Source organism: Balaenoptera musculus, chromosome 5 (genome assembly GCF_009873245.2).
Source record: "Balaenoptera musculus isolate JJ_BM4_2016_0621 chromosome 5, mBalMus1.pri.v3, whole genome shotgun sequence".
In the NCBI taxonomy this organism is placed as follows: Eukaryota; Metazoa; Chordata; class Mammalia; order Artiodactyla; family Balaenopteridae; genus Balaenoptera; species Balaenoptera musculus.
In genome coordinates, this window is record NC_045789.1 from 130,913,977 (window position 1) to 131,058,155 (window position 144,179).

Consider the following 144,179-nt stretch of genomic DNA (forward strand, 5'->3'; position numbering starts at 1 on the left):
TTTGGGTCTTTTGCCAAATTTTCAGTCATTATTTCTTTGAGCTCTTTTTCAGTCTCACCCTTTTCCTCTTGTCCGTCTGGGACCATGATGACACAAATGTTAGGTCTTTTGTTATAGTCCTACAGATTCTCTGAGGCCATGTTCTTTCTTTTTGTTTTTTTAGTCTATTTCCTCTTTATTGTTCACATTGGGTAATTTCTATTATTTTATCTACCAGTTCCTTGATTTTTTTCCCTGTCTTTCCTATTCTGCTGCTGGGCGTGTGGATTGAGATTTGGGATTTTTGTTTGTTTGTTTGGGTTTTTTTCTTATTGTATTTTCCAGTTCTAAAATTTATATTTGGTACTTTTATTTCATTGCTGAAACTTTCTTTTTCTTCACTGTGACTTTCTATTTTTCATTTGTTACAAACATATTTGTAATTGCTCATCGTAGCATTCTTATAATAGCTACTTCAAAATCTTTGTAAGATAATTCTGTGATGCCTATCCTCTTGATGTTTACATCTATTGATTGGCTTTTTTTCATTCAGTTTCAGATTACCCTGTTTCTTGTATGATTAGTGAATTTTTTATTGAGATATAAATTGACATATAATATTATATTAGTTTCAGGTGTACTATATTATGATTTGTATGTACATATTGCAAAATGTTCACCACAATATGCTAGTTAATATCAGTCACCATACAGTTACAGAATTTTTTTCTTCTCATGAGAATTTTTAAGATCTACTTTCTTAGCAACTTTCAAATATGGAATACAGTACTATTAACTATAGTCACCATGCTGTACATTAGATCCTCAGGACTTATTTATTTCATAACTGGAAGTTGTACCTTTTCACCCCCTTCACCCATTCTGCCCAACTGCCTCTGGTAACAACCAATCTGTTCTCTGATGCTAAGTGATTTTTTATTGAAATTTGGATATTAAGGATATTGTGTTATGAGAATCTGGATATTATTTAATCCTTCTGTTGTAGCTGATATCTTCCAAACTATTCTTGCACTAGAAGTCCAAATTCCTCACTTTGCCTCCTTGACCCCCAGTGGTGGGGAATCTTCATTATTGCTGGGTAGGAGCAGCTGTTCTGGCTCCCAAGGAGAACTTCAGTGTACTTCCTAGACTGGAAGGGACAGGAATACCTCCTATTGCTCCCCATGTGGCCTCTAGTGATACTACAGGGGAGGAGTTTGGTCATCTCTTAACCCCTGGGCTATGGTGTAAATCCTTATTCACTCAACCAGGACAGATCTGACACTGCTCTAGCAGAGGGCATAGGATGTCACCCAACTGCACATGGGGATAGATGAAGTAGATCTCTGTTTATTTTATTTTTTGAATGGATCTGTTTTCTAGCCTTCACATTATTAACTTACTTTGTGTTCAATTAGCCCCTCCAGCTGTTCATTTGCAGTTCAGGGATGACCTAAATACTTAAAGTCCAATGGTTCTAGACTATATCTTATCAATTTTAATATGTCATTGATTGTAAGGTAATTGTAGCTAAAACTAAATGGAGGTGAGGTATATATCAAGTAAATGCTACACCACAATTCCAGTAGAACTATAATGGGGGGGATTGTCTTACCTAGGATAAAGAAAAAGAAATATGTGATTTGCTTTTTCAAGTTTTCAATTTCTGACACTCAATGTAGGGTACTTTTATAATCAGCAAGCAAACAAAAAAGCAGCAATGTAGAGCATCAGGTACACTTTTGAGGTACAAGTATATCATCATTAAAACTATGATTCCAAAGAATATTTAATAATACATTGCAAAGCTAAAATTTTAATGCTGAATAAGTTTATGAAACAAAACCAATTGAAAAGCTAAATATGTTACTATATGTTCCGCTTTCTTACAAATGCCCTGATATTTTTATACACAATTTTCTGTGTGTTACTTTCACATGGGCAATATCTTTGTAATAATATGTTAGGAAATGCTGAATTTTAAATATAGCTGAATATACACAGAATATCTAGTTTATATTACCCATAGTTAAAATGAACTCACATAAAATTTGAAAATCATATACAGCTAAATAGCTAGTCTTGTGAAACAGCATAAAGGTATCCAACCCAGGCTTTGGACATGTTTGGGGTTCTTGAAGCTCTGGCTCACCAGAGGAATCACAGTGAAGCCACGTGGACTAGATTTAGGCAAGTAAACTCTCTTTACAAAGATTTTGAATTCTGAACACAATGAAGCAGGGTAGAATGAAACATTTGAATTTTTATATACTAACACTGGTACCTTAATAATTGATTATTTTGTTCATGTTTTATCCGCTTTTCTTTTTCTATCTCTAATTATAACAACTGATTCTGTAACCATCCAGGTATCTTTAAAGAGTTCTGCATTTTCTTTCATTCTTAATCAGATTTGGTTACTGTTATTTACTACCAAAAAACAGTAAAACAAACAAATGAAAATCCAAGTGATATCTGCAGAAACTTAAGTAAAATTGTAAGTTGCTAGAAAAATATTTAAATATACCATAATTTAGCAAATAGTGACTTTAGTGATATTAGGAGCAATTTTAAGTTTTTTTCTTGTTTATTTTTCTCTGGCATTAACAAAATAAGCTAATTTTTGATATTATTTTTACAATCAATAAAGTCATTGTAAGAGTAAAGAAGGCAGAATATAGAGCAATAGGAATTAGAGAACTGAGGCCAGTCAGAGAGAGAACTTGCTCTCTAGATATCACAGCTCCCTATACGTCTGTTAGTTTACCCAACTGTGAGTAACACATTAGATGTGGAAACATTATATCAAGGTTCTATACCATGTTCCTTATGTCAAACTTTGCTGAGATAAAGATTTTAGTTAATTTCTCAATTTAAAAAGTCATTATTTTTCTAGAAAGAAAATTAAAATAAGGAAAACTACATACACCAATGCTATTCAATTCCTGTGTTTTCTCCCATTTCTCTTTTTTTTCCCCTCTAATGATAAAATAATTGAATTGGTTTTGATAGTAATTGTATTAACATCCCCAATCTTGGTTCCACCAGGGTCTTCCTTTGAAAATTGTGACATTTCTGCCTTTGAAATTGTATGACTTTTCCTGATGTTGATGTGATCAAGGACATCACACCATGTCTATAGTCCAGATTTATCTGTACCATTTTTATGTAAAAAATATCTATGAAAGTAAGAATAAAAGATGTGTGGAATCTCAAGTACCACATTGGTATTTTAATAAAGGAGAATGCATTTTGGAAGTAATTTCCCATCTGATGTTGAACTATTTGAAGAATGGATTTGAGGATGCTTCAATATGTTTTGTACATAATCAATTACTTTCATAAAAAATGGTCATAAAGAACCTAGGGGCAGGACGGGAATAAAGACACAGACCTACTAGAGAATGGACTTGAGAACACGGGGAGGGGGAAGGGTAAGCTGGGACAAAGTGAGAGAGTGACATGGACATATATACACTACCAAATGTAAAACTGATAGCTAGTGGGAAGCAACCGCATAACACAGGGAGATCAGCTCGGTGCTTTGTGACCACCTAGAGGGGAGGGATAGGGAGGGTGGGAGGGAGGGAGACGCAAGAAGGAAGAGATATGGGGATATATGTATATGTATAGCTGATTCACTTTGTTATAAAGCAGAAACTAACACACCATTGTAAAGCAATTATACTCCAATAAAGATGTTTAAAAAAAAATTAAAAAAAAAAAGTAGAAACTAAATGAGCTATTCACAAGTAGGCCACATCTTTGGTATTATACATTAGGATAGAATTGAATCTCAAGTATGGATTCAAATATGCAGAATATATAATTTTCTATTACACATTATCTCAATGAACTCTACCAAAAATTTAAAAGTCAGTTACCATCTACAGCTCAACAATTATTCTTTTTAATTCCCATTTCTCCTGATGTAAATAGGTCATCAAACTAAAATATCTGAAGAGCAGACAAATTAAAAATTTGTGAATTTGTGTTCTTTGTTTTTTAGTCATATATGTATTTTGCACCAGAATGGCCACTTTTCCATGCTTTATTTGAAAATAAAGAATTTAAATTATTTTGTAAATTTAAATGAATTTTGAACTCAGGATTTTAATGTAAAAAATAGAACAATAGAGAATTTTTTTTAGAAAATTGACTCTTTATGTAATACATTTTTATATGATACTATTTCAATGCTACCTATATGTTCATATCATAAAAACTACAAGATGAATGGGCAAAGAATATTATTTTCTTGACGGGAAAGGTACTGTGCATATAAATACTGCACTAGTTTTTTTTTTTTAATTTATTTTTATTTATTTATTTTTGGCTGTGTTGGGTCTTCATTTCTGTGCGAGGGCTTTCTCCAGTAGTGGCGAGCGGGGGCTACTCTTCATCGTGGTGCGCGGGCCTCTCACTGTTGCGGCCTCTCCCGTTGCGGAGCACAGGCTCCAGACGCGCAGGCTCAGTAGTTGTGGCTCACGGGCCCAGTTGCTCCGCGGCATGTGGGATCTTCCCAGACCAGGGCTCGAACCCGTGTCCCCTGCATTGGCAGGCAGATTCTTAACCACTGCGCCACCAGGGAAGCCCTGCACTAGTTTTATAGTAATTGTGTATTCTCCTAAAAGTTCATTGATCATTTAGATAGCAATGTTTTTTAATAAAATAATAGATTAGTTACAATTGAATTATTTGTTGTTGTTGCTATATGTTGTTAAAATGAAATAGCCTCAATTTAAAGGGAACATTAACAATATCCCATATTTCACATGTTTAATCTCAAGGATGGTAAACTCAGGTATCAATAAGCAAGTACATAATAGCCTCATCCACCAGAGGGCAAACAGCAGAAGCAATAAGAACTACAATCCTGTAACCTGTGGAACAAAAACCACATTCACAGAAAGATAGACAAGATGAAAAGGCAGAGGGCTATGTACCAGATGAAGGAACAAGATAAACCCCAGAAGAACAACTAAATGAAGTGGAGATAGGCAACCTTCTAGAAAAAGAATTCAGCATAATGAGAGTGAACATGATCCAGGACCTCGGAAAGACAATGGAGGCAAAGATCGAGAAGATGCAAGAAATGTTTAACAAAGACCTAGAAGAATTAAAGAACAAACAAACAGAGATGAACAATACAATAACTGAAATGAAAACTACACTAGAAGGAATCAATAGCAGAATAACTGAGGCAGAAGAACGGATAAGTGATCTGGAAGACAGAATGGTGGAATTCACTGCTGCGGAACAGAATAAAGAAAAAAGAATGAAAAGAAATGAACACAGCCTAAGAGACCTCTGGGACAACATTAAACGCAACAACATTCGCATTATAGGGGTCCCAGAAGGAGAAGAGAGAGAGAAAGGACCAGAGAAAATATTTGAAGAGATTATAGTCGAAAACTTCCCTAACATGGGAAAGGAAATAGCCACCCAAGTCCAGGAAGCACAGAGAGTCCCATACAGGATAAACCCAAGGAGAAACACACTGAGACACATAGTAATCAAATTGGCAAAAATTAAAGACAAAGACAAATTATTGAAAGCAGCAAGGGAAAAATGACAAATAACATACAAGGGAACTCCCATAAGGTTAACAGCTGATTTCTCAGCAGAAACGTTACAAGCCAGAAGGGAGTGGCATGATATACTTAAAGTGATGAAAGGGAAGAACCTACAACCAAGATTACTCTACCCGGCAAGGATCTCATTCAGATTTGATGGAAAAATCAAAAGCTGTACAGACAAGCAAAAGCTAAGGGAATTCAGCACCACCAAACCAGCTCTACAACAAAGGCTAAAGGAACTTCTCTAAGTGGGAAACACAAGAGAAGAAAAGGACCTACAAAAACAAACCCAAAACAATTAAGAAAATGGTCATAGGAGCATACATATCGATAATTACCCAAACAATTAAGAAAACGGTCATAGGAGCATACATATCGATACATATCGATAATTACCTTAAACGTGAATGGATTAAATGCTCCAACCAAAAGACACAGGCTTGCTGAAAGGATACAAAAAACAAGACCCATCTATATGCTGTCTACAAGAGACCCACTTTAGACCTAGGGACACATACAGACTGAAAGTGAGGGGATGGAAAAAGATATTCCATGCAAATGGAAATCAAAAGAAAGCTGGAGTAGCTATACTCATATCAGATAAAATAGACTTTAAAATAAAGAATGTTACAAGAGACAAGGAAGGATACTACATAATGATCAAGGGATCAATCCAAGAAGAAGATATAACAATTATAAATATATATGCACCCAACATAGGAGCACCTCAATATATAAGGCAACTGCTAACAGACAGCTATAACACAGGAAATCGACAGTAACACAATAAAATTGGGGGACTTTAAAACCTCACTTACACCAATGGACAGATCATCCAAAATGAAAATAAATAAGGAAACAGAAGCTTTAAATGACACAATAGACCAGACAGATTTAATTGATATTTATAGGACATTCCATCCAAAAACAGCAGATTACACTTTCTTCTCAAGTGTGCACGGAACATTCTTCAGGACAGATCACATCTTGGGTCACAAATCAAGCCTTAGTGAATTTAAGAAAATTGAAATCATATCAAGCATCTTTTCTGACCACAACGCTATGAGATTAGAAATGGATTACAGGGGAAAAAATGTAAAAAACACGAACACATGGAGGCTAAACAATACGTTACTAAATATCCAAGAGATCACTGAAGAAATCAAGAGGAAATCAAAAAATACCTAGAGACAAATGACAATGAAAACACGACGATCCAAAATCTTTGGGATGCAGCAAAAGCAGTTCTAAGAGGGAAGTTTATAGCTATACAAGCCTACCTAAAGAAACAAGAAAAATCTCAAATAAAAAATCTAACCATACACCTAAAGGAACTAGAGAAAGAAGAATAAACAAAACCCAAAGTTAGCAGAAGGAAAGAAATCATAAAGATCAGAGCAGAAATAAAAGAAACAAAGAAAACAATAGCAAAGATCAGTAAAATTAAAGCTGGTTCTTTGAGAAGATAAACAAAATTGATAAACAATTAGTCAGACTCATCAAGAAAAAGAGGGAGAGGACTCAAATCAATAAAATTAGAAATGAAAAAGGAGAAGTTACAACAGACACTGCAGAAATACAAAGCATCCTAAGAGACTACTACAAGCAACTGTATGCCAATAAAATGGACAACCTGGAAGAAATGGACAAATTCTTAGAAAGGTATAACCTTCCAAGACTGAACCAGGAAGAAATAGAAAATATGAACAGACCAATCACAAGTAATGAAATTCAAACTGTGATTAAAAATCTTCCAACAAACAAAAGTCCAGGACCAGATGACTTCACAGGTGAATTCTATCAAACATTTAGAAAAGAGCTAACACCTATCCTTCTCAAACTCTTCCAAAAAACTGTGGAGGAAGGAACACTCCTAAACTCATTCTATGAGGCCAACATCACCCTGATACCAAAACCAGACAAAGATATTACACACACAAAAAAATTACAGACCAATATCACTGATGAATATAAATGCAAAAATCCTCAACAAAATACTAGCAAACAGAATCCAACAGCACATTAAAAGGATCATACACCATGATCAAGTGGGGTTTATTCCTGGAATGCAAGGATTCTTCAATATACGCAAATCAATCAATGGGATACACCATATTAACAAATTGAAGAATAAAAACCATATGATCATCTCACTAGACGCAGAAAAAGCTTTTGACAAAATTCAACATCCATTTATGATAAAAACTCTCCAGAAAGTGGGCATACAGGGAACCTACCTCAACATAATAAAAGCCGTATATGACAAACCCACAGCCAACATCATTCTCAATGGTGAAAAACTGAAAGCATTTCCTCTAAGATCAGGAACAAGACAAGGATTTCCACTCTCACCACTATTATTCAACATAGTTTTGGAAGTCCTAGCCATGGCAATCGGAGAAGAAAAAGAAATAAAAGGAATACAAATTGGAAAAGAAGAAGTATAACTGTCACTGTTTGCAGATGACATGATACTATATATAGAGAATCCTAAACATGCAACCAGAAAACTACTAGAGCTCATCAATGAATTTGGTAAAGTAGCAGGATACAAAAGTAATGCACAGAAATCTCTTGCATTCCTATACACTAATGATGAAAAATCTGAAAGAGAAATTCAGGAAAGACTCCCATTTACCATTGCAACAAAAAGAATAAAATACCTAGGAATAAACCTACCTAGGGAGACAAAAGACCTGTATGCAGAAAACTATAAAACACTGATGAAAGAAATTCAAGATGATACCAACAGATGGAGAGATATACCATCTTGGATATATCTTGGATTGGAAGAATCAATATTGTGAAAATGACTATACTACCCAAAGCAATCTACAGATTCAATGCAATCCCTATCAAATTACCAATGGCATTTTTTACGGAACTAGAACAAAAAATCTTAAAATTTGTATGGAGACACAAAAGACCCCAAATAGCCAAAGCAGTCTTGAGGGAAAAAAACGGAGCTGGAGGAATCAGACTCCCTGACTTCAGACTATACTACAAAGCTACACTAATCAAGACAATATGGTACTGGCAGAAAAACAGAAACATAGATCAATGGAACAAGATAGAAAGCCCAGAGATAAACCCACACAAATATGGTCAACTAATCTATGACAAAGGAGGCAAGGATATACAATGGAGAAAAGACAGTCTCTTCAATAAGTGGTGCTGGGAAAACTGGACAGCTACATGTAAAAGAATGAAATTAGAACACTCCCTAACAGCATACATAAAAATAAACCCAAAATGGATTCGAGACCTAAATGTAAGACCGGACACTATAAAACTCTTAGAGGAAAACATAGGAAGAACACTCTTTGACATAAATCACAGCAAGATCTTTTTTGATCCACCTCCTAGAGTAATGGAAATAAAAGCAAAAATAAACAAATGGGACCTAATGAAACTTCAAAGCTTTTGCACAGCAAAGGAAACCATAAACAAGACGAAAAGACCACCCTCAGAATGGGAGAAAATATTTGCAAACGAATCAACGGACAAAGGATTAATCTCCAAAATATATAAACAGCTCATGCAGCTCAATATTAAAGAAACAAATAACCCAATCTAAAAATGGGCCGAAGACCTAAATAGACATTTCTCCAAAGAAGACATACAGATGGCCAAGAAGCATATGAAAAGCTGCTCAACATGACTAATTATTAGAGAAATGCAAATCAAAACTACAATGAAGTATCACCTCACACCAGTTAGAATGGGCATCATGAGAAAATCTACAAACAACAAATGCTGGACAGGGTGTGGAGAAAAGGGAACCCTCTTGCACTGTTGGTGTATGCAGAACAGTATGGAGGTTCCTTAAAAAACTAAAAATAGAATTACCATATGATCCATCAATCCCACTACTGGGCATATACCCAGAGAAAACCATAATTCAAAAAGATTCATGCACCCCAATGTTCATTGCAGCACTCTTTACAATAGCCAGGTCATGGAAGCAACCTAAATGCCCATCGACAGATGAATGGATAAAGAAGATGTGGTACATGTATACAATGGAATATTACTCAGCCATAAAAAGGAATGAAATTGAGTCATTTGTTGAGATGTGGATGGATCTAGAGACTGTCATACAGAGTGAAGTAAGTCAGAAAGAGAAAAACAAATATCGTATATTAACGCATGTATGTGGAACCTAGAAAAATGGTACAGGTGAACCGGTTTGCAGGGCAGAAGTTGAGACACAGATGTAGAGAACAAATATATGGACACCAAGGGGGGGAAAGCCGTGTGGGTGTGGGGATGGTGGTGTGATGAATTGGGAGATTGGGATTGACATGTGTACACTGATGGGTATAAAATTGATGACTAATAAGAACCTGCTGTATAAAAAAAATAAATAAAATAAAATTCAAAAAAAAAATAAGCAAGTACAGTTAATTATATTAAGAAGGATATCTAATAAAAACATTCTTAAGGATGGCTAATCACCTAAAAAGCTATATTTATTTGAACTCTAATTAATGAACTGACAAAAGTACTAAAATATGCAACATCACACTTCTCTTAAAATAGTTCTAAATCAGTTGGGAAATTACTTCAGAACGCATTCTCTTCTTTTAAAATAATTTCAGCATCTAATTAGAGCAGGTATCTTTTGTTCAACAAGCTCTCTTTCACTATTATATAAATAATTGTTTTAACTCTTAACTTGCCTAGAGAATTAAAAATAGCCTACAGTGTGTTAAGTTTTGCACACTATCCTTCTGTGGCTATGGAAGAAATTGTTGCAGGTAAATAATGTCTTTAAGAAAGATCATGATATTTTAAAGAGGTGTACCGGAAGAAGAATGGGCTTAGGGTTAGGACACTTCTTGAAAGTTACTTAAATTAGTTATAGCTCTGATTGCTCATGTAGAACGTGAGTATTAGGATATGGCATACCTACTTCAAAGATTATTCAGAGGATAAGATACTAAATGTATAGAGGTACTTTATAAAATATAAATGGTTTATAAGAGAGAAACAGTGACTAAATACACACCTAAAGAGAGTATATGTATGCAGGGTCATGTGTGTGTATATTCACAGATGTTACACAAATATTAGAGGTATAGAGACATAAGCCTCTGTTTTGCACACAGAGTACCTGTGGCTATGTGACAAAACTATGTCTATGTGACAGAACTATATCATATTTATATTAAACTTGTACTGTTTTCTGTATTACACATGTAAATTAATTAGACACAACACCTTAATAATCAGCTATTTCTATCATAGTCTATGTCAGTTTTTTATTTTTTCCCAACCATAGTTCTGATGTTCGCATATCAACTTTGATCCAACAGAAACATAAAGGAAAGACAAGAAACTGCTTTTGGTACATTATAGTCTGCAAAAAGGAAGTCAAAAGTGAATGTGGTCATCATATTGTTAAACTGACCAGGAGAAAAACACAAACATACATTTTAGCCCAAGTTTAACATCAGATTGGCTTAAAATCCATGAAGCATAATTGGTTGAAAGTACTCTGAATTTTGTTTGTTGGTTTTCTAATTAGGACAAAATTCTAAAGCTGCTCTTTGAGAGGGGATCTTAGCTCTGTCAGGAGAAAGCACTGGAAAATCCTGAGAACACCCAGCACTCACGCTACAAGTGGAAAGTTAATTGGATGTCATTTGTGTTAAATAAAGAATTGCCAGTCTTGATGTAAGCTGTTCTGAATGTTTGTACCCAATTGCACACTTCTGTCACAGATTTCCCAAAAAGAATAAAGGAGTATTGTCACATCTGTTTGTCAGGTAAAGAAGAAAGATAATCATGATAAACCCTAGGATGAACATAAAACAGGTGAGCTTCCCAAAGGTGTGAGTTAGAAGGAAAATGCAGCCACAAGAGAGCCCACTGCACAGAGAATCCTCGGCCGACAAAACACCAAACCAATAAAAGAAATGATATCACAGTGTTTCTGAGGTCAAATCACTCTTGAAATCTGTGCTTACACCCTCACTGTTAGCATCATTGACAGAATGTAAACCTTGGACACTGAGAAGTCACGTCGCAATTAAAAACTCCTTATCAAAGTAACGTGTCTGATTTGATTCTATTTTACTTTTATCGGTATTCAAGTTCCAGAGCTAGCAATATTTTCCTTCTCATTATAGCAGGTCTTGTCACTATGAACAAAGTTAAAAATTTCTCCTAGGTAACTTAATCACCTGCTTCAAAATAAATGTTTCTTAGTTCCTAAAACATGACTTTCATCTCAAAGATTTGTGACTAGTTGACCAAAATATTGGAGTCTGAGCATGTGATAAATCTCCAAAGGCTCTGTACATTTTGTTTCCAGTAAACTTTAAAAAATTATGTTAGAAGTAATAACTATTTTTTCTGCACAGCAAAACCCTTGTCTCAGGCACATGTAAATCATATTTTCATGCTTTGTACTTTGACTTAAAAGAGTATTGTATGGATAGAGGACACACATTTGGAGATTTTATTTGTGCTGGTGCCTATATCTCTCCAGTACTGAGGATGACTTTATGTAATTAACATCTATTCTTCACTGATCTGAATAGACATAAAGTGTTTTACCTTTGTAAGATTAGGACAAAATCTAATTATGTAGAGTAAATTAGATGGAGAGATAGTAATATCATGGTTTGGGCTATATTATCTCTGTATTTAAGAAACAGTTTCACTGCTAACCCATTTCTGAATTTTTACATAGTGGTCATATGCACACTAAAGCATACATGTTTTCTATAAAAATATTGGATAGAGGGGCATATGTTTAGCTAAAGCAGCCAAGAAGAAGACAATTGCCTCAATTTTCACTGAGATCCTGGCTCCGGAGATACTTCCTATGAATTTAAAATGGGTAGTGCTTTAAAACTCTTATTAGGCAGCTTATTCCCTGCCTTCCAAAGGTCCCTTTGAACTTTTACATTTGAGGAAAATGGGTGGAGTTGCTTTCTTTCATTCTTACTCGATTCATGTTACGAGTCTTCTTTTCTACAACTGCTTTACTTTTATCCTACCATCTCTTTTTACAGTAGCCTTGAAGCTACATTTGCTGCATTGTGTGAAAGTCTAGGAAGATCACTCACCCTTTATGATGCTTCTACTGGAGTGCTGAACTTGGGGGTGGGGTGATTTGAGCAAATATGTGATTCCCCTGAATGTACCATTACTTAATTTTGAGTCCCACCATGAATATATAAAATGGTTTTATACATATATAAAGATGTTCAAACTCATTCGTAATCTCAAGAATGTATCTTAAAGTGACAATGAGATCTAATTTTACCACTATTGGAAGGAAAAACATGTCAGACTAACAGTATTGACGGCAATGGGGAGTTCTGGGAACTCGCATTTACTACTGTAGGAAGTGTAAATGAACACAACCATGTTGCAGAGAGAGTGGGAGTTGTCTTGTGGTTAAACATGTGAATAGCCTATGTTAAGCATAAATGCTAGAGAAACTTAAATATGTGCATTCACGGTAATGCATAAAAATGTTCATAACAATCTTTAAAAAAAAATCGTGAGGAATCCAGTTGTCTTAACAGAGAGAATTAAATATAAAAAAATGTTAACTACATATAATGTTTAAAGTAGGTATCAGAAAAGGCAGAAAGAAAACAGTAAGCTTTTACAAAGGTACAAACTGCAGTGAGCAGCTAACAACCCTAGGATTAAGGTGAACAAGTAAAAAAATTGGAAGTATTAAAACTCAAAAGCTTAGGGAGAAAACCCTACAGAGCTGAAAGATAGCTGAGGTCTCTGAGGGAGGAAAGAGTGGTGGGCTTGGCTCTAGACCTCTGAGTAAGAGGCACCTGTTACCTGGTGCTCATGTCTCTCTGAGGGAAGACAAGGCAGTTCTGTGAGTTTTGGTAAAACTGCAAAGTGGATCTAGCTATTGCTGTAGGAAGGAACTGCTATAGCTGAGATTTTTTGCTAGGATGATTCTCAAGGAAGCAGAGCGAAGCCAACAGGAAGCAAATAGGAAAATGTAAGACCATGCTTCGTCCTCTAGCTTGGTAGTCTCCCCAGAACACCCCACATTAATGGTACCTAACCAGAGTCAGCTGGTAATGTGGAAAAGTGACTTTCAGAAGTTCCAGCCCCTGAATCACAGAGTGGGTGTAGAGTTACAAGTTTGGAGTTGAAGATCAACAAGCTAATAACGGCTAAAACTGGAAAGAACCTAAATGTCCACCATTGCATTAAGGATATGCAATTATGGTGTGTTAATAAGTAATATACTATACTTCTGAATCAGTTAACTGTTGTACAAAACCACTTTCTACAAAACAACATTGGAACACAAGAAAAAGCGTTTGTTTCTCACAGGTCAGCAGCCTTTATCTGTGGGTGGGCTAGGAGTTGGCTGACCTAGGCTGGGCTTGACTGGAGTGGGTGGCCCTCTTTCGAGGTCCAAGTCTAGCAATTTCTGGTCTGTGTTGGAGCTCAGGCTGCAGGAGCAGTAACAATATTAGTGATGGCAGAAGTACATGAGGACACGCTGGAAAAGGGCAAGATTTTTTAAGACCTGGATTCGAAACTGGTACTTTCACTTCTGCCACATCTAATCTGCCCTAGCAAATCACATAATCAAGTCCAAAGTCAAGGGGACAGGAAACACACCCCACCAACTCCCCCATCCTGCGGCAGCGCCAAGTTTATAGGTGTGAGAGGTAAAGAATTGTAGCCAGTAGTTCAAAGTACCATAGTCTTCCCTCTTGGGCACAATTACTCATAACCGTCCCACATGCAAAATGCAATCACCCTCATTTCAGGACCTTGTAGACCTCATCTAATCCCGACCAAGATCTCATCAAATACATTAGGCCCTCAGGTCTGAGTGAAGTTGCTCTTGATCCAAAGACCTGTGAACTAAAAAGTTGTATCTACTCTGCACAAAAGCAACCTTCAATCAACAGTGATGACCCTTTGTCAGGAAAACCACAACAAACACTTCAATTAAAAAAAGATAGAATGGGAAGCATGTGACAGTCTTTAGTCCACAGAAATTCTGAATTTCCACTGGGAAAAGGCTGCTAAATACCCTTACTTAGAGTAGGAAAAGTACCTTGTTCAGTCTTCTGTTCTACAACCTGGGAGTGCCCTCTTCAACCATTTTTCTCCCATGCTCTCGACTCTGCTCTTTGGAAGTTTCTTCCTTTTTTTCTATTATCCCCCTTTGACATTTCTAAAGAGGACTTTGCAATATATGCTTTTTGCATACCCTGCTCCTTGCCTGTAGAAAGTTGGGGGCTAAAATGTCTTCTCATATCACTTAGTGTCTCATTCTCTTTTAGTTCAGGCTGCCAATACTTTTTGCCAATATGGCTTTCTCTAAAAAAAACGTTTTTGGATATTTGGTTCTAATCAAGTTAGTGTGCCTAAAGTCACCCACAGAATTCTTGTTCAGGTGTGCTTCTCTCTCTAGAGTGAAGTAGAAATACTTGGAACATATCAGGCTTCTGTAAGTCTAGTCTCCCAATCTTTCTTGGAGTCTATTTTCAGTTGAAATGATAAGTTGTCACCATAATTCTTTTCAAGTTCTTTACAAAAAGTTGTGATGATTTGGCCTTGACTCGTTCTGCAAGTCCAATGCCACATATTTTAAGATTTTGTTCGGTTCAAGGCCAAAACATGTCAACATTTCATGGTCAAGCCCACATTCAATGTATAGGGAAGTTTACTTGCTCATAATGAGGCCTTAGCAAGGGTGTGGATGCAGGAAGCGGTAAAGAATTGGGGCCAATCATTAAACAAAACATCAATGAAAAGACATCTACCAGGGTTACATACATTGACATAGTTGCATTACAACATTTTAGTGGTAAGTAAAAGAAGTGAATCACAGAAAAATATGCACCATATATTTACTTTTAAATAAAATTTAAAACATGGAAAAGTAAACAATGTATACTCTAAGAAAACACACATAGATGATTAGAACTATTTGAAAAGAATACCAAGGAATTGTTCACCAAGTTTATGACAGCTTTTAACTCAAGGTGGGGGACAGATGGAATTAGACAAGGGAAGAAAGCATAGGGGATTCTATGATAGTAGGCTTTTGTAGTGTTTTGTTTTTTGGGGGGTGGGAGAATTGACTAGTATACAAGATTTTATTTATTATTATTGTTATTTTATCTGTTTCTCTAAATTGTATGAATAGATTTTTGTGGGTAGTGATTATACTACATATATATTTTATGGCACATATCTATATATTATAAAAAGTACACTTTAATCTACTTAGCTTTGAGAACAGGAAAATCAAGGAAGTACATAGTGAGAGAGGTGGTTAATTTTGTTGCCCCCCAGAGGAGAGAGTGTTGGGGAACGTGAACAGAGGAGGACAGAATGGAGGAAAAAGCCAAAAATGGGGCCAAATGGTGTCAAACTCAAATTTTCCCTGCCCATTCTTTTTTCTATGTCCAACAATGCAAACTGGGGTAATTATTGTTCTCGTGACAAGCATAATAATTAAAAAGATTAGTACCAGGGTAATTAAGTGATATCAACATGGAAACAAAAGAAAAATTGATTGGCGGGGTCTGTGAAGGAAATAGAAAGATAATCGGGCTTATGGAACATTATGAAAAATTAAATCTACGAGTTCACAAATTTCTTTCAGTCTACTCATGATATATTACCCAAAGCTAAGTAGTAATTTAATACTACTTTGGAACAATTGAAAGAACGATTTAAGAGATGGGCTTTCAAAAGACATTTTTATTTTAAGTTGTCTCATAGCGAAAAGAAAGAATCACATTAACTGAAGGTAATATGCCAACCTGATGCTCATCATAATTCATAATAATTCAAAAATGCACTGTTGTTAAATTTTCAAGTATTAATCAAATAGGTAATTCATCAATTTGGATGGTAGGTATTCGAGATTAAATACCTCAGACTCTAAAACTTTATTGCAATTACTAACAGAGATCTGTTATATATTTTAGATATGTTATGAATATATTCATACATTTTACATGTATTTATTTTTATACAGATATAATACATAGTTTTATAAGAATTTAAATTATGAAATTAAATCCTAATTTCATGCAAAATGACAGGGAAAAAAAAACCTTTTGTAAAAGGCAACTGAATTCAACAATATCAAGAAGGTGACTTTTGCCTTGCAAAAGCACCAGCAACAGATCATCAAAAGAATTGCTGCCAGTTTCTGGAGGCATCTCTGATTAACAGTGCCTTAGCATTGGTGTTATGCCTGTATTTTTAGGACGCAAAGGTTCAATTATTAACACACTATTCAGAATGACTATGTTAAGATAAATGTGACCATTTACACTCCCTTTTTATTTTCAAGAGTCTTGCAAAGAAGAAAAAAAAAAGTTGTCTCTATGTTTCCTTTTCACTCCTAGTTATTGAACCTATCTTGCAATCAACTAAAGAAGTGTCAATAACTAGCTCCTAGTCAGCCCTTTAGTGGCTTATCCATTAAATTAATTTGCATCTTTACCCACTCATCTTTGAAGTTCTGTTGAATCAAATGGCTTTATTAAAAAAAATCATGCGGGATTTTACTGTTCAAATCACAAGGGTTTTTCTCATTAACAGAAAATTTGAAAAACAGTTAAATTAATATTGTCAAGAAACTCTTTCTTTGATTCTATTATTAGAAATAAAGACAGATTTACAAATACTTTTTGGAATCAAATTTTCATAACTGAAGGAAACTATTTTAAGAATGGAATCATAATAAGTATCATTCATGTAATCAATTTATTTTCTCTTACAAGGGTTATGTTTTGGAGGGACAAGTATTGAAGTAATCATAGGGAAGGAAACACAGGGGCCACTGTGACTAGAAAGAAAAGGGAGAGAGCAGCCCGGGAGATCAAAGTTCATCTGTGTTTCTCCTCCTCATTTGATGCTGCTATTATTATCTTCTCTCCCATCTCTCTGCCTCCCTTCTCCTGCATCCTAGGAAAAACCAAGTTGTTAATTGGAATAATTTCAATATTGTTGCTTCCTAGGGAATAGGGAGGCCCAAAGAGACCGAGAGAGATAGGGGAATGGCCAGTGGGTGGAGCAGTCAGAACGAATTCTTATATAGCCCCAAACAGTTACAACAGTGACATCGAAGATCACTGATCACAGATCACCATAACACATAGAATAATAATAAAAATGTTTGAAATTTTGCAAGAATTACCAAAATGTGACAGAGACATGCAGTGAGAAAATGCTATTGGAAAAATGGCTCTGATAGACTTGCTCGACCCAGGGTTGCCACAAACATTCATTTTGTAAAAAAAAAAAAAAAAAAAAAAAAAATGCAATATCTGCAAAGCACAGTAAAGTGCAAAAAAATAAGGCATGCCTGTACTGTGCGTTATGAAATATCCAACTAGTGACAATTAAGAGGTGTGTATGCACTAAAAGTCATCTAACTAGTCAAGGAACTTAAATTGCCAAGCCATTTGACTACTAGATATAATCATTTGAAGAGCTGTCAGAATAATTCTTTTTCACACTCATGTACACACATAAACACTTTAAATATTTTCATGAAAATCATTACTGAATACATTTGTTAATTCATTTAACAAATATTTTTTGAGAGTCTATGCCAAACACTGTGCTGTACCAGGGTATATAGTAATCAGCAGGGCAAACTCAATCCCCAGTTTTTAGAGTTTATAAGCTAACAGGTGTAGAAATAAACTAATACAAGATAAATATCATTAGATACTGTGGTAATAACAATGAAACAAAAGGTTCTCTTGCAGAATACTATGGAGTGTCTTTTTTAGATGGCTACCATGGGAATGCCTCTCTGAGGAGCTGGCATTTAGATGAGTTCTGAGGATAAGAAGAAGGCAGAAATGCAAATATTTGAGGGAAGTATCTCCAGGGAGAGTGAACTATGTGTATTAAAGACCTGACCCAGGAAAGAGCTTACTTATTTTGGCAATTAAAAGAAGAACGGTGAGCTTTGCAATGAATATGGCCATTCAAATTATAGGATAAAGAAGAAGAATGATGTGTTTAGAGTGTACTGTATAATGAGATTGTTTCCAAATGAAATGGGATGGATATGAGGATATGATAGATTATGTAGTACCTTCTAAACCATGTTTAAAATTTTAGATATTAATATAAGTGCAATGAGAAGCTATTGAAACAGTTTCACAAACATGGTAGGAATGCAGACCAGCTATCTTAATGTTCTGGTGAGAGAAAGATATCTTCACCTCTAAGGTAGTGGCAGTGACACTGAAAATAAGTGAATAAATATGAGAAATTAGGTGAGGCAATTATGGAATTTGAAGATGGATGTAATTAAGATACAAAAAGGCAGGGTTAAGAATGACTCCCAAACTTCCTCTTAAGGTGAATACTGATAAGATTGGAGTAGATGAGAAAAACAGAGAAAGAAATTAATTTGAATGGAAAGGAAATCAAGAGTTCAGTTTTGGATGTAAGCTTAATACTCTTGAAAGATAGTCTAGATGGGAAAGGTGAACATATGCATATGGAACTCAAAGAACGGGTCGGCTGGTCGACTGGAACACACATTTAGTTCACTATTATAAAGACTTCATTTAAATAATCAAGAAAGAGAATGCAGAGAGAAGGGAAGAAATCTCAGAACAGAGAATTAAGGAACTCTACTATTTAGAGGTTGATGGAAGAGGACCTAGACAAGGGGACAGAGCAAGAGGTGCTAGAAAGTCAGGAAATGTTGAGTCACATATCTCAGGAGAATAGAGTGCAGAGAAGCAGCAATATCCCAAGAAAAAGTTAACAGTTAACTGACAAATATCCTTACAATTGGACAGCAGATGGTATCAGAGGATGTAGGCAGAAGTACAAGGAGCTAAGCTCTGTGAAAGCATCACAGAGTCCCTGGATATGACATCAAGACTCAGGAAAGATGTAGGAATATGGTGCTAAACAACTTGATGCAGGAATATAGGCTTCAGAGTCAAGGGATGTGACCTAGAGAATATAATGAGAACCTGTTTAGAATTTGAGAGGTCACAATATAGCACCCTTTTCTCTGTTTCTATTCAGTATGAAGTGAGACAATAGACAGAAAAGAGTCAAGAAGGCTATTACTGATAGAACTTAGATTGGCTGTTAGGCCTTCAGTAAGCCTCTTAGTTGTGAAACCCAGAATTAGAGTCTTATCCATTCAATCACAGGAGTAATCACAGGCTTTCTGCATAGGGGAACCAAACCATATATGACTTATAGCATGGTAGGGTACAGCAGAAAAAGTGCTTTCACTCGGCTTTGGGCTTCCAATCTCACTATATCAAAAGTTACTCCAACTTCCCTCGTGAAGTAGAGCCCGTGGCAATGGAGCTAGAGACTAGGAGTGTTCAGCAAAATCGCACATCATGGAAACCCGAAGAGACAGCCTGGGAAAAACCATCCCTCCCACACCTCAGCACACATACTTATTGGTACTGTGATAGATATCAAGTCTCTGGTCAAGAAATAAAGAAGGAAAAGAGCCAATAGAATTGGAGGTCAGAGAGAATCCATTCTCGAGGCTGAGTAATGTAGCTACTGAGCAAAAGTTCACCATCAGTAATGAGGGACAGGATGGAACCTGGAGACTGAGGGAGATTTGATTTACAGGGAGCTTGAAGTGACTCCAGCTGTGAACAGAAGGAATTTTGGTCATGAACACCAGTAGACTGTGGCCATGGATAAGAAGGCACTATGCCAACCAGATAACTAACAGGAAGTTTTCCTTCTAACAGAAGAATAAAAGAGGAAACCTATACTCTCTATGGCATAAAAGAAAAGTTATGATACCAGGGAACTGAGGAATCCTATCTCTAGGTGTAAGATAAAGACATAGGTGATTTTGACTTTGATTCCATGTGGTTTTATCACAAACTATTTATTTAGGAAATGATTTTTATAGAAAGATCAAGGAGAATATGGCAATATTTTTAAAAAATTTATAAAATAAGCAGTATATTAATCAGAATGCTTTAGTTGAAAATGGCAAAATCCTAACTCAAACTAGCTGGTGTCTCTAATATGAGAAACATTTTAAAGGAAACTAGTTGTTGTATCTGGGAAATCCAGGTGTGGTGTGGGTTTTATAGCTGAGAGGGACGTACAATATAAGTTCAGATCTCTCTCTAATCTTTTCTTGTGCTGTGTTCTCACTCATATTTCCTTTTCCCTCTATGTAGACCTGATACAAAACTTTATGTAGGCGCGTCTCTATGAACTAAGTCCCCAGGAAATGGCCAGAGAGAGCTGGAGCTGAGGCCACCACTGACCGGCCTATATGGAACTTCTGTGTGAAATTGAAAAGGTATCTGTGTAGGTAAATAAATTAACAAAACATACTTCTTCAAAATAAGCTCAGCCATATGAGCTCGATAATGACAGGTCATAGAAAAGCCTGCCTCTTTCTCTGGGGAAAGCAGCCCTGTGCCAGGGCACATGGCTTGGCCAGCGGCATTTAGGCTGAATTTGATCTTCCAATCACCCATCTGCTTGTGCCTAAATGCAGTTAGCAGGAGTCTCTGGGGCCAGGCTTACATTATCCCACCAAACAACCCGAAGAAATGGAAAACTCCCTCTCATTACACACGCATATAAAATTTTTAAAAAGACTAATTGCCAGAATCTATGTGGGCAGGAATTAGGATGGTTTGATTAGTCAGGCACCGTTGGGAACACAAGACAAAGAGGGTGGACATTCTGCCAGAAGCCCAGGGTGTTCTTATCACAGAAAGGAAAGAAGGGCTGCTGAGTAAACCAAGACAGTCCATGTTCCCGGCCTCCCAAATCTAGCCTATCACACAGACTCACAGACACACACGCACACACAAAGGCCATTTCTAGAATGCATATGCCCTCCCTTAGACTCTAAACATGTTCACAATTCTCTAACTCACACACACACACACACACACACACACTCCTATCTTGACTGAATATCATCCTCCAGCTCTGCAGCCACTGCTTTTTCTCTTCCCTCCTTCACATGCAGATTTCTGAAGAAAGTCTCCTAAAGTTGCTGCCTCTACTACTTTTGCTTTCATGACTTCCCTAGCTCAGATCATTCTACTGAAACCGTTCTTGTTAAGGCTACACCTAACTTTCTTGTTGCTAAATCAAAGAAACTGTTTTTCTGTTTTCACCTAACTTGACATCCTAGCAGAATTTGACTTCTTGAAGAAGTTTCTTCCCTTGCAAAAAATGACTCCATACTACCTTGATTTTCCTAGCATCCCTGACTAATTCCTTTTCAGTGCTTCTTGCAGGTTCATCTTCCTTATTCCAGATATTAAATACAGGAGCACCATGAATTTTGGTGCTTGGCCCTCTTCTCTTTCCTCACTTTATATTCCCTCCATAAGTAATCTCCTCCATGGTTATGTCTTAAAATATACGTATACAGAGATGACTAAAACTCTGTATAGGTATACAGAGATATACCTGAAATATAGGTATACAGAGATGACTAAAACTCTACTCAACTGAGGAATTCCCTCTGAGTTACAGATCCTATACCAAACTGCTGTGTTAATATTTTTATTTCTTTTGGGGTTCTTAGGAGCACCTTTAATTAAACACTCCCTAGTTAAAAACAAGTTATTTTCCCCTTCTTCCTCCATCAAGCTTCCACACATGCACTGATACAGTCTTCTAGTGGCACTGGCTCAGTGTGTGACGTCTACCGCCACACATGCCTGCTGTCTCCTCTCTCTTACCACTCGTATTAGGTGTATTTCTACCTTCTGTAAACTTAACCCCTTAAGTGGTTCATTGCATCTTAATTATCACTATAAAAGCCAACTCTACTGTCACCTCACCCCTGGAACTCCACATTTGCCAGTAGGTTCCCTACGACCTTCTCCTCTGTCTTCTAATCTCTTCTTTCCCAGTACAGCCAGAGAAATTTCCTGAAATTCAAATAATAGTACTCAGCAAGCAAAATCTAACACACTGCCTGAAACATCCCACACTGTCTACTCCTATCTACTTCTCTGATTTAATTTTGTGCCACTTCCTGTCACTGTCTTTCCATTCAAGAGCCATAGGCCTTCTTTCAGTTTTTAGCATGTACTCTTCCTTCATACCACAGGACCTTTGCACATACTCCACACCTTTCATTATGAAGGGAATGGTTTTCCTTGCCATTCTCACCAAGTAACCACAGGTGCTACAGATTTCAACTCAGTTGTCACTTCTTCAGAGGTATGTATGTTGTCTGACTTTCTAAATGGGGTGAAATCTTCCTAGTACGCCCTCTCAAAGATTCATGTACATCTCATTCACGATACTCTTTACATTTGTAATTTTGAATTTAATGTCTGTTGAAAAAATGAATGAACAACATTCAAACAATACTTTACTACCCTAACCCCACATTCAAAATAAACGATGGTCAACTCTCTGCGAAGTAGACATCTCCAGATCTCTACCAATCACTGTATCTAATTGCTGCCTGAGGACTGTGGATTATGTTTAACCTTGTTGCTTAGATGCAGGTGTGGCTCCTTACAATCCAGCAACAAAGGCCTGAATGTTGGAATACTGTATATGTTACTGAGTCTAATGGACTCAGTATCATTGATGGCATAATTCCAATAGTTTAGGAGAGTTTAAGACGAATAAACAAACAAACTCTAGTCGCTGGTTCAGAACATAAACTGTATACTGCTTATTAGTATTAATGAATACTTTCCCTTCAGACAATGGAATTAATTCCTTAGTCAGATGTAACAGATGTGTGACACAGATCTCCCTGTTCCAAACCCCAAGACTAAAGCACTCGTTTTTCTAAATGCAGGCAGTATTGTCACTCAAGAGCTCTCAGATGAATCCACGTCTGGGATTTGTTTTGGATGAATAAAGCCACTTTACTCAAGGTCTCACATTCCCCCTCCCTTAATTAGAGCATCTCATATCAAGAGACTGGTTGATGCAAAGATACAAATTGCTAGCCACAGTATCTCAATTTGGGACAATCCTTTAAAAGAAAAATCCATATTCATTTTCCAAAGCTGCTGTAACAAAGTACCACAAATTGGGTGCTTAAACAGTAGAAGTTCATTGTCTCAGAGTTCTGGAGGCTAAAAGTCTGATATCAAGATGCCAGCAGGAAAGGGGGGGGGGTTATTTCTGAGGGGTGTGAAGGAAAACTTTGTTCCAGGCCTCTCTCCTACCTTCTGGTAATTGACTGGAAATCTTTTCTCCTTAGCTTTTGTGGCATCATGCTGTTCTCTGCCTTCATCTTCCCATTGCATTCTATCTTCTCCTGTGTGTGTCTGTGTCCAAATTTCCACTTTTTATAAGGACATGAGTCATATTGGATTAGGGGCTCACCCTATCCCACTCTGGCCTCATCTTAACTAATTACATCTGAAACAACCCTATTTCCAAATAGGGTCACGTTCTGAGGTACTGTACTTTAGGACTGCAATATGAATTTGGGGAGGAACACAGTTCCACCCATGCCACCTTCCCAGGTCCGGAGCTGCCATAGGAACCGCTGAAATATCTGTTGCCACTGATTTACAGGTCAAATTATATTTTTTTCTACAGTCCTTTTCCTTCAGTCTCCCACAGATGTTGGTCCCCCAAACTCTATTCAATATCTTCCATGAACGCAAATACCTAGCTAAATTTCTGCTTTTGGAGAATTTGACTTGCAATATTTTGCACTAGAAGTGGCCTGAGACAGTAGACTGTAAAGTAGGATTTTGGAACTGGAACAGTTGTTGATCTGCTGGCTTGGAGTACCATGTAACAGGTGATGGGTAGTAGGTGAAGAGGGATAGCTTTGAGATATACTAGTATTACAACTGTGAAAATTTTCAGCCATGGTGGACTGGGTTGGCACACAGATGGGTGGACTTGTGAGTCACAGAAATTTATAAAATATGGGGCAAAATAATTATAAATTATTAATTATTATTATTATTATTATTATTAATAATTATTAATTATTATAAATTATAATTACGAAGTGTAATGGTTGTTTTAGAGCAACTGATGATTTGGCAAATGGCAAAAAATGCTGAGGGAGATTAATCACTAATAAAAAATTAAGTGTGAAAGCTAGAGAGTCTCTTTGGAATCATATAGATAGACTTGGATCACCTGAATCTGGAAGGCACAGATATGATAACCAGGCCCAGGACTTAACTATAAGAGTAGCAGAATTCAAGAAGAGGGTGAACTCTAGATCTCATCAGTAATGTGCCAAGGTTGGCACCCTCATTGGAAAGAAGTAACCTTGTGAAATTTGGGAGAGAAACATTTGAATTATATATTCGAAAATCTTGAATCCCCAGATTCACCTAAAACTTCTAGACATTCAGAGTTATCCCATCCTTCCCTATGAAAGCCACGTTTTACCTGAATATGATGCAGAGGTCTTTGCCTTGCAAGACAGCACACATTCCCCTGATTAAGATACCTCCATCTCCCTCTTGGTTACCATACTAATAACTAGCTATGTGAAAAGATAATCCCTCTGGAGAAAGGCTGGGTCTCATAATGGAAAAAAAAAGAACTATATCTCAGAGTAACAAATACTGACAGTTGCCAGAGGATACATATATGGCAATATCCTACAGAGAGTAGATCAAGACAGGTAAGATACAAAGGTGAACAAGAGAAAAGTTAGCAATCTGGGAACACGATCCCATGTTCTTTTTAATATAATAAAAAACATCAAATTTCCCTAAATAAATGAAGAGATTTACCATGTTCATGGTTAGGAAAAATTAATATCATAAAGATGCATCCATTGAACCAAGAGCTATTTATTAAATGCCGATAAAGTGTCAAGTGCTCTTCTGAAGAACTGGGATATCTCAGTGAACAAAACAGAACGAGACTTTGTAATTCCAATTTTCCACATACCACTTGTTAAAGTTAATACAATTCTAATACAAATGATAGCAGGATTGGTTTCTTGAGAATCTTAGCAAGCTAATATAAAGTTCAAATGGAAGAGTCAAAGACCAAATACAGTCAATAAATTGAAAGAAAAAAGAAAAAGTAGAAGGAAACACTGAGGAAAATGAGTGAAAAAAAGAACAAGGACACATCACATAAACAGAATCACTGTAATGTTCTCAGTTAAAACACTCCAGTCCTGCAGCAGGGACATTTCAGCAGATACAAAAACCAGAGCTGCTTTGCTCTAAGATTGTAAACCACGGCCTGGGCTTCCCATATTAGTTCCATGCAGTTGTAGTTCTAGCGCCCTGATGTTTTATGGAAATGAGTAATTGAGTTCACAAGGGAATCCTCTCAAATATACCAGATAAAAATAATGCTATTGAAAATACTGCTTTTGCAATGAGATCTGATATTGTTTCTAGAAAATATGAAGTTAAAGATGATATCTAAAATGTATAGCTTATTTTGATAAAAGTGAAGTTTTAAAATAATTTCAGTTTATTATATATTGAAGCTCGTGTGAATTTGTACAGTTCACTTAAACTTGCAAAGCCATAGTCTTTTTCTTTTCTGAAAAATAAGATGTTTAGACTCGCTATTCGCTAAGCTCTCTTTCTGTTCTAGATTACCATGATCCCCATTTTTCTTCCAGTGTTATTTGTATCTCAATTTTCTAGCTTTAATTTGGCTCAGAAACAGAATCTTTTTTTCCCTACGTTAATAATGATCTGTTTTATAGGACCTATCATGTCTCCTAGGTACATATATTACTGTTGTTATTTTCCTCACCCCATCCCCCTAAGTACTGGGAGATACATGCAAATATCTATCTTTTATAATTTGTCTTTTCATTCTTAGACCCCACCCATCAGAGTATCTTATACTTAGTAGGAAAACAGTGTTTAATTTAATAACTGATCAATTATTGTATAGGATTTGGAATCTAGGATTTTAAAACATCAAACCCAGATCCTAACCCTTAAGACAGATTGACAAATTCTCATTTATAATTAGTTTTAAAAATAGAAGCCTTTATATATAGAGCTAATTGGCTTCTACCTGTATAACAAAATTACCCTTAAAAAAGGGGTTTTTTTGGTACCAAATTACTGTTTGAAATTAAAAACTATTGCTGGAAAAATAATGGAGTGGGTTTATTAATTTTTACTTATTTATTAATTTTTAGTATAGACTACAGTCCTTTAAGTTATCTTCTTTGACCTGAAATGGCAATGTATAACCAAATTTTCAATGACCTCCAAAACATAAGGCAGGATGATTACTTGATTTAGGAGTTATGGTTTACCATCTATTTGTTACTTTCATTAACCAGAATGTTCCTTCTTTCTCTAGTGAGAATGAAAATAAACACATACTAGATATCTGTTAAACCCGGAAAATACAATAAGATGCCAGTACACCAAGAGTTGAATCAGGCATAGGAGATATATCTGCAGAAAGCCTCTAGCCAGTTAATTGTAGCTTCTGGCTTGCCTAGTAGCTATATTGACAATACTTTGGTCACCCCAGTTTTTCTGACATGTTGAAATGCTCTGAGAGAATCATGGAAATAGGATATTCCTTCCTTTTTTATTAATCAAATCCCAAGTACTTCATAGCAAAGTTGGGGGACTTGTCATGAAATTGTCTACTCTTATGAAGTGTCCTATTAATTTAAAAAGACATAGAAATGTAGCTAACCTCCAAATATACTTTGATATACTTACTTAATCTGTACATAGCCCTTCTGCTGCTCTGACCTCATTAAAAATCACCAAGAATAGTAACGAATGTTATCAGGGTCCACCATGTTGTGCTGTAAAGGTAACGTGTTGGAGGGTTTATTAATGAAATACTTTTAAGCAGACCTCAATTAAGCTTTATATGACTTAGTTCTGAGCTTTGTAAAATGTACCTTTGGATAAATAAGGAAGAAAACATGTTCAAAAACAAAGTACAAATACACCTGATTTTGATTGACAATATGTCTGGTTTTAGTCTTCTCGAAGCCACATAATAATAATACTTTGAAAATAACTCTTGAGAAAATGGATGCACTAAATGCAAATTACATTGCTAATGCAATTCAGCATCAGATTTTAATTCTAAGTAGTTATTTAGCAGAATCAGCAATTTAGTCTAACAGGAAAAAAAACAGTCTTTTAATTATGATAACTTGCTCTGTTGAACATATGACTCATTGTTTCTTTTAGATTACAATGGCTTTCAATTATTTTTAGCATAATTTGAGGCTGGAAAATAATTATAGAGGCAAAAGAAATAATATGCATTTCTTGATATTTAAAACTCATAAAAGAACACTAATCCAATGCGATTGAGAAGATTAAATTCAAGTACATATCTTTCAAATTGATGCTTTTCATCAATGTCCTGACTACTTCTTTCATTTTACTGAAATACTAATAACATTAGCTCTTTGGGTATTACAAAGAAAGTAAATAAGAAACATGTTATTTTTATTATGCAATTGTTATGTTTAACATGGAAAAAAATTAAATAATTATAATTCAGATCAGTATACATTATATTATGTGCACATTTAGATATATTAAATATACAACTGAATAGAGACATAAAATTCATAAACATGATTTAGTGCCCTATTCAACATCAAAGGTACTAATATTATTGAGGAAATTAATTTTGCCATGCTAGCAAAAATTTCATGATAAAATAGACTTTCATTTCTGAACTATTTCCAACAAAAATATAATAGAAAGGCAAAAACAAATTTTCTATTTCAATATAAGATATTTTTAAACTAAATTGAGGAGATAAACAGAAGTAAAGTCGTTAATTGTCTTAATTTCTTTGCACAAATATAAGTTTGACCATCTTACTTATGTCATATGTGCTATAGTTTAAGGCAAAAATATCTACTCCTGATGACCTCAGCCTTTAGTTAGCAGGTGACCAATACTGTCAGAATTCAAATTTAAATTTTCCAATAATTCTGCCATAGTCCAGGACAAATTTTATGCACCAAGGGAAATGAGAAGTAATCATTTACTTGAAATCTAATTAAACCCCTAATGCATGTAATTGCTGTTCACCAGTGGCTAAATATGCATAATCATCAAACTCGTTGTAGTGTCCTGGAGAAAGTGTTTGTCTCAGTCAGTTTGGGCAGCTATAACAAAGTCCCAAAGACAGGGTGGCTTAAACAACAGAAACTTATTTCTCATGGTTCTGAGGGCTGGGAAGTCCAAGATCAAGGCAGTGACAGATCCAGTGTCTGGTGAGGGCCCTCTTCGTGTTGTATCCTCACATGTCAGGAAGAAAGAGAGGAACCTCTCCTGTCTCTTATAAGGTCACTAATCCCATTCATAGACCTCCACCCTCATGACCTAATTATCTCCCAAAGGCCTCTCCTCCTACCACCATCATATTTAGAGTTAGGATTTCAACATATACATTTTGGGGAGATGATAACATTAGTCCATAGCAGTGTTTAATATAGAACAATAAGACATATCAAATATTTATCTTGCTAGTTATGAATATTATGGAGGACAAAACATAACCCATAAACTCCCATCCTCTTCAGATTATTTTCCCCCCCATTAATCCACAGGCTTGAAAAATAATCACTATTATATTTAATACTATTTTGTAATTCTTGCTTCATGCAGTATCATCATTTCTTATATAATTCAAGGTACATACACAAATAATCCCAATAAAGTAATCCTTAGCTTTCAGAACTTCACAGGAGCACTATACTTTGTTCAGACACTTAATTCACATGCAACCAACACTTTTTGCAAAACATAAAACACTCATACATACTGACACAGGTTCATTCCTAGAGTTATGGATGTGGACATATTATTTTTTTTATAAATAATTTTTATAATTATTTTTAACTATAAAAGTATAGTTGCTTTACAATGTTGTATTAGTTTCTTGCTGTACAGCAAACTGAATCAGTCATATGTATACATATATCCACTCTTTCTTAGATTTCCTTCCCATTTAGGCCACCACAGAGTATTGAGTAGAGTTCCCTGTGCTATGCTGTAGGTTCTCATTAGTTATCTATTTTATACATAGTAGTGTATCAATATATATGTCAGTCCCAATCTCCCAATTCATCCCACCCCTCCCTTCCCCCCCTTGGTAACAGTAAGTTTGTTCTCTACATCTGTGACTCTATTTCTGCTCTGCAAATAAGTTCATCTCTACCATTTTTCTAGAGTCCACATACAAGCGATATTATATTTGTTTTTCTCTTTCTGGCTTATGTCACTCTGTATGACAAGCTCTAGGTCCATCCATGTCTCTGCAAATGGCACTATTTTGTTCCTTTTTATGGCTGAGTAATATTCCATTGTATATATGTACCACATCTTCTTTATCCATTCATCTGTCGATGGACATTTAGGTTGCTTCCATGTCCTGGCTATTGTAAATAGTGCTGCAATGAACATCGGGGTGCACGCATCCTTTTGAATTATGATTTTCTCCAGATATGTGCCTGGGAGTGGGATTGCTGGGTCATATGGTAGGTCTATTTTTAGTTTTTTAAGGAACCTCCATACTGTTCTCCATAGTGGCTGTATCAATTTACACTCCCACCAACAGCGTAGGAGGGTTCCCTTTTCTCCACACCCTCTCCAGCATTTATTGTTTGCAGATATTCTGATGATGGTCATTCTGACCGGTGTGAGGTGACATCTCATTGTAGTTTTGATTTGCATTTCTCTAATAATTAGTGACGTTGATGTTGAGATGTGGACTTTTTAAGCTATAACCCACTCAATCTGATCTCTAACAGCTTTTTTTTTTGTGATACTTCTTAAGCCAACAGATTCACCATCTTGTCCCAAGTTCCATATATTCTAGAAGTGCTTTCCTACATCATCACAAATGTATTTGCCCAGACACTTGAAAACAAAGAAAACCCTCTCTAGTCAGATTAGCTGCATTGCTTGAATAAATGAGAATATTTGGTTTGTATATGTCAAATTTCAAACTTAATTTTTAAAAAATCCACTTTGTTTGAAAATTGGGAAAGATCCATTAATTAGAGTCACATGGGTGTATGTTTGAACCATAGCTACATTTCTTGCTTGAGTTACCTTGAGTAAGTGACTTAGTGTCCTTAAGGTTCAACTTTTTCATCAATATCCTCAACATAAAGGTAATAACATGTACTTGCAGCATTGTATGCTAAGTGTCCTGCTCCTAGTTTATGCTCAATAGAATTTGGTTTATTGAAACTAATTAGGACTAGATTTTTTAAAATATCATTCCTTCTTTCAGATCGCTAAGTGAATATAAATTTATACACTTGGAACGTTTTGTGCTATATTTAAAACAGAACCAATCACACCCTATTGAGTCTTAAAAGTTTATTGGAATGTTATCTCTCTCAAAAAGTACAATTCCTGAAATACTGACAAATGATTATATTAATAATGATGTATTTAATGAATTCCCCTAAAAATTAACATATTTATACCTGTTTGGATAACTTAAGGATGATTTTGAATTGTAAATATCCCTGAAATATTAATGAATCATATGAACAGTTTTCATGAAAGTATTTTCTATAATCTTCACAAATAAAAAGTACAAAGAAATAGATATAGGTAAACTTAATCTATTTAATTTAATGCTGAAAACTCTGAACTGCTGAAAGTGAAATATTAGGTAGAGATTTCACATCTTATTGCTTTAAAAATGTGGCTCAACATGCCACATTATTAATTATACCAATACGCACTTATAATCTCCTTATATATATCAAATAATTTTTATATTTGTAAGCAACCTAGGAAAGATAATTACTGATTTAAAAAATAGTGCATAAAGATTTGCTTAATGAAACAAATTCAGGGTAAGTATTTAAGAGGCAGTAAAAGCATTATCTTTTATAGTAGTGTAAGACAGACAGTACAGGAATTGGGATGAAATGGTTATTTTTTTTAAATGCAGCCTTAAATTTAATTGTCTACTCTTCATGAAATAAAATCTTGTTAGAGGTGATGATTTAGAGAGGTGATGCAAATTACAAAATAAAAAAAAAATTTTGCACTTTAAATACAAATAAATGCTTATTAACAATTAGACATTATTTATGATCTAATAATTTGTATTATTACTTATATAGGTAGAATAGATTACAACTAAAGCACAGGTAGATTTATATTCTCTCTGCCGTCTATGAAAGTCAGGATATTAATGATTCATTGAAATATTGTTTTCAGGGCAGCTTCTCAGATTACATGGGCCTAGCAGGCATGACTTGAGATTTCCTTTCATTTCATTGAGAAGAGTAGTATCATGTAAATGATCTATTCTTGTGCATGGCTTTAGAATTTTAACATTTGGCATAGATCTTCTTTTTAATACCCCTGTGGATATTAAAAAGTTTGTTAAGAAAAAAACAAAACAAAACAGAAAGGTTAGAGACACACACTTGAGTTCCTCCTTGCAAGCATTCATAATTGAAAAATGGAGTTCCAGGGGTCAAATTGTTTAAAGGGATTAGTGGAACTAACCGAGGAACAGAGGACTTAACGGGACAGAATATGCTGCTCTGACTAGTAAAGAAGGACTAAGGAGAAATAACAAAATAATGGTCACTTCTAGTAGAATGGATTAAGTTATCTACCACTACCTTCCTAAAAGGAAATGTTTATTGCTACAGTTATGGATTTAAAAACGCAAACAAATGAACAAACCAACAAAACTTTAAATACACTGACTCGTGTCCTTATGGACCATGGCCTCTCAGAAGATGCAGTTTTGCATTCCTATCTGAGAGGAGCCTGGAAATGGCTGAGAGAAATACTCTGCAGAGACCACCAATGGTTATCACTCCCCAAGGCCCCAAAGGGGTGGGGAAGCATCACGTCTGAAACAGAGCACTCAAATCACAGGGTAAGAGATCAGGAGGCTTCAGTGGGAAATGCCTACTTCGTTAGCAAGCTTGCTTCATACTCAGTCAGAGATTTAGTTTGGGGATAATATGGAGATTGGACTACAAACAGGGAAAAATATGATTTCAGTAAAAAGAAATTCCTCCAGTTACAACTCCAAACATCTGTGCTTAGAAAATTTTGATGATTAAGATATAGATATTTCTCATATTTATGAGAATTGTTTTTTAAAGAAAGAACAAGTTATTCAAGGCTAAAGGAAAAACAAGAGGAAGATGCAGCAGGAATTCCAGTTTTTACAGTTTAAGAAAGAGTTTTCTTGATAATAGAACAGGTATAGTTGCTATAATGATTTTAATAGAAGATACGAAGATTGAAATGTCAAATTAGTAAAACAGCTTAAGGCAGAGGTCTTTAGAGTTGTTTTGTTTTGTTTTGTTTGGTCACATTTACCTCTCTCTGTTCTAATAAATTATTTTTAAATCACAAAACATTGAACGTATAATATTCATATTTCAACATAATGCATCTAAATAATTTCTCATCATGAGTGAACCATATTATATTACTTGTGCTTCTAATTCCCTAACTCCTAATGAAGCTTTCCAAAGCAATAGCAATGCAAGTGGCCTGATTCTAGATGAATAACGTCAAGCTTAGTAAGAATTATTAAACTCTGGTATCTGTAGAATAATCTGGCACCTGTTTTACATTGTACACATCAAGAGAACACTCAAAGGAAAATAAAGTCTAATACAGTCATTATTAAATGTTTATTAGTCATAGCTCAAAATCTCATTTATTGTATTGCAGCAAAGAAACACATTTCCCAAGCACAAACATCTATAAGTTTTGATAATTAAAACTTTGGATTTCAATATTTTTCCAGCTCAAGGTAGCAGGTATTACGGTGCTTATCTAGTAATGAAAGCTTATTTCTAGCCATTCAATTTTCCTACTTACAACCTAAGCCACATTATTTTATGTCTTTCCTTTCAAATTAACTAACTGAACGCTTTTAAACTGTTGCTTTTTCATTGACATAGCAAAATATAGAGAAAGAATATTTAAAAATATACATAAAGTAGAATAAAACCCATTGATGGCTTAACATTACAATTTATGAAAGAAAGTTATTTTGACATTTAAAATATAGAAATTATATGTTTGGGGTTTTTTTCTCCCTATGCATGATAAATGCTCAGTGAGAATGAGAGAAAAAATAACTGAGGGAAACCAAAAAAGTAATAAAATTCTCAAGACTGTTTATTTGATATTCCCTCATTATTTTTTTCAGCTTTACTGAAATATAATTGAAAAATAAAATTGTAAGATATTTAAGTGTACATCATGATGATTTGATACACATATACATTATGAAAGAATTTTTCTATCTAGTTTATTAACACATCCATCACTTCACATATTTACCTTTTTTTTTTTTTGATTTGAACATTTAAATTCTATTCTCTGCAACTTTCACTTATATAATACAGTGTTATGAACTATAGTCACCATATTATACATTACCTCCTCAGACCTTATTCATCCTATATCTAAAAGTCTGTATGCTTTTACCAACCACTCCCTATCCCCTACAACCCCCAGGCCATGACAGCCACTTTTCTATCCTGTTTCTATGAGCTTGTTTATTTAGATTTCACATAGAAGTCATACCATGCAGTATTTGTCTTTCTCTGACTGCCTTATTTCGCTTAGCATAATATCCTCGCGGTCCGTCCATGTTGTCACAAACAGCAGGATTTCCTTCTTTCTTATGGCTGGATAGTACTCTATTGCATATATATACCACTCCTTTACCCATTCATCCATTGACAGACACTCAGGTTGTTTGCATGTCTTGGCTATTGTGAATAATGCTGCCATTAAGATGGAAGTGCAGATATCTCGTTGTTATCCTATTTTCATTCCCTTTGGATATATACCCAGAAGTGGGATTCCTGGATCATATGATAGTTCTATTTTTAAGTTTTTACTCTTTTCCATAGTGTTTTTCATAGTGGCTGCACCAATTTACATCCCTACCAGTAGTGCACAAGGGTTCCCTTTTTTCTACATCTTTGCCAGCTCTTGTTAACTCTTTTTTTTTTGAGGATAACTATTCTAACACGTATGTGGTGATATCTCATTGTGGTTTTGGTTTGCATTTCCCTGATGATTCGTGATGTTGAGTATCTTTTCAGGTACCTTTGGCCATCCGTATGTCTTCTTTGGAAAAATGTCATTTTAGATCCTCTGCCCATTTTTAATTGGATTGTTTTCTTTCTTTCTTTTTTTTTTTGCTATTAAGTTCTATGAATTCATTATATGTTTTGTATATTAATCCCTTATCAGTATGTGATTTGCAAATCTGTTCTCTCATTCCATACATTGCCTTTTTATTTTGTTGGTGGTTTCCTTTACCATGCAGAAGCTTTTTAGTTCGATGTAGTCTCATTTTCTTTTGGTTTTGTTCCTTTGCTTTTAGTGTCAAATTTAAAAAACCTTGCTAAGACTGAGGACAAGGAGCTTGAATATGCACAGTACAGGCATACATACTTTTATTGTGCTTTGCTTTGCTGAGCTTTGCTCAGTAAACAAACTAAAGGTCTGTGGCAAGCCTGCATTGAGCAAGTCTATTGACACCATTTTTCCAACAGCATTTGCTCACTTTGTGTCTCTCTCTGTCACATTTTGGTAATTTTTGAAATATTTCCAAAAGTTTCCTCTTTATTTTATCTGTTATCGTGATCTGTGATCTTTGATGTTAATATCATATTTGTTTGGGGGCTCCACAAACCATACATATAAGATGGCAAATGTAATCAATAAATGTTGTTTGCATTCTGACTGCTTCACTAACTGTCTGTTCCCCTATCTCTCTTCCTCTCCTCAGGTCTCTCTGTTCACTGAGACACAAGAATATTGAAATTAGGCTGTTTAATATCCTTGCAATAGCCTCTAAGTGTTCAAGTAAAAGGAAGAGTCCCAAGTCAAAAGCTAGAAATGATTAAGCTTAGTAAGGAAGACACTTCAAAAGCCTATAGGCCAAAAGCTAGGCCTCTTGCACCAATTAGACAAGTTGAAAATGCAAAGGAAAAGTTCTTGAAGGAAATTAAAAATGCTGCTCCAGTAAACATGTGAATGATAAGAAAGTAAAATACCCTTATTGCTGATATGGAGAAAGTTTTAATGGTCTGAACAGAACATCAAACCAGCCACAGCATTCCCTTAAGGCAAAGCCTAATCCAGAGCAAGGTCCTAACTCTGTTCAATTCTATGAAGACTAAGAGGATGAGGAAGCTGCAGAAGAGAAGTCTGAAGCTAGCAGAGGTTGTTTCATGAAGTTTAAGGAAATAAACCATCTTCACAATATAAAAGTGCAAGGTAAGCAGCAAGTGCTTATATAGAAGCAACAGCAAGCTATCCAGAAGACCTAGCTAAGATAATTAATGAAGGTGGCTATACTAAATAACAGATCTCAATGTAGATGAAACAGCCTTCTATTGGAAGAAGATGCCATCTAGGACTTTCATAGCTAGAGAGGAGAAGTCAATGCCTGGCTTCAAAGCTTCAAAGGTCACTCTGACTCTCTTGATAGGGGCTAATGCAGCTGGTGACTTTAAGTTGAAGCCAATGCTTATTTACCATGCCATTTGCAGCAACATGGATGGACCTAGAGATTGTCATACTGAGTGAAGTAAGTCAGACCAGAAAGACAAATATTGTGCGATATCACTTCTATGTGGAATCTAAAAAAAAAAAAGGGTACAAATGAACTTATTTACAAAACAGTAATAGACTCATGGATGTAGAAAACAAACTTATGGTTACCAGGGGATAAGAGGGGGGAATAAATTGGGAGATTGGGACTGACATAGACACAGTACTAGATATAAAATAGATAACTAGTAAGAACCTGCTGTATAGCACAGGGAGCTCTACTCAATACTCTGTAATGGCCTATATGAGAAGAGAATCTAAAAAAAGAGTGGAAAGAGTAGATATATGTATATGTATAATTGATTCACTTTGCTGTACACCTGAAACTAACACAACATTGTACATCAACTATACTCCAATAAAAATTAAAAAAAAAAAAGAAAATTCTAGGACCCTTTAGAATTATACTAAGTCTACTCTAACTATGCTCTATCAATGACACAACAAAGCCTGGGTGACAGAATATCTCTCTACAACCTGAATTACTGAATATTTTAAGCCTACTGTTGTGACATATTTCTCATAAAAAATATTTCTTTCAAAATAGTATTGCTCATTGACAATTGTCATTGGAAAATTTTAACCACACAGGTACTATAATTTTGAACACCAGACCCAAATCATCCTTGGCCTATGGTTCCAATATTCAGGGAAGACAATTATGGCTATATTTTTTTCTATGTAATGTTGGTATATAGTTGTACATTTTAGTTTTTGGATCACTGTTTCCATAAGTAGATTTTCTTTTTCAGCTCACTCTATAACTGGATGTGAAATTCATGTGAACATCCTAGCTTTCGTTAGGTGCTTCAAGTCCTGTTATCCCCAAAGTTGTTTGAGTAAACATTCCCCTCTGATGTCAATGATTTCTTTCTATTCTGATAGTTACTATGTCTCTGTTGAGGTTGTCTAAGTATTCATTAATTACAAACAAAGTCTGTTTTTATATTGAGCATAATTATAACAGTCTGGCGTTCTTAATTCCAATCACTAGGTTATCTCAGGATTAGTATCCATAAATTTATTTTTGGGGGTTTGAATGTGGTTCACATTTTCCTGTTTCTTCACATGTGTAATCATTTGGATTACAATCAGGACAGTTGGATGTTATATGTAGACAATCTGGATTGTGTTGTATTCCTCCAAAGAGTATATTACATTATTTGTTTTATTCTATGAGACAGTTAATTTGGTTGCCTCAGACTGTAATCTCTATATTTTGAGTGACAAGTCAACCCTGGGTTTAATTATGTAATTCTTAGCTGTATTACTTGGAATCTGCCCTGTGCAGATTAAATTCCAATGTGTAATTTAATGGCCAGTGAGAGATTTGCTTAGAGCTTATTCTCAGTATATGGAGTTCCCCTTCTATGACTCTTTTACTTCTGGGCCCTCCACACTATCAAATAGCTCTGGTTTATTAAATACACAATTGGAGGGTGGTTCTTTAGGTCACAAAGACAGTGTGTTATCTCAGAGATCTACCCAGTCTTACATTGATGATCATAGCTAGCAGCCATGAAAATTTACTCCAAGCCATTTCCTTTTTATAAGTACCTGCTTTGGGTTGCTTTCCAGTATCTTCAGGTATTTGGGTTTTGTTGTTTTTGTTTGTTTGCCCAGAATTTATAGTTGTTACCAGTAGGAAGATCTGTCCAATAGGAACTTACATAGCCATATCAGAAGCAAACTCTACTGACATCAAGCTTAATGCTAGCATTCGTATTTGAATCCAATACAGCCCTGACTTTAGTTTCAAGCATTTTCGTTGTTGCCATTGTTTTTTTTTGTTTGCATTTTGGCCTTGTTGGTTTTCTAGATTTTGCAAACTCATCAATAACATAATATAGATACTTTATAATATTTCCTGTATTGAGATAAATTCATTAATAGATTTCACAAATGCCTCATCTATTATTATACTAACCAAGAAAAGGCATTATTTATTATCCATGTTAACAGGGATATGCTTTTTTTCCAATATATCTAATCTACTTATACCCCCTATTTCCCATCAGCATATTTTTAATGCAAGCATTCCATAACAGAAAAAAACTCAATAGGAGTAGGGGAAATAAAGGGTTAGTTCTTACTGTGTTTTATCAAAATTATAAGTATACTTGGTTGTTTGAGAAAAGAGAATTTAATTTTCAATTCCTTTGTTGAGAAAAATTACATTTTCCAGTTACAAATCTGCTCAAGGATGAAGCAAATATATAGATATAAAAGCAAAAAGTCTGGATGAATTTCAAAAAATATTGATCTTAATATTTCCCTTAATACAAGGTTATATCTATATACATACATACATATATATATATATATATATATATATATATATATATATATATACACACACACACACACCTTCAAGTTGAAGTGCAATGAAAAAAAATTTTCCCTAGGTTGGTTTAAAAGTTATCTGAAAGAAGCAAAGATCAATGACGCAGCTAATATTTTTGCTTATCTCCATGAAGACTCATGTGTCTTTACATGGAAATATTTGCAGGCAATATAAAAGTCTTAAAATAGGAACCTCAAGGAGAGCCAAAGTTATGTGATGAAAGCACAGATCAATGATGAAGCTGAAAATTGTTCTGACTTCCCTGAGGAATTAATGAAATTTACATGAAAATATTTGAGGACACCTTAAAAATAATAAAATAAGTCATAAGAAGAGCCACTGTCAAACTCACAACTTTGAACTCTGAGTTGAGTACCCCAGTTCTTTGGTTTTTTCAACTTTATTTAGAGGAGTCAACATTTAAGGCAGTGCATATTGTGAAATATATGAAATCATTTAGGCTGAAATTATAAAAAGGGATATCTAAGTTGTTTGAATTCAGTTCATAATAGAGCACAAATGGAAGAGTGGGTGGATTGGTAGAAAACCCTTTGATGAAGAAACAAAATGCACAGGCTCTGGACTTACAATTATCTTCTCCAAGTTTTCACTTGAACATGCCATTTAACCTCTCTAAACCATCATTTTATTTTAAAAATAAAAAAAACAATATCTGTTTAAAAAACAACATCTGTTCTGTCAAACACATAGAGTGTTTATGAGATTCTAATGAGGAAATGCATGTAAATTACCAAAAGTTACAAAGAATTAAATGAATAAAGATACAAATTTGAAATATGTTTTGAGAACAGATAGAAGTTAAAATTGTTTCTTTGTAGGTTCAGATACTTAATGCAGTGTTCTGTATATATTACAGCTAATTGTTCATTAATTGAGCAAATAAAACAAAGTTTATATTGAACTTAATTAAATTCTTCACTTAACATGAATTCTTTAAACAATTATATATATATTTATTTATTTTACATGTATTTATCTAAAAATATTGTAATTGTTACTGTAAGTAAACTCTGTACTAAATTCAGTGAAAATGGAAATGAATAACTTAACTTCCTCGATGAGTTCACAGATTAGTGGAAATAAAGAAACACATAAGACTTACTCTGACCCATCATATTAAGTGTCATAAGTGCACACCATAAGTGCTGTGGAAAAATAGATGAGAAAAGGAATAATTTTTTTGGAAAATGTTGTGAAGTAATTAACACAAAAGACACTATTTGAACTGGTACTTAAATGAAAAGCTAAGGGGAGGAAAGGTGAAAACAGCCAAAATTTCAAAATTCAAGTGAACTGTTACATGGCACTTTATACCAGACAACAGCATGTCAACAATTTTCACAAGCTGAAAAATGCGAGTACGTATTCCATCCAATGGGAACTTCATGAGCAAAGGCACCTGCCAATTAGAGCCCCAGGAGGGACACCTATTCTAGTGACTCTAGTGAACTGAGCACAGGGTGAAAGGGCAGTCATGTAATTAATACACTCCTACCATGTTCACACAAATGATGAGCTAATTAAACCAATATAACTGCTTTATTTTGCTGTAGTCAGTCAGATAGTATTCACCTCAACCTCAGTTGCTTTGAGAAACATTTTCTTATTATCAGTATTGAGCAGGACTTCAATAAATAGGTACTTTCTACATGAACTGAAATAACCTTATCTGGAAAAGTATTTACTTAGCCTTCCTCACTGGTGAAAATGGAGGGAGTTAGGATTGATACTACTGTGATAAGTTCAGGATGGTCAGTGTGAGCCTTCTATTAATAGAGGAAAAGAAAATCCCCAGGCACAAAGTGCAAAAAACAGCATATTTCATAAGTAAAGGAAAATTATAATAACATATAATATATACATGTATATTTTATACGAGATGATCCTACTTTAAACTAATATTGTACCACTTGATTTTTACATTTCAATAAGACAGCAGAAGATTATAAATCACATCAATAGTAACCAATGTGCTTTCACATTCTATGCTTAACAGAGTTTTATATAAACAAATCAGAAAGATGGGATTATAGAAATTCAGTAGTTTCCATGGTTTTAGAGTCAAGCTAATGATTTCAGGATCAAGTGAATAGGTATGGAATTTCACAGATTCTTGAAAAATACAATGGCGATGAGATATTGATTAAACATATGCATCTGGCTGGAAACTGAATTTCAGATTCAAGATAATAAAATATTGGTGGTCTAGTAAATCTTCAAAGATGATCTTCATTCTCTAAAGTGCAGCTTCTAGGGACTACAATAATGTTTTTAAATATATATATTGTCTAATCATTGTAAAACTCCAAGGAGTAACTTGAATCTCGTAAATATTGAAACATACCCAAAGATGACAAACTCATGTATTCCTTCACTGTTTTCTGGGGAAAAGTTCAAGGTATTTGTAACTTAGGTTAATACAAAAGATTAATTAATGTATTCTATTCTTTTTAGAATATGAATGTGAAACTTTGTGTGGAGGAATAGAAACATGAGATTGTTTTTATCTTCAGGTATGTCTCAGTTTAATGAAACTGATAGGCACATATTTGCAATGTAAAATAAGTGCTAATACAAGATCAAAAGGATTGGTTACATATACATAGAATTCAAGTTATTAATCCTAACTTAACACAAATAAGCTACGATAAATCTTCAGAGAGAAAATTTTAGATGTATAGGCATGGCTTAATAACTAGAAACTTTCTATTACTTATTTTCCATAAATATAGTTCAGTTATGTACCCTTAAAGGGTTTAATAAGAATGATGTGTCACTTTACATTTATTTACTACTTTAAAATTGGTTAGTGAGTTTAAAACACATTACCTTTGTGGATACTCACAGTAAGCAGGTACGAATCCTCAGTGCAATTAAACAACAGGAGAAATCGTGGCTCAGACAGGTTGAGACATGCAAAAAGCTGAGCCGCTGAAATGTGCGAATGGATTCTGTAATTCTTAATCTAAGTCTTTTTTCTCCAGACATTGTATTTTCTTCCAGGTACAGCTTGGCTAATCAAATCACCTGTGGAAAATGAGAGAATTCTATTGTTTTTCATGCATCTCTAGCAAATATGTAGCATCATGCAAAAACTAGAAAAGAATATTATGGAAGTTTAGCAAAGTTATCCTAAATAACTATTATTCGTGCCTCGGATATATATTACATGAAGGTTCCAGACACCCTTCAGGTGTGTCTCACTGCTCATGGTAAAGTCCTCAAGGTTAAAGTAAAAGGGAAAATATAAAGCCTCATTAACAGCGGAAAGATTACACCATGTAGTTTCTAATGAGGCTCAGCAAAGCCCCCAGTGTCCTCAGTGAAGAAAAGGAAGAACTGTTTCACTCAAGGACAAGAGCATATGTCTATAACACCTCCCAGTTAGGTATGTTCTTATTCCTATTAGAAATATGTGCACTTTTTTTGACTCATGGAGAATGCAGCTCAACACCTGTTGCCTTCTCTTCCTTTTTTCTCTTTAGCACTTATCTTCCAACATACTGTATATTTCATTGCTTATCATCCCTACCTGAATATAAGCTCTCCAAGAGCCAGGCTTTTTGTCTATTATTTTTTTCTTGTTGCATTCCCTGTACCTAGAACAGTGCCTGATACATAGTATTTCTAAATATTTGTTTATGATAGTATTATATTACTTCTAATTATTATTGTATGGTTAATATATAAATATTTATTCACAAGTATTTATTCTTAAATAGTTATTCAATAAATGATTGATCATTCAATACATTAACATTTTCTCATGCAATAGCATGGATATTATTTTTGTTTAATAATTTATTAACTTATGAAAAGTAGGTATTGATCGCCTATCATGTGCCTGGTACAGTGTTGAGATGTTGAGTGTAATGAGCCATGACTTGTCTTCAAGGAGCTTATAATCTCGTGGGGAAAATATGTTCAATTATTATTGTATTTGTAACTATCAATGTCCATATAACAGAATTGTACATTTTATTTTCTCTGGGGGCATCAAGGAGGCCTCACGGAGGACGTAAAACTTATGCTGAGACTTCAAGGATTATTAATGTTAAAAGGATTGTTAATGTTAAAGGCTGGAGTTGTGGTTCAGGCCCAGGAAACAACATGTGTGAAGGTCTCAAAGCAGAAATAAGCTAGGTGTGATCAGGAATAAAATAAGTTGTTGTTTTTTAAAAAATTAATTAATTTATTTATTTATGGCTGTGTTGGGTCTTCGTTTCTGTGCGAGGGCTTTCTCTAGTTGCGGCAAGCGGGGGCCACTCTTCATCGCGGTGTGCGGGCCTCTCACTATTGTGGCCTCTCCTGTTGCGGAGCACAGGCTCCAGACGCGCAGGCTCAGTAGTTGTGGCTCATGGGCCCAGTTGCTCCGCGGCATGTGGGATCTTCCCAGACCAGGGCTCGAACCCGTGTCCCCTGCGTTGGCAGGCAGATTCTCAACCACTGCGCCACCAGGGAAGCCCTAAAATAAGTTTTGTATGACTCAAGCCTAGTGACATGGGAACAAGTACAGAGAGATATGTCTTGAGCTGGTAACATGTCCTATAAAACTTTGTATGTCCTGATAGGTATCTTTATATTTGTTACAATGGAATTGTAATGAAATACGTATTAGCTTTATATTAAGCATAATGGAAAACAATGGGGGAATTTTAAGGAAGAGATGTAATTATGATCACATTTACACAAGATTGTTCTTTGTGGTGAAATGGAAATGAAAAATGTATTAGTACAAGAAAAAAGTAGATGCAAAGAAAAGTTGTAGGTTATTTTAGCAGTCCCAGTAAATAGAGAGGGCTTGACTACATTGTTGGCTGTGAGGATAGGACTGAGTAGATTCATTCATTCATTCATTCAGAGTTGGCTTTCAAGTACTTACTCTTTTCCACGCACTCTGGACACTGAGAAATCAGAGGTAAACAATATGCTCACGGGTCTTACAGTTTATTAGGGAAATTAAACATTTCAAAACACCAGTTGTTAAGAGGCTGTGGGAAGAAGGATCTGCTTTCCATTGGGCTGTGAGAGTTGGCTTCTCAGGGAAGGTGACATTTTACTGGCAACCTGAAAATCAAGGTGACTCTATCCAAGCAAACAACAGGGAACAGAAAGTACTAGGTAGCGATGTGTGTATAAAGAAAAATAAAATAACTCTGAATGTGAAACATGAAAATGAAAGATTATTTTAACCAATCTATACAAATACACACACTCATTTTTTAACTAGACAAATTCAGAGGCAAATAAATTTTAAAAACTCAGGCAAATATTTTCTTATGAGCTATTGACATTCTCCATTGGTCATAGTGCATATTTGAACATCTTTTATAACACGTACACATTGTCCGTATAATTTACTTGTCTGTGAACTATACATACCAGAAAATAAATATGTTTAGCACAGTGACAGAACAACCTCTGATGTCTGTCTGCTCAAACTATATTCTCAGCAATTGTTACATTGAAAAATATAATTGCATGTATTGACTACTAATTCTGAATAAATTTCAATAGATATTTGGTCAGTACTTATTCACTGCTCTGTAAGTTCTAGTCTTTCACCCTGATAGCTCGTGAAAGAAACCGCCACTAGGTTTAATTACTTTTTTCCCATCATGCAGAACATTTTCTTCAGGCATATCAACCATAAAACACTTATAATCTTTCTGAGGAAATGCACTGAACTGGTAGAGTTTGAGATGCCATAATAGCATTTTTTCCCCCTTATCTGGAGGTTATGTTGAATTCTGTAAAGAATCCTGAAGCTTTGCAATTCTTTTGCCCAGTAGAGGGAATTGGGGGGGAGGGGGTCGGTGAACATATATGTATATTAATTGTTCTATGCTACTGTCAAAGAGGACAGGTCCACACTGAAAGGAATATTTGAGCTGAGTTTGATCTTAATTCTTTTTATAGATTCTCATTGATCTGGTTCTGAAGCAATTACTTGACAAGGACATAGAAAATCATAAAAGAGAAGCTCAGCTAATGACAGTATAAAGACACTTCTGATAAGTGGTCAGAAATATGATCAAGGGCGATTTGGGTTGCTTTAATCACTCTGTATGGGTCTCTGAATTGCATTAATGATGGTCCCATTCGTGTGTTATTAAGCCTCATTTTATACAGGCAAGTGCATGCCAAGAATGTAATGGCATTTGAGCAAAAATATTAAATGTATAATGGTTAAATTTTCTACTTCTATTTTATATTATTTGTAATTGGCAACCAGCTTTAAAACTCCCTAAAATTTATATTCTTACTGCTTTTAGAAACTGCCTTAAACATTTGAAATCTAAGAAATAAAACTCATATAAATAAATACCTCTTTTCTTATAAGTTGATCAATCAAAATAGAATAGATTGAACCCAATATCATTATTAAATATCTAGCACTGTTATTTTGAACATCCTTAACCAGAAAATCTTTCTATATGGTTGCATATTATATTAGCCAGGATAATAATTCCTAGCTGGTCTTAAAAACAGCCACAAAATCTTAGTTCCTTAATACAATAAAAGTATTTCTCATTTACGTCTTAGTCCAACACATTTAAGATGTGTCTACAGTGCTGCTCTTCTGCAGGAAGGATCCAGAGATCCAGGCTACCTGTGTCTGAGGCTCTATCGTCTCCTATGTCTGTCTCAGAATTCTCCACTGGATCCCCTGTGTACAGTTGTCCAGTGAGCAGTGACAGCCTATGACAGAAACTAAATCATGTATCATGGCCAAGTCTATGTGGTAAAAACCTTCTACCCACAGTCCTCTGGCCAAGTCACATTGCAAGAAAGAAATCACAAGAGGACTGAAATTATGGGGAGTATTGTCTCCCACGTACCCAAAGTGAAGAAACGGATTCGTGAGAAATCACTCAATCTCTGTTACACGTATCTATTTAGGCTGCCTCTCCCCTTTTTTTTTAACCAGAAAAACTGGATTCAAGCTTATTTATTCACTCAGAGAATATCTTAGATATAGCAAGAAAACACAGTTCTAAGCCATATGTGCTAGGTGCTAGGGATACAATTGAATAATGTCAAGAAGCTCTCTTGCCCTCATGGCGCTTATATTTTAGTGGAGGGAGACAGAAAATATGGGACGAATAAAAAGTTATATAACTACAATTAGATTAGTGCTCTGAGGGTAGTAAGTAAGGTAGGGTAATATTTTCTAGATTCTACAGGGGATAATTTAGATGGAGGAATCTCCAACAGAATATTTTTCAACAGAAACGTACAGTACAAACTGATGCTTTTGAAAGGAGACCAGGGAAAAGCACACCAAGCAAAGGGAACAGCAAGCACAGAAACCTCTAAACAAAAAGAGCTTGACTTGGGTAAGGTGCCCAAAACAGGCCAGTGTGGTAGAAACATAACGAGCAAGGATGAGAGAAGCAAGCGATCTCGATGAGGAGTCAGGGAAGAAATTCAGAGTCTTGCAGACAATAGAGAGGTTTTTGTTTCATTCTAAATATGGTAGCATCTTGGAGTCCTGGATTCCAGGCTCTTTAACCAAACCTTAGTTGTATAATGTTAGCCAGTTTTTGCTTCAGATATCAAGGGAAAATAATTAACCTTTCCACCTGGCAAAGTTTTTTAAAAATTCTTTTGCCCTGACAATATTTTTAAAGTATATTTGTTTATCATAATAGGGATAATATTAAAAATTAGTATTAATTTTTTTAGAAATGGAATGGCCTCATTAAATGTTTTCTTTTTATAATACTATACAGTTATCAGGGAGAGGGCTATATTGAACTTTCAGACTATCTGAAATCACATGGTGTTTTTCACATGTGAGAAGCCATTTCCTCATCCTTTAGTAGAGGAGAAATATCCTATCAGCCTCTTCCCAAAATTTGGGCTACGTAATTACATATAAAATAAATGTGTATATACTTTTATAGTATTACATCCCTTTCTAACTCTGGGATTTTAAAATTTTACACCACATGTGGATTTTCTCCATTATGTTAATATAATTGACATTTAAAAAGGTGCAAGTTTAAGGTGTACAATGCATTGCTTTAATACACTTATATATTACAAAATGGTTACTAACAGCATTAGCTAACACCAGCATCACCTCACCTAATTACTAGTTGATTTTGTGGTGAAACATTTTAAGATGCACTTTCATAGCAACTTTGAAGTATATAATACAATATTATGAACTATAATAACCATGCTGTACATTGGATCCCCAGAATTTGTTCATCTTATAACTGGATGTTTACACCCTTTGATCAACATCTGCCTTTCCCCCAATCCCCAGCCCCTGGTACCACCATTCTATTCTCTGTTTCTGTGACTTTGGCTTTTTTAGGTTCCACATATAAGTGATATCACACAGTATCTATATTTTCCTGTCTGACTTACTTCACTTAGCATAATGTCTCAGGTCCATTCATGTTGTTGTAAATGGCAGGATAGCCTTCATCCTTCTTTATCATGGCTGTGTGTGTGTGTGTGTGTGTGTGTGTGTGTTTTCTTTATCCATGCATACACTGACAGACACTTAGGTTGTTTCCATATCTTGGCTATTGTGAATAATGCTGCCACGAATATAAAAGTGTACATTTCTCTTTGATTTGTTCTCATTTCCTTTGGATTTATATCCAGAAATGGAATTGTTGAATCATATGTAGTTCTATTTTTAATTTTTTGAGGAAACTCCATATTGTTTTTCATAGTGGCTGCACCAATTTACATTCCTACCAACAGGGTACAAGGGTTCCCTTTTCTCTACATCTTCACCAACAATTGTTCTCTCTTGTATTTTTGATGATAGCCAACCTAACAAGTGTAAGGTGATATCTCACTATGGCTTTGATTTGTATTTCCCTGATGACTAGTGATGATGAGCACCTTTTCCTGTACTCATTGGCCATCTGTGCACCTTCTTTGGAGAAATGTCTGTTCAGTTCCTCTGCCCATTTTTTAATTGGATTGTTTTTTGGCTATTGAGTTGTATGAGTTCTTTATATATTTCAGATATTAACTCCTTATCAGATATGTGATTTGCAGCCTTATAATAGCATTCATGAGGAAATTAAAATGTATATACATCATGTGATTCTAAACTTGAGGAACTGTATGCTTGTTATTGTATAAACCAATTAAATTTAAACTTCTATTTTTCTATTCATTGGCACTTAAAAAATTGTAACAAAAATCTATTCCTTCAGATACAAAATAATGTATTCCTTTGAATAGTTCTTAAACTTTACATTTTAATGAGCTTTCTACATTTTGTTCTAATGTGTTATTTACCCTTGATTTAAATTTCAACTCACTTTATGACTCTAATGAGATGCATACAAAAGTCACCATCAATTCATATTAGAAATTCCCCAAATCTCTTTACATTGATTCCCAAAATAAGTAGCATCAGCCTCCCAGAGATATAATGCTAATTTTTATTGATGAATACTATCAGGAAATTAGAAAACAATGCATTCTCATTTTCATTTTGAAAATCGTATAAAGTAAAATAATGAGCATGCTAGTATTATACTGTTATATTATGCTAAAAATTTCCAAGAATATATTATTGGAATATTTTGTATATACCAATAATTTTCAAACTAAATGCAGAAAAAGAATAACAAATTGTTTGTAGAGAAAAATCATCTTAATATTCTCTTTTCCTAAACTTCATATTTATTTAATATATAGGTAAAGATTAATTAGAAAGTGTGGTAGGTAGTTTCTAAATATAGAGATATTATTTAACATATTTTCCATAAGTATTACTACAAATATTTTACTATCACCCATCTTTTAAATATTTGTATACATTGTTAAATATTTGTGCATATATTCACTTTTGAAGATTTTATTTTTCACTTTTGCTATGTTATTCTATTACATTTATTCAAACAAAATTTATGGTGTTGGAATTTTATTTTAAGGTAATTTTTCATTGGTGATCATATAAAATAATTTTCAATTTCCAGAAAATATTTCCCCATAGAGATTAAAATATATTTACTTACCAATTGATTTTTATGAATAAAAAGTGGAAAGCTGTGAATGAAACAACAGATGGCTTTGAATTTATTCTTAAAGTAACTCTGGTTTGATTTCTTAGTGAATTTTGAGGAAATGACTAAATGAAGGGCATAATCTTTCTTTTGATATTTTATAAAATATTTGAATCAATCCTGACACCTTTTTCTGCTATTTCTCTTCCAAGTGTGATTTGTTGCTGGTCTTCGTAAAGAAATGTAATCATTTGGGTTGAAAATGATTTGATTTGATTAGTATGCATAAATAATTTAAATGCAAGTATCCTTTCATGGAAACAACATTTAAGTAAAAATTAGAGAAATATGGCTTGAGGAGTAATTATTGTCATATGAATGAAACCAAATAAAGAATGAGAGAAGGAATCTCTTTGTCAGCCTAACTCATAATTTTAATACTGGGCATTAGTATTCATTGGACTTGAGTTGCTAAATAATTGGAGATAAATTGAAAGGATTTATATTTTAGAAAATAATATCAGTAAAGTGACAACACACAATAAAAACATGAAATGAATAACCAAATTCCAGAAAATATTTTGGTGCCTCTTTTGGGGTTCAGATATTAGAAAATGTAAAAATGCCTCTCCACAACTACCTGCTTGTTTATTTGAATAGAGCAGTGAACTGATTTCTCCCAAATAAGAAATGAGGTATTTAAAACCTCATTAATTGGAGAATTGAATTAGCAACAATATAGTAGAGCACTATAGGAAAAAAAAAACAACAATACTAAAAGTCATTTAAATGACATCTGCTATTTATAAGTTAAAACAGAATATAAATCTGATTTTCATAGCTTTAATTATAAAAACCTACTAATAGTTACTAACAATATGAAAGAATACTAACAGAGTTTATCACTAAGGAACAACTGCATAGGTGTTATCAGTCTTGGTTGTACTATGGTAGTAGCACCAGAATCTTCATAATTTTAAACAACAATTAATTTCTCAACTAGTCTACATGTCTATCACAGGTTTTCAGATGGTAAGGGGGTTTCTGCTTATCATAATCACTCAGGACTCAAGGCTGACGAAAGAGCCACTGTGGTTGCCAATTACTATACCAGAGGAGAGTAGAGCTGAAAGTTCTCACACTTGCAAATAAATGTTTGACTTATACGTAACAAACAACCAGAACTAATTTTGTGCCCTCCTCCCATCCTACCCATCTAAAAAGTGACCAGCATGTATAAATCTACTTTGTCTTCGAGATTAAGAGCTGAAATATTTTTTGAATCAGTACTAGCTACCACCACAACATGCTCCAAACAGGTAGCCTTCAACACCAACCCGCTCCTATATTACAATGCAATGTTAATACAAAGGTAGAGATGCAATTCAGCATCCTGAACCTATCCATGAGATCAAATAGACCATACGAGATACTGGGTGGGAATCTGGTAGTAGAATTTAAAGACAGACCAAAGAAAAGGGTTCAGGGAAATGTACACATTAGTAAATATAGGTATATATAATTGAGAACCATGTAGCATATGGCTGTTTTACCAGTCCTTTCTAAATAGTTGATTTCAATACGCAAGAATCCATTAAAAATGTCATAAGCTTTTTCTTCTGGGTGACTTGAACTGGGAATGCAGCAGTTGTGGCAGTCCATGGCTTATATGTCCCTTTTAAGAATGTGTTACAGAATTAAGTTCTGAGGAATGAATGAGTCAAGCAGAAATTAGCCCAACAATCCTCCCACCCTCCATTGGTCAACAGTTGCCAGGGATGTGTTAATACCATGCACTTTCAGGTTTGCCTTCCCATGGGTGCTGAGGCAGGGTCCCAAAGTCTGTCTATCAGAGAGGCCCTGGGCAGAAAGTCAAACATAAAGCAATATTTTTGAAGGGCTCTTCAGTCAAATTACAAATGTTCCAAGCTGGTATTCTCAAAAGTGATTCATGTAGAAGGTGATCTGAAGTGATCTGGGGCAGGATACGTAATGTATCCAGTTAAGGACCACTATTAGTGTTAGCTATTGTAAGCCAGATGTTCAGCTCCTTCACTGCGTCTTCAGTTTTTCTAATGTGAATTTCTTCTAGTACATGTTTTAAAATGAGGCACCATATCACATTTATTTTGAATTGTCCATTTAGATATTGCTTCTCTTTTTTATATTCCCCTTTTCTCAACTCTTTTTCTGCCTGTGCCTTAATTAATGCTTTTCTTGGAACTCCTGGACACCATCTCCCTATATATGCTACTCCTTCAGTGTGAGTGAAGAGGTTGATGTAGAGCAAGCTGGACTTTCCTTGCCTGCTCTCTTTATTCTTCACAATACTAACAGGCAATTGCATCAAACTTAACTGAATGATTAGAGGTAATTAAAACAAAACAACAAAGAAAAACAATTACAATATAGGAGTCAAAATGTTCTAGTTGTGTGCTAAGTATGACATTTTCCAAATCTAGGGGAAAAAACCTCCAGAAACTTTAACAGGTTGTTATTGCCAGGTTACCAATGGTGTTAACCAGGCTTCCTTAACCTAGGTCTCTCTTTCCCAAATTCTACTCATTCTAATCACTGTTTTTCAGATTTCCACCTACCAGTGGTGATACTGATATTGCCCCAAGATCCAATTTCCTAATATATATAATTTGCATATACTCAATACACAAATATACTTAACATAGTTCCCTAAATTTTGCACATTCAGCTTTGAATAACATCTCAAAGACCTTCAGTGATGGGCAATGACACAACAAATATATTTAGTAGGAATGAATCTCGAAGCTTGAGGTCCTTGAAGATCCTTGTAACCATGAGAAGCACACACACACACACACACACACACACACACACACACACACAAAGAAGCATTGGGGCTTTTGTTGGGACTATATAATCAAAATTCATAGAAGATAAATATTTTCCTTCTAGCTCATAATTGACAAGGTTCTTCTTTTATTGATAAGTCCTTTTTTCAATTATTAATTTTGTTTTTTTCTTTCCTTCATTACCTGTTTTCAAATTATGCACCTGTTGGTCTACTCTAAAGGATATAAAGGACTATCATTATAGGTAAAATATAATAACCTCTATGCAGCTATACAAAGATCTGGACAAAGACTAAATCTTACTTCCAGGAAGCATTTCAACAAATTCTTTGTTGAGGTTCCTTACCCTGTTAAGATTAGGAAGGGAAATACTTTTTTCTAGTTATACCATATTTTTCAGTTAAATACTTTAATGATTATTAAATAATATATTTTTGTTAATTGTTAATAATATATTATTGCATTTAGAATGCATATAGGCTCCATATGGTAAGCTAAAATGTCCTCCATTGTAACGCCTGTTCACATTCCCAACATCAGCTGGTTGCAGGCTTCCCTAACTCAGCACTCATCCAGTTCAGTGAACGTTCTGAGTCTTCAACTGTGGCTTGCGCCACCCCCTGGGTGTTTGAAATTGCTTGCTCTCCTGCCTTCAAAGTTTTTGCTCCAGATACTTGCATGTCTTCTCCCTAGAAGAGCATCAGCTCAAATGTTAGCCCTCAGGGAGCCCTGCCCTAGACACCAAGCTAAAGCTGTGATTCTCCATTCCCCTTCCCCAATATCATTACACTCTCTTATTTTCTTCATGACACTTATTACTATCTAATATATTGTTATTATTATTATTCAGTGGTTTGACTTAAATCATTTCTTTCCTGCCACTACGGTGTAATTTCCCTTAGCACAAGGTTTTTCTCCTTCTTTCTGTGTGGCATTTGTAAGCACTGAATGTTTATTGAATAATAAATATTGTCATTACTATAATTATTGGTACTTTACATGAAATAGTTATGGAATTTCAGTACTCAAATACAACTTCTACTTAATTGAAATAGTAATATATAGAGTTAGATGAATTTGAGTACCTAATAATTTTAATCATAGAGTATATTTAAAGAACTAGAATTTAGTTGATCAGGATATTATAGTAATTATCGACCAAATCTTTCCCTTGAAACAAGTTACATGAAAAGGTTGTGTACTACATCTTTTATTTTACTGACATTAATGTTTTTGTTCCTTACCAGGGCTCAAGGAGGGGTCTCCTGAAGGATGTGTTTTATTTGTGACACACTGTGATTCTTTTTAAATATGGTATTTTTAGGATTGCAGAAATTACCCTTTACTTTTGTAGAAAAAAAGTGGATTAGGAACTTTACGAGACCTCTCTTGCAATAGATACAGGAAATTCTAAATCCCTCAGGATTTGAACTACATGATTACAAGTTTCCTTTCCTCTCAAATTTATTTGAGCATAAAGAGTCACTATTTGTTATGCAGCATGTGACATAACTAACTGTAACATTGCCAAATAACAAGTGTCACTCTCCCCTAGGGAAATGCACCCTTGAATCATAAAGTAGAAAAAGCAAGGTAATTTGTGGGTCTCAAAAGTTTTATAAAAATTGCAATATTGATACATTTGCTTTGCCTTTCCTGTTTCCTGTTCCCCTTTTCTATTTCTCATGGTGGTTTACTCTGAAATGTTCACTTTTCCCTATTCACCTTGACACGTATCACTTCTTTAGCACATCACAGATTACGTATACAACTGATGCTTTTTTTTGCTGACTTGAAACAATTCTCTTCTGTCATTTCTAAGTGGCTTAATCTCAGGCACCTTTATTCTTGATCTTTATTAATTCTAAGTATTAAAGGCACAATATTTTATCTTAGTTCTGGCAGAATCTTTAGCTCAAAATCTTTAGCTGTGTGTATGGGCGTGGGGATGGAGTTCAAATAACTATTAAGGATGAGGGCCATTCATATAACTGTTTTAAAGAAACTATACTGAAGTACAATTTACATACCATAAAATTTACCCCTTTCAGTGAAATTCAATGTTTTTAGTAACTGTACAGAGCTGTGCAACCTTCAGCACAATCTAGTTTTAGAACTTTGTGGTCAGTCCTGTCTTAGCCCATTCGAGCTGCTATAGCAATACCATAAACTATGTGGCTTAATAACGACAAACATTTATTTTTCAAAATTCTAGAGTCTAGGAAATCTAAGGTCAAGGTAAAGACAGATTTGGTGTCTGATGAGGGTATGTTTCTTAAATAGCCATCTTTTCACTATAATCTCACAGGGTGGAAGGGGCTAGGGAACTCTGTGTGGTCTCTTTTATAAGAATAATAATCCCATTCATGACGGTTCCACCCTCATGACCTAAGCACCTTCCAAAGGCACACCTCTTAATACCATCTCCTGGGCATTAGAATTTCAATATATGAATTTGGGGAGAACACTAACAACAGGAAATCCAATGTCTGTCACCAGCCCCAGGCTAGTTATTATTATTTTTTCTGCCTCTATTGTACTGCCTTTTTTCCACAAATGCTTTTTTTTCTATTTTAATCCTGGCTTCCTAGGTGTCACCTCTGTGTCATCACAGCACAGTTGTCAGTCAGTGATTGGTCTGAGGTTGTTCTTAAACATCTTGAGTCAATAATGTTTCCACCCATTACTAACGGATCTATGTGAAAACTGGGTGATCCATTCAATGCTTAGAGAACTTACAAGTCTATCTCAGATTTTTCTTTCTGCTGGGCCTTTTTGTTTCTCCTCTGTAGGTGTTCAAGGCTTTGTGTTCAGCCGAGGGTAGGTAGATAGCTAGAGTCATCTTTAGTTTCTGCTGTAGTAAACATAGCCTTGAGTATGTATGCAGCTTTCCAGACATCCATGTATGTATGGAAACTTATCAATGCCCACAACAGCTACATCATTCTTCAGATCTTTCTGTTAAATATCTGGCTAGTCTGTTGGTTTGTTGTCTGTTCCAACAGTATCACAACCATAGATTAGCTGTGATGTTGGCCTTCCTCAAATATTTGTCACTGAGTTGAGGGTTCTTTTCAACATCACCCTTGGACACGGAAATTTTGTATACACTGCTCCAAATCAAGTAGCCCCAGAAAAGCTTCTGGTTTTTATGGCTTGCCCGGCCTTCAGAAAACTATGATGTCAAAATCAGAAAACTTGGGAGACCTTCAAGATGGCAGATGAGTAAGATGTGGAGATCACCTTCCTCCCCACAAATACATCAGAAATACATCTGGGCTTCCCTGGTGGTGCAGTGGTTGAGAATATGCCTGCCAATGCAGGGGACATGGGTTCGAGCCCTGGTCTGGGAAGATCCCACATGCCGTGGAGCAACTAGGCCCGTGAGCCACAATTACTGAGCCTGCACGTCTGGAGCCTGTGCTCTGCAACAAGAGAGGCCACGATAGTTAGAGGCCTGTGCACCGCGATGAAGAGTGGCCCCCGCTTGCCGCAACTGGAGAAAGCCCTCGCACAGAAACTAAGACCCAACACAGCCATAAATAAATAAATAAATAAATAAATAAATATTAAAAAAAAAAGAAATACATCTACATGTGGAACAGCTCCTACAGAACACCTACTGAACATTGGCAGAAGACTACAGACTTCCCAAAAGGCAAGAAACTCCCCACGTACCTGGGTAGGGCAAAAGAAAAAAGAAAAAAACAGAGACAAAAGAATAGGGATGGGACCTGCAGCTCTGGGAGGGAGCTGTGAAGGAGGAAAACTTTCCACATGCTAGGAAACCCGTTCACAGGTAGAGACGGGAGGTGGGCAGTGGGGAAACTTCTCCTCCTGCGGAGGAGAGAGCAGCAACAGAGGTGCAGAGGACAAAACAGAGAGATTCCCGCACAGAGGATCGGTGCCGACCAGCACTCACCAGCCCGAGAGGCCTGTCTGCTCACCTGCCGGGGACAGGTTGGGGCTGGGAGCTGAGGGTCGGACTTTGGAGGTTGGATCCCAGGGAGAGGACTGGGGTTGGCTGCATGAACAGAGCCTGAAGGGGGCTAGTGCGCCACAGCTAGCCGGGAGGGAGTCCCGGAAAAAGTCTGGAGCTGCCGAAGAGGCAAGAGACCACTGTTTCGGGGTGCACGAGGAGAGGGGATTCCTGCTCCATGAGCCCACAGAAGGCAGAGCACTGCCTAAGCGAGATCCAGAGATGGGCACGATCCATGGCTATCAGCCCAGACTCCAGAGATGGGCATGAAATGCTAATGCTGCCACCACTGGCATGAAGAATCCTTTGTGCAAGCACAGGTCACTACCCACACCCCCGCCCCCAGGAGCCTGTGCAGCCTGCCACTGCCAGGGTCCCGATATCCAGGGACAACTTCCCCGGGAGAACACACGGCTTGCCTCAGGCTGTTGCAATGTTACATCAGCCTCTGCCACCACAGGCTCACCCCACATTCCAATTATGACTACCGTACCCCTACCTCCCCCCAGCCTGAGTGAGCCAGAGCCCCCTAATCAGCCGCTGCTTTAACCCCGTCCTGTCTGGGTGGGAACAGATGCCTGAGGGCGACCTACACGCAGAGGCAGGGCCAAAACCAAAGCTGAACCCCAGGAGCCGGGCAAACAAAGAAGAGAAAGGGAAATTTCTTCATGCAGCCTCAGGAGCAGCAGATTAAATCCCCACAGTCAACTTGCGGAACTCAGAATCTGTGGAATACCTGAATAGACAACGAATTAACCCAAAATTGAGGCAGTGTACTGTGGGAGCAACTGTAGACTTGGGGTTCTTACTGCATCTGATTTGTTTCTGGTTCTTATGTTTATGTTACTTTAGTTTTTAGTGCTTGTTATCATTGGTGGATTTGTTTATTGGTTTGGTTGCTCTCTTCTTTTTTCTTTTTTTCTTTTATTATATTTTTATATATATTTTAAATTTTTCTTCCTCTTTTCTCTTTTTGTGAGTGTGTATGTGTATGTTTCCTTGTGTGATTTTGTCTATTTAGTTTTGCTTTTAGCATTTGATTTGGGGTTCTATCTGCTCATTTTTCTTTCTTTTTTTCCTTCCAAGCCATGTGGCTGGCAGGGTCATGGTGCTTGCTCCAGGTGTCAGGCCTCAGCCCTGAGGTGAGGGATCCGAGTCCAGGATATTGGACCACCAGAGACCTTCTGGCCCCATGTAATATCAATCAGTGAGAGCTCTCCCAGAGATCTCCGTCTCATCACTAAGACCCAGCTCCACCCAACGGCCAGCAAACTCCAGTGCTGGACGCCCCATGCCAAACAACTAGCAAGACAGGAACACAACCCCATCCATTAGCAGAGAGGCTGCCTAAAGTCATACTAAGTTCACAGACACCTCAAAACACACCACTGGATGCAGCCCTGCCCACCAGAAGGACAAGATCCAGCCTCATCCACCAGAATACAGGCACCAGACCCCTCCACCAGGAAGCCTACATAAACAAATGAACAACCTCACCCACTGGGGGCAGACACCAAAACAAAGGGAACTACGAACCTGCAGCCTGCAAAAAGGAGACCCCAAACACAGTAAGTGAAACAAAATGAGAAGACAGAGAAATATGCAACAGATGAAGGAGCAAGGTAAAAACCCACCAGACAAAACAAATGAAGAGGAAATAGGCAGTCTACTTAAAAAAGAATTCAGAGTAGTGATAGTAAAGATGATCCAAAATCTTGGAAATAGAATGGAGAAAATACAAGAAACGTTTAACAAGGACCTAGAAGAACTAAAGAGCAAACAAACGATGACCAATAAATGAAATTAAAAATTCTCTAGAAGGAATCAATAGCAGAATAACTGAGGCAGAAGAACAGATAAGTAACCTGGATGATAAAATAGTGGAAATAACTGCTGAAGAGCAGAATAAAGAAAAACCAATGAAAATAATTGAGGAAAGTCTCAGAGACCTCTGGGGAAACATTAAACGCACCAATATTCGAATTATAGGGGTCCCAGAAGAAGAAGAGAAAAAGAAAGGGTCTGAGAAAATATTTGAAGAGATTATAGTTGAAAACTTCCCTAACATAGGAAAGGAAATAGTCAATCAAGTCCAGGAAGCACAGAGAGTCCCATACAGGATAAACCCTAGGAAAAACACACCAAGACACATATTAATCAAACTACCAAAAATTAAATACAAAGAAAAAATATTAAAAGCAGCAAGGGGAAAGCAACAAATGACATACAAGGGAATCCCCATAAGGTTAACACCTGATCTTTCCGCAGAAACTCTGCAAGCCAAAAAGGAGTGGCAGGACATATTTAAAGTGATGAAAGGGAAAAAACCTACAACCAACATTACTTTACCCAGCAAGGATCTTATTCAGATTCGATGGAGAAATCAACAGCTTTACAGACTAGCAAAAGTTAAGAAAATTCAGAAACACCAAACCAGCTTTACAACAAATGCTAAAGGAACTTCTCTAGGCAGGAAACACAAGAGATAGAAAAGACCTACAATAACAAACCCAAAACAATTAAGAAAATGGTAATAGGAACATACGTATAGATAATTACCATAAATATAAAGGGATTAAATGCTCCAACCAAAAGGCATAGACTGGCTGAATGGATACAAAAAAAAGACCTGTATATATGCTATATACAAGAGACCCACTTCAGGCTTAGGGACACACACAGACTGAAAGTGAGGGGATGGAAAAAGATATTCCATGCAAATGGAAATCAAAAGAAAGCTGGAGTAGCAATTCTCATATCAGACAAAATAGAATTTAAAATAAAGACTATTAAAAGAGACAAAGAAGGACACTACATAAAGATCAAGGGATCAACCCAAGGAGAAGATACAACAGTTGTAAAAATTTATGCATCAAACATAGGAGCACCTCAATACATAAGGCAAATGCTAACAGATATAAAAGGGGAAATTGACAGAAACACAATAATAGTAGGGGACTTTAAGACCTCAATTTCACCAATGGTTAGATCATTCAAAATGAAAATAAATAAGGAAACACAAGCTTTAAATGACACATTAGACCAGTTGGACTTAACTGATATTTATAGGACATTCCATCCAAAACCAACAGAATACACTATCTTCTCAAGTGCTCATGGAACAGTCTCCAGGATAGATCATATCTTGGGTCACAAATCAAGCCTTGGTAAATTTAAGAAAATTGAAATTGTATCAAGTATCTCTTCCGACCACAATGCTATGAGACTAGATATCAATTACAGGAAAAAATCTGTAAAAAATACAATCACATGGAGGCTAAACAATACACTACTTAATAACCAAGATATCACTGAAGAAATCAAAGAGGAAATCAAAAAATACCTAGAAACAAATGACAGTGAAAACACGATGACCCAAAACCTATGGGATGCACCAAAAGCAGTTCTAAGAGGGGAATTTATAGCAATAAAATCCTACCTCAAGAAACATGAAAAATCTCAAATAAACAACCTAACCTTACACCTAAAGCAATTAGAGAAAGAAGAACAAAAAATCCCCTTGTTAGCAGAAGGAAAGATATCATAAAGATTGGATCAGAAAGAAATGAAGGAAACAATAGCAAAGATCAATAAAACTAAAAGCTTGTTCTTTGAGAAGACAAACAAAATTGATAAACCACTAGCCAGACTCATCAAGAAAAAAAAGGGAGAAGACTCAAATCAACAGAATTAGAAATGAAAAAGGAGAAGTAACAACTGACACTGTAGAAATAGAAAAGATCATGAGAGATTACTGCAGGCAAGTATATGCCAATAAAATGGACAACGTGGAAGAAATAGACAAATTCTTAGAAAAGTATAACCTTCCAACACTGAATCATGAAGAAATATAAAATATGAACAGACCAATCACAAGCACTGAAATTGAAACTGTGATTTAAAATCTTCCAACAAACAAAAGCCCAGGACCAGATGGCTTCACAGGTGAATTCTATCAAACATTTAGAGAAGGGCTAACACCTATCTTTCTCAAACTCGTCCAAAATATAGCAGAAGGAGGAACACTCCCAAACTCATTCTACAAGGCCACCATCACCCTGATACCAAAACCAGACAAAGATGTCACAAAAAAGAAAACTGCAGGCCAATAAAACACTGATGAACATAGAGGCAAAAATCCTCAACAAAATACTAGCAAACAGAATCCAACAGCACATTAAAAGGATCACACACCATGATCAAGTGGGGTTTATCCCAGGAATGCCAGGATTCTTCAATATATGCAAATCAATCAATGTTATACACCATATTAACAAATTCAAGGATAAAAACCGTATGATCGTCTCATTAGATGCAGAGAAAGCTTTTGACAAAATTCAACACCCATTTATAATAAAAACCCTCCAGAAAGTAGGCATAGAGGGAACTTACCTCAACATAATAAAGGCCATATATGACAAACGCACAGCCAACATCATTCTCAATGGTGAAAAACTGAAACCATTTCCTCTAAGATCAGGAACAAGACAAGGCTGCCCACTCTCACCACTATTACTCAACATAGTTTTGGAAGTTTTAGTCACGGCAATCAGAGAAGAAAAAGAAAAAAAAAGGAATACAAATCAGAAAAGAAGAAGTAAAGCTATCACTGTTTGTGGATGACATGATACTATACATAGGGAAACCTAAAGATGCTACCAGAAAACTACTAGAGCTAATCAATGAATTTGGTAAAGTAGCAGGATACAAAATTAATGCACAGAAATCTCTTGCATTCCTATACATTAATGATGAAAAATCAAAAAAGAAATTAAGGAACACTCCCATTTACCATTGCAACAAAAGGAATAAAATACCTAGGAATAAACCTACCTAAGGAGACAAAAGACCTGTCTTTTCTGCTATGCAGAAAAGTATAAGACACTGATGAAAGAAATTATAGATGATACAAACAGATGGAAAGATACACCATGTTCTTGGATTGGAAGAATCAACATTGTGAAAATGACTATACTACCCAAAGCAATCTACAGATTCAATGCAATCGCTATCAAACTACCAATGCATTTTTCACAGAACTAGAATAAAAAATTTTACAATTTGTATGGAAACACAGAAGACCCTGAATAGGCAAAGCAATCTTGATTAAGAAAAAAAGAGCTGGAGAAATCAGACTCCCTGACTTCAGACTATACTACAAAGCTACAGTAATCAAGACAGTATGGTACTGGCACTAAAACAGAAATGTAGATCAATGGAACAGGATAGAAATCCCAAAGATAAACCCACGCACATATGGTCACCTTATCTTTGATAAAGGAGGCAAGAATATACAATGGAGAAAAGACAGCCTCTTCGATAAGTGGTGCTGGGAAAATTGGACAGCTACATGTAAAAGAATGAAATTAGAACACTCCCTAACACCATACACAAAAATAAACTCAAAATGGATCAACAACCTAAATGTAAGGTCAGACTCTATAAAACTCTTAGAGGAAAACATAGGCAGAACACTCTTAGACATAAATCGCAGCAAGACCTTTTTTGATCCACCTCCTAGAGAAATGGAAATAAAACCAAAAATAAAGAAATGGGACCTAATGAAACTTAAAAGCTTTTGCACAACAAAGGAAACCATAAACAAGACGAAAAGACAACCCTCAGAATGGGAGATAATATTTGCAAACGAAGCAACTAACAAAGGATTAATCTCCAAAATCTATAAGCATCTCATGTAGCTCAATATCAAAAAAACAAACAACCCAATTCAAAAATGGGCAGAAGACCTAAATAGACATTTCTTCAAAGAAGATATATAGATTGCCAACAAACACATGAAAGGATGCTCAGCATCACTAATCATTAGAGAAATGCAAATCAAAACCACAATGAGGTATCTCCTCACACCGGTCAGAATGGCCATCATCAAAAAATCTACAAACAATAAATGCTGGAGAGGGTGTAGAGACAAGGGAACCCTCTTGCCCTGTTGGTGGGAATGTAAATTGATACAGCCACTATGGAGAATAGTATGAAGATTCCTTTAAAAACTAAAAATAGAACTACCAGAGGACCCAGCAATCCCACTACTGGGCATATACCCTGAGAAAACCATAAATCAAAGTGAGACATGTACCACAATGTTCATTGCAGCACTATTTACAATAGCCAGGACATGGAAGCAACCTAAGTGTCCATGGACAGATGAATGGCTAAAGAAGATGTGGCACATATATACAATGAAATATTACTCAGCCATAAAAAGAAATGAAACTGAGTTATTTGTAGTGACATGGATGGACCTAGAGTCTGTCATTTAGAGTGAAGTAAGTCAGAAAGAGAAAAATACCGTATGCTAACACATATATATGGAATCTAAAAAAAAAAAAGAAATGGTTCTGATGAACCTAGGAGCAGGAGAATCATAAAGACGCAGATGTAGAGAATGGGGAGGGGGAAGGGTAAGCTGGGACAAAGTGAGATAGTGGCATGGACATATATACACTACCAAATGTAAAATAGATAGCTAGTGGGAAGCAGCCGCATAACACAGGGAGATCAGCTAGGTACTGTATGACCACCTAGAGGAGTGGGATAAGGAGGGTGAGAGGGAGGGAGACACAAGAGGGACGAGATATGGGGATATATGTATACGTATAGCTGATTCACTTTGTTATACAGCAGAAACTAAAACACAGCATTATAAAGCAATTATAATTCAATAAAGATGTTAAAAAAAATTGGAAAAAAAAACCCTACAATGTCGATGTAGCTGGGAGGGAGGGGAACTTGACTGGGATAAAACACCACAGATTGCCACTGTTTCTACCACTGTTTAGTAGTTTTCCTTGAATAATCACTTCTCAATTTGCTCTGTGCCTTTGGGTGATTTCCAGAATCCTGACAGGGATTTTTTTTGATAATGCTGTCCAGTTTCATCATTAATTTTTAGGAAAAGAGAATTTTCTAAGCTCCTTATGCTATCATTTCAGAAGTCCTAACTTCTTTAACATACTTGAAAATATCCTTTAGGTAATTTTGACATAACAACTACTGTTATACAATAATATGCAATGAACAAAATGTTTAACAAATCGGATAAAGAACTGAGGTACAATCTTCAATATATTATTAGGTATTCATACATAACTATCTTTTTAAAAATAAACCAAATAATCACTAATGCAAATCATCAATTCTAACTCCTTTTTTACTAAAAAGTTGTTTGAAAAGGCAGCATGTAAATTAAGAAATAATATATTTCTAACCCAATAGGTTTCAAAATGATAGAGAATTATCACTATTTCTTCTTTGTTAATAATTATTTTTGTTCTATCAAATCTCATTTAAAGTTACTATACTCTTTTTCTACTGGATTCCTTCCATATATTTAACAAATAACTTATTTTAACATAGAGCAAGATTTCCACAAACAAACCAATGCATTTATTTTGATAACTTTCTTTGTCAGAAACATCATAATGAAAAAATGTGAATATCATGAATGAAATGGAAGTGCATTTTATGAAGTCAAAGTCAAAACGGAAGGAGACTGTGATGGTTAATTTTGTGTGTCAACTTGTCTGGATTGGTAATTATTTATTTGGTCAAACAATAGTCTAGATGTTCCTGTAAAGATACCTTTTAGATATGATTAGCACTTTCAATCAGTTGAATTGAGTAAAGCAGATTATCCTCCATAATGTGGATGAGCCTTATTCAATCAGTGAAGAACTTAAGAGCAAAGAATGAGGTTTCTCAAGGAAGGAATTCTGCTTCCAGACTCCAGCAAAGAAATCCTGAGTTTTCAGTTTTCAGACTTAGGACTGAAAGCTCTTACCTGAATCTGTACCCTGTCAACTTGCCATATAAACTTTAGACTTGCCAGCCTCCATATTTGCATGCGCCAATTCCTTAAAACAAACCTCTCCTATATAAATATATGTACTATATATAATGTAGACATAATGTAATATATGCATATATTAAATGATATCAAATATAATAATATATGCATATAATATATACTATTAATATACATATATATTAGATCTCCTATATAATTATCTCTCCTATATTATATAAATAATGTAGACATAATATTAATATATATTATATAATATCAAATATATTGATATATATTACATGTATATAATATATAACATTAATATACATATATATTAGATCTCCTATTGGTTCTCTTTCCCTGAAGAGCCCCAACATATGAATTATGAAAAAGATATTTATCATCTCTTAAACACTGTTAAATACATACAGCTAAATTGCAGGGATGCTTCAGTGTAAAATTACAAAGAAATCATAGTAACATCTTTTATCTTTTGCCTAGCTGTTTTCATATATTTAATCCCAAATTAATAGAAGTTCACACTGATTTTGGCAACCAATAAGTTCCCTCCCCTCGGCCCTCTTGTGAAACAAAGATCCCTCTCAGGAACTCCAAAAGGAACAGCTGATACTTAAGCATTTGTATTTTATTACTTTGGTAATAAGCATGAATAAGTTATGCAAAAAGAATGGTATTTTCTACAATGCTTAGATAATGCCAAAGCAAGATCTTTTGAGTAAATTTCTCAGAGGAAGGTCATTGCATTGAAGGGAGAAGCACGAGGCCTATCTGTATGTTGCTTTGCTAACTGTGAGGTAAAAGAGTCTGAATGGAGAATTCAGGAAAGAAACACCACCCTCTCAGGGTGGGTAACCACCAAATGGCAGCATCACAAGTCTGTTTCACCTGTCAATGAAAAGAGAATGAAAGAAAGAAATAATCCAGAGGTAGAAAGAGACAGCATCCAAGTTGTTTATTCCTTCTCCATTTCATTGTACAAGGAAAGTCCAAAGACAGGAAATAAGAGGAAAAGAAAGAAAGAGAGAGAGGGAGGGAGGAAAGGAGGGGGGAAGGAAGGGAGAAAGAAGGAAGAAAGAAAAAGAAAGAAAGAAAGAAAGAGAGAGAGAGAGAGAAAGGAAGGAAGGAAGGAAGGAAGAAAGAAAGAAAGAAAGAAAGAAAGAAAGAAAGAAAGAAAGAAAGAAAGAAAGAAAGAAAGAAAGAAAGAAAGAAAGAAAGAAAAAAGGGGGAGGGAGGGAGGGAGGAAGGAAGGGAGAAAGAAAGAAAGTGTGTGGGCCAAGGTCTCCTCTACAGAAGCAACAAATAAGCTCATTTATGTATCCAGGCTCATTTGAAGAAATAAGTCTTAAGAAACAAATTCCACACAGAAAAATAGACCACATTGCAAAAGCTATGGTACAGTGAAGGACTTTGTTCTTGATTAAATGTACAATAAGAGTTTGAAGAAAAGTAGGGAAAGCCTTGCGATTCCTCAAGAGGCTCTCAGAGAAAAAAAAAAATCAAGTTCCTTGACTTTCCCAATTAAACATCTTCTGAATCCACAGCCTCATGCTTATAAAATATTTATCAATTTGTAAACACACAAGAACACAAATCAGAACATTTGCTTAGTTTCTTGCTACTAACCTGAGTTTTTAATGCTGTGTTACATACCATTATTTGAAAGCCAATATATTTCAGAAGAAGGATATTTGGCAACATTTCCCACAATGTATTCTAAGATGCTCTATCATGATAATAGTCTGTGGTAAAAGAAGAAAAAGAAGGAGAAGACGAAGAGGAAGGGAAGGGAGAGGACAAAGAGGAGAAGGAGGAGGAGGAGAGAGAGGACCATTTCTGTTCCAAAATATATTCTTAAACTATATGCAATGATGAAAGTGATATTCATTCATCCATCCAACAGATATGTGCCAGTTACAATGTGACAGCACTGTTCTAGACCCTGGAGAATATATAACAGTGAAAGACAATTATTTCTATCTCTGTACAAATATGCTTCTTCCGAACACAAAGTGGCCTCTACGTCCACTACCCATGATTGGGTTGGCCTTATGACTTGTTGAGCCAATAGAATAAAATCAAAGTGGTACTATGTGGTTCCAGACTGAGGCAGCTTATGATTTTTTCTCTTGGAAGCCAGCTGCCATTTAAAAAAAGCCCACTTCTCTGTTGGAGAAAGATGCCAGGTGGATACAGAGAGGCTTTGGAAAATAAAAGACAAGAGGGGAGATGAGAAGTCTGACCAGCTCCCTGTCATTCTACTACTTTCCCCAGATGAGGCACTGGATATGTGAGTGAAGCCATCTTGGTTTCTCACATCCCATTCAAATTGCCTAAACCAACACAAAGTAATCCCAAGAAGGTGGGAAAAATTCAGAATAAATTTTCCCATGTCACCCAAAAGTAAGCATAATATCTAGACAAATTTATCCACATTAGTTTAAATTAAAATGAAATAAATGGCCTGAAAATTGTTCTATTGTGCAAACACAATAGGAAAACCACCAAAAGATAATAAATAGCATGCAAAAGGCAAATGAAAAATTCAGGTTGGAAGAGAACATTTTCTAAAGGATTGAAATTGATTACCTATTTGTGCTTTGAAGAATTTAGTACTAATAGTAATCCTATCATATATAAGCTCAACAAGGAGATGATAAAACAATAGAATGAGATAATAAAGTAGTTGAACTAGAGAAATAGACTGAGAACAATATACTGAATCATTGTTTACCTTCTAAACAAATTTGATAAATAACAATAATACCTAATATTTATTAACTACTATATGCCAGAAACTCATAATCCCATTACTTGTGTTATCTCTTTTAATACTCACAAAAACATTTTTATGTAGAAAACTCAAGTTTCTACATTTAAAAAGTAATAAACTTTAGACAGATTGGCTAAGCAACTTGTCTAAGGTCACAAGCCTAGTACCCTGTAAAGCTAGGATGCAGACACTTGCTGTCTGCCTCCAGAGAGCCTGCTTAACAAAATATCACCATACCACCCGGCCTCAGAAGAATAAAATCAAATTAATGTCATGGTGAAAACAGAGGAGAAATCCCCAAAATTATTAAAGTTGAGAAAAAATTATATATAAGAAAACAGATATCACTGGTTCAACATAAAGATAATTAGTAACTAGTGGTAAAAAAAAATCAATAAATGGAACAGAAATTCAAACACATAAGAGCAAGCTTTCTATAAAATGAAAGAATAAAGGATATTTTGATTGAAATGAAAATTATAAGGGAAGAATTTGATACAAAATTACTAGCATCAAGGCACATTTATATTACATTATTCAACTGTAAAGATAATTCTTTTAAGGGGCCCAAAAAAAAAAAAAAAAAAAAAAAAGCATATAGAAACTAACATTAGAATCAGAGGACAAATGCAAACTGGCTATGAAATACTATGAGGAAATATAGTATAAGAATAAGGAAAAGATCCAGAGTATTAACATCAGGTAATTTGTCCTTCTAAAATAAAGATAAAAGGCAGAAATTCTCAAATATCAATGAATCAAGGAAATGCACCCTCCACAAGAATTTCTCTTAAAAGCTAAATGATTAAGGTTGAAAAAGATGTGTTGAAATACCAACTCTAAGTTACAGAAGGCATGGTAAAAGGACTGGTTTGGGACAATGAGTTTATTTATTTTAAAACTTGAGACGAAAGAGTGAGAAGACTTATGGTTAAAGAACAATATATAAAACAATGAAAACTGAGATAGAGGAGAGAAGAAAAGTGCAAATCAGCTCCTCTTTTTAACTGTCTAACCTGTGGCTTACAAAATAACAACTACAACTTCTTGATGATTTTTAATGACCTTCTTATCATACTTAAAGTGATCTTTTAGTCACTAATGTATCATGTTGAAGGTATAATTATTGGAAATATAGGAATTTCTTCCATTTCACATGATTGTTTCTCCTTCTCCTAAATTAAAATAAAATTAAATAAAAGTATTTGTCTTTAAATAATACAACTTTATTCTTATAAAGCTATGTGGACTGTTTATGTAAAATATGTGTGTATGTATTTACTTATCAAGACATGGATGTCTGCAAGCCTATTAACTAAATCTTAACACTCTTACTGAGTAGTGGACTATGTTCTTTTTCTTTGTTTTTATTGCTCGAAAATAGGCATAAAATAGCACAGCAAACATACCTATAATATTAGCACATAAAATAACAACATTAACTGAATACATATATATGTGTAGTGTGTATTAAATAACTCCACATATTGTGTATCTCTTAATTCTGAAGTATGCTCAAGGTATTTTTTACTATTTATATTACATTAAGTATTTAAAAATGCAGAAAATCATTCATAATGCACCTGTGGCTGGAAGAGGTAAAATTTTAAAAGGGAAAAACAAAGCAGAGCTGTGTTGTTCTCCCAGAGTCTCAGAAACATACAAGAAACATGTAAGAATAACTCATATTTTAATTTTTAAAAACAGTATTTAATTTCTTAGGAGTTGATATTGTTCCAAATAGTCATGAATTTTCCTACCCAAATACCTATAACTATTTGACATTCAACCCAAACTAGAAATTCTCTCTCTAGGAATTGGAATTTGAAACTGTTAATCAGGGAAGCTGGGAGTGTGTGGGCTAATTTTCAGAATCAGCAGTGTTTCCATAGAGAAAATCCAAAAATTCCTATTATTGAGGTAATTGTCTGGAGCTCTGCTCCTTAAATTCTGTTCCTTAAGTTCTGTCATTTCTACAATATCTTGCCAATCCTTTCCCTTGTTTGGCTTAAGCTAAAAACGATGGTTTCTATCACTTACTTCAAACAGAATCTAAATTATCGTACTGGGACTTTCATAAAACATTGCAAATAATACAAGCTTTAGTAGACCAGATGCTGCACTTGGTAGGAGGATTCCCTTCTACAAGATCAGTCCTAATATTAAGGAGATAAATAGTCATTTTATTGAATATATTATGCTTATTTAAAATTGTTGACTGCAGAACATAGAGAAAAATGGAAAATATTTTTAAAGCAGATGTAATGACAGAAAAATAAAGTAGTGTTACTGAAACAATTACACTGAAAGAAGTCATTCAGTGGCTATATTCCCCACAACAAGGAATTCTTCCTGGCATATCATCTACAATCTTTACAGTATAGTCTAATCTAATTTTGTTTCTCAGTAGGAATTATAAGCAGGTGGTATCACTTACTGTTACAGAAGGACATAAAGTGTCCTCTTATTCATCTCTAGATTACATAATTCCAAATGTAGAGTTGCTCTAGTTATTCTATATTTCCTCTTAAATGAAAATACTTATGATTTTTATATTTCTTAATTCATTCCCCATTGCAATTGCCTGTCTGCTTATTTGTTTAGACTTTTTGAAAAGTCAGTATTACTAATTGTATTTTTAAAAATACAAAAAAAAAAAAAAACCCTGAAAATTAAGAAACATAAGAGGAAGTTTGGTTTAGAGGATTGGATTTGTTTTGCTTTTTAACATGCTGAATGATGCATTGCTTTGTTTCATCCTTACCCCAGATAAAAAGTGTTGTGAAGAATAGTTTTTTAGAAAAATAGTGAGAATTCATAAATACTCCTGTAAACTTTGTGCCTATATGAATAAATGAATTATTTTTCAAATTTATATTTCACTTGCATTAAGTAGCAGAAGGAACTTTTGATGCAGATTTCAGAGGTTCTAGAAAGGACTCATAAAAAAATAAAAAGGACTCGTCAATCTAAAAAATCTCATAAATTAAAAAAATCTATTAATTTCAACACAATTCTGATCAATAATAAAGACATACTATATTGAAGATTATGTCATATCTGAATGTTTACATATGCTATCAATTCTCTCTGGAAAGCTCTCCCTAAACACCACAACATAACCCATCTTTCCTCATTTATATCCTTTCTGTTTTAATTTTCAGATTAAATTATCATTTTTTGAAACTTAGATACATTTTAATAAATTCTCGTATTTGTAATAGGCTAGCTTTTTTTTTTTTTAACATACACTATAACAGCAGATCATCATTTATTAACAGCAGATCATCCTCGTGGGCCAAGTGGTCGACCCAGACATCCAGGACACAGTCACATGTTCCGCGCAGCCTCTGAGCTTCTGGCTCTGACACCAACAGGGTGAGCACGTTGCCCTCGCGCATGGGGCCTTTCACGTTTCCGATCAGGGAGCGGCTCCTGTCCTCCATGAATTCTACGCACACCTGCGTGCACTGTCCCTGCGAACCGGTCCTGCGCAGCACCTTGGTGACCCTGGCAATGATGGGCTGCACACAGCTCGTGTCTGTGATGGCGGCCTGTCAGCGGTTGGGTGGAGAGCTAGGATAGCTTTTTGATATGTGCCTTCCCAATAGAAAATCCACTCCAAGAAGGGAGGAATAGGCCAACAAAATTGGCCTATTTTGTTCAGTGTTAGAGCACCAGTTTCTAGCTCAAGAATTGTATATTGTAAGTCATCAGTGTATAGTTCTCTAATGCATAGAATTAAATCATGTTAACAAAAATAAAAGCAAAAAATAAAATTATTTTCAGTAATATGAGTTGGAGGATTATGTTTCTTCTATTTCTTTCCTTAAAGAAAATGATTAAATTCTCACTTAATCATATGCACCACAACTAAATTAAATATATATTTTAAAACATCTTTTGTACAAGTAAAAGTTTTGAGTTTTTAGTTGGAATGTCTCTTTTTTAAAAAATTTCAAGTGATTGAGAGTAAAAATGTATTGTAGTAACATATTCCTGAATTTTACTACATCATGAAAACTGTGACATTGAAGTCTTGTAAAGGATAAGAGGATATTTTTCCTAATTTATTTATCATTCTAACAATAATTTTGCATCTGCATCTGAAGTAAAACTAAAGGAGGACATGATATTTGAGAACCAATTGGGAAAGAAGATATTTTAACCATAATTGTATACAATTAAAAGCAATAAATTCTGTCCTCTATTTATTTCAATTTTAATAGTTGATAATGCCAGTGGTGAATTTTTTAAAGATTAAAGTTCATATTTTTCCTTTCAATTTAGAAACAAAACAGTCTTTTGTTGTGTTAGTCACCTGGCATTTGACTATTCTTGGCAGTAAATATTACTTGACTATGAAAAGAAGAATGAATGAATGAGTGAGGTTAATACAGGAATAGTGGAAGCATTTACTATCTGTATTTTAAAAAAATTGGCAGTTTCTTCCATACTTCCCTGTTACCTGGTATTTTCTCAAAATAAGGAAATATGGAAATAATATGAAAATCCAGCCCAATAAATGAACCAAAACTGCCAATATCCACATCCTCCTAGAGTCCCTGCCTTTGAATCAGGGCTACTCTTATGTTATGGGTTGAATTATGTTTTCCACCCCCCCAGTTCAAATGTTAATGTTCTAACCCCCAGTATCTCAGAATGTGTCTTTATTTGGAGATAAGATCTTTACAGAGATAATTAAGTTAAAATGTGATCATTAGGGTGGGTTCTAATCCCATATGACTAGTGTCCTTTTAAAATGGGGAAATTTGAAGGAAAGATACACACTGGAAGAATGAAAGCAGAGATCTACAAGCCAAGGGACTCCAAAGATTGCCAAAAACTACCAGAAGCAGAGAACAGATTCTTCCCGCAGCCCTCAAGAGGAAGCAACCCAGCCAAGCTTATCAACCCACAGAGCTATGAGATCTTATTAAAAAATTGTTTTAGGTCACTAAGTTTTGAAGGGTTTTTTATGTAGCAATAGATAAGTGGGATACTACAGTTCTTCAGTTATTTTTGAGTTTTGGTGATTCTCAAAGTGTTCTCACCAGATCAGCCGCATGGACATCACCAGGAACTTTTTAAAAATGCAAATTCTCAGGCCTGAATCATAAAGTCCAGGGCTAATTCTCCACAGTTTATGTTTAAACAGACCAAAGGTGATTCTGATGCACACGCCAGTTTGAGAAGCACTTTAAATGCTTTCTCAATAAATCCTCTACACTTTTAGTTTTATGGAGACTAACCGCAGGCAAGAAATAGACTATAACGTGGCCTACAGGTGCTTGTCTCAGCTGCCCAGTACCTACCTTTCAGCGCCCCCCGCTGCTAAATCTTGCCATGAGTCAAATGCTCCAGCCGTGGGCTTCCTTCAGTCCGTTTCCTACATGTTCTGCTCCCTACAAGTCCATGCAAAAGCCACTGCCTCCTCTGAATTTCTTTTCATTTTTCTTTTCCACTCTTCTTATTAACCTTTATATCTCAGCTAAACTTCACTTCCTCATGGGAGACTTTGCTGAGTTTCTTGACTAGGCCAACTTTCCTGCTAATAGGACTTCAGTGTGCTATGTACCTGTTTTGTAAATCACGTCACAGTTGAAACTGTACATGTGTTTGTGTAATCATTTAGCATTATGCCTCTCCCCACAATAGACTGTAAACTCTATTAGAGTAGGAACATTATTAGTGAAAGAGTGTGCAAGATGAAGTTTAGGAAACTGATTTTTCAATAGAGTAGTAATATTTGTGTAAACTCTTGTTAGGACTCTTTGTACAGGCATATATAATTAGCCAGTAATCTCATTTAATACAGCTTTGGAAATGACAGTGATAAGGTTAGTCTGCAAATTTTAGTTTAAAGCAAAATTTATTTTTGTCTCTATTTTATGCTTATCACACCTTTTCTAAAAGCAATGAAACCTGTTCAAACATGGAATGTATTTTGAACCTTCAAGCTGACATTTTTCTAATTACAAAGTAACAATATTTTACAAGAAGGGTGCTTTAAAAATTTTTGAGGAGGATTCTTCCTATGTTTTCCTCTAAGAGTTTTATAGGATCCAGTCTTATATTTAGGTCTTTAATCCATTTTGAGTTTAATTTGGTGCATGATGTAAGAGAATGTTCTAGACTCATTCTTTTACATGCGGCTGTCCAGTTTTCCCAGCACCACTTATTGAAGAGACTGTTTTTTCTCCATTGTATATTCTTGCCTTCTTTGGCATTGATTAATTGACCATAGGTGTGTGTGGTTTTTTTTCCCCTCTGGGCTTTCTATCCTGTTCCATTGATGTATAAGTCTGTCTTTGTGCAAGTACCATACTGTTTTGATTACTGGAGCTTTATAGTATAGTCTGAAGTCAGTGAGCTTGATTCTTCCAGCTCTGTTTTTCTTTCTCCAGATTGCTTTGGCTATTTGAGGTTTTTGTGTTTCCAAACAAATTTTATGATTTTTGTTTTAGATCCACAAAAAATGCCATTGGCAATTTGATAGAGATCACATTGAATCTGTAGATTGCCATAAATTGCAGCAATATCTTTTTGAATCCCCCCTCCTATAGTAATGAAAATAAAAACAAAAATAAACAAATGGGACCAAATTAAACTTAAAGCTTTTGAACAGCAAAGGAAACCATAAACAAAAAAAAAAGATAACCCTCAGAATGGGAGATAATATTTGCAAATGATGAAATCGACTAGGAATTAATCTCCAAAACATACAAACAGCTCATGCAGCTCAATATCAAAAAAACAAACAACCCAATCAAAAAAATGGGCAGAAGATCTAAATAGACATTTCTCCAAAGAAGATGTACAGATGGCCAAAAAGCCCATGAAAAGATGCTCAACATCACTAATTATTAGAGAAATGCAAATCAAAACTACAATGAGTTATCACCTCACAGCAGTCAGAATGGCTGTCATCAAAAAGTCTACAAACAATAAACGCTGGAGAGGGTGTGGAGAAAAGAGAACCCTCTTGCACTGTTGGTGGGAATGTAAATTGATACAGCCACTATGGAGAACAGTATGGAGGTTTCTTAAAAAACTAAAAATAGTTTTAGTGTTCATTGCAGCACTATTTACAATAGCCAAGACATGGAAGCAACCTAAATGTCCATCGACAGATGAATGGATAAAGAAGGTGTGGTACATATATACAATGGAATATTACTCAGCCATAAAAATGAAAGAAAGTGGGTCATTTGTAGAGATGTGGATGGACCTAGAGAGTGTCATACAGAGTGAAGTAAGTCAGAAAGAGAAAAACATATATTGTATATTAACACATATATGTGGAATCTAGCAAAATGGTATAGATGATCTTATTTGCAAAGCAGACATAGAAACAGACATAGAGAACAAAGGTATGGATACCAAGGGGGAAAGGGGGATGGGGAGGAATTGGGATATTGGGGTTGACATATATACACTATTGATACTATGTATAAAAGTGATAACTAATGAGAACATACTGTATAGTACAGGGAATTTTACTTAATGCACTGCCATGACCTAAATGGGAAGGAAATCCAACGAAGAGGGGATATATGTATATGTATAGCTGATTCATTTTGTTGTACAGTAGAAACTAACACAACATTGTAAAGCAACTATACTCTGATAAAAATTAATTTTAAAAAATTGCATACAGACTTTTAGCTATAAGATGAATAAGATCAGAGGAGCTAATGTATAACATGGTGACTATAGTTGATATCGTTGTATTGTGTAAGTGAAATTTGCAAAGAGAGGAGAATTTGAATGTTCTCATCAAAAAAAAAAAGATAAATACGTGAGGTGATGGATGTGAGGAATGGAGAAAGATGTGGTACATATATACAGTGGAATATTACTCAGCCATAAAAAAGAATGAAATAATACCATTTGCAGCAACATGGATGGACCTAGAGATTATCATACTAAGTGAAGTAAATCAGACAAGGATAAATATCATATGGTATCACTTACATGTGGAATCTAAAAAATGATACAAATGAACTTATTTACAAAACAGAAACAGACTCATAGAGTTAGAAAACAAACTTATGGTTACCAAAGGGGAAAGGTGGGGTGGGAGGATAAATTAGGATGTTGGGAATAACCAACACTACTATGTATAAATTATATAATCAACAAGGACCTACTGTATAGCACAGAGAACTCTACTCAATACTCTGTAATAACCTATATGGGAAAAGACTCTGAAAAAGTATAGATATATGTATATGTATAACTGAATCACTTTGCTGTACACCTGAAACTAACACAATATTGTAAATCAACTATACTCCAATATAAAATAAAAATTTTAAAATATATATGGAAGGCAAAATAGGAAATAAAAAAAGCTTAGAGATTTACCCATATTGTTCCATATAGATATATTTCTTCTCATTCTTTTTAATGGCTGCATAGTTCTACACTGTATGGCATAACTTATTAAATTGATTCCTTATAGATGGATTAAAAAATATTTGAGGAGGATTTTTATTTAATAATAACTACATTTGCATGCTTTATACACAAATTTTATAATTATGTTAAGATAATTATATAGCACATATTTGAGCAACAATTATTTTCAGGGGTTATTTTCAACATTTTTAATAATTGGTATGCTATAGACAACAAGAAATCAGAATGGACACCTGACGCCATGTCCCAGCAAGTCCAAGAGGACACGCTGTACCAAGCATGGATTTTTCTTCCCAGATTGCAGCTTCAGGGTGGTCTGGGCCGATTCAGAGGAGGGGCCAAAGTGACCTGCTGGAACAGAGTCTTGAGAAGGATGCGCTCAGAACAGTGACAATATTTGTTCACACTGGCTATCGGTAGCCCTTCAGCCTAGTTCTGTGAACTTCAGGAGTGAGTTAAGACAAGAACACATTTCCTGCCATGAAAAAGGTTAGTTCCTCAGCCACACGTAACTCCTTAGGAGACTGGAGGATGTAGACTCTAGTTGGTCAGCCTCTGCCAGAAGAAAGTAGACACAGTATGTGGGCATAGAATAGTAGTCCCTAACTCCCTAAAATTGGTCTGCAATAGAGCAGATCCTCAACAAACTGTTTAATGAATACACAATATTTCTAAGAAATATACTCAAATTTCAGACATTGTGGGGAGAAATTTTTTTTGTAAGAAATATATATATACTGAAAAACTAATTTTTGTTTATATTAATAGAGGCATTTTTTGAAGAAAGTTTTAAAAATACAAATCTATTTCTCTCTAATCACATGTTTTTTCTTATTATTCATCACTTTGGTTTACTTAACTCCATTTGATATCTATTGTTGGTGTGGACAAATATAAGATGACAACGTCTTCCTCAAAACCAAACATTCAGAGATAGACGATGAAGGGGAGGAAAAGGTATATGTTGATAAATGCTTTGACACAAAGCATCCCTGTTTGATACTACAGTAAAAGCACAATTCCTTCAGATGGGCCATTCTTGTTACTTGTTTTGATAGTTTAAAAAGACTCAACCATATAATGTGTGTTCTACTTAAGATTAAGCAGGTTTAGTTTTAGCAGAAGATACATTTCTTTAGCTATACTTATCAAGCCAACTAAGGTTTATGAATTCCACCAAGAAAGCAAGGTTTTTGGAGGTAGGAAGTAAACTGTGATCTCAAGTCTTATTCCTTGAGATTCTGAGGGTGTGAGGAAACACAGGAAGAAGAACCTGATTTAGAAAGACACTTTACCAATTATTTTTTTCTTGTTCTCTACAATCATATATTTAATATCATTTGTTGGCAAAACATTGCTTAGAAACTTGTTCTAAAATAACAAAAGGTAACTTACAATTATGCACACACTGTAACAATGTGAAATGTAATTAGAAGAAGAAAGCAAAAGAAAAAAGTTTAGGAAAAGAAGATGAAGTCTGGAATGTTTGATACATAAGTTACATAATACAGGGTGATCTGTACTTAATAACAATGGGTCACAAAGTGAATAAAGAACTACCCAACATCCAACATGACAAAGAAAATCAAACTATAAGAATAAAAATTTCCATAATTTTGCTAGAAAATAGTAACTAGTCCTGATATTTAGATCAAGGTGATGTTATTTTCACTATAAGATTCTATGCTGTGAAATGTTATGCTTTGCCCATTACTAGCTGTGACATTTTTCCTGAATGACTAAATAAATGAACCAGAAATAAGTACTGAGAATGAAATTAATTTCATCAATTTCTAATTAAATGTTATATTTTAAATGGACATGTAACTCATCTTCGATATTTAGTAAACTTATTTTGTAGTGAAACTTTGATTATTCAAATGAAATAAGTTAAAGCATGACTATTTTATAACATGAACTTAAACCAATACAAGATCTTTACAATTATTATAATTTGATAAAAGTAAATAACTTTATGTTTGAAGTTCTATGATAATCTATGGTATATGACGTTCCAGGGAGGAGAATAGGGTATGATGTTTAATCAGATTTGCCCTTAGTCATTGGCCTCAATAAACTAGAAAAATTCCTAATTTCCCAGTTATTATCAGAGTCATAAAAAATACAAATATATTGAGGAACAGTCATCAGGCCCTAGTCATTTTCTGGATATGATACCTCAGGGATGAAAGCCCAGTTACTAACATGAGTTCATTTTTATACTATGGTTGAAATAGTCAAAGACATCTGCATAACACACATCATGTTTTTAATATACTTTCATTCATCTGCTTGACTTTATTTTTCCTCCCCTGATAGATTTCCCAGTTGTTTGTTGATTTGTTTTTTTTGTACTCATTTCCTAAAGTGGTCTTGTTTAAATTATACTGTCCCCTTAATTCCATAATATTATAATTATCTTCATTAACTCAATCTCTCCGTCAACTTGCTTGTGTTTATGGAGTTTGGCTACTAAAAGCCCATTTACTAACAGTGAGTTACAACTGTGCCTAGGAACAACTGCTTATTTCTCAGAATGTAAGCTCTTTGGTTTTATTCAGGATGAAGAAAATTATATGGAACAAGAAAAACTTTGTCCATGTAGCATTTTGCCTTTTGTCACTATTTCTTTTATTTTTTACATTGTTTAGTCTGCAAACTAATAAACCTATAGTTATATACTATTTACTTTGGCTAATATCTTAAAGTTAGATTTAAGTTCCTCAAGAAATGACCTCCTCTACATTTATTTATTCACTCAAGATTTATTGACTGCAAATCACCTGTCAAAACTATGTTAAATGCTTTGAGAACTACAAATAAGCTGTGAATTTCAAATAAAAGTGGCTTCAGGGTAGTTTTAAACAGTGAATAAATAAGAGAATTTAAGAAAAGATATGATTTTATATTGTTGCATTCTTGAAGAATCTAATACTGGAAATACTTTTACATTTCTTACACACTGTTCTTTATTTTAAAAAATTCAATTTTCTTAATTGCATAAATTCAGATGAAGGGTATTTATATTCTATCAATAATCCCAGCAAAGTAAGGATGACATCTTCTATAGCTGTAGTGACATTGAATTTAGTGTCTAAATGAGTACAGTTTGAGACTGAAAAGAACATTATTAATAATTTTGCCAAAAGTGGGCTTGAATTGGGCTGCTCACAGCAAATCTGTACTTGTAATCTCTATAAGTAGAGTATTTTCAGAGCTGGAATAGGGATTTTTAATTAGCTTTGTCTGATTCTAACCAACACAAGACATACAGCCAAAGAGATACATAAAAACAAACAACAGTGAAGACAAAATTATGTAGCTATTCATTTTGAAGTAAGTCAGGTGAAGGAGAGAAACGGAATAAAAGCCATTTTATAGTACTTAGAAGAAATGCAGTCATATCTTTTCCTGGAGGATTCTAGGTACCACAGCCCACTTCCTATTTTTGCTGTCATTAAAATGGAAAGCTTGGACTTCTGTGACTCATGGACCTCTTTCAATCATCAATTATTCACCAGAAAATGATGGTTATTCCTCTTTTTCTTATAGATTGTTTGTAAATCTCTTGATCCTAGAATTTCTGTAAAATGTTCAGATTTCTTGGTGTTAATTCCATGAAAACTTTTTTGTCTTCCTCCTCACCAAGGGATGAAATGGCTTCCTTCCAGCTCTCATGGCCAAGGGAAAATGCTTCCTAAACCACTCCGCCACACCCTATCCCACATCACGGCACAAGCTTTATTTTATTTTCTGAAGTCATATTGTATTTTCTCCTTGGTAATAACCAGTAGATAAATTGATATTATTGATTTAATTTGATGTTTGTTTATTGATTCTTTTGTTTCTCTAAAATGTAAGCTATATGAGGGCTGGGGTTTTATCTGTCATTACTTTGTCCCTAGTGACTAGGAGAATGCCTGGAATAATAGGTGCTCAACAAATATTTGTAGGTTTAATAAAATATTTGTTTCTAAAATGAAACAATATTGAAAAGTTCACCAACTCAGTTGGTTTTGGAAAATTTTGTAAAACAAAGATTTTGATCAGAGTATAGATGGGAAACAGGAGCCAAAGTTACTTTTACCAATCAAATATGTCATATCTAGAAAATATTGGAGCATTAAAACTGGCCAGTAATGTACTTTTTTTAAAAGAAAAAAATGAAATATAACAGATACATCTGTAAGTTAGGCAATTTTAATAACTATTAAAACTATTTAATAAAGCACACTTGCTGTTTGTGAAAATCTGAAAATAAGGTATATATATATATAAAACACTGATTTCTGAATGAGAACAAACAAAATTAAATGTAAATCTTAATTTACATAAATGACAAACATTATTAGGATTAAGGTGTTTTGATAGATAGTCCCACCCAAATATACTATGTATGTATGTATCTCATTTAATATATTTTATAAATATTGAGATCAGTTTCACCACCACTAATTTTAGACACACTGCATGTCTTTCTTCAGTCATGCATGTCATATGTTACACATGCAATACAACTAAATTCTAGAAAGTCAGAGTAAAGAACACGGAGGTGTATAATGCTTATTAATGTGAACACTGAATGCTAGCAGGCATTCTCAACATACATTGATATCGTGCATTTACGCCTCAGCATTAGAATTAGAAAAGTTATGTTTAATAGCATATCATCTTCTATCTTTCTTCCATGCCTTATTGTTTGTACAGCATTATGATTCTCACATAATATCATATCATTTCTTATTTTATTTTGACAGAAAGAACTAAAGCGATGAGATGATTCCTCATACAAGCCATCATGAGTAAAGCAATGTATCCTTCAAATCAAATATTGTCTAACATTTAGTCTCTTCATAGTGAGTTTAAAGTTGGTATTTATAACTTTGTCTATCTTCCAAAAATGGTTTTATTTTATTCATTGATCACAAGAGGAAAATAAAAACAAAAAAGTATAAAGGAATACCTAACACCATATACAAAAATAAACTCAAAATGGATTAAAGACCTAAATGTAAGACCAGACACTATAAAACTCCTAGAGGAAAACATAGACAGAACACACTTTGACATAAATCATAGCACTATTTTTTGGATCTATCTCCTAAAACAAAGGAAATAAAAGCAAAAATAAACAGAGAGGACCTAATTAAACTTAAAAGCTTTTGCACAGCAAAGGAAACCATCAACAAAATGAAAAGACAACCTACTGAATGGGAGAAAATATTTGCAAATGGTATGACCGATAAGGGGTTAACATCCAACATATATAAACAGCTCATAGAACTCAACATCAAAAAAACAAACAACCTGATTAAAAGAGGGGCAGAAGAACTGAATAAACATTTTTCCAAAGAGGAAATGCAGATGGCCAACAGGAACACAAAAAGATGCTCAACATCGCTAATCATCAGGGAAATGCAAATCAGAACCACAATGAGATATCACCTCACATTTGTCAGAATGGCTGTCATCAAAAAGAACACAAATAACAAAAGTCAGCGATGATGTGGAGAAAGGTAAACCCTCGTACACTGTTGGTGGGAATGTAAATTGGTGCAGCCACTGTGGAAAACAGTATGGAGGTTTCTCAGAAAACTAAAAATAGAACTACCACATGACATAGCAATTCCACTCCTGGGTATATATCTGAAGAAGAAACAAAAACTCAAATTCGAAAAGATATATGCACCCTAGTGTTCATAGCAGCATTATTTACAATTGCCAAGATATGGAAGCAACCTAAGCATCCATCAATAGATGGATGGATAAAGACATGGTATATATACTACTCAGCCATAAAAAAGGATGAAATTTTGCATTTGCAGCCACATGGATGGACTTAGAGGACACTATGCTAAGTGAAATAAGTCAGACAGAGAAAGACAAATACTGTATGTTATCACTTGTATGTGAAATCTAAAAAATACAACAAACTAGTGAATATAATAAAACAAAGCTGACTCACAGATATAGAGAACAAACTAGTGGTTACCAGTGGGGAGAAGCAAGGTGGGAGGGGCAATATAGGGGTAGGGGAGTAAGAGGTACCGACTACTAAATAAGCTACAAAGATATTTTGTACAACATGGGAATCATAGTAAATATTTTATAATAAGTATAAATGGAGTATAATGTTTAAAAATTTTGAATCACTATGTAGTATACCTGTAAATTATATAATATTGTATGTCAACTATACTTCAGTAAAAAATAAAAATAAATAATATTTTTTTAAAAAGTCAAACCAACATTAAAAAAAAAAAGGAAAGATGTAAAGGAATAGCATATATGAACTTTACATTTTGTTAACAACATTATGCATTTTTATTATTGTTATCCTCTGAAATATTAAGCTAAAATTAAAAATTTATGTAAAAGTGAATAATTTTAAGATTTTCAGAAAAGGATCAATATTTCTGAATACTAATCCTGAAGGAAGCTTTCCCTTCCTCATGCAAAACAGCCTTCATAGTTGTTTACAACCATAAACACTTTACTCATTACTTTTTCATAACTAGTTTTCTCATCTGTAAAGTGGGACTAGCAATATCTCTTGGCCCTAGAGATTGGTTTGGGTTTGTATAGGATATAACTCAAGGATCTGTAGATCTTTTGCTGGGAAAATTAGAATACCAATGCCTTCTTTTCTTCTAGACTTAGTGGAATATAAATATGAGAATTGGAAATGTCCAAATAATACATGAATTTGAAACCATGGGGGAAGTAAGTGCATAGAGCTTCAGAACAGACAGGGACTAGATAGGCTCTGCTTGTCTTCTAGCCAGCAGTGTGGGATTTACTCCCATTCTTGAAAGTTAGGTTTCCAGAAACTACGTCCTTTGCTAAAGTGTCCATGGTCCTGTGATCTTACCACTGCTGTCCTAATTACTGCTCTGCTCTATCCTTTTAAACTTAACCCCACCCCCTTCCCTGATACTTTTCCCCTTCAACACAAGCATGCTGTGTAGCTGGCATTGTTATTATGTAGATTACTGTCAATCTTTTCTGAGAGATCAGGCTGGCATACAATTTTCATGCTATGTTCTCCATAAAATCTAAAATTGTGTGTATCAGAGAACTTAATGAGCATTGAAACTCCCCCATGACGATTTTCACTAAATTCATAAATCTTTGTTATTTTTAACTCTTAAATATAAAAACAAAATTGACTAGCTTCTAATTATGTGACAATCTGGGACAGAATTAAAAGCAGAGTCTCTGCCGACAAGCATGTCTTCCTTCGTTCCACCATCATTTGCTGTTTGGAATCAAAGTTGGCCAAAAGCATGACCACGCATCCTCTTGAGAGAGACAGAGGAGACTGGTAAATGAATGAAAGGTGAGATTAGGCTTTAAATTTGAGTTTCTTTCATATTGTAACCATAGCTCAGGAAAAGAAGAAAAGGTCACTGCTCGAGTTCCCAATTCAAGGTAAGCATCTTCCCCACAGAGTTGGAAGTGCTTTGGGTAATATCAGATCCCTTCCCAATCCCCAAGCCTACTGTCTCCAGCCGTGAACTAAAAACACAGAGTGCAAATAACACAGAAAGAGAAGACAGAAAAGTGAGAGTTCCAGGTTACCACGGGGCCCTGCTCTCTTTACATCTGGAATGAAATTCCCATCGCTAGAGGCACTTCTCTGAATCGAGGTGAAATAATTATCTCCAGAAAATTACAATTAAAATATACAAATGGTTCAGCCCTCATTAACACACTGTCACAGTTTACATTATCAAATGGTGCTCTCAGGGTTCTGCAAATAAAAGAAAAAAATGTCTGTTTTGCTTGAGGAAATTGAAAATATCCCAAACATGGTGCTGCATGGAAATGGAAGGTCTACAAAGGACTCCACGGTGAAGGCTGACCTTCTGAGGGTTGTGACTCAAGTTTGAGGAACGAAGGTTCCTGAGGTAGGCAGACTGCAGTGAGTCTGCAAGCAATTCTGATTTGTTTCCCTACAGTTTCACCTGGGGTTGTTTCTGATACAGTGATGCTTAGGATGTGCCAGGATGTGTAAAGTGTCTCCTTCTGTATTTAAGGGGCTTGAGGAAGGAGATTGGATCTGCAGACTTTACTATGCTGAGAAATTGCCACATTAATTTTGAAATTTTCTGACAGCATAGTTGGCTAAACCTTGAAATAAGCTTTCAGAAAACATTATAAAATATGCTTTTTTCCAAAAGTTTTGTTTTATTAAAAAATCAGGAACAACGACTCTATTTATAGGTCTTCCTGAAGGCAAGAGATAAGATTAACAACCTTTCAAGATTCTTTCTCTCTTTAAAATGATTTCATTAGATTTTGTAAACTTGAAGATATACATATATATTCTCTGTGTGTGTGTGTGTGTGTGTGTGTGTGTGTGTGTGTGTGTATATCAATGTAAACTAAGAATATCTGCTTAAAAGAATTCTTTGCAATCACCTAAATCTGAGGTTAAAGTTTAAGAATAGCCCAGGCATTTCTTTGGACCAGTAGAATCATAACCATTATAAAAATACATCCCAGTTGAAGTTTTGTTTCAACGTGTAATGCAGTAATATACCCAGACTATTTGAAGGTGTCTAAGAGAGATGGGATGAACTTATATTTTTCATTTTAACCTACCTGAGTTGGAAAATCTCTGGTAATTAGAGCAATTACTGAGCTTGTGCCTTTGAGGTCATTCTTCACAGGTGACAGTGGAAGAAACAGTACATTATATCTCATTTACCTAATTACTCTGGGTGTCAATTATACAACACTATTAAAATACAATTTTTATACTTGGGGTTCTTTATCTATTTATTTCCTGCCTTTTCATTCTCTTTCTTATTTAGAGATATAATAATAATGCTGGGGCTATGGCTAAAGTCATATTTTACTGTTTTCATTTCCTTTTGATCTTGAATTGTTTACCATATGATCAAATAAAAATCAACAATTTGTATCAATGTTATCATCACAACCCTTTAATTATGTGAGATTACACCTGAATTATTTAATGCTGAGATAAGAATGTTAAATATTGTACCAGGGCGGGAGAGTGCACATTTTGAGGAAATAAATATTTCTATACCTCTCAAATTTCTAAATTTTAAAGCTTTTCCTGATTCTCTTTTTCCCCTGTGTGAACAATTATGTAAAAATATGGTTAAATTCTAGATTCAAGTATAACATACAGCATTTAGGATTTCTAAGTCATAATCCCATTATCAAATGTTTCCACTGCAATAGAAAGGATTTACTTCACAATCCAAGTCTACATGAAGAAATTATAACTAAGTAGCCACTAGTATCTGGTCCTAAACTCTCCAGTTACCCATTTGATAAGATATTAATTAATGCTTTAAGAGTTGAACAACTAATGCTTTTGGATGAAAACAAAAAATTAGCATCAACACTACACTGAACCAAAGAGATTATTTTGAGGAAATGAAAATGAGAGATTCTACAAATTATCTGAAAAAGTCACACTGTTCACAGTAACTTAGTGAATGACAAAAACAAACAAGTTTCAGAGATACATGTGCCTTTTCTCTCTTTTTTTTTTTTTTTAGGTCATTTAAATAGATATTACCATGTTAGCAAAAAAAAACAAATTTTTTTTTTTATAAAGTATACAATCAAGAAAAAGTCTGTCTATGGGCAAACATAATACCTGGGTATCTCCCATTTTATTATTTGTGTTGAATTATCTTCTTACTGTGCCAAAACATACTAATACAATAAGGTTAAATTTAAGCAGTGATTATACGTACAACTTTGTCCATTTTAATACTTAAAGACTAATCTCCAGAGTAACTGGCAATTCAACATGTGCCTGTTGAAAATAGCTACAGTGGAGCTGTCATAGTCCATTCCAGATGCTATAACAAAAATGCCATAGACTCAAACAATAAATTCTGGAGTCTGGGAAGTCCAAGATGAAGGTGTAGGCAGATTCAGTGTCTGGTGGAGGCCCACTTCCTGGTTCATAGATGGCCATTTTCCCCCTGAGTTCTCATTTGGCAGAAAGGGCAAGGGAGCACTCTGGGGCCTCTTTCATAAGGATACTAACCCATTCATAGGGCTTTATCCTTATGACTTAATTACCCCCCAAAGTCTTCACCTCCTAACACTATCACATTGGGGTTTAGGTTTCAACATATGAATTTGGGGGGAAGAGAAAGATTCAGCCTATAGCAGGAGCTGCCTACCTGGTGGTGCTACTTGTTACTACCTGTGCTGTTTGTTACATCTTACCTTACCTCCTATTGTCAGATCAGAATCGTGTATCTCCTTAAGAATATTTGACATTGATTTTTAAAAAGATTTTGTTAATTTGAAAATTAATCAATATATTATCCCATTACCAGGATTATCTGATATTCAGTTATCTAAACTGAAAATGGTAAATGAGTCTAACTCAGTTCTTCTCACCTATGACAATTTAAACTGTAAAGTACAATGAATCTCATTTCATAATGGCAGAGAAGTCACCCTAATATTCTAAATATTAGTGTAGTTGTAAGATGTCAGCATTTTGATCTGTGTTCACCAGTGGGATCAGGCTCATCTGATCTGTGTCTTGCAGATAAATTTAATTAAAGAGTTTGATATGTTGTGATTAAGTGATGGGCACTCTTAAGACTAGATGAAGTACAGCGCTAAAATTATTTTATAAGCGGAGAAGGTTAACAAAAATGTAGGAAATTAAATAACATTATGTTCTAAAACTTTTTTCAAAATCATAGGTTTGATATTTAAATAGGGAAAGTTAGGGACAGGTTGGGAGGTCATTTAACTAAGAGACCTCAGGAATGCTCATATATTTCTTACTTTTAAGTATTGAATAACTTGACACAATCATAGGCTTTATTTGAAATCATTCCACATATTTTTTATGGATGAAAATGAAATAATATCATGACACATCAATTAATTCCTGCCATATTTAGAGCATTGAGGAATGCTACACAACCTACAAAAGAGGAAGACAACGTGTATGGATATACATGTGAAACAATCTCATAACCATATTGTAAGAAAGCTCAGATATCAAGTTTTATTGAATTATAAGCTATGTGTAGAAAAATTACGGATGTGGGCTGCCAATTTACCTTAGAACAGCTCTATTGGCCCAATTTTTCCTCTATGTGCTCATATTTGGAAAACAGTTTACAGGATAGCAATAACTGCTTCTCAGCCAGTGCTAGATGTTGTGTTGTTTAATATATTTTGATTAATTGTTTTATTTCATATTCAAAACCATTTTGCTTTTGTGGATAACATATAATAAAAGCTATAATTTTAAAAGATTATCAATACAATATCATGAAATGTAATTATGAGAATGACAAATCCATACTTCCATGTTTTTGCTAAATCCTACTCTCAATTAAAATAAAGTTCATAAAATAATAAATTATACATGAAGTATCAATATGTTATAAAATCCAAATTTGAAAATGCTATATCCTTTTCTCTATATGGAGTATCTCTTTTATGAGTGGAATAGGAAGGAGAGTCAGTAACAAGGTGAAAAGTAGGACAAATATTACATCAAAATGTCAATAAAATGAAAATAATTGAAAGCCCTAATAGTTTATTTGCCCATCAACACTACTCCTGTCCATTTAAACTTAGGCTATAATTGTTCTGATCACACTGTATAGGAAGGGATTCTGGCAAAGTGATATTACCAACAGTTTTCAGAATCCTTTAGCTAACACTGTAACCACAATATGAGTGATGCCACAGTAGGTTTTAAATCCAAGACAGGGTCAGCTTGCAATGCAGAGAATTCCCACTGCCAGTCAGGAATTCTGGGTAAAAGTGCTTTAAATAATGGGTGTAGTCAAAACAAATTTAGATACACTGATTATTTTAGCTTTAAGAGTAAGGAATTTTATTAGAAAATGTTCTTTTCAAGCACTGAAAAAAATCTTTAAAGTGTACATAAGCCTTGGGGAGTTATTTCAACTAATGACACAGCCTGAAAAGAACTGAAGCAGCAAAATTCCAGGTCTGAAGTTTAGATTTATTGTCACTACAGTATAGAATTTTATGGCCTCTCTGGAACAAAGGGAATATCACTTTTAAATGTGAAGTCATAATTTAATTTTCTTAGCTGCTGTAAACTATTTTGCTGACTTTTCATGAACCCAGGGAAATGCTTAATGTTTATATATGTTTTCAGATGTTATATGTGTCCATAACCTGAGACAATAAAAATGGGTTTAAGAATTGGATATAAATTAATTGGCGCTAGTTTACCCTTTCATTTTATGTAAAGTATTTTAGACAAGTAATAAGTAAGGTTTGTTATAGAAAAAAGAGAAGCAAGAGTCATTGCTATTTTCTGCCAGACTGCACAGAAGACGCTTGGCTGTGGCACTGTGGATACAAGGCACTAGCTGATTACAAGATGTGTCTGGAAGTGGCCACTGGAGACAAGGTACCTAAAGATCTTGAGGACCATGGAATATACCATCTCCTAGGGTTGATTTCAAAATAGTCTGTTCAGTGCCACAAATACTTATACTAAAATATGTGAATGTCATAATAACAGTAGCCTTCAGAATATTCTAAATTAAAGTTTTAATTTACCACTAAAACCTTTAATTATTTTTAGCACATTTGTATAAGGTTTGAATGTATATGCAGCAACGATATATTTTTAATATTTTCTTCCTCATATTTAAAAAGTAATTTGGTAGTATCAGTTAACCTGGTTTCATCAAATACTTCCTGTTAATATCATCTATTTTAATAAATTAATCTTTAGTTTTTACATATAAATACACATATAGTTAACTTTTATCCTGTCTTCTCATATGTTATACTCACAAATAATTCAATTTTTTGTGTTCTGGTGTAAAAACTATGCAGACACATAGTAATTAAATTATTTTAATTGCAATCATGGCAGTAATAATTTTCCTTTATTTTTAAAAATCCTGTTGCCTCAACAATCTACAACCATACTCTGCAATGGCTAAATAATATATATTATGGACCCACCAATTAGGGCCATGTTTCCTTAAAATCCTAGTTGCAAATTGGAGCTTGGCCACACTAAACAGGAGCAATTGTGTTGCTCACTTAGTTCAACTTCAACAAATTCTTTCTTAAAGCCTCTAGGAAAAAAAACATACAATTTAATCAGCCTTGAATCTGTAATAGTTTTCAGAAATGAACTTGGTACATTTTTAAATTAGTTTTATATGCACAACCTCAAGCTATTGCTTTGATTACCCAAGTTGCCAAGAGCCACTGAGTGTGGATGGGTACCTTGTTTACTGGTAGAGAGTAGGGTCTTCTCACTGGGTAACATAAGTGAATCATTACCTGTGGGCCATTAATGCTTCAGTAGTCACAATACCTCCTTTACAGGCATGCAAAGTAAGGTAGGTAAAATCAACAAATACAGGGCTAAGTCCATAGTAACTACCCAGTAGAGAATAGAGATAATTATCTGGAAAAAGCAGTGTAACACATAAAATATTTAGGAAAAATTTGGGATTAAAAAAAAACACACACACACAATAAATTCACCCAGTTCCCTATATTTGTCCCAAACCGTAACTACATTACATCTACTCCTCATCCCACCATCCTTGCCTTAAGGACAGGGATACTATTTCAAATTATGATTTGTGTGTATATACCCAGAACTTATTAAGAGAGAATTGGTAAAGAGCTTAGGCGAAAGAGAGACTAGCCATTTTAAAAAATATTATTCACTTTTAATCACTAGAATAAAGGACTTGAAGTTCAGAATACTGTGTTATTCTTGTTCTGTGATATATCAATATGAAAAATATGTGACAATATATTCATTCAGTGTCTGTACATCTATAAAACAGGCTCTGATGCTTCTATCTCACTCTTACATTTCTAGTAGAATGATTATACCCATGCAAAGAACCCAAAACACAAAATCCCAGTAGTGAACCCCAGAATTTCATAAAGAAAAAACAAAACAAAACTGTAAATTAATTCCCTTTAGCTATCTATGACATATCTCTACAGTGACAAGCAAGCAGTGGATATAAATTAATTATGCATATAAATTAAGTGCTAGATTTACCTCTAAACAAGTAATATACTGTAAGAAAAATAAGAGAGATGTTGCTCCAAAGAAATTTACAAGTTTAAACTGGTCATCTTGAAGCCTTGTTTCAACTATATTGTCTTCATCCATAATATTGTCTTGGATTTTTTTTTAAACAAAAGAGCCCCTTAAATGTCTACATTAAATCTAAGACAATTATATCTATTCCTATCTCACTAAAAGTTAAAAGCCCTGTTGGCTAATAATGTGGAAGTTCTCATATAAGAAGGGGAAGAGACACAAGAGAGCTCTCTCTCTGCAAGTGCACAGAGGAAGGGCCACGTGAGGACACGAGGGTAAGGAGGCCACCTACAAGCCAGCAAGAGAGTCCTCACCAGAAACCAATCCTGACAGCACCTTGATATTAGAGTTCTAGCCTCCAGAAACGTGAGAAAATATATATATATATATTTTGTTATGGCAGCCCTAGGGGATTAATACATAACCTATTCAAATATATTCTTTAGTGAAATGTTTCTTCACATGTTCTTTCCATTTTCTAATTGGATTGATGATATTTTTAATGTTGAGTTTTGAGAGTTTTTATATACTCTAGATACTAGTGCTTTATTACATATGTGGTTTGCAATATTTTCTCCAAGTCTGTATATTGTCTTTTCATTCTCTTAACAGAGTGTTTGGCAGAGAAAAGTTTAATATTAAGGTAGTCTAATTTATCAATTTTTCCTTGTATGGACCATGCTTTTAGTGTCAAGTCTAAGTACTCTTTGCCTAAGCCTTGGTTCTTAAGATTTTCCCCACGTTTTTCCTGAAAGTTTTATATCTTTGCATTTCATATGTAAGCCTGTGATCCATTTTTAGTTACTTTTTGCATAACATATAAGACTTAGGTTGAGTTTCCTCTTTTTACCCATAGATGCCCAATTTGTTCTAGCACTATTTGTGGAAAAGGCTATATTACCCTCACTGGATTGCTTTTAAACCTTTGTCAAACATCACTTGGGCATATTTATGTGGGCTTTTTCTGGGTTCTCTATTGTTTCATTGATGTGTGCTTATCTGATCAATACTACACAGTATCTATATCAATAGTACAATCTTTGGTACACAATTATATCATTTTTATTCTTTTTTTTTTCAAAATTGTTTTAGTGATTGAAGATCCTTTGCATTTCTATATAAATATTAGAATAACCTTGTCTGGATCTACAAAAATATTTCTGTGATTTTGATAGGAAAAGTGTCAAACCTATGTTTTTTATACTCACCCTACTTCTGACACCAGATATATAGTTTTTCTATGCCAAACAATGGTCTTCTTGATGGAAATTGACTGGTGTCCTACAATTTAACTCAACTCTGACACTATTTGCCCACAGTTAGTGCAGATCCCACAGGTTAAGGGCTCAGTCCTACAAGACTGCCCACAACTTTAGATGCCAATCACAAGTTCACACCTCTGGTACTTCTAACTGGCTATAAATTGGATATTTCCATGACTCTCTTCCTGGGTTTGATAATTTGCTAGGACTCACAAAACTCAGGAAAACACTTTGCTTACTATTACTGGTTTATTATAAATGATATAATTCAGGAACAGCCAAATGGAAGAGATGAATAGAGCAAGGTATATAGGAAGGAGTGCAGAGCTCACATGCCCTCTTCAGATGCACTATGCTCCCAGCACTTCCATATAGTCACCAACCCAGAAGCCCTCCTAACCCTTTTTTTAAGGATTTTAATTAAGGTTCCATTCCATAGGCAAGGCTGAGTAAATCATTGGCCATTGGTGATTAAACTTAATTTCTAGTCCCAACTCTCTCCCAAGGTCATGAGGATAGGGCTGAAATTTCCAACCCTCTAATTACATGGTTGGCTCCCATGGCAACCAGGCCCCAACCTCCAAAAGTCACCTCATTAATGTAAAGTCAGGTGTGGCTGAAAGGAGCTTATTATGAATAACAAAAGATGTTCCTCAAACCCCTACCACTTAGGAGGTTTCAAGGGTTTATGAGCTCTGTGCCAGGAACCAGGGATGGAGACCAAATATTTATTTGTTATTATGTCACACCTCCATATCAGTTTGAGGAGAACTGACATTCTGTACTATGTTGTGTCTTGCAATCCATGAGCATGGTATTTCTCTCCATGAATTTATGTCTTCTTTGATTTCTTTCATCAATGGTTTCTCGTTTTCAGCATACAAGTCTTATACATTTTTGTTAGATTTATACTTAAGTATTTTTTTTGAATGATAGTATTACATTTTTAATTTTGGAATTCATGTGCTCATTGCTAGTATATAGAAATACAGTTGATTTTTGAACTTTTATCTTGCATCCTACAAAGTTGTTGAACTTACTTGTCAGTTCTAGGAGTTTTTAAATAGGTTTCTTGGTATTTCCTACATGCACAATCATGTCATCTGCAATAGGGATAGTTTTGTTCTTTCCTTTCTTATCTTTATGACTTTTATTTTCTCTTTCTTGCATTATTGGATTGGCAAAAACTTCCAGTCTAATGTTGAGTAAGAGTGATGAGAGCTGTTATTCTAGCCTTTTGCTCAGTCTTAGAGAAAAGGCATCAAATCTTTCATCATTTGTATATGTAATATTAACTTTAGTTTTTTAAATAGATTTTCTTTATCAAAATGAGTTAGTTGTCCTCTTTTCTTATTCTTCTGAGAGCTTTTATTATGAGTAGGTATTGAATGCATGTCAAGTGCTTTTTTTCTGCATTGAGTGATATGGTCATGTAAATTTTCTTTCTGCTCTCTCTTCTTCCTCTGTGACTATAATGATACTAATGTGAGAATTTTTGTTATAGTAACAGAGGCCCCTGAGGCATTTTTTTTCAGTTTATTTTGGTCTCTGAAATTTAAATGGTAATTTCTATCATTCTATCTTCTGACTCATTAATTCTTCCTTGGTCCTTTCTATTCTACTGACCTCATCCATTGGGTTTCTTATACCAGTTATTGTATTTTTTAGTTCTTAAGCTTCCATTTGGTTCTTTTTCATATCTTTTATTTTATTACTAATAGTTTCTATTTTTTACTGAGATTTTATATTTTTGTGTTTTAAATGTGTTGGTAATTACTCATTTTTTTGTTTTGTTTTGCTTTTTGTTTTTTTAACATCTTTATTGGAGTATAATTGCTTTACAATGTTGTGTTAGTTTCTGCTGTATAACAAAGTGAATCAGATATATGCATACATATATCCCCATATCCCCTCCCTCTTGTGTCTCCCTCCCACTCTCCCTATCCCACCCCTCTAGGTGGTCACAAAGCACTGAGCTGATCTCCCTGTGCTATGCAGCTGCTTCCCACTAGCTATCTATTTTACATTTGGTAGTATATATATATATATATATATATATATATATATATATATATATATATATATATATATATATGTCAGAGCTACTCTCTCACTTTGTCCCAGCTTATCTTTCCCTGCCCCCCATGTCCTCAAGTCCATTCTCTATGTCTGCATCTTTATTGCTGTCCTGCCCCTTTATTATGTCTGTCATCTCAATTTGGCATCTACTGATTATATTTTTTCATTGGGTTTGAAATCTTCCTGGCTCTTGGTATAACAAGTGATTTTCTATTGAAATCTGCATATTTTGTGTATTATATTATCATACTCTGGATCTTGTTTAAATGTTTTTTTATTACTTTGGTTGAACTGCTTCAGCAGGGTGAGGAGTGGTGCCACCTCCTCAATGGCATATGGTGTAAAAGTCCACCTTCCCCATCTGCCACTTTTGACAGCTTAAGGAGTGGGCTCCTTGTCAGTGCTAGGTAGAGGTGAGAGTGCTGACTCCCCACTAAGTCTTCATTGGCAGTTGATGGGAAGGAGTAGGAGGGTCTTATTACTGTTCTCCATATGGTTTCCACTGACACCAGGGGGAAGAGGTGCCGATGGCATCTTTATTATTGGGCTACGATGGAAGTCATATCTACCTGCTAGACCTCCTCTAACCAGTGGTAAGGGAGAGGAACGCCTTGTCTCTGCCAGTTGAGGATGGAAGTCCAGCCTCCTTACTCAGCCTTCTCTGATACCACCTTAGGGCATTAGAGGTGACGTGGTACAATTTGGCAACATTGGATGTCTGCCCTTCCAACTTGGCCTATGCTGGCATGTGTGGTTGTGTCACAGTCTTTTCTGCTGTGTTTTTCTGGAGTATAGTGGTTATTGTCTAAAAGTTTATGTTTTGCTAGGATGCCCCTTTCATGGTCCTTTGGCTAAAAAAGAGGGTTAAGTTTAATTTCTTTTTGTCTACATCTGCTGACATTTTTGGGTTGCTGACTTCTTTAGCTACAAGCCTGAGATATATGAAGCAAAAGTAAAACTTGTGGAATTCCTTGTTCCCTATGTCATTTCTTATATCACAAGATCTCTAGCCCAACTGTCCTCTCTCCACCTTTTAGAGTCTTCTAATGTTTGTTTTATATATTAGGATTACACTTGTTAGTTATACTTTGCTAACACTTTTTGAGAGGAATTGGGAAAAGTATGCCTACTCTATATTCCTGGAAGCAGAAAAACTGAGTTTCCTTTTTGGGGAGTAAATTCAAGCTCCTTTATGAGACAAAGAAAGATAGTATCTCATTATTTATAATCACATCCAGCTTGTGAAAAAACAGCATTTTCTGGTATAAGTTGAGGTGATGAAAAATATTAGGATCCAAGTATGTAGCAAGGAATAGATATGTAATTATGCTGCTCAGACAAAGGAACTGGACTGGACATTTTAATCTGAAAGCTATTTGCATACTGTTAATTGGTCAACTGTAGAAATGACAGAGATTGGCTAAGAAAAATAATAGAGAGCAAGAAAGGGAAGACAAAATACAGAACTATGAAGATAGCAGTGAAATGAATTGAGAAAAACAGTAAGCAATAGAGATTTGCTATTTTTCCAAAATCTATGCAAAAATAGAAAATCTTATTCTTTTACTTTTATATTCTTCTCTAAACACAGTTTTTCAAATACATACTGAAAAATTAATAAGCACTCCTTATGATAAACTATGATATTTGCTTCAAAAGATATCTGTCATAATTCAGTACATTAAAAAAAAAAAGGTGTACCTTGAGCTTTAAAGATGTTAGAGATAGGAAACATACATGCACACACGTGCACACTAACACAATTTGAGTTACTGAAACAACTCAATGAATGTATAGCCTATTTCTCAGTCTCTTTATATTATGGTGCATCATTTAAGGAGTTTGGTAATATGACATCCTGTGAAGCCAGGATAGATTTATTCATTTAGGCTTAAAATTTACTTCTTTATATTCTGAAAAATGAAATGTTTACTCCTCACATCAATAGCAGATAAACACCTTTGTTCTTGAAATCAAATGTAATTCTCCTGATAGACAAATATATTGAATTGAGAGACATGTTTACTTGTTTTCTTTGTGAAACTCCAGCATATTGGCACTAAAGACACACTGTTTTTTAAATCAAACAAGACAAAAAGAATAGGAGAGAGGATGACAGTAGAAGGGAGATGTCAGTGAAATTATAGTAGAGTAAAGAAGTTTAGAATGGTAAGTAATTTAGAAGAACAGGGAATGTTGAAACCTAAGTGCTAAACGTGAAGCCAGAAAGAATCAAGGTGAACTGCCCTGTGAAAAGCCAGAAAGGTTCAGTTCTTGGAGAGAACAAACACCTCAAGAGAAAGGGGTAAATGGTAGGGTTGGAAGCAGGACAGTTAGCCAGGATATGGAAGCAACCTAAATGTCCATTGACAGATGAATGGATAAAGAAGATGTGGTACATATATACAATGGAATATTACTCAGCCATAAAAAAGGGTGAAATTGGGTCATTTGTAGAGATGTGGAGGGACTAGAGACTGTCATACAGAGTGAAGTAGGTCAGAAAGAGAAAAACAAATATTGTATATTAATGCATATCTGTGGAATCTAGAAAAATGGTACAGATGAACCTATTTGCAAAGCAGAAATAGAGACACAGACATAGAGAACAAATGTATGGACACCAAGGGGGGTGCAGTATGATGGACTGGGAGATTGGAATTGACGTATGTACACTACTATGTATGAAGTTGATGGCTGGTGAGGGCCTACTGTATAGCACAGGAAAAAAAAAAGTCTATACTAGTCTATTCTAGAATTCCTATTCTCTCCCAGAATATCCAAGCAATTGCCAGTCTCCAATCTAAGAGAATATTTTATGATTTACACCAAACATTGTCATATTCCCACCAGATTGCCTAAAAGGAAGCCTCATTTACATCTAGCATTGTTCATGTATATAAAGCTCCAAATTATACTTAAAAACTCACAAGAAAATTGAGTAAAGCCTTTTATCATAAAAGTCAAGGAGGAAAGAAATAAACAAAAAGAAAAATAATAATCAGTAAAAGCAAAAACAATTCAGGGAGCAGAAACTATATACATATATATGCAAATACATATACATTGTATTATAATTATTATCAGAAAGAGAATGTATATGTACATTTATGTGTACATATTTAAATATTATTATCTTCAGAAAGATAATAGAACTTATTGTAGCCATGATATATGAACAAGATACCATAAAATTAAGAACAATCAACTAGAAAGAGTTCATGAAAATTAAAAAAAAAAAAATGTGATAGGGAAATTTTAACAAAATCCAATAGAACAGTTCAAAGAGAAAATACAGGAAGTCAGCAGAAACATAGTGCAAATGAAAAAGAGATTAAAAAAGAGAGAAAACATAAGAAAATAAAATAATTTAAAAATAAGAGTTCTAATTTCTAATAGAAGTCTAAAAAAAGCACAAAAATGGAGGAAGAAATGATCAAAGAAATAATTCAAGAAAATTTCTCAGGACTCAAGATGCATTTTTATACAAAAGGACTTACAGAATCAGCAGGTCAATGAATTTCAAAGTTCACTCCAAAGTCACATCATAAACCATTATGAAATCAAAACCCTGGAATAAAGAGAAACCCTGGAATCCTAAAAGTTTACAGAAGAAAAAAATTTTAAAAAAATAAAGAGAAAAAGAAAGAAATGAAGAGAGAAGGGAGAAGGAGGAAAGGAAAAACATGTCCTGTAAGAAGAATAGCATCAATCAAAATTATCTATTTATAAGTATATTAGGATATATACATCTATATGTCTTTGAAGAAGTATAAAATTTTAATATACACTTATATATACACATAGATAGGGAAGGCTTTAAAAAATGTATCCTCCATATACTCTTCCTCAGGAAGTTCCTATAGAAAGTACTCACCAAGGTACTTCCCTGATGGTGCAGTGGTTAAGAATCTGCCTGCCAATGCAACGGACACGGGTTCAAGCCCTGGTCTGGGAAGATCCCACATGCCGTGGAGCAACTAAGCCTGCGAGCCACAACTACTGAAGCCCACGTGCCTAGAGCCTGTGCTCCGCAACAAGAGAAGCCACCGCAGTGAAAAGCCCGCGCACCGTAAAGAAGAGTAGCCCCTGCTTGCTGCAACTAGAGAAAGCCTGTGCACAGCAGTGAAGACCCAGTGCAGCCAAAAACAGATAAGCAAATTAATTAATTAAAAAAAAAAATGTTCACCAAAAATATTGTGTGTTTCAGGCAGGGGGGTGGGGGGAGACAAGAGAGAAAAAGAGAGAAATATGAGATTGAGTTAACAGAGATCCAAAACAAGAGTGAAGCAAAAAGTGGCCATATCTTATTGGTTTTTAAATAGAGAATCAATAAAACACCTAAAAAGAGAAATAAATAGGAAGGAAGAAAGGCAAGGAGGCAGTCAGAGAGAGAAGGAGAGAGAAGGAAGGAAGGAGGGAAGGAAGAAAAGAAGGAAGGAAGGGAGGGAGGGAGGGAGTGAGGGAGAAAGAGGGAAAGAATGGATGAAGGGAGGGAGGATGGGAGAAACATGAGAGGAAAAGAAACAATGTTTTAAAATGTGTGAAATATATTGAAAATCGGCCCTCACAGGATGATAGCTGTGCATCAGGGGTTAAGTACAATAAACATGTAAGTTGTGAATGCAAGTCACAAAAAGTCATAACAGTAATCTTACATCTAATGGGATAGCATGTGAATATCTTTATGAGTTGTGTGGCTTAAAATAGGAAGTGCATGAAAAAGAAAAATCTTAGAAATTCTGCCTGTTTCAAAGGCATTTAGGCCTAACAAACCTATTTATATCTTTAGGTATAAAGTGCCTAGCCTGGATTGGAGCTGCTCACATCCAGGATATTGAGATATGCCAGCTTTTTTAAAAATCAGATAACCATTACTCAGGGGAGTGCATAACAATTTTCCATGGGATATCAGACATGAACACTTTTCAGGAACTCAGTTCCAGATCCTCAGTTTTCATACTTATTCTTTCCTAAATTGACCTTCCTAAAAGCTTGCAGTATTAGTTGTACTTTCCCATTTGCTCTGCTGCAATCCTTCTACCTCCCTTTCGAAAAGAAAAGCAAACCCCTTATCCATCCTAAATCGAGCATTGTACTAAGGTATGAAAAACTTCAAGATACTAAAAATAAGAGACAATTACAACATTGATAATAGTGGAATTGTGAAAATTAATGGCAGAGTAACAAATCCTATTACAATGCAAGAGGGTATTTCAACAAAATTGATTAAAATTTCATTAAGTTGCTCTCCTGGCCTATGCGCTGCCCCAGGCTCGGTTGTGTCCCGACTCATCCTCTCCCCGCCCCTCCATCTGAACCTGCACTTCCCGCCACGTACCTGAAGCCACAGAGCGCACCCTGTGGGCTCCAACTGTGCGCTATTATCTTCCTGGGAAACCCTGAACTCAATCCAGCAGACTAGGCCGTGGCTTGCCGCGTCCTCCTAAGAAAAAAGAAATGGGCACAAAGATCAATGAAGGAGGCGATTAACCAAGATGGCGGAGTAGAAGGACGTGCTCTCACTCCCTCTTGCGAGAGCACCAGAATCACCACTGGCTGCTGGACAATCATTGACAGGAAGACCCTGGACTTCACCAAGGAGGATACCCCGCGTCCAAGGACAGAGGAGAAGCCACAGTGAGACGGTAGGAGGGGCGCAATCAGAGTAAAATCAAATCCCATAACTGCTGGGTGGGTGACTCACAGACTGGTGAACACTTATACCACAGAATTCCACCCACTGGAGTGAAGGTTCTGAGCCCCACGTCAGGCTTCCCAACCTGGGGGTCCGGCAACAGGAGGAGGAATTCCTAGAGAATCAGACTTTGAAGCCTAGTGGGAATTGATTGCAGGACTTTGACAGGACTGGGGGAAACAGAGAACCCACTCTTGGAGGGCACACACAAAGTAATGTGTGCATCGGGACCCAGGGGAAGGAGCAGTGACCCTGGGGGAGACTGAACCAGACCTACCTGCTGGTGTTGGGGGGTCTCCTGCAGAGGCGAGTAGTGGCTCTGTTTCACCGTGGGGATAAGGACACTGGCAGCAGAGGTTCTGGGAAGTTCTCCTTGGCGTGAGCCCTCCCAGAGTCTGCCATTAACCCCACCAAAGAGCACCGGTAGGCTCCAGTGTTGGGTTGCCTCAGGCAAAACAACCAACAGGGAGGGAACCCAGCCCCACCCATCAACAGTCAAGTGGATTAAGGTTTTACTGAGCTCTGACCGCCACAGCAACAGGGAGGGAACCCAGCCCCACCCATCAACAGTCAAGTGGATTAAGGTTTTACTGAGCTCTGACTGCCACAGCAACAGTCAGCTCTACCCACCACCAGAGCCTCCCATCAAGCCTCTTAGATAGCCTCAACCACCAGAGGGCAGACAACAGAAGCAAGAAAAACTACGACCCTGCAGCCTGTGGACCAAAAACCACAGTTACAGAAAGATAGAGAAGATGAAAAGGCAGAGGGCTATGTACCAGATGAAGGAACAAGAAAAAACCCCAGAAAAACAACTAAATGAAGTGGAGATAGGCAACCTTCCAGAAAAAGAATTCAGAATAATGATAGTGAAGATGATCCAGGACCTCGGAATAAGAATGGAGGCAAAGATTGAGAAGATGCAAGAAATGATTAACAAAGACCTAGAAGAATTAAAGAACAAACAAACAGAGATCACCAATACAATAACTGAAATGAAAACTACACTAGAAGGAATCAATAGCAGAATAACTGAGGCAGAAGAACGGATAAGTGACCTGGAAGACAGAATGGTGGAATTCACTGCTGCAGAACAGACTAAAGAAAAAAGAATGAAAAGAAATGAAGACAGCCTAAGAGACCTCTGGGACAACATTAAACGCAACAACATTCGCATTATAGGGGTCCCAGAAGGAGAAGAGAGAGAGAAAGGACCAGAGAAAATATTTGAAGAGATTATAGTCGAAAACTTCCCTAACATGGGAAAGGAAATAGCCACCCAAGTCCAGGAAGCGCAGAGAGTCCCATACAGAATAAACCCAAGGAGAAACACGCCGAGACACATAGTAATCAAAGTGGCAAAAATTAAAGACAAAGAAAAATTATTGAAAGCAGCAAGGGAAAAACGACAAATAACATACAAGGGAACTCCCATAAGGTTAACAGCTGATTTCTCAGCAGAAACTCTGCAAGCCAGAAGGGAGTGGCATGATATACTTAAAGTGATGAAAGGGAAGAACCTACAACCAAGATTACTCTACCCGGCAAGGATCTCATTTAGATTTGATGGAGAAATCAAAAGCTTTGCAGACAAGCAAAAGCTAAGAGAATTCAGCACCACCAAACCAGCTCTACAACAAATGCTAAAGGAACTTCTCTAAGTGGGAAACACAAGAGAAGAAAAGGACCTACAAAAACAAACCCAAAACAATTAAGAAAATGGTCATAGGAACATACATATCGATAATTACCTTAAACGTGAATGGATTAAATGCCCCAACCAAAAGACATAGACTGGCTGAATGGATACAAAAACAAGACCCATATATATGCTGTCTACAAGAGACCCACTTTAGACCTAGGGACACATACAGACTGAAAGTGAGGGGATGGAAAAAGATATTCCATGCAAATGGAAATCAAAAGAAAGCTGGAGTAGGTATACTCATATCAGATAAAATAGACTTTAAAATAAAGAAGGTTACAAGAGACAAGGAAGGACACTACATAATGATCCAGGGATCAATCCAAGAAGAAGATATAACGATTATAAATATATATGCACCCAACATAGGAGCACCTCAATACATAAGGCAACTGCTAACAGCTATAAAAGAGGAAATCGACAGTAACACAGTAATAGTGGGGGACTTTAACACCTCACTTACACCAATGGACAGATCATCCAAAATGAAAATAAATAAGGAAACAGAAGCTTTAAATGACACAATAGACCAGATAGATTTAATTGATATATATAGGACATTCCATCCAAAAACAGCAGATTACACGTTCTTCTCAAGTGCGCACGGAACATTCTCCAGGATAGATCACATCTTGGGTCACAAATCAAGCCTCAGTAAATTTAAGAAAATTGAAATCATATCAAGCATCTTTTCTGACCACAACGCTATGAGATTAGAAATGAATTACAGGGAAAAAAACGTAAAAAGGACAAACACATGGAGGCTAAACAATACGTTACTAAATAACCAAGAGATCACTGAAGAAATCAAAGAGGAAATCAAAAAATACCTAGAGACAAATGACAATGAAAACACAACGACCCAAAACTTATGGGATGCAGCAAAAGCGGTTCTAAGAGGGAAGTTTATAGCTATACAAGCCTACCTAAAGAAACAAGAAAAATCTCAAGTAAACAATCTAACCTTACACCTAAAGAAACTAGAGAAGGAAGAACAAACAAAACCCAAAGTTAGCAGAAGGAAAGAAATCATAAAGATCAGAGCAGAAATAAATGAAATAGAAATAAAGAAAACAATAGCAAAGATCAATAAAACTAAAAGTTGGTTCTTTGAGAAGATAAACAAAATTGATAAGCCATTAGCCAGACTCATCAAGAAAAAGAGGGAGAGGACTCAAATCAATAAAATCAGAAATGAAAAAGGAGAAGTTACAACAGACACCGCAGAAATACAAAGCATCCTAAGAGACTACTACAAGCAACTTTATGCCAATAAAATGGACAACCTGGAAGAAATGGACAAATTCTTAGAAAGGTATACAGAAAATATGAACAGACCAATCACAAGTAATGAAATTGAAACTGTGATTAAAAATCTTCCAACAAACAAAAGTCCAGGACCAGATGGCTTCACAGGTGAATTCTATCAAACATTTAGAGAAGAGCTAACACCCATCCTTCTCAAACTCTTCCAAAATATTGCAGAGGAAGGAACACTCCCAAACTCATTCTATGAGGCCACCATCACCCTGATACCAAAACCAGACAAAGATACTACAAAAAAAGAAAATTACAGACCAATATCACTGATGAATATAGATGCAAAAATCCTCAACAAAATACTAGCAAACAGAATCCAGCAACACATTAAAAGGATCATACACCACGATCAAGTGGGATTTATCCCAGGGATGCAAGGATTCTTCAATATACGCAAATCAATCAATGTGATACACCATATTAACAAATTGAAGAATAAAAACCATATGATCATCTCAATAGATGCAGAAAAAGCTTTTGACAAAATTCAACACCCATTTCTGATAAAAACTCTCCAGAAAGTGGGCATAGAGGGAACCTACCTCAACATAATAAAGGCCATATATGACAAACCCACAGCAAACATCATTCTCAATGGTGAAAAACTGAAAGCATTTCCTCTAAGATCAGGAACGAGACAAGGATGTCCACTCTCACCACTATTATTCAACATAGTTCTGGAAGTCCTAGCCACGGCAATCAGAGAAGAAAAAGAAATAAAAGGAATACAAATTGGAAAAGAAGAAGTAAAACTGTCACTGTTTGCGGATGACATGATACTATACATAGAGAATCCTAAAACTGCCACCAGAAAACTGCTAGAGCTGATTAATGAATATGGTAAAGTTGCAGGATACAAAATTAATGCACAGAAATCTCTTGCATTCCTATACACTAATGATGAAAAATCTGAAAGAGAAATTATGGAAACACTCCCATTTACCATTGCAACAAAAAGAATAAAATACCTAGGAATAAACCTACCTAGGGAGACGAAAGACCTGTATGCAGAAAACTATAAGACACTGATGAAAGAAATTAAAGATGATACCAACAGATGGAGAGATATACCATGTTCTTGGATTGGAAGAATCAACATTGTGAAAATGAGTATACTACCCAAAGCAATCTACAGATTCAATGCAATCCCTATCAAATTACCAATGGCATTTTTTACGGAGCTAGAACAAATCATCTTAAAATTTGTATGGAGACACAAAAGACCCCGAATAGCCAAAGCAGTCTTGAAGGAAAAAAATGGAGCTGGAGGAATCAGACTCCCTGACTTCAGACTATACTACAAAGCTACAGTAATCAAGACAGTATGGTACTGGCACAAAAACAGAAACATAGATCAATGGAACAAGATAGAAAGCCCAGAGATTAACCCACGCACCTATGGTCAACTAATCTATGACAAAGGAGGCAAAGATATACAATGGAGAAAAGACAGTCTCTTCAATAAGTGGTGCTGGGAAAACTGGACAGCTACATGTAAAAGAATGAAATTAGAATACTCCCTAACACCATACACAAAAATAAACTCAAAATGGATTAGAGACCTAAATATAAGACTGGACACTATAAAACTCTTAGAGGAAAACATAGGAAGAACACTCTTTGACATAAATCACAGCAAGATCTTTTTTGATCCACCTCCTAGAGTAATGGAAATAAAAACAAAAATAAACAAATGGGACCTAATGAAACTTCAAAGCTTTTGCACAGCAAAGGAAACCATAAACAAGACGAAAAGACAACCCTCAGAATGGGAGAAAATATTTGCAAATGAATCAACGGACAAAGGATTAATCTCCAAAATATATAAACAGCTCATTCAGCTCAATGTCAAAGAAACAAACACCCCAATCCAAAAATGGGCAGAAGACCTAAATAGACATTTCTCCAAAGAAGACATACAGATGGCCACGAAGCACATGAAAAGATGCTCAACATCACTAATTATTAGAGAAATGCAAATCAAAACTACAATGAGGTATCACCTCACTCCTGTTAGATTGGGCATCATCAGAAAATCTACAAACAACAAATGCTGGAGAGGGTGTGGAGAAAAGGGAACCCTCTTGCACTGTTGGTGGGAATGTAAATTGATACAGCCACTATGGAGAACAGTATGGAGGTTCCTTAAAAAACTAAAAATAGAATTACCATATGACCCAGCAATCCCACTACTGGGCATATAACCAGAGAAAACCGTAATTCAAAAAGACACATGCACCCGAATGTTCATTGCAGCACTATTTACAATAGCCAGGTCATGGAAGCAACCTAAATGCCCATCAACAGACGAATGGATAAAGAAGATGTGGTACATATATACAATGGAATATTACTCAGCCATAAAAAGGAACGAAATTGAGTCATTTGTTGAGACATGGATGGATCTAGAGACTGTCATACAGAGTGAAGTAAGTCAGAAAGAGAAAAACAAATATCGTATATTAATGCATGTATGCGGAACCTAGAAAAATGGTACAGATGAGCCAGTTTGCAGGGCAGAAGTTGAGACACAAATGTAGAGAATGGTCATATGGACACCAAGGGGGGAAAACTGCGGTGAGGTGGGGATGGTGGTGTGCTGAATTGGGCAATTGGGATTGACATGTATACACTGATGGGTATAAACCTGATGCCTAATAAGAACCTGCAGTATAAAAAAACAAACAAAACAACTAATACTAAACTTTCATTGGGTTATTTGTATGGAAATATGTTAATATAAATGTTTCAGACATTACATGAAATTTCTAAAAATCTTATATTTGTATTTGTATGGAAATATGTATGGAAATATGTTAATATAAATGTTTCAGACATTACATGAAATTTCTAAAAATCTTATATTTGTATTTGTATGGAAATATGTATGGAAATGTGTTAATATAAATGTTTCAGACATTACATGAAATTTCTAAAAATCTTATATGTTCTGGTATAATGTTATAAGTAATAATCCTAGTTATTACTTTAAAATGTATATCTCAGAAATAACTAATTTTCTTGTCAACTGCATTATTATGAACTTTCATCAAATCTTTAACCGTGGTCATTTTTAAGTCTTTTGTCATTTACAGACAGTTCTGGGTGTACTCTGATGATTTTGCAAATATGTTCCTATAAAAGGGTTTCATCTTCAAGAAATTCATGGAAAAGACTCTGACAAGTACAGGTTTCTGGTAATTGACTGTACTGCTGAACTGAATGAATAAGCATTTTCAGAACTCTAATGAAAAACTGATGAACTCATAAAAGTGCTAACAAAAGATCAAGATGAAAAAAAAATTAATTACATGGGACTGAGTGAACTGATGAGGATGAGTATAATTTTTGTGACTTTCTGTCTGAATTTAAAAAAAAAAAAAAATCCCACAAGGACTCAGAGGCAAAGAATATACAAATCAATTTTCACTGCAAAGTAAAGGAGCTGTTACAGTGGAGGATTACTGGACTGAATGTCAATATTATGACATAGTATGAGGGTGTTTCATGTTTGGTAATTGCAATCATTGTTGCTTTTGTTGTGGTCATCCATGTACAATGCTTGGTGTCAGTCTATTTATGTCCTGTAAAAATAAAATACAGTGTGTGTGTGTGTGAATAAAAAAAAATAAAATAAAAAAAAAAAAAAAAAAAAAAATTTCATTAAGTTGACAGATGGTAAATCAGGAAAACTATTTTTAGGACATTGTACTCTGTCATGTTGACCATAAACCTGTATGTTATAAAAAAAAATAATTGAATGACATTCCTATAAGAAAATTCTAACCAGTACTACCCAATTTTATATGTGAAAAAATAGTTCTTAAAACTTTCACCAAAAAAACACTACAGGTAAGAAGAAAATTAATGGTAAAACCAAATCACTCTACTAAAAGTAATATATAATCCACAGATGATGTGTAACCTATTTAGAATAAAAAGGCATTCCACACAATGTTATTGGCTCATGCTTAAAATTTATCCGTTATGTTTCTACTTCTGGTAATGGTTCAGTAGGTGGTTCAAACCAATCTTCCCTCATTTAACAACTAGACAAGCTGGACAAAATATTTAAAGTATCTTCTTGAAGACTTTGTTTGAAGGCTTTGGAGAGCAACTAAGTCTGTGAGGATTTATGAATCTGAAGTCCAAGGAGGGAGAAAAATCCAGAGAGGTGAGCTTAGCTTTAGGGGTAACTTTCAACTAGAGACACTTACCTGGTTGCCACAGTGAAAGGAAAGCTGCGCAAGAATCTCTGAGAAGCAAAGCAAAACTTTTAACATCCTCCCTGCATTGAGGGGACAAAACTTAGATTCCAGGGTCTGACAAGGAAAAGGTTCATTATTAACAGCACTGTCTTGAATCTCATCTCCTCCCGAACTCTTAGTTCTCTTTCTAATTTTTTTATACAGTGCTGTCAACATACAAGAGAGCAGCAAGATAAGGCAGACCAGGACACCATGTGCTAAAGACAAATGGGAAAGGTAAATGCATGGGTACAGAAGACAAATGGGAAAGGTAAATGCATGGGTACATCTAAATTAATATGTGCTCTATAAAGAAATAACAACACAATGAGTGTGAAGAGAAAAATTTAAAATCCAAGCCAACAATAACATAAAACACTGGCCAATACTGATCATATGTTGGATCACAAAGCAGATCTCAACAAATGCCAAAGTTACAGATTATAGTAAAAATGTACTTCACACATTTTTTAATAAGGAAATTGTGTGCTAATTTTCAAATACCTTACCTTAAATCTTAATATTGTTTCAGATACAAAATGAGTATAAAATCCTTTCATTCTAGTCAGTAAACATAAATATTATAACTTGGAAAATGAAAAGAAGGATGGAAATTTATCTTTATTCCTAATAAAGAAATATTACTGTTTTTACTATTAGATATGGAATAAAAGTTTCTCTGACAATATTTTCCTTATGCTTCAACCTGTTTATAAACAAAGTGTAATATTTATTCATGCTGGAGAAATTAATCAGGATATTATAAATCTATATCAAAGGAAAAATCTCAAAATTATCCCTAAAAATATTTATGGTGGCAATTAGTAATTTGAAGCACCAATTCCCCTACTTTTTATCTTATTAGAAGACAAACCACACTCAGGAAAAAAATAACAATAAGCAAGCAAACTTATTCTCTATGAAAATTAGATAGTTTATGTATATTTAGAATTTGTAATACAAATTTTGGGAGAGATATTATCTAAGTCTAATGAGTATTAGCTTGTCCAAATTAGAAGTTGGCCTTGTTTCCCATCAAAGACTTGGGGAAGACAGGTGGAGCTGAATTCCAAAAAGAAATTAGGTCAGTCAAATTCCAAAATAGGATTTATGAAATTTGAGATTAGTGTTTACAAAGAGTCTCAGGGCGCTTTATTATTAAAGTCTTAATTTCTAAAATGTCATTAAACATATTCACATATTATATTAAGGAGGGAAAACAAGATATTAAGGTGAGGACCACTTGGTTGTTATTAAATGATAAATAGAGATGTAACTAACATAATGGATTAGAGCTGCTTGGGGAAGAATAATACATCATTTAAATATGATCCCTTCATGAAGCCTACCTCTCTCACCTTTCTTATAGGATGTGATATCATTCATGCTTATGGAGTAATATTTGTTTTGACAAGTTATGCTATTTGGCCATGGGGCAGTTTGACAATTTTTATCACCCCCTCTCCAAACACACCCATCACAGTTATTATTAAAATCCTTTGGTCTTTGTATTATTCTACTATCTAGACTCCTATGATTGCTCCTTGTGCCTCTCACACCTCCCTGTGCCTTCTGGGAGAGACTGTTTTGCCTAGAACTGAGCTGGAGGGGGTCTAAATGCACATGGATAAGGTGAACTTCCACAAAATACCTGCTGAACAAGGGTGGTCTTTACTGTAATGACTATCAAAAATAACCAAGTCCTTTCTTTTACGTGTTTTGATTTTTTAAAAATCCAATTCAGAGACTACATACAGCAGGAAGATTGTATATATATATACATATATATATGTGTGCGTGTGCGTGTGTGTGTGTGTGTGTGTGTGTGTGTGTGTATTTGGTAGGAGGTTAAGGTAGTTTAAAATGGAGGCTTTTCATTTTCTTTGTAAATTAGGAAGCACAATAATTTGAAAAGAATAAAGACAAAGTGATTGGGTCAGATATTTGAAAAGAGTAAATATTATAAAATAGCCAGTACACAGAACCAGAGGATAAGCCAATTTAGAGAAATCTTGTGGAATTTCTGAGCAGTTTAGTGGGCCCTGTTAAAAATAATGAGGCTAACTTTATAGTTCCCTGATTAAGTGATAATCTTTAGTAATCCTTGTCAACCTAGATACAAGTGTAGACAAAGTGGAACTAGGGAATCCTCTAGAATTTAGGTTTTAACCATATTGGAAGGACAAATGGATTAATGAATACAAGGATTTGACACATTGACAAAATAATGAACCCATGGACAACTTAATATAAGCCTAATTCTATAGGACATTGTTGTAGGACTTGAAAAATTAGATATTGTTTCCCTCTGGAAAAAATTGTGTTTGACTTCTTTTTGCCTGAAATGAGTAAGGAATTAGAGAGCAATGAATGACACAAATCATACAAATGTCTTCAGGCTTCTTTTGCTCCCATGGTTGCATAATTCCAAGGTATTATTCCTACCACTGGTTCCAGCACTTTCTATAAAAATGAGATTCTCCAAGTTTCTCAATATTTCTAGGCCCCAGAGTTGTCATGAATCCATCAACCACATGGCCACATGGCAGCTCTCTTCCTAAGTCTTTCAGCTAATTCTGTGTCAGCTATTAGACTCTCAGCCAAGAACAAGCCGAGCGTTCACATCCGTTTTATAGTTTCCCTCAGGGTATAAAATGTGGCTCCATGGTGATATCCTTTCAAATGCTGCAGTTTTTATTTCCTTAGAACACTAAGGTGTACTTTCCCTGTATTTTATAGCAACTTGAAAAGTGGGGAAGCAAAATTTGTAAAAGCAAAACTTTAGGCACTGAGAGTTAAAGAACTTAGATGTTTCCCAGAGATTTTCTCAGCAAAGAAATTCATATGTTTTGGTTAACTTTGCTTAAAATACATTGACAATAACTGCAGCCAGTTAACCTCATTTGAATGAGAGAGAAAAACCATTACATATTTATGTCAGGTGAGTGATATTAAACTCCATGTGAGAATTTGTTTAAGGGTGTCTTATGACAGAATTGAAGACAAAAAGTGTCTAACAGGTAGGAAAAGCACACCGAGGTTAATAGACTAGATGTTTCCAAAGAGTCAAAGACAGGTGACATTGGGGTTTTGGAGCAAATAGTCTACTGGGACCTGGGAACGTCTGCTGTCAGAGCTGGTACACTTTAAAGTGGTTACAACTTAGAGGATAGGTATGTGGGAGTTGATGGCAGATATTGAAAAAGAAAAATTCATTGATGATAAGGAAGTCAAAGAGCTGAGAGGCCAGGCTTTGAATGGGTCATCCATGTCTTGAACCTACCTAGACATATGGCAGTTCTTAAGATGAAAAGTATCTAAGCCAAAATTTTCATTGAATAAATGAATAAATGAATAACATAGTCATATTCTGAAACTTCAGCTGGAGTTTTCTACATTTTTACTTATTGAGTAACAAGAATAATTAATTATATAAACAATTCTAATAGCCTCCTGAATGGACTGAGTGCAGACTTTTACCTCTTTCCAACATATTCCCCAAGCTGGCTTCAGTTATTTTCATGATGTACTTTCTTACAAGATGAATTCCTACTTTCAAAACATAAAACACAACGGCTTTCACAATCTAGTTCCACTTTAATTTTCCATTATCATAGTCTCCCTGTCCTATCTCTCTATTAAACATCCATTACTTGTTCTCTATTCTCAGTGGACCACGTAACATTTTATGTATTTTACTGCATCTGCTTTTGTTGTCCTCCCTATATTCCTGGAATATCCCTCTACATGCATCCATCCACTCATTCAAAAATTAATATTGACTGTCTATGACATTCAAGTTCTCAGCAATAAAGATACGTTGGTTAACAAGATAGATATTTCCCAAGAAGTAAGTAAATAAACAAATGAACATAAAATCATTAATTATGATGGGCCTGATTAAAACAAAAAAGAACCATGACACATGCTATTTTTACTCTTTTGGGGGAGTAGTGACCTAATCTAATTTTGGTAGAATTTTAGGAACAACTTCTCATAGAAGATGACTTGGCTGAAATATGAAGTTAAGGATATTTAAAGAATGAGAATCAGAGTTGTGAAAGGCCAAAGAAGCCTTGAAGAAGGAGAATCTAAAAAGTCTCCGATGACCTGACTGCAAAAGATGAGTTCAGGACATAGGCTGGGTTAAGGTAAGGGAGCCGGGTTTTATTAAAACTGAAATAGGAAGTATGTGAAGTGTTTTAACAAGTGACATGATCTGATTTTTAGTCTTTTGCTCACATTCATACATACAGTCACATGGATTGATAGATGCAGGAGACTTAAGGCCAGCAGTGGTAGTGTAATGGGACCTCCTCACTGTGGAGAGAAGAGCCACACATTTTGAAGAGCTCATCAATAGTGCTTGCTGTTGTCTTAAGTGTAGTGGGTTAGGAACAAGGAAGAATCAAAGATATGTAGTTTCTGACTTGAGCAGCTGAATAACTAGTAGTGCCATTTAGTGAGAAAATAAGACTGACGGAGGGGAATCTGTTGGAGCCATAATAAATCAAAGGTTCAGCTTTGGACCTGCTAAATCTGAGATGTCTATGAGATAGCCAAGAAAATGTCTCATGTGAGCAACTGGGCATTGAGTGGGTCTTGAGTTTAGAGGGAACTCTTGATATGGAGATAGATACGGGATATGAATATGTATATAGAACTAAATATAGTTAAGTACATAGATCTAGATGTGTGTGTACATATTTATGTGTATATGTACTTTCATATAAATGCATATACATACATACATTTTTTTTCTCTCCAATAGTAAGATTTTTGGTGAAAGCCTAAAAAAGCATTTGTAATCTTTATAGCTATAATACAAACAAACAAAAACAACAACAAGAATCACTGTTTCATTCAGTGTTTTAGCGTTTCAGAAGAGGAATAGGAAGTTTAACTAAACTGTGCAAATCAAAGAACCCTAGATAGAATTATTGGCCTGGGATATGGGAAGGTAAGACATGGGACACAGTGAGATAAACGAGATATATTTTTGGAGTGAGGGGATTAGCAATAAAACAGAAGCTGTAAGTGGTTTCTTTCTGAGTAGTGTGTACATGTTTTCACCTCCTACTTAAAAGGTCTATCCCAAGGTTAAAAAAGTCATATAACCTTCTGGGTTTTTTAGCTGACATCCAACTGCCTTGATTTCCACCCTCCTCCTTCATCATTCAATTATTTTCTCTTATTTTCTCATACCTGTTTATTCCCTTGGAAGGCTGTTTTTAATATAAAATAGTCTATTTTCAAGGATTCTTCAATTTGTTTTCATCAGGTTTGTAATTATGTGACATGTAGAATTTGATCATGCTTTTGCAATCAATTAAATCTTCATCTTTAACTAAATTACACAGAATATCACTATCTAGATAAATGCTTATGAGGGAAAAGAGAAGAAAAGAAAAGAAAAGAAAAGAAAAACAAAAAAGAAAAATAGGTTCACACATTCAAGACCAAAAAGGTATAACAAACTGTGACCAAGAAGCTACTTATCTAAAACCCAGTAAACAGGCAGTGATTTAAGATAGATGATAACCAATTTAAAACAACCCCTCCCACTTTAAATAAGTAACACTAAACTAAAAGCTTACACAAATATCTCTACGCTCACGCCAAGCACAGGAATTATTTGAATTAGTTCAGCCATGTTCATGTATCCTACTTTCCAAATCAAGGCATAAAATATTCTCTGAACTTTTCCACAAATGGAATAATAAGCACCAAGTCATGTGAGTAAAAATAACAGATGCAGGTTGCTTTCTTCTTTGGTTAATATCACCTGTAGATGTGTCACACACTATGTATTTAAAAGGATTTAAAAAGTGGTTATTTGAAAAGGAAATGAAACCACTGTTCTTAAGACATAAGCTTCTCTAGTACCATATACAAAAATAAACTCAAAATTGATTCAAAGCCTAAATATAATACCAGATACTGTAAAACTCCTACAGAAAAACAAAGGCAGAACACTCTTTGACATAAATTGCAGCAATATTTTTTTGGATCAGCCTTTTAAAGTAAAGAAAATAAAAGCAAAAATAAGCAAATGGGACCTAATTAAACTTAAAAGCTTTTACACAGCAAAGGAAACCACCAACAAAATCAAAAGACAGCCTAATGAATGGGAGAAAATAGTTGCAAATAATATGACTGATAAGGGATTAATATCCAACATATATAAATAGCTCATACAACTTAACATCAAAAAAGCAAACAACCCGATTAAGAAATGAGCAGAAGAACTAAATAGACATTTTTGCAAAGAGGAAGTGCAGATGGCCAACAGGCACATGAGAAGATGTTCAACAGCGTTAATCATCAGGGAAATGCAAATCAGAACCACAATGGGGTATCACCGCACATCTGTCAGAATGGTTATTATCAAAACAAACACAAAAAACAAATGTTGGAGAGGATGTGGAGAAAAGGGAGCCCCTTTACACTGCTGTGGGAATGTAAATTGGTGCAGCCACTGTGGAAAACAGTATGGAGATTTCTCAAAGAACTAAAAATAGAGCTTCCATGTGACCCAGCAATTCTATTCCTGGGTATATATCCAAAAAAGAACCACAAACAAAAACACTAATTAGAAAAGATACATGTACCCCAATGTTTATAATAGCATTATTTACAATTGACAAGATATGGAAGCAACCTAAGTGTCCATCAACAGGTGAATGGATAAAGAAGAAGTGGTAAATATATGCAATGGAATACTATTCAGCCATAAAAAAGAATGAAATTTTGCCATTTGCAGCAACGTGGATGGACTTGGAGGGCATTATGCTAAGTGAAATAAGTCAGACAGAGAAAGAGAAATACTGTATGATATCACTTATATGTGGAATCTAAAAAATACAACAAACTAGTGAATATAACAAAAAAGAAGCAGACTCACAGATACAGAGAACAAACTAATGGTTACCAGTGGGGAGAGGGAAGGCGGGAGGAGAAATATAGGGATGGGGAGAGTAGGAGGTACAGACCACTGTGTGTAAAATAGGCTTAAAGATATATTGTAAAACACAGGGAATATAGCCAAAATTTTGTGAGCTTGCTCTATCACTCAGCATTAAAATAAAAGAAGAAAGGAAAAGAGAAAATATTAGAAAGAATGCCATGGTGGGCTAATGTTCATCAGTTTCCTGGAAAATAGAATTATTCATAGTTGTTTATTTCTAATAAAGACTCCAGTGACAGAAAAATACTCATTGTAGTCCCAGAATTAGTAGGTTGAATTTGCTGTATAGAGATAGACTTTGCAGCATTTACTTTGTTAAACAAATGTTTATTTACTTGTTTATTTATTTGGCTGCACTGGGTCTTAGTCATGGCACGTGGGATCTTCACTGCAGCACATGGGATCTAGTTCCCTGATCCGGGATTGAACCCGTGCCCCCTGCACTGGGAGCAGGGAGTCTTAGCCACTGGACCACCAGGCAAGTCCTGCATTTACTTTTAAAAATTTGCATCTTCTAAAAGTGACAGTAACAATGCTTGAATGTGTGTGTGTGATATTTTTTCCCTAATTCATAGAGACAGAGATGAAATATCACCTTATTGGGTTGCTAGATGTGAAAACAGCTAAGATTCATGGAAAATCATAGTAATTTTAACATTTAATGTTAGACAGTTTTTATAAAATGGTATATATGTGATAGCTATTCCAGTGACAGGTTTTCAATAAAGTTAAACTATAAGAAAATTTTATATTAGTGAAATGATTAGAAAGATATAATTAATCAAATGAATATAAAACCTGGTGTTAGTTTTATTTTTTCACTTTTTTTTTCATTAAACGTTTTTAACCTGCAGACTTGTTATGTTTCAAATATTATAATGAGATTATTTCATAGTGAACATTACTGGAAATAATATCTTCAACTATGAAGAAAAATACATGTGGTTCACTATGGTGTTTCAGAATACATGAGAAAATATTCTTTGTCTTTAAATTTGCATCTATTTTGAATTATGCAGTGTGAGTGTGTTAAAAATCAAGATTTGATCTCTTATTTCTACCTTAACTCCTTTTATCAGATGGCATACTTCAGAGGAGAATCTAAGAGGTGCGCTCTTCAAGAGTCTGGCACCTCTCAGATGTCACCTTATACAGTTTTGCTATTATACCCAGAGCAATGTTTCTCTTTCATTTAATTTGCATTTGGCCCTCTATCAGGCATTGATTTTCACTTCTGTTCCCAATACAGCAGTAAGACTTGGAATGTCTAAGTTGTGTTTGATATTTCATTTGGGAGTTCTATTCTTTCATTGCTACTAAGATCCATTTTTCAGAGGACTAGAATAAATTCTTCAGAGTAAGTCTCAGATCTCTAATGCTTTAATTTAGAGATGGAAAGTACTGTGATAGTTAACTTGGCTTATGAAACGGGAAGGGGGTCACCCAATATTTTTGATTAATAAAACGTCATCATCCTACTTCACAGAAACCTTCAAAAATTATATTTACATAAAACTGTAGAAAGTTATATCATAAAGGGACAAAGATTAACTTCTGAAAAGTTATTTTTCCTTTTAAGAATAGTTTTCTTAATTTGTAAGAGTTAATAAAAAGTCTAATACATTGAGTATAAGTATTAGTCTATGAGACAATGAGTATTAGTCCATGTTTAATCTGTACAGAGCTACACATATTATGAAAGCACACCTAATAAGCTTCCATAAGGATGTCAGTGGTCTCCACACACAATGTATCACATAGGAGACTGAGAAATGCTACAGCATATATCTCCATAACTTCTGTAAAAAGACGTATATGCTAATTTCTAAGGCAAAAACAAGGGACTACTCATTTTATGAGTCAGACTTTAAAGCAAGTCTTTTTCATTTCTATTATAGATCACTTAATTTATTCTGATTTAAGTGTACAGATGTCCACTTAAAAATGTATATTTCATAAAGGCTCAGACTAGATTTATAAGAAAAAAACTTGCTTCTGGATTTAGAAGCAGAAATAGGTATTAGGAAGGACTATTACTCTACTCTTGAAGGCTGCTGAAAATAAGACAATAAAATAGACAGGATTAGAAACAGAGTATTTTTAAATAGATGTTTTAGAATGGTGTTTCTATATGTATTTCTAAAATCACAATGCTACTCTACTCCCACCTGCTTGGTAGAAACGTTTTAAAAGATTTATAAAACACAAGTAAACTTAAAAAAACCCTGAATAAAATGACATACAGTTCTGATTCCCATTAGAGTCCCTAATGATGCTCATTACAACTCAAACTACATTTTAATGCTGAAATATAATGCCTCTATTCATCATCAGAATGGAATACGGATGCTGACAATTGACGAAACTTAATAATAGAAGAGTTCACAAAATTCAAAACTCTCTGTACATATTTTCAGCTTGAAATGAAATGTGTGATGGATGTTGATCAGCTCCAAGAAAAGAGAAATGACACTTCTGAAAGAGGAAATAAAGTGCTCTAAAAAAGTTAAGCGACATCACTCACTTCATCAAATAGGCATAAGACAGAGAGAAAACCTTTCAGACAAAATTAAAAAGGAATATGAGGAATTTCTTATTAGATTACTTTTCATTTTAAGGAGGTCATTATAAACCAAGTTTTAATAGTCCTAAATTCTCATTTTCTAATCTCTTTTAGAAGCCGGCTTTGTTTATAATTTTGCGTCTCTGTGTGTCCATGTGTGTGGTTCTTTTCTTTTTTGAGAAAAAAAGAGCTAATTTGTTTTTTTATAGGATGTTGAGTTTTGAGACAGGATGAAGACATGTGGGTCAGTATTAGCCTCAAGCCCAGAGAAATCAAAAGGTTAGTAAAGAACAGCTATTCCATAGGGATAATTTATTTGTATTCTCTGTTCTAACAATTGAAGAATTGTTTTGAGATCCTATAACTAGGCAGAAAGATATCACATTTTGATTCTTTCACAATTAAGAAGTGAAAATCTTAAAGTTTTGCTGCTAAGTTATAATTGATAAATGTTCTTTAGAGACAATTTTGTAAATATAGAAGCTATTAAAAACAAAATAAATATCAGTGGTGATCTCATGTGCAGTGATAATCCTTGCTGAGGTCTAGAAGGTCTTCCCACCTCCTTTTGGTTTGTATTGGGCTGATCTTCCTAGTCTGTCCTGTAGTGTGTTTTCCTCAACATTACAGTGTGAGCATATTTTTTCTGTTAATATGCAAATTTCACAAAAGCCTCGTAAGTTATTTGATAAGATCCTACTGAAACTAATATTAACATTCAAAACATAAAAATACAACCCTAAATTTGTTTTTGTCAGAGCAATGTGACTGATATGTCACAGAGCCTACAGGAACACTGGTCTTTGGAGTTTTACCAAATTCCCTCGTGAAAATATCTTGGCTTTATCCTTTACTGTGGGGCAATTTCTTCATTATTCTATTTTTTTTTTCCTGTGCAAATTTGACTGCATAAGCTTTTTATGGGATAATTTTGATAAACTCTGTTTCTCTAGGGAATTATTCATTTCATCTAAGTTTTCAAAAGTATTTGTATAGGCCTGCAAAGTAGCCTCTTGTGATTTTTTAAAAATGTTCTCTGTTTAAATGGTCATTTTCCCTTTACCATCTATTTATTGTCTCTCTGTCTCTGTCTCTGTCCCTCTCTCTCTCTTTTCATGATCAAATTAAATAGTGATTTGGTAAAAAAAAAGAAAAAAAGGATTTTAAAATATAGATTTGTTCTTTTTCCTTTCTCTAACTTATTAATTTCTGCTTTTTTATTATTTCCTTTCTTGTACATTCTTTCCATGTACTTTGCTGTTCTATTTCTGGTTTTTGAAGCTGAGAATTTAACTCACTTATTTCCATTCTTTCATTTTTAATAACAAAAATACACAGAACTATAAATACTCCTCTGTTCATTGTTTAAAATCCCATAAATTCTATTGCTTTCATAGAATTCATTACTCTAATATTTCAGTTGTATTTTTTCTTTCATCCAAGACTTTTTAATAGAATCCATTTCCATTTTTGACTTTTTTTTCCAATTATTATTTTTTCACAGTTTATCTGTATTTTGTAATTCTTCCAGTGACATATTAAGGTTATCAAAGACCAAGACCCTTCATATCTAATAATTTATGAGACCAACACCAGTATCATGGGATATTCAAACAGCTTGGCTCTTGAAGTAATTTTGAATAATTCCAATGATAAAATGCTTGACTTGCTTTGGAAGGGGGCTGCTATTTTGCTTTCCATTAAAAATGTTTTCTATATAAGCTGACTATTTGGGTCTAATATCTATTTTCTGTTTCTATTGTTCTTCTATATAAAGTATTTATTAATTCCTAATATTCTGAAAACCCCAGAAGTAGTTCTCTATTTATATATTTTATTTGTATTTTATACTATATATTTATATATTTATACTATATATTTATATTTTTAAAACTTTCTTGCTGTCTGACCTAGGGATTTCAACTGCTGCCTTTCTCCTTTTAATCTGTCACCATGCATGTTACCTCTTGGAATTCCATCCCTGAAGAGTATCTTCTGTTTTACTCCAGACACTAGGGCACACATTATTTTAATTTCAATGATTTTACTGGTAATAAATTTGGGGAAACTTAAGTTATAAAATAACAAATCTTGATGTATAATCAAGCTTGAAGAAATGTTATAAATATCTTTTTTTCCCTTTTTCCATATCTGTATTACTTCAGTTTTTCCATGTTTTTATTAAAAGCCATTCTGAACCTAGGTGTCAGCTCACACTTATACCTGCCTCATTTCATGCAGTGAAAGGGGATTTTTTTTTAAATTGGAGTATAATTGCTTTACAATGGTGTGTTAGTTTCTGCTTTATAACAAAGTGAATCAGCTATACATACACATATATCCCTATATCTCTTCCCTCTTGCGTCTCCCTCCCTCCTACCCTCCCTATCCCACCCCTCTAGGTGGTCACAAAGCGCCGACCTGATCTCCCTGTGCTATGCGGCTGCTTCCCACTAGCTGTCAGTTTTACATTTGGTAGCGTCCATGGTATATGTCCATGCCACTCTCTCACTTTGTCCCAGCTTACCTTTCCCCCTCCCCGTGTCCTCAAGTCCATTCTCTAGTAGGTCTGTGTCTTTATTCCCATCCTGCCCCTAGGTTCTTCATGACCTTTTTTTTTTTTTAGATTCCATATATATGTGTTTTGAAGTAATTCAGAAAGAGAAAAACAAATACCATATGCTAACACATATATATGGAAAGGGGATTTGATACTATTAAATAGGTAGACTCAAACCTACAGAGTGTAAAATAAGATCTGATTTCAAAATTCTGTATTTGTTGACTACTTTCTTTGTTTTTTACTTTGGCCTATGAAGATACTATAGCTCTAAATATCCATTCTATACCATTTTCTTAAGCAATAAATTCACTTACAATGCAAAGTAGTATAATATAGCAGTTGGAGGTACAAAACACTTCAGTTAAAGTGATGATTTTAAATTAGTTTAAAAATATTGATTAAATTTTACTCAGCTATAGAAACATATCATTATAGTTTTCTTAGACTAAGTATGATATATGATATTGTAGTAACAGATTTTTCCACCATTTGCCAAGTTACAAAAAATAATTTGGATCACTGAAAAATACATAGGAGACATTTCAACATATAAATTACTATTAATAAATGATATTAGAGGAAGCGTTTTTTTAAAAAAATAATGTTACCTGTAAATTAACGTAGCAGATCTTGAAGTAACAGCCAAGAAGGTAAATGATTCTGTTAATCTCATTAGGAAAATATGAAATATAAATTGCTTATGAGAAAATAGAACATTGTAATTTTTCTTCTCTATGTTCTTTTGTTTCTTAGACACGAAAATGCTACCCTCTTAAAAAAACTGCTAGGTAAAAGAATTGGGGGAATTATATATAACTATATACAACAAAACTATGTATAAAAACTAAGTTAGCATTTTGCATTAGACTCACCATTATTTAAGAAAAGTCCATTAAAATTCACAACCCATTAAAGTTTATTTCAAGGTAACATGTTTTTTCCAGAACAGATTGTTTTTCCAATTTTATCCATATTCTTGGTAAATTTATTTCAATAAACATGCTTCTACTTCTTTATCTTCTTTGTCTAATTACTTTCAGATTTTAAGAGAGATCTGTAATATAGAGCTTGATAATATACTCCAGATGTCTTCCATCTGACGATATTATTCTGAATGTATAACAGACTTAACAGTTCTCTGTTACCTCTCAAAGAGAAGTTTCATAAAGTGACGTACTACTCCCTCTGGTATTATACAATAGCCATAGATTGGAAGGAACTTAAAAATATTCATAATAATATGTTATCTGCATACAAACAAATATGTTTTATATTTATTTATTTCTATGGTCATGTAAAACTCTTCTCTGAACAAAATAACATGAAAATAAAATAATCATGTTCAGATAGTAAATAGAACATTATGCAGATCGTAAACATGTTAAATTAGTTGCACAAGGAGGCTGTTAGACTCAGGTGGCTCTAATGCTGTGGCAGCCCACATGAACAAACCAAAATCTATGATTGCTTCAAAGTTATGAAATTGAAACCTAAGGACAACCAATCACAAGCAGCCAGCTGGGCTTTAAGCTATAGCCAATCGATAATTTCCTTACTTTGCTTCAGCCTTTTCTCTATAAAATTCTCTCCTTGAGCTCCTGTTGGTGGAGCATTCCTAGCCACTTCAGTATGGTGATTAGAAAAGATTTTTCTCAAACTCTTAAAATTTTCAATATGCCTCAGTTTATGTTTAACAACTTCAATCCGTATATTCCCTACGCCTACTGCTAGTGGTCACATACTGCATCCTTGGTCGACTATAACTCTGACGTAAAATCACCAACTTCTAAGCACGTCAGTAGTTTGTCATCATTTTGATAGATTTTCAATTTTTGGGACTCATCCCTTCAATATTAATTTTATCTTAATTACCTTATTTCATTATGTGACATTTTCAGTAAATCATCATCATCATCTTCATCTTGCCAATCTCTGTTACGTACAGAGAATACAAAATGAAAAAGGCTCTTCTTAATCTAGTTGAGGTTGAAAAGTTCTACAGTAATGAATAAACCAGATGTGTTTGGGGAGCAGCAAAAAAATGAATTTAAAAGTTGGGATCATATCTTTCCACTTCTAAAATCCCTGAAAAGCTAATGAAAGCATTCAAATCCTTACCATATCCTGGGCCACAAAGCACTATATGATTATCTCATTGTCTACCACCTCCATTGCTATCTCTCCTTCAGCCACACTGGTTTCCTTGTTCTTTCCTAAACACCCAAGCATAAACCCATATCAAGGTGTTTGCATTTGCTGTTTCCTCTAGGAGAAATTTTCTTCTTCCACATAACCCTTGGCCAGCTCCCAAACTTCAGTCAGGATTCTGCTTAAAATTTGCCCCTCCTCACAGAGACCTCCTTCCAGATCATCCTGTCTAAAACAGCACTCCTCTTCACTCCTTACCCTTTCTTTCTACTTATTTTTATTCAGAGCATTTACTATTAATTGACATTATTTTACAGGGTTTTTTAATAGTGAGCCCTGTGAGAATGTAAGCTCCAAGAATTTTGTCAGTTTTCTTATTGTGTCCCCAGGGCCTAAAACTTTTCATCGTAAAATGTCAGTATTCAATACACTTTCTGAATAAACAGATGAGTTATTCATTACTTATTTATTTTATTGACCTTCTTGGTATCAAATACAATAAAATAATTTGAAAAAATAGTTGGGTATCTTCAGAGTAAGTCAGAAGATCAAATTGGATTGAAGGGTAAACATATAGAAGTGAGCTTCTTACATTGATGATTGGGGGGACGATATAGGTTTTCTATGGAGGTGGAAAATTACAAAATTTATTTTGTAAAACTTTTACTTTGACATATAGTAATTAAGCACTTATGCCGTAAGAACAGCTCAGGCTTAAATTTTTCAACTTTCAGTGAAGTAAAGATAAGCAAATTTAAGGGTCAAACTATAGAGGCTAAATCATTCACAAAAATGCATGGAAGTCTCCACATTATTTCTACACAAAGTATACCCATATCATTTTCAGGTAATAAACCTCATTCTTGGTATTATACATCTTCAATGGTTTATTATTAAATCAGAGAATGAGGGGAAAATGTCCACCATCTTCTAAAGTAGTATCTTTATCAACTAAAGATAGTTTGTTTATCAACTAAATAGTTAGTTTACCAACTAAACAAAGATATTTGCAATTTTACCAGAGATCATTAGGACTCCTTTTGGTAAACACCTCATATACTTCATTATATTTCTAAGTAGGGGCCCTGCTTGGCCTCAAAGTTTTTAGAAACTACAGAAATAAAAGCCAAGTCAATAGAAAATATATGAAGTATATTTTTGTCAAATTGAGCTTACATTTTTAATAACACATTTTAAATCACATTTGGTATCTAGCAATTTTAGTGAAGCTCTATATTCTTATGCAGATTATGTAAAAATGCTACTTGCATAACATTTTGGGAAGGAGATTTAGAAAGTGTTATCTTCTAAAGATCATTTAAATATAAGACTATGGAGCAATTATCCCTAGATGTTTAAAACATCAGATGGTGGAAAAATCACCTCATCCTGTTCAATGAGAGCAATCTGGAGGCATGCAGTGTGTATTATAATTGTTTTATTATATTTAGTTGAGGAGAAAATGCTTGTCAGAATTTGATTACCTGCCCAAGCCTATATAAGTGGTTATCAAGAAAAAAAATACACCTTGGCAAATGCTGCCTATTAGTCAAGGAAGTGCTTACATTCAGTTTGTGTATGATGTTTGAAGACAATTTAAATTTAGAATCTTGGTGATTCTTGACATACTTTTTAAGATTCAAAGATTACATGAAAGAAGACTCAAAAGAAATTCATGTTGCCTCTACTAAACAGCTGAGCATCAGAAAGAAAGGGAAAAAAAATAATTTTTATTCTCAAGCTGCTATATCTTTGAAATAACTTACAAACACCAAATGGAAATCATTTTTGCAATATTTTACTTTTTGCAGACCAATCAATTATATCAAAATAGCAAAAAAGGAAGAAAAAGAAAGGAGAAAAGGAAGGATGGAAGGAAGGAAAGAAGAAACCCTACTTTCTGAAAATGTGTCCTTTTTTTTTTTAAATAGATCTTTATTGGAGTATAATTACTTCACAATACTGTGTTAATATATTCATAATTCAGCATTGGATTCTGCTCCTTGTCTTAGCCTCTCTAAAAGAATCTAGAATGATGGTGGAAATGTATTCCCAGGGGTTAGAAAAGGTCACTGCAACATTTATTCATTCAGCGAATACTTGGATGCCTACCTAGTGCCTGGCATCCTTCTTAGGCCTGTAGATACAGCAGAAAACACTTACAAAGCTTACATTCTAAAGGGATCGGGTACTTCAGCTTACTCTCTCTTATTTTTCCAACTTCATAACTTCTCTTATTTCCATTTGATCCTGTTGTTTCTTTTTATACCATTGTTCCTAACTGAGAAACCAATTCGGACTTAATATCTTTGTTTTGTCAACAGCAATCTTGATGAAAATAATGACTAGATTGACTTCTTTTTAAGCTTCTGCCTGATAGGAAAAAGTTCAGAGTGCATTTCATTATCCTAGATGGTGTTATATTTTCTGATCCTTTTTTGAGATCTGGAAAAAATACATGTGTTCATTAAATTCTGAGGCTCTTAACACTTTCAGCAGCCTTACATTCTCCATACTATTTAAAAAGGAGGTTTAAGAACAGCAATCTACTTGGAAGGGGAGGCTAGGGGATTTGCCTTTAACTTTAACTGCATCTGCCTCCTATCAAGTGAATATGCATGGGCATATAATACTAGAGCAATTTTATATAAATGTAATGTTTATTACAGAATTTACAGGCAAGCGTAAAACTAGTATAATTTGCTGATGGGTTACTGAGAGAAAGTAAGGAGAGGATGATTCCAAATTAAGGGGGTGGATGTCTAAAAGGCTGGAGTTGCCATTAACTGTGTTGGGGAAGATAGCATCAACATTGGAGAGAAGGAGCGAGAGATTAAGATTTTTGGCTTGGGTTTTAACCATGTTAAGTTTGACTTACATATTTAGAACTCAAAATAGAATTGTCTAGCAGGTAATTATATATACAAATCTGAAATTAATGGGAGATACCCAGGTTTTCGATAAAAAGTAAGGCCTCATCAACACATAGGTGACATTTAAAGTTATGAAAGAGGATCACTGCATAGAGAACATGATAGCAATGGTAGTCAGACCACTCAACTGTTTACAGGGTGGGGAATGGAAGAGAAACTAGCATACGGAGAATGAGACCAAGTGCTTACTGTGATAGGAGGAAAACCAGGAGGTTGTGACATTCTAAAACACCAAGTGAAGAACTGTTTAAAGAAGGAAAGTGTGAATCACTGTGTTAAATACTGCTAAGTCAAGTAAGATGAGAACTGAGAACTGATCACTGGAGTTTGAAATGTGGAGCTTTTAGATAACCTTGCCAAGAATATTTATATACGTCTATGGATAAAAGCTTGATTTAAGTGAGTTTAAAAAGAAGAAAAAGGAAATTAAAACCAGCAAGTATTAGACAACTCACTGTAGAATGTTGCACTAAATGGGGGTTGGGGAAAAACAGGGCAGCCATTTACACACAATCTGATTTTTCTCTGAAAATGAAGATCAATAAGAGTTGTTTCCCAGGCATAATATTCTATAATAATTTAAAATATGTATAGGATTAATATGTTGCATTTTTTACTACTGAACTCTCTATACCTTTTAATACAAAATTTTTTTTTTTTTTCTAAAACAAATATGACTATTTCATTTGGGGCTTAAGTGCAACATTCAGAGGCAGGTAGACTCTTGTCTCAAAAAAAATCACTACGTGTTATAACCTCAGGCTAACCAAGTATGTGAATCTTGGAAAAAATATACTTAACCTTTCTATGCTTCATTTTTCTCATTTACAAAAAACTGCTGACAAAATTACTTGCTCAAAACTAATATGTAAATACTGGTTATTTGGCATCCGTACAATCTTTTAAGAATTCTTAATGATACAAAAACACCTATTTTTTTCTCACCTGCTACTTTTTATTTCCTGTGAGTCTTTTTAATGCTTATTTTGAAGGAAGAGTTTCCTATTCAAAACTTTTAAAAATCAGTTACGTAACTGGGATTTCAATTTCTAAGTCAACCCTGCAATTGTAAAGAAGTTGAATTTGGAAATGAGCTTGACATTCAAACCTCATAGTATTAGTTCCATTGCTGCTTACCACAGGGATATAATCCTCACAAAAATACTATTTGATCCCAGAAGGGGAAAAAAAAAGATAATGGATTGCTCCTCCACACGAAACGGTAAAACAGAGTTCTGGGTTGCTGCCATTCAAATGAATGGGAACCGGCAGCAATTTTAACACCTATCCAGTTTCAATTTTGTAACATCTGCAGGCATCATTCTGGAAATGGTAAACATTTTAATGGTCAGACCCTGTCCACTTATGCATTACTATTTCCAGCATTATTCCCTATTTCTAACTGGAAAGAGAAACTAAAAGGTGACAGATTGCTGTGAATGAAATGAACAGCGAGGGCGATGCCATTTGCATTCATTTCTGCAGCAGCGTACCCGCTACTTTCCCAATCTTTTGTTGTCCTTCGGAGATCTCTCTTATTGCTTTGGAAAATTCAAGAGCCAGACACTACATTTTGACCATGTAGCTGGAACTCCAAGCATCAGCACATGAATTGATTTAAGAGCATCAAACAACTTTATAATTACAGTCCATCTCTTCCTTTTAAATACAAATCCATTCTGATTGAATGAAGATGAAAGCAGTACAGTCTCTGAAAATTGAATTTTTATAAATAGAAAAACTTTTGAGTGTCCAGTGCACACCCACTAAAATTCAGAAACTAAATAGCACATTATTTACTTTACATAAATTTGAAATTTGATTAACCAAAACCCTTGCGTTTTGTTTGGATCCCGTGTATTAAAAAGATAAGTTGATTTTAGTCGGTAACCACCACTAGAAGTATTGTATTTGGAAGATAATTCAATGTGTGTGCTGAATGCATGAATATGATAATGCAGCCTAGAAGTATATGCAATTATTGTATCTGTTTTTGTAAAAGGGCCAGAAAAGGAGCTTTTTTTTTTTTTTTTTTACTATTTCCAAATATACATTCAAACATATATCAAATTTTATGCTGGATTGTACAGGTCTAGGCACTTTGCTGATAGATCTCCCCTCATTTGGTTACCAATTAAAGGCTAACCAAAGCCAAATATGAGACTTCTTATTGTAATGTCAGATAAGTAAGTTATGTAGTTCAATGTGTTCATTGAAGGAAATTCCTTTACAATTTTAGAAAAAGATTACTCTGAGGGCTACATATATTCTAACAATTAATCATTTAAGGAAGGAATAAACATATGTATAGAGCCTTACTTGGGAGTTTATTTATAACTATAATGAAGACATAAAATATGACTTTTAGTGACACATTTCCTTTTTTCTGCCTTTTGTCTTCTCAAGGAAATATGTGTTTCCTGTCAAAAATAAATTTGTCCGAAGGAAATATTAGAAAACTAATAGCAGCTAACATATGAATCAGCTCTGGAATCTCTATAATTTGCAAGTCTAAAGACCTAAATAAATAATTTTGTATTATACATTTTATCATGATTAGTAAATTTGTTAACTGTAATTTAGTATTCCTGTTTATTTGTTAATGTACTTATGGAATCCAAAATTGGTGTATCCAGGTATAAGCAGAGGCTGTTCAACATAAAAGTAAAATACTGTGCCTCAAATATGTTGAATCTTTACTTGCATTTTGAAGTGCTGCAATATAGTAAATTTTAGCATTAAAGAAAACTCAGAGCTGCTCCTACTGAAATTTTTAATTTTGGTAATTAACACAGTTCAGACCAGAATTTTTTCTTTTGCATAAGATAAACTTGCCCAACGTTCTGCTTCCAAACATCACACATTCTGACTGATGAAAAACTTTTTTTTTTAATGAGCTTTTTCTTTGGGTTTATTTGAGGTTGTCACAGGTATTTAACTTGAACAGGAAAAGTTGAAAATTGTAGAGAGGAAAGGAATTTTCTCTACATTTCTGCAAAAACCAACAACAACAAAAAAGACAAAAAAAAAACCAAAAAACCTCTCATGAAGCACTGAACTGTCAATTTCAGATTATAGGAAACATTTTTATTTTTATAAAACACTGGGAATTAACAACTAAGTAAGTCAGAAAAAGGAAAAGTAGCAGTAGCCTCTTTCTGGCAGTTTTCAGTTATTTGAGGGTTTGATTGGTGGAATGCAATAGTGTAATTTATTCAGTATATGTGTGTATAAAGTATGAAGCAAGGTCAATAGATCCTGTCCCAAACAAATATATGGTAAGGCTTCTATCTTAGCTAAAAATAAGTTATCCCTTCAATTCACATCTGACTTTAGGGTATATACAAAAATATGTATGTTTCACTCAATCCATGCTTTAACTTAGAATATGTCAACATTTGGTGTCCAAACTAGATGTTTTTTCATTTTATAAAATTAAAGATATTCCACTTCTCCAAAGCTGAGTTTAAATTGTTTTTAAATGATCCAGCCCATACAAACCTAATTTCACTTGAAAGATTTTATTGTTCCTGCAAATACTAAGTAATGCCATCCCTCTCCACCTAAGATACCCCTAGGTATTCAGACTTTTGCTTATAACTTGACAGACTATCTTAAACCAGGTAGTTAAATAAAATAATTCCTAGGCAAATCAATAGTTCCCAAGCCTGCTATATGATTTTCTGCAAAATATATTTTGCAGGCATACCTCTTTTCATTGTGCTGTGCTTTATTGCACTTTGCAGACATTACGTTTTTTACAAATTGAAGGTTTGTGGTAACCCTCAGTTGTCAGATGATGGTTAGCAATATTTAACAATAATGTTTTTTTAAATTAAGGTATGTACATTGCTTTTCTGGACATAATGCTATTGCACACTTAATAGATTACAGTATAGTGTAAACATACTTTTATATGCGCTGGGAAACCAAAAATAAATCATGTGATTCACATTATTGTGATATTGACTTAATTACAGTGGTCTGGAGCTGAACCTGCTGTATCTCTGAGGTATGCCTGTATTTTACTTACATATAATTAAGTAAAATGATTTTCAAGATCAACAAAATGATGTTAATGATGTTATAAGTTGCTCCCTTAACTGAGAAGCTCATAAATGAAGTATGGAGCAAAAGAAAATCCCAATTGTTTCTCAAGTTTTATAGAGCAATAATTATTTTCCTTGGCTGACTGTGAGAATCACCTGGTACTGATGACCATCATCTACCCCAGAACAACTAAATAAAAATCTCTGGATATGTAGCCTGAGAGTTAAAATATTTTAAATGTTCCCAGGTAATTCTAATGTCCAGCCAGATTGGAAAACTAGTACCTCCAAGGAAAAGGAATGGCATAGATTTGTTTTGCTACTCTGAACATCACTTGTATGAAGGTGTGGTTTAATAGCCAATCATAGAAAAACTTGAATAATCAGTCAAGAAAATGAAGTTGTACTTGTAAGTACTATATGTCCCATATTATAGAATTTCCAAATAATTTAATTATATAAAAATGGAAACCAAAAATATATAAACCAAATTATCATGTCCCCAGAAAAGCCAAAGGCAGAATTCAACATTAATATATCTATGTATGTAGGTCTATATAAGTTTGTGAGTACATGTATCTATATCTACATAGATATTGATATATGAATATAGACTATATATGGAATATATAAAGATACAGATATGTAGATAAATAATGAGACATATAGAACATATATGAAATATTTTTGGAAATATATTGAAACATTAAGTTTTTATTTCTACATTTTTTCTTTCTACAATTACATGTGGAAGGTTTATAATAAACCTTGGAAACTGGCCTGCACATTTGATATTCCTCTAATCTGGGACATTCAGTCAGGTGTGGACCAATATTTAGGTCTTTAAAGTTCCACTGCAACGTTAAAAATATAGATCATGCTTTATAATACGGTATAATATGTTCCATATCACACTTATATCCCTCAAAATCAAATTTTCCTATAATATTTTTTGTGGTGATGGGTAATGTATTTGGATAGGGCTGCCAAAATAACGGAAGACTGGGTGGTTTAAAACACAGAAATTAATTTTCTCACAGTTCTAGAGGCTAGAAGTTCAAGGTCAAGGAGTCTGCAGATTTGGTTTCTTATGAGGCCTCTCTGGCCACCTTCTTGCTGTGTCCTCACATGGTTGCCCCTCTGTCTTTGCGTTATGTGTGTCCTAGTCTCCTCTTATAAAGACACCAGCCCATTTGGAATACTACATTCTTCCCCAGTGACCTCATTTAAACGTACTGTTTAAAGATCCCCAGTCTAAATACAGTCACATTCTGAGAAACTAAGGGTTAAGATACAGTATATGAATTCTGAGAAGACACAATTCAGTCCATGAGAGATAGATAATCAGATAGATAACCAGTGGCCAAAAATATTCAGGAAAAGAAAGTAATTGATATGTAAGACAGTAGTTGCCCGATATTTTAAAAAATAACTTCATAAATAAAGTGAAGATGTGCAAGAGCCCAAATCAGTTCAGAGACCAATGAAAAAATAGTTTAGCTGTAGAGGAAAGTAAGTGTAAAGAAATAATGGAGCATGTACCTTTAAAGGATGATTGAGATAAGATAATGGCACTTAGGGATAGTATCAGTAGGGTGGATTTTACTTTGTACAAATAATTATACAATATGACCATGTAATGGGGTTCTGGATGTGCTACGCCAATTTACAGCACCTTGGTATATTGAATTTCTTAAGTTGAAGGAGTTTGAGATAATGGCAGAAGCAGGAAGATCACTCTGACTCCCCCCCACCTCACCCTTCTTCCCTGAAAACAGGAGATAAACCTCCCAGATGAAAGGAAATATACCTTCCCTGTACCAGGAAGGTAGGAGGCATCCTATCACCAGAGAAAGGGAATTTAGAGCCAAGACAGCTATAAACAAACTTAGTTAAACTAACCCATATCTTCGTAATTGGTTCTTTCCCATTTATTTCCCCTAGCCCAAATTCCTTTGTCTTGTCAATTCTTCACAAATTTACTTAATTATTTTTTTTTTTGTCTAAAAGGTACAAAATTTCCATCTCTGGTCACTTCGTAGAGTCTCATATTTTGTGGGACTCCTGTACATAAATTTGTTTTTTAATTGTGTAAATTACAGTGGGGGAGCTCAGCCAAGAACCTAGAAGGGTAGAGAAAAAATTATTCTTCCTCCCCTATACATGTCTTGTCAGCATCAGGAAGAGAACTACTGGAGATTTCAGAATAAGAGGGTGGCATGCTCAATTTGGAGGAGATTTTGTATTAACCTTTGTTGGCTCTGTGCATGACTAGAGATCAACTGGATGCTGTAAAAATGATAAGAACCCTAACCGCATAATTATCACTTAAAATCTCAGTATCATAAAATTGTAATTTCGGAAAGAATTTTGAAATTTATCTATTTTATCTAAAACAAGAATACCTGTTTAAAATCTATAAAAGATAGAGTGGCTCCACTGTTTTCAAAAGTTGCATTACATAATGTAAGACCAGCCACTAAGATTTTTTTGTTGGTTTTGTTTTTAGGTATACTCATTATGTTTTAAGAAAATAATTCCTTACAGTGAGCTGAATTGACTTTCTTACATTTTTTATCTATTAGTCCTAATTCTACTACTTCCATGACTTTAATGATATGTTCCAATATCAAAGCAATTATTAGTAAAATTCAACAACTAAAATGGGGCATTTAGGGGGGTGGAGAGGGTAGAATCAATTAATTTTGTTAGATGCTCCAAATTTTAGATCCTGCCATTTGTTTGTCATTAGGTGCATTTTGTCTCTGAGCTGCTTTCTGATCACTTTTTTTCCTATGCAATATTGATGCCACTTGACTTGTCCAAGATCACCTGTATGTTCCATTTGGTTTAGTCAGATGCTTTGGGCACTGCTGTTTTCTATATTTGCCTGGATATCTAGCTTCTTTGAACCAGTTTCATTCAAGGCTAAACTGCAGTTTCTGCTTATTCCCAAATAACCTTCATAAACTTGGATTCTAGTTACTCCTTCAACTTCACCAACTAGAATCAAAAAAGTTGTAACATCTAAGAGCTTATTAGAAATTCAGAATCTCAGGTCCCACCTAAGACCTACAGAGTCAGTTTTCATTTTAACAAGACATCCAGGTGATTTGTGTGCACATTAAAGTTTGAGGAGCTCTCATCTTTGGAAGTCAGCACCCTCTTGAGGCATCTCTCCAAACCCTGTTGGTTAACCCCTTAGTATCTACTTGGTTACAGTACATCTGTAACCACACACCAAAGACATGACACCCATTGTAAATTCCCGGTTCTCAAATACCTGAAAAAATGATCATGTCTCCTTTAATTATTTTCTTCTCTGGTCAAGCTTCTTTGGTTCCTTCAGCCATTTCTCTCACATAAGTGTTTCCAGACATCTTCAAACCTCAGTCATCTAGAACATCTGTCAGATGATTTCTAACCTGTCAGTATCTACAGCAAATGCAGGTTTCTTTTCTGCCTATTGCACAGAGGAAAACAGTGAGAGGTAAATGCAAATGGGATTCAGGCATGACCAATTACGCATTACCAGTGCCCTCATGTCTCAATAAAGTTGAGAAATCAATTCAATTTTTAGCTTTCTCCAAGAAGTGTTGCCCAACATGATACAGAATGATGAATGCTGACCTCTTAAAATCACTAAGGTATAAAGTGTAACAAAAATTATTAATACAGCCATGTGATTAAGTAGGTCTCTATCAATGAATCACAGTGACGGGATTATCCTAGACTTTACCTGCAGGAGTGAAAAATGAGGTCGTTAGTGAAAACCAAATGCAAATATCGTCAGATTCTGGAACATTTCTCTTTATACCTTAAAAAAGACACTTCCAATTTGCAGAGATGTACATACCTCAATTTAAAAATATATCTCAATGGCAAAAAAAATTTTTTCCTTAAAAATAGTCCAGCATTTGAAATCCTGAAATTAAGTTTTTAAGCATTTGAAACATATATGGCTCTTTTGTAAAACAAGCGAAAATATCCTAAAATAAAACTTTAAAGTAAGAGGTATATTAATATGAAATTTTACAATTAAGTTTTTTGGTATATGTATTATAATTGATTAATTGTAACAGGCCAACAAAACTAAAATATTCTAGATTCCAAGTATGCCTTTTTTTCAAATGTTGATACTTTTACATGTAAAAGCTTTGGATATTAAAAATTGAATTTACATTTTAAAGATATTTAGATACCTATGTGTCACACACACACACACACACATATCTTGAAAACCAAATAGGATAACTGAATTGTTTGCTTCTAAGGTATGATTCGACTTCATCACTAGCAAAGTATAGAGAAATGACAATACTAAATACTTGTCTAGTGGGTAAAATGATGTAATGTGTTAGAACCAGAAAGGTAGGCTATGGAAAGTCTTTAGTGGACTTTATTTTATAATCAATGTTGAGTCATAAGAAGTTACTGAGAAGAGAAATTATGTGACCTAGGTTTCGAAAAGTTAACTGTGAAGGAAAAAGGGGAGGTTTTTTTTGTAGGTTTGGGTTTCAGACTCAGGAAGACTTGTCAAGAGAGAGCTGTACTTATCCAGAAGAAAAATTTATTGTTCTTTATAGTTCCCTGGTTATAAATTTTTCTAGATAATGATTAGATTCTTCTCCAAAGTCATGTTATTCCTATCCTGTTGCTTTTTTAGGTACATTCATTAACTAAGTCAGGTTAGAGATGATGATTGTATAAGAAATTATGAGATGTTGCTCTGCATTCTTAAAATTCTGTTTATGAACACGTTATTGTTGCTGTTTTGTTGGTTACTTGAACCAGTTGCATCAGAACTGATTTTTTCTTTCACTTGAGCATAAATCTGAGTAATTTTTTTAAAGTTTTTGATTCATAGGAACAAGAGAAAAATGTGATCTATGACTCTTTATGTGGGTTTAATTAGTCTCATATATTAAAAAATAAAATGAAATATTTACATTTTAAAATATTTTGTTAATCCAAATAAATTACAAGGTCTTTGTTTTTAAGTTTGGTCTTGTAGTGAATTCAAGGGATTTGGGGGCTGATCAAGGTAAAAGGTAAGGCAAGAGTTGGCAACAGCACATAATGGGCTTTATTTTGGTGCCACTTTGAAAGGTTGCTCATGAAAGGCAATCCTTGACAGCCTGTGACCTTCCAGAGGCAACAGTGTGGGCCACCAACAAGAAGGGGAAGAAGACAGGGAAACTCTGGGTTGGGGGGTGTGCAGAATCACAGAGGGAACTTACACGTCCTGATGATGTGGCTTAACAGCACAAGGGAAACAAGGGAAATTTTCTGAGTCATAGAACTCTGAACGGCAGCAGTGGCATGGGGGTCTTTCATGGTCCCAGGGTTTATCTTATCTATGGCTAGCAGATCTTGGGTGTAGTTAGTGGAGTATGCAAACCAGGAAGGCTTTAAATGTCTAAACATCTGCTTGCTTTAGCTATATTTAAAGCAATTGGATGTGTAAAAATTTGAGTTTGGGTGTTGAGCTAATGGTCCCAGCCTGCCTTGAAGAAATGAACAATATAAGGCCAATATACAGTCTTTAACCCACTTATATAACAGGTATATAGAGTGTTGGTAAAGATTTAGTATTGCTTTTTTCAAGTGTAAGAAAGTAGCTTAGTTTACTAAACTAGGTAAAGAAATTACCTACTAAGGAAACATCATTTCTTGACAATAATATATTCATTTTGTGACTTAAATTTTTAAAAGCACATTCAAGTACTGTACCCTTTGTTGAGCTTCACTGCAGTCTTACAAGTTAACTTTTTTCTTTTTATTTCCTTTTTATCTCACAGAGTTGAAAAGATCTGCCTACAGTAAATATAAAATTCATAAACACATATGAATGATTTAGTAAAATGATTTTGGGAAGATTATTTTCCCATTATTTCTTCATATGTAAAATAAAGTAGGTAGATACTTAGTCTATAAGGACGCTTCCAAAGTTAGGTACTATGATTAATATTTTAATATTTTCTTCACTAATATAAGAATCCTGTTACATTTACCTTATTAATTTGTTTAATAAACATTTATATTCATAGGTAATAAAATATTAAGTTTCAATTTAGTTCAAGCTGGTTTAATCAAAGGAAATAATAGAAACATTTCTATAAAATGCCAGGTAAAAACTGGATGCACATTGTACACTAAAGTGTGGGCATTGCTACTGTTTGGAAAATGATACAGAGATAAGATCACTAATTGTATTGAGTATCTTCTGCTTGCCAAGCATTTTTCTACATTATTATCTTACAATAACCTTCTTCAGCATATAGCACGTACATAATTGCTGGGATGAGGAAACAAAATTTCTAATTAATCAACAATTTACTCAAGGTGATTTAGTTTATAAATGGCATGGTCTGGATTCAAGTATCTCTTCTTTAAAACCCCTTAATTTGATACATTATTATGGATTCTCAGTTCCAGATATTCAATTAATAAGATTTCTTACTTCATCATAAGTTTAAATATTCTTAACCTTAAATGTTAACTGGTTTCTATTTAAATATAACCTCTAATGCTTTCTAAATTCTGCATAGACCCAAAACACATATATAATTTTATTCTACCCACTTTTGAAGCCACACATTATAACAGAAGAAATGTGATTCAGGGATTTATTACATTAAAGATGAAGTGAAGAGACTAATTTGGATATTTCAAATAATAAAATAAAGACTATTTTCAAATATATTTCAGAATATTCAAGTCCAATTAAAAAAGTAAATGATAATTATTTTAATTTTAATTAGAAAAATAAGCAAATGATATTATCCTTGTCCATATTTTTTATATCTTTTAATTATGAAACACAAGAAAAAGTAACATGTACACATGCAGACCAACGTATATGCATACAGACCTCGTCTCATATCTGTGATATTACTTTTTGGCTATTATAAAAATGTCCCATACTTTAGGTGACTAAAATTATGTGGCTGAAGTCAAAATAAAATTAGCATTACTTCTAATTTTGCGTTGTGTTATGTTTAAGAAAGTTGAACAACTTTCCCTATCTTGACAAGGAATTAGAAATTTATTCTACTGTAATTATTTCCTTTTTAAACAACCTAAATAAAAGTCTAACAAATATTGAGAAGAGACATTAAAATGAGATATTAGCAATAAACTATCAGCATTAAAACCGCCCACTATCCCTATTCAAAATGTTGCTGTAATAATTATGATGATCATATAATTTATTACCCAAACCAGGACACGTGTGAGAGGTAAAGGAGTGAGGTTATAGTTATTTTGGTTTAATGAAGAAGGATCCTGCCAGGAAAACAGGGAAATATATTCACCCTAATTATTTTAGGATCCAATTTTTGTATAGGAAATGTTTCTTGCCCATATGCACACAAAAAGTACACTTTATTCCCTTGCAATATCATTTTCTACAAAGTCCACATGGAGAAGATAGACGTGAAGACTGGAGCCGTCCTACTTTTATAAAGTCAGCTATTTGTAAAAGTCTGTTTGTTCAAATATAATGAACTATTTATATGGACTCTTAAAATGTCTTATTTCAATAAAAACTGTATGAATCCCTGGGTGATATTTTTTTTCTTACAATATGAGTCAGAAATGTGCTTCTCTTTTTTTGTTGTTTATACAGGAGCTATTCATGAGAGACGTATGTAGTAAACCTTGCAAAACATAGAGAAGCATGTTCTGTTTCCCAGTTCTGATGTTTTCTTAAGTACTTTTTTTATTTTGACTTTTGTATTATTCATTAATCACACTTATCTAATCTCTTATACTAGATATAAGAGATAAAGGAACTATGTTTATTCTCCACAGGTTCTTCTAGTGTCCTTCATAAGACAGCCATAGTTTAAACGTTTTCTCATTTGAAATAAATGGATTGATTCAAGCATTATTGCTCAGGTTCTATTAAGGTCACAAGTTATAATCAATATACAGGTTTAAAATAAAATTCCTGTTTATAGCTTATTCTATTACTTAGTTTGCTTTGAAAATCTGCACTTTCTATACATATAATTTTTCCCTCATCTAGTCATTTTGAATTTAATATTGAAAAAAAACAGGAATGTAAAACAGGGTTAATTGTTAGCAAAAGATATTCAAATGGAAGCTTATACCTTAAATATAATTCCAGTTTTAACAAGTATATGTTGTATCTTGTATCACAAGGGTCAATAAAGTTTTTCTGAAAAGAGTCAGATAGTGTTTGTGGGTTTGTAAGCTATATACTCTGTTATAACTACTCAACTCTGTAGCTGTACCATGAAAGCAACCATAGAAAATATGCAAATGAGTATGGCTGTGTTCCAGCAAATCTATATTTATGACCCTGAAATTTATATTTCATATAATTTTAATTTTTTATGAAATAATATTCTTCTTTTCATTTTTTGTCAACAACTTACATATGTGAAAATAAGCTTAGCTTTCAGGATATATGAAAATAGGCAGCCAGCAGGATTTGACCTGTGGGCCATAGATATAACCCCTGTTTTATCAGGGAATGCCATTCATTTTTAGTCATACCCACATTCACAACCAAAAATACCTATGATTCTCATTGGCTGATTTTCAATTATGAAGGACAAATATCAATATTATATTTTTATTTTATTCTTAGTCACTGCATGAAAGCTGAGATTGAACACAACTGAATTATGTTAAATAGGGACATGGAATTATAAACATCTGACATCAGCATGCAAACATATGTGCATATACCTCAATGCAGGCTTGGTGGGCAAAAATTGGAATACATATTATCATTAACTGAATTCAATCCAAAATGTAAATTTATCTTCCAACCCACAAAATTAATTTTACGAAAGAGTTTTTGTTCTAGCCCAGTTGGGAATGACGTTAAAAAAACAACCTGCAATGATTAGTTATCATATTATAACAGGATGTACTGATATTATTTTTTCCTTCTCAAAGATATTATTCATTTCATCCCACGAAAGGAAAAAGATACAGTAATTACTTTTATGCACAGGAGAAACTGAAAATTTTAATGTAGATTCTTCTCTTAATATTGCCTAAAATTTTCTTTTTCTCTTATTCATGTTTGACACTGGCAAAAGCCTCTAGTCAAATTTAATAAAAATTCACAACATAATGATTACAACTGAACAGAAAATTGAATACTTAGGTCTATCACTAACTACACTAGTCTAGCAAAGCTGGCACCTGACCACTTTAAGAATGGAAAAAGGAAGAATCCACAATTGACACCTATAAATATATCTAGTAATTCCCTTCAAGAACATATAAGCTGAGGCATTAGATAAATTTGCCCTTTTGTTTTGTGGGATCTTGATTATGAATGGCTTGAGATTTTAATCATGACTCCCATGTATGAATTTTGATATTCATTGACTCCTGTTGTTTTCTAAGGAAAAAATCAAAACATGAGATTCAGAGAAAAAATAAGGGAAATGACAGATTAATCTAGGAAATGTAATATATGAATAACAGGAGGATAAAAAGAAGTGAATGGAAGTGAGTCAATAATTATTCCATCAAAAGAAAAATAACATTCCTAAGATGAATAATGGTCTGAATATGTAAATGGATGACACTTTGCTGGGTGACATTGATGACAAAAGAGCATAAACTTTGAGAAATTCAAAAATTAAAAAACAATCAGAAAGACTCCCACTCAGAAAAACAAGCTACTTAAGTAAATTAGATTTCTCTTCAACAACACTGGAACCTAAAAATAGCAAATGATATTTATAGCTACTGAAAGAAAAGAGCTGCGCCACTGAATCCTACACACATCAATGATGTCATTCATTAGACAAAGTGAAAGAAGTTAATTTTTTTATACAAAGAAAATATCACTCACTCTACTGTCTGAAGAAAATACTGAAAAGGAATCTAGCAAACCAATAAAAGAACCAGAAGAGAACCTCAAGAAAGGAGAACATACAGAGGAAATAAATCAATGGTGAGCAATAAACTTCAGCATATAAAAAATTAAGTCCAAATTAATAGAGTATGAACTATATTCCAGAATAAGTAGTCTTGGAATAGAAAATTCTTGCTACAAAAGAAACAGTAAAAGCTGTTAACTAAAAATGTTATTGTAACTAAAGAAAATCTAGGCTACTTTGATAGGTTAGAGTTTGTTTTAAGGAAGTAAAATTGTTCTAAAAACTCCTCATAATTTTAGTAGAGAAAGGCAGTGGGGAACAGAGAACCCTAGTATGAATGAATGAATAAATGAATGAATAAATAAATATTTATTTATTTATACTACATATATACACTATTCATACTATATATACATACATATAGTATAAATATATATACACTATGTATAAATATATCTGTATGTATATAAATACATATACATATAGTATAAACATATCAAGGAGAGAAGAAAAAGTATCTGGAATAAGAAATACAGCCCAGTCAGTAATAAAGAAAAGTAGAAAACAAAGTAATGAGTAAAATATGCCATAATACAAATGTCAGAAAGGTAAAATTTAAGAATACAAGCACTAAACAGAATAAACAAGCACTTATTATAAGAAAAATGTACAAAGTCATAAACAATAGAAACTATTCAAATAAAAATATTTTAAAAATATCTTATCTGAGAGATGACATTTAATCTGAGAGAGAGAGAGAGAAATTTATTTTAAGGAATTGGCCCATGCAACTGGGTGTGGGGTGTGGGAGGGTGTCACTAGGGCAGGCTGGCAGGCTGGAGACCCAGGAAAGATTTGATATTACAGTCTCTAGTCCAAAGGCAGTCTGGAGGCAGAATTCTTTCTTCCTTGTGGGGCTTAGTCTTTTTTCTTAAAGCCTTCAACTGATTGGATAAGGCCTGCTTACATTAGAGAGGTTAATCTGTTTTACTCAAAGTCTTCATATTTAAGTGTTAATCACATCAATATTTATAGCAATATGTAGCTAGACTATATTTGACCAAAAACTGGGTACCACGTCCTAGTCAAGCTGACACATAAATTCAACCATCACAGGAGATCGGATCAAGATGGCAGAGGAGTAGGACATGGAGTTCTCCTTCTCCCACAGATACATCAAAAATACATCTACATGTGGAACATCTCTCACAGAACATCTACTGAATGCTGGCAGAAGACCTCAGACTTCCAAAAGGACAAGACAATCTCCACATAACTGGGTAGGGCAAAAGAAAAAAGAAAAAAAGAGAGAAAGGAATAGGGATGGGACCTGTACCTCTGGGAGAGAGCTGTGAAAGAGGAAAGGTTTCTGCACATTGAGAAATCCTCTCACTGGCAGGGAGATCAGTGAGGACAGAGGGGGAGCTTTGGAGCCTTGGAGGAGAGCACAGCAACAGGTGTGCAGAGGGCAAAGTGGAGAGAGACCTATACAGAGGGTTGGTGCTGACAAGCACTCCCCAGCCTGAGATGCTTGTCTGCTTGTCCACTGGGGGCTGGGGTGGGTGGGGCTGGGTACTGAGGCTGGGGTTTCAGAGGTCAGACCCTGGGGAGAGGACTGGGGTTGGCTGTGTGAAGACAGCCTGAGGGGGCTAGGATGTCGTGCACCACCACTGAGGGAGTCCGAGAAGAATCCTGGGCCTGCCAGAGAGGCAAGGCACCATTGTTGGGGGATGTACAAGGAGACGGGTGGGCCTGCCATAGGAGCTTCTATCTCCGCATGCTCACTGGCAGCAGTGCACTGCCTACATGAGCTCCAGGTGCAGGCACGAGCTGAGGCTGCCATCCAGGACTCCAGAGGCACATGCAGATTGCTGCTGCTGCCATCACTGCTGAGGGTCCTTGAGCAGGTGCAGGTCACTGCCCCCACCTTCCAGGAGCCTGCGCGACACATAGCTGCTGCTGAGGGCCCTGCGATCTCAGGCCAACCACTGCCCCCACCTCCCCGGGGGCACATGACCTGACCCACCAACACCGCTGTGGAGGGACCTGCGACCAGGAGCCCACCACTACCCCCACCTTCCTGGGAGCCTGTGCAAGCTGTGCACCTGCATAGCTGCACACCCCCTATCAAGAGGATAACAGCCAGCACATGCTGAGGAAAGAGATGTCAAGCAACCAAACCAAAAACAGCCCTCAAACCAAAAAATTATTAAACCCACACAAGCTACATAGGGACACTCCTGCTTATAAATAGCCCTCCAAGACTACAGTAGATAACTGTTTGTCCTAAACTCATAGACTAAGAGAAATATAAGCAAAATGAAGAAGTAGAGGAACCACTCTCAGTTAAAACACCAAGAAAATTCTCCTGAAGGAACAAACAATCAAACAGACCATTTCACACCAAATTCCAAAAGGAGATAATGAAAATACTGAAGGAATTAAGAAAGGCTAGCGACAGAAATTCAGATTACTGTAAAAAGGAACTAGAAACTATGAGAAGGAGCCAAGAAAAATTAGAAAATTCATTTACTTAGACGAAGGCTGAGCTCAAGGCAATGAATAGCAAGATGAATAATGTAGAAGAAAGAATAAGTGACCTGAAAGATAGACTAATGAAAATGACCCAATCAAAACAGCAGGTGAAAAAAAAAGAAATGAAAGCAATATAAGAGAACTATGGGATAATATAAATCAGGCCAATCTATGCATAATAGGGATTCCAAAGGGAGAAGAAAGAGAAAAGGGGATTGAAAATATATTTGAAGAAATTATGGCTGAAAATTTCCCAAACCTAAACAGGGAAACAGATATCCAGATACAGGAAGTACAGAGGGTCCCAAACAAGATGAATCCAAACAGACCTACACCAAGACATAATATAATAAATATGGCAAAAGTTAAAAGAGGATTCTAAAGCAGCAAGAGAAAAACAAAGAGTTTATTACAAGGGAACCCCCATAAGGCTATCAGCTGATTTCTCTACAGAAACACTGCAAGCCAGAAGGGAGTGGCAAAATATATTCAAAGTCTTGAAAGAGAAAAATCTGCGACCTAGAATACTCTACCCAGCAAGATTTAGAATAGGAGGAGAAATAAAGAATTTCTCAGCCAAGCAAAAACTAAAAGAATACAGCAATACTATACCTACCCTAAAAGAAATATTGAAAAGCCATCTCTAAATAGAAAAGAAGCAAGAAGAAATAGGAAGGAGGAAATAACAATTGGAAAGTTAATCACTTAAATTAGCCAGTATACACATCAAAAAGGGGAAAAAAAAAAACCTATTTGTGAAAGCAATGATAAAAACAAGGAACAGCAAAAGGATAAACATGAAGATGTAAAAAGGGACATCAAAATCATAAAATGTGGGGAAGGAGAGTAAGAAAATGCAGGTTCTTTTTCTTTTTTTTTAAGAATGTATTTGAGCTTATATGACTATCAGTCTAAGGCAAGCAGATGTAGGAGGGGGTTAACATACTTGAAAAACAGGGCAACCACAAATGAAAAACATACAGTAGATTGACAAAAAACTAAAAGAAGAGAAAACAAGCATAAAATAAAAGGAAATCATCAAACCACAAAAAGAAAAAGAAAGGAACAAAGAAGAAACAAAGAATCACCTGGAAAACAAGGTTTGAAATGGCAATAAATACATATGTATCAATAATTACCTTAAATGTCAATGGACTGAATGCTCCAATCAAAAGACATAAAGTGGCAGACTTGATAAAGAAAACAAGAGCCTACAATGTGCTGCCTACAAGAGACCCACCTTAGGGCAAAGGACACACATAGATTGAAAGTGAGGGGATGGAAAAAGATATTTCATGCAAAGGGAAATGACAAGAAAGCAGAAGTAGGAATACTCATCTCAGACAAAATAGACTTTAAAGCAAAGGCTATAAAGAAAGATAAAGAAGGACGCTATATAATGATAAAAGGATCAGTACAAGAAGAGGATTTTATACTCATCAACATATATGCACCTAATATAGGAGAACCCAAATACATAAAACAAATACTAGTAGACATAAAGGGAGAAATCAGTAGGAATACCATAATAGTAGGAGACTTTAACACCCCACTCGCATCCATGGACAGATCTTCCAGACAGAGAATCAGTAAGGGAACAGAGGTCCTAAATGATACAATAGAACAGTTAGACTTAATTGACATTTTCAGGATACTACATCCCCAAAAAACCAGAATATACATTCTTTTCAAGTGCACACAAAACATTCTCTAGGACTAACCATATCCTAGGGCACAAAACTAACCTCAACAAATTTAAGAGTATAGAATTATTTCAAGCATCTTCTCTAACCACAATGGTATGAAACTAGAAATCAACCACAGGAAAAGAAACAAGAAAAAAAATGATTACATGGAGACTAAATAACATGCTACTAAAAAACCAATGGGTCAACGAGGAAATCAAAAAGGAAATTAAAAAACACCTTGAGACAAATGACAATGAAAACACAAGCATACAAAATCTATGGGACACAGCAAAAGCAGTTCTTAGAGGGAAGTTCATAGCAATACAGGCCTTTATCAAAAAAGAAAAATCTCAAGAAAACAACCTAACCTACCAACTAAAAGAATTTAAAAAAGAAGAACAAACAAAATCTAAAGTCAGCAGAAGGATGGAAATAATAAAGATCAGGGAGGAAATAAATAAAATAGAGATTTTAAAAAAATAGAAAAAATCAACAAAACCAAGAGCTGGTTCTATGAAAAGGTAAACAAAATTGACAAACCTCCGGCCAGGTTCACCAAAAAGAAAAGAGAGAGAACCCAAATAAACAAAATAAGAAATGAAAAAGGAGAAATCTCAACTGATATCACAGAAATACAACAAAAATAAGAGAATACTATGAACAATTATATGCCAACAAATTTGACAACTTAGAAGAAATGGACAACTTTCTAGAAACTTACAGCCCACTAAAACTGAATCAAGAAGAAATAGATAATTTGAACAGACTGATCACTAGAAGTGAAATAGAATCTATAATAATAATAATAAAATAACTGCCTACAAACAAAAGTCCAGGGCCAGATGGCTTCACAGGTGAGTTCTACCAAACATAGAAAGAAGAACTTAAACGGATTCTTCTCAAAATCTTCCAAAAGACTGAAGAGGAAGGAATGCTCCCAAAGATATTCTATGAAGCCACCTTCACCCTGATACCAAAAACAAAGACATCACCAAAAAAGAAAATTACAGGCCAATATTTTTGCTGAATATAGATGCAAAAATTCTCAATGAAATATTAGCAAACCGAATCCAACAACACATAAAGAAGGTCATACACCACAACCAAGTGGGATTCATCCCAGGTTCACAAGGATGGTTCAACATATGCAAATCAATCAATGTAATACACCACATTATCAAAAGAAAAGTAAAAAACCACATGATCATCTCAATAGATTCAGAAAAAGCATTTGACAAAATTCAACATCCATTCATGATAAAAACTCTTACCAAAGTGGGAATAGAGGGAACATATCTCAACATAATAAAAGCCATTTATGACAAACCCACAGCCAATATAATACTCAATGCTGAAAAGCAAAAAGCCTTCCCTCTAAAATCTGGAACAAGACAAGGATGCCCACTCTCACCACTTCTCTTCAACATAGTATTGGCAGTCCTAGCCATAGCAATCAGACAAGAAAAAGAAATAAAATGTATCCAGATTGGAAGGAAAGAGGTAAAATTGTCACTATATGCAGATGACATGATACAGTGTAGAGAAAACCCTAAGGACTCCACACAAAAACTATTAGATCTAATAAATGAATTTAGCAAAGTAGCAGGATGCAAGATTAACATTCAAAAAATTAGTTGCATTCCTTTACACTAACAATGAAATACCAGAAAGGGAATGTAAAAAAAAAAAACCTTTTAAAATCACACCAAAAAAAAAAAAAACCTAGGAATAAACTTGACCAAGGAGGTGAAAGACTTATACGCTGAGAACTATAAAACATTAATAAAGGAAATAAAAGAGGGTTCAAAGAAATAGAAAGATATCCCATGCTCTTGGATTTGAAGAATTAATATTGTTAAAATGGCAATACTATCCAAAGCAATCTACAGATCTAATGAGATCCCTATGAAAATACTCATGACATTTTTCACAGAACTAGAACAAATAATCCAAAAATTTATATGGAACCATAAAACACCCAGAATAGCCAGAGCAATCCTGATGAAAAAACAACAGAGCAGGAGGCATAACTCTCCCAGATTTCAGACAATACTACAAAGCTACAGTAATCAAAACAGTGTGGTATTGGTACAAAAACAGGCATACAGATCAATGGAACAGAACAGAAAGCCCAGAAATAAACCAACACACTTAGAGCCAAGAATATAAAATGGGAAAAAGACACTCTCTTTAGCAAGTGGTGCTGAGAAAGTTGGACAGCTGCATGTAAATCAATGAAGTTAGAACACACCATCACACCATACATAAAACTAAAATCAAAATGACTTAAAGACTTAAGACATGACACCATAAAACTCCTAGAAGAGAGCATAAGCAAAACATTCTCTGATACCAATGTTTTCTTAGGTCAGTCTCCCAAGGCAATAGAAATAAAAACAAAAATAAACAAATGGGACCTAGTCAAACTTACAAGCTTTTGCACAGCAAAGGAAACCATAAAAAAACCCAAAAAAAACAAAAAAACAAACAAACAACTGAAAAGACAGCCTACAGAATGGGAGAAAATATTTGCAAATGATGCAACAGACAAGGGCTTAATCTCCAAAATATACAGAGAGCTCATATAACTCAACAACAAAAAAACAGACAACCCAATCAAAAAATGGGCAGAAGAACTTAATAGACATTTCTCCAAAGAAGACATACAGATGGCCAGTACGCACATGAAAAGATACTCAACATCACAAATTATTAGGGAAATGCAAATCCAAACTACAATGAGGTACCACCTCACACCAGTCAGAATGGCCATCATTAAAAAGTCTACAAATAACAAATGCTGGAGAGAGTGTGGAGAAAAGGGAACCCTCCTACACTGTTGGTGGGAATGTAAGTTGGTACAACCACTATGGAAAACAGTATGGAGGTTCCTCAGAAAACTAAAAATAGAATTACCATATGATCCAGCAATCCCACTCCTGGGCATATATCTGGACAAAACTATAATTCAAAAAGATACGTGCACCCCTATGTTCATAGCAGCACTATTCACAATAGCCAAAACATGGAAACAACATAAATGTCCATCAACAGATGAATGGGTAAAGAAGATGTGGTACATATATACAATGGAATACTACTCAGCCGTAACAAAGAACAAAATAGTGTCATTTGCAGCAACATGGATGCAACTAGAGATTATTATGCTAAGTGAAGTTAAGTCAGAAAGAGTAAGACAAATACCATATGATATCACTTATATGTGGAATCTAAAATACGGCACAAATGAACCTATCTACGAAAAAGAAGCAGACACACAGACATAGAGAACAGACTTGTGGTTGCCAAGGGGGAGGGGAGGGAGGAGAGGGATGGACATGGAGTTTGGGTTGGTAGATGCAAACTATTATATTTAGAATGGATAAACAAGGTCCTACTGTATAGCACAGGGAACTATATTTAATATCCTATGATAAACCATAACAAAAAAGAATATTAAAAAAAAAGAATGTGTATATGTGTATAATTGAGTCACTTTGCTGTACAACAGACATTGGCACAGCATGGTAAATCAACTATACTTCAATAAAAAGGTCTATGGGGCTTCCCTGGTGGCTCAGTGGTTGAGAATCTGCCTGCCAATGCAGGGAACACGGGTTCGAGCCCTGGTCTGGGAAGATCCCACATGCCGCGGAGCAACTTAGGCCCGTGAGCCACAATTAACTGAGCCTGCGTGTCTGGAGCCTGTGCTCCACAACAAGAGAGGCCGCGATGATGAGAGGCCCGCGCACCGCGATGAAGAGTGGCCCCCACTTGCCGCAACTAGAGAAAGCCCTCGCACAGAAACAAAGACCCAACACAGCCATAAATAAATAAATAATTAAAAAAAAAAAAAGGTCTAAAAAGTAAATAAATAAAATAAATACAATTAACCATCACAGTCAAATGTTCAACTGATGTTTATAAATGTATATAATGCAAATATATGAGACATAAGGTTTTCTTTATTTACATATATTTTATTTTGAGTGTTAATTATATTACTTAGTGCCTCAATGGATTTATTAATTATTCGTTTACTAGATGGTTCTAAATCTTAAAGGATTACATAAAAATTCTGCACATTTATTTTTCTAATTCTTACATTTAAAAAATATTTTGTTTCTATGTTTAAACATATAGGTGTATATGAATAT

The 144,179-nt window shown here is 34.7% G+C and overlaps 1 pseudogene; it reads right to left on the reverse strand.

The window, feature by feature from the left end:
• Positions 1-69,119: 69,119 nt before the first annotated feature.
• Positions 69,120-70,936, reverse strand: LOC118895358 (annotated as a pseudogene).
• Between the last annotated feature and the right edge of the window lie 73,243 nt (positions 70,937-144,179).